This window comes from Coturnix japonica, unplaced genomic scaffold, assembly GCF_054131305.1.
Source record: "Coturnix japonica strain WE unplaced genomic scaffold, WE-NBRP24 Scf042, whole genome shotgun sequence".
NCBI classification, from domain to species: domain Eukaryota; kingdom Metazoa; phylum Chordata; class Aves; order Galliformes; family Phasianidae; genus Coturnix; species Coturnix japonica.
The window spans coordinates 2,054,332-2,196,643 of NW_028188945.1; the positions used below are offsets into that span (position 1 = coordinate 2,054,332).

Genomic DNA, 142,312 nt, shown 5'->3' on the forward strand with positions numbered 1-142,312 from the left:
GGCTATGTGGGTCAGATCTGTGGGACAGGAGCTGCTGTGGGGCTCATGTGTTTCAGATCTATGGGGCAGGCGTTGCTGTGGTGCTGAAGTTGGTCAGATATATGGGGCAGGAACTGCTGTGGTGCTGATGTGGGTCAGATATATGGGGCAGAAGCTGCTGTGGGGCAGATGTGGGTCTGATCTATGGGGCAGGAGCTGCTGTGGGGCTGGTGTGGGTCAGATCAATGGGGCAGGAGCTGCTCTGGGGCACAGTTTGGTCAGATCTATGGGGCAGGAGCTGCTGTGGGTCAGATCTATGGGGCAGTAGCTGCTGTGGGGCAGATGTGGGTCAGATCTATGGGGCAGGAGCTGCTGTGGAGCTGGTGTGGGTCAGATCAATGGGGCAGGAGCTGCTCTGGGGCACATGTTGCTCAGATCTATAGGGCAGATGCTGCTGAGGGTCAGATTTACTGGGCAGGAGCTGCTGTGGGGCAGATTTGGGTCAGATCTATGGGTCAGGAGCTGCTGTGGGGCTGATGAGGGTCAGTTGTATGGGGCAGGATCTGCGGTGGGGCTGATGTGGGTCTGATCTATGGGGCAGTAGCCGCTGTGGGTCAGATCTATGGGGCAGGATCTGCTGTGGGTCATATGAGGGTCAGATCTATGAGTTAGGAGCTGCTGTGGGTCAGATATATGGGGCAGGAGCTGCTAAGGGGCACATGTGGGTCAGATCTATGAGTCAGGGGCTGAGGTGGGTCATATCTATGGGGCAGGCGCTTCTGTGGGGCTGATGTGGGTCAGATCTACGGAACAGGTGCTGCTGTGGGGCTTATGTGGGTCAGATCGATAGGGAAGGAGCTGCTGTGGGGCAGGTGTGTGTCATATCTATGGGGCAGGAGCTGCTGTGGGGCAGGTGTGTGTCAGATCTATGGGGCAGGAGCTGCTGTGGGGCTGATGTGGGTCAGATCTATGGGGCAGGAGCTGGGATGCCCACACGGCAACCCTGCAACTGTCACCACAGAGCAGGCAGCACCTCAGGAGGAGCCAGGAGAGCCTGTGGCAGGGCCCTCCGGCACCAGCCCACCTGAGGGGACCCGGCGAGCCCCGAAGAGGAAGGCCGGCGACTCACAGGCCTCAGCACCATCAAAGAAGAGGCCACCCCGCCGGCAGCAATAGAAGAGCCCATGGGGCAGCTGAGGAGGCTGGGGCCAGGCAGCACCCGGGACACACACTGGCCCCAACGGACCCTTGTCATCACCGTCCAATTCAACCTCAAATAAAAAACAGAAAGACTGCAAACAATAAATTAACATTGAAAAAAAACTGAAAAACAAAGTGTTGGTATTGAGTGTTGGTATTGATAACAGCACAGCTGTTGACGCTTCCCCATCCTTGACGCTCTCTCCCCTTTTTCCTACTGCCGTGCAACTGCTGCCACTGTTGCATTCCAGACACGAACCCCACAGGCTTCAGAGAGGGCAATGGCAAATCTCTGCTCCTGGGGACCAACATCCACAGGCCGTGCTACAGCTGGGGTCAGCCAGCTGGAGCAGAACCACCAGTCCTGCTGGACACCAGGCTGAACCTGCAAGGAACCCACCCGGGCTGCCTTGCCGAACGCTGTCCTGGGCTGCGTGAGGCCAGGTGCCACCCGTGGGTGAAGGGCGGTTATCCCGCCCTCTGCTCAGCCCTGAGGAGGTCACAGCTGGAGCGCTGGGACCGCAGCTGGGCTACCCAGCACAGGGGATAACAACACACTTCTTCCCATTACGAGTGGACCATTCGCTTCTACTACTCCAGATCCGCAGCCCATCCCTGTACAACCGCTCTTAAGTAGGGACCTATACACTTCCTTCTTTGCAGGCATTTGAAATGCCTCTACAGAAGACAAAACCAGACAAAAATCTTTCCGTGCCTATCCACACCACGTTCCTAAGACAACACAGCTGGTTCTTAAACACGGTAGTACGTACCCTTGGTTTACTGCACATCTGGTGAACAGAAAGTTCTCCAGCCTCACTACGGAATAAAGAACTCCACCGTCATTCCCATGCTCCCTATGAAGCATACTGAGCTCCAACACTCACTCAGTCCCTCACTCAATCTTCCCCCTGCTAATGTTCTTCCATCTCATTCCACCTCACATCACAACACAAGCTGTCACAGCCTGGTGTACAGTCTCATCAAAGGGAACGCTGCTTGTTTGCCATCAGAATTCATTCAAAAATGAAACAATTCTACAACCAACAACCACTACTTCTCATATTACCTGCAGGCAACAATGCCTGAAGAACTGGAGTGTCAGATGGCATGCAAAACATTAGAAGTTGGCTCGTAGGAATGAAAGAATTTCATGAGAGAACGGGGCTAATGACACAAGGAGCGCCATAGACATCAAAGATAACCACTGGAAGAACCGATGGGATTAATAACTCTTTTGACAAATGAAATGGATGCGACAAAAGACAGAAATTACTAATCACAAAAGAACTTGACGTGCGTGAAAACAGAGGACACTCAAAGTCCATGACGTGTTAAATCGCCACTAAGATCATCACGTCCATCTATCAGAGACAAACATGAACTTTTATTGAATACTACACGCCATACGTGTTTTGCATGTGTGTAATGGCCAGGGAGACCTGCCAGATCTATGGGGCAGGAGCTACTGTGGGGCAGATGTGCATCAGATCTATGGGGCAGGAGATGCTGTGGGGATGATATGGGTCAGATCTATGGAGCAGGAGCAGCTGTGGAGATGATGAGGGTCAGAACTATGTGGTAGGAGATGATGTGGGACAATGTGGGTCAGATCTATGGGGCAGTTGCTTCTGTGGGTCTAATTGGGGTAAGATCTATGGGACAGGAGTTCTTGTGGGTCAGATCTACGGAGGAGGAGCTGCTTTGGGGCTGATGTTGTTCAGATCTATGGGGCAGGAGCTGCTGTGGGGCACATGTGTGTCAGATTTATAGGGCAGGAGCTGTTGTGGTGCACATGTGGGTCAGATCTATAGGGCAGGAGCTGCAGTGGGACAGATGTAGGTCAGATCTATGGGGCAGGATCTGCTGTGGGGCTGATTGGCGTCAGATCTATGGGGCAGGAGCTGCTCTGCAGCATATGTGGGTCAGATCTATGGGGCAGGAGCTGCTGTGGGGCAGATGTGCATCAGATCTATGGGGCAGGAGCTGCTGTGTGGCTGATGTGGTTCAGATCTATGGGGCAGAAGCTCATGTGGGGCTGATATGGGTCAGATCTACGGAGCAGGAGTAGCTTTGGTGCAGATGAGAGTCAGATCTATGGGGCAGTAGCTGCTGTGGGTCAGATCTATGGTGCAGGAGCAACTGTGGAGATGATGTGGGTCAGAACTATGTGGTAGGAGATGATGTGAGACAATGTGGGTCAGATCTATGTGGCAGGAGCTGCTGTGGAGCTGATGCGGGTCCGATCTATGGGGCGGCAGCTGCTGTAGGGCTGATTGTGGTGAGATCTATTGGGCAGGAGGTGCTCTGGGGCATATGTGTGTCAGATCTATGGGGCAGGAGCTGCTGTGGGGCACATGTGGGTCAGATATACGGGGCAGGAGTTGCTGTGGGGTAGATGTGGGTCAGATCTATGGGGCAGGTGCTGCTGTGGGGATGTTGTGGCACAGATCTATGGGGCAGGAGCTGCTATGGGGCATATATGGGTGAGATATATGGGGCAGGAGCTGCTACGGGGATGATTGTGCTAAGATCAATAGGGCAGGAGCTGCTACGGGGATGATTGCGCTATGATCAATAGGGCAGGAGCTGCTGTGAGGGAGATGTGGGTCAGATTTATTGGGAAGGATCTGCTGTGGGGTAGAGGTGGGTCAGATCAATGGGGCAGAAGCTGCTGTGGGGCAGAGGTGGGTCAGATCTACGGAGCAGGAGCTGCTCTGGGGCACATGTTGTTCAGGTCTGTGGGGCAGGTGCTGCTGTGGGGAAGATGTGGGTCAGATCTATGGGGCAGGAGCTGCTATGGGGCACATGTGTATCAGATCTATGGGGCAGGAGCTGCTGTGGGGCAGATGTAGGTCAGATCTATGGGTCAGGAACTGCTGTGGAGCTGATGTGGGTCAGATCTATGTGGCAGGAGCTGCTGTGGTGCTGCTTGGCGTCAGATCTATGGACAGGAGCTTCTTTGGTGCACATGTGGGTCAGATCTATGGGGCAGGAGCTGCTGTGTGGCTGATATGGGTCAGATCTATGTGGCAGGAGCTGCTATGGGGCACATGTGTATCAGATCTATTGGGCAGGAGCTGCTCTGGGGCAGATGTAGGTCAGATCTATGGGTCAGGAACTGCTGTGGAGCTGATGTGGGTCAGATCTATGGGGCAGGAGCTGCTGTGGTGCTGCTTGGCGTCAGATCTATGGACAGGAGCTTCTTTGGTGCACATGTGGGTCAGATCTATGGGGCAGGAGCTGCTGTGTGGCTGATATGGGTCAGATCTATGTGGCATGCGCTGCTGTGGGGTATATGTGGGTCAGATCTATGGGGCAGGAATTGCTGTGTGGATGATGTGGCTCAGATCTATGGGGCAGGAGCTGCTATGGGGCATATGTGGGTCAGATCTATGGGGCAGGAGCTGCAATGGGGATGATTGCGGTAAGATCTATAGGGCAGGAGCTGCTGTGAGGCAGATGTGGGTCAGATCTATTGGGAAGGATCTGCTGTGGGGTAGAGGTGGGTCACATCAATGAGGCAGGAGCTGCTGTGGGCAGATGTGGGTCTGATCTATGGGGCAGAAGCTGCTGTGGGTCAGATCTATGGGGCAGGAGTTGCTGTGGGGCACATGTGGGTCGGATCTATGGGTCAGGAGCTGCTGTGGGGTAGATGTGGGTCAGATCTATGGTACAGAAGCAGCTTTGGGGATGATGTGGCTAAGATATATGGGGCAGGAGCTGCTATGGGGCAGATGTGGGTGAGATATATGGGGCTGGATCTGATCTGGGAATGATTGCGGTAAGATCTATAGGGCAGGAGCTGCTGTGGGGTAGAGGTGGGTCAGATCAATGGGGCAGGACCTATGTGGGGCAGAGGGGGTTCTTATCTATTGGGCAGGAGCTGCTGTGGGGAACATGTGGGTCAGGTCTATAAGGCAGGTGCTGCTGTGGGGCTAATTGGGGTAAGATCTATGGGGCAGGAGCTGATGTGGGTCAGATATATGGGGCAGGAGCTGCTACGGGGCTGATGTGGGTCAGATCTATGGGGTAGAAGCTGCTATGGAGCACATGTGTATGAGATCTATGGGGCAGTAGCTGTTGTGGGGCACATGTGGGTAAGATCTATGGGCCTGGAGCTGCTGTGGGGCAGATGTAGGTCAGATCAATGGGTCAGGAGCTGCTGTGGAGCTGATGCGGGTCAGATCTATGGGGCAGGATCTGCTGTGGGGCTGATTGGCATCAGATCTATGGGACAGGAGCTGCTGTGGTGCACTTGTGGGTCAGATCGATGGGGCAGGAGCTGCTCTGCGGTATATGTGGGTCAGATCTATGGGGCAGGAGCTGCTGTGGGGCAGGTATGGTTCATATCTATGGGGCAGGAGATGTAGTGGGGCGGATGTGGATCAGATCTATGGGGCAGGAGCTGCTGTGGGGCTGATTTGGGTCAGATCTATGGGGCAGGAGCTGCTGTGGGTCAGATCTATGGGGCAGGAGCTGCTGTGGAGATGATGTGGGTCAGAACTATGTGGTAGGAGATGATGTGGGACAATGTGGGTAAGATCTATGGGGCAGGAACTGCTGTGTGGCTGCTAAGGGTCACATCTATGGGGCAGGAGCTGCTGTGGGGCACATGTGGTTCAGATCTATGGGGCAGGAGCTGCTGTGGAGCTGACGTGGGTCAGATCTATGGGGCAGGAGCTGCTGTAGGGCTGATTGGGGTCAGATCTATGGGGCAGGAGATGATGTGGGGCACCTTTGTGTCAGATCTATGGGGCAGGAGTTGCTGTGGGGCACATGTGGGTCAGATCCAAGGGGGAGGCGCTGCTGTGGTGTATATGTGGGTCAGATCTATGGGGCAGGAGCTGCTGTGGGGCAGATTTGGGTCAGGTATAAGGGGCAGGAGCTGCTGTGGGGCTGATTGCGGTAAGTTCTATAGGGCAGGAGCTGCTGTGAGGCAGATGTGGGTCAGATCTATTGGGAAGGATCTGCTGTGGGGTAGAGGTGGGTCAGATCTATGGGGCAGAAGCTGCTGTGGGGTAGATGTGGGTCAGATCTATGGGGCAGGCGCTGCTGTGGGGCAGAAGTGGGTCAGATTTAACGGGCAGGAGTAGCTGTTGGGGTGATGTGGGTCAGATCTATGTGGAGTAGCTGCTGTGGGGCAGATGTGGGTCAGATCTATGAGGCACGAGGTGCTGTGGGGCTGATGGGGGTCAGATCTATGGGGCAGGAGGTGCTGTGGGGCTGATGTGCTTCTGATCTGTTGGGCAGGAGCTGCTGTGGGGCGTATGTGTGTCAGATCTATGGGGGTTGAACTGCTCTGGGGCACTTGTGGGTCTAATCTTAGGGGCAGGAAATTCTGTGGGTCAGATGTGGGTCAGATCTTAGGGGCAGGAAATTCTGTAGGGCAGATCACTGGGACAGGATCTGCTGTGGGTCAGATCCATGGGGCAGGAGCTGCTGTGGGGTAGAGGTGGGTCAGATCTATGTTGCAGGTGCTGCTATGGGGCACATGTTTGTCAGGTCAATGGGGCAGGAGCTGCTGTGGGGCACATGTGGGTCAGATCTATGGGGCAGGAGCTTCTGTGGGGTAGATGTGGGTCATATCTTTGGGACAGGAGTTGCTGTGGGTCAGATCTATGTGGCAATAGCTCCTGTGGGACTGATATGGGTCAGATCTATGGGGCAGGAGCTGCTGTGGGGCAGATTTGGCTCAGGTATATGGGGCAGGAGCTGATGTTTGCCTGCTGAGGTTCAGATATATGAGGCAGGAGCTGCTATGGGGCACATGTGTATCAGATATATGGGGTAGGAGCTGTTGTGGGGCACAAGGGGGTCAGATCTATGGGGCAGGAGATGCTCTGATGAAGATGTGGTTCAGATGTATGGGGCAGGAGATGCTGTGGGTCACATGTGTGTCAGATCTATGTGGCAGGAGCTGTGTGGGGCACATGTGGGTTAGATCTATGGGGCAGGAGCTGCTCTGGGGCATATGTGGGTCAGATCTATGTGGCAGGAGCTGTGTGGGGCACATGTGGGTTAGATCTATGGGGCAGGAGCTGCTCTGGGGCATATGTGGGTCAGATCTATGTGGCAGGAGCTGCTGTGGGGCAGATCTATGGGGCAGGAGCTACTGTGGAGATGATGTGGATCAGAACTATATGGTAGGAGATGCGGTGGGACAATGTGGGCTAGATCTATGGGGCAGGAGCTGATGTTTGCCTGCTGGGGTTCAGATATATGAGGCAGGAGCTGCTGTGGGGCACATGTGGATCAGATCTATGGGGCAGGAGCTTCTACAGGGCTGATGTAGGCCAGATCTATGGGGCAGGATCTGCTGTCGGGTAGATATGGGTCAGATCTATGGGGCAGGAGCTGCTATGGGGCAGATGTGGCACAGATCTATGGGGCAGGAGCTGCTATGGGGCATATATGGGTGAGATATATGGGGCAGGAGCTGCTACGGGGATGATTGTGCTAAGATCAATAGGGCAGGAGCTGCTACGGGGATGATTGCGCTATGATCAATAGGGCAGGAGCTGCTGTGAGGGAGATGTGGGTCAGATTTATTGGGAAGGATCTGCTGTGGGGTAGAGGTGGGTCAGATCAATGGGGCAGAAGCTGCTGTGGGGCAGAGGTGGGTCAGATCTACGGAGCAGGAGCTGCTCTGGGGCACATGTTGTTCAGGTCTGTGGGGCAGGTGCTGCTGTGGGGAAGATGTGGGTCAGATCTATGGGGCAGGAGCTGCTATGGGGCACATGTGTATCAGATCTATGGGGCAGGAGCTGCTGTGGGGCAGATGTAGGTCAGATCTATGGGTCAGGAACTGCTGTGGAGCTGATGTGGGTCAGATCTATGTGGCAGGAGCTGCTGTGGTGCTGCTTGGCGTCAGATCTATGGACAGGAGCTTCTTTGGTGCACATGTGGGTCAGATCTATGGGGCAGGAGCTGCTGTGTGGCTGATATGGGTCAGATCTATGTGGCAGGAGCTGCTATGGGGCACATGTGTATCAGATCTATTGGGCAGGAGCTGCTCTGGGGCAGATGTAGGTCAGATCTATGGGTCAGGAACTGCTGTGGAGCTGATGTGGGTCAGATCTATGGGGCAGGAGCTGCTGTGGTGCTGCTTGGCATCAGATCTATGGACAGGAGCTTCTTTGGTGCACATGTGGGTCAGATCTATGGGGCAGGAGCTGCTGTGTGGCTGATATGGGTCAGATCTATGTGGCATGCGCTGCTGTGGGGTATATGTGGGTCAGATCTATGGGGCAGGAATTGCTGTGTGGATGATGTGGCTCAGATCTATGGGGCAGGAGCTGCTATGGGGCATATGTGGGTCAGATCTATGGGGCAGGAGCTGCAATGGGGATGATTGCGGTAAGATCTATAGGGCAGGAGCTGCTGTGAGGCAGATGTGGGTCAGATCTATTGGGAAGGATCTGCTGTGGGGTAGAGGTGGGTCACATCAATGAGGCAGGAGCTGCTGTGGGCAGATGTGGGTCTGATCTATGGGGCAGAAGCTGCTGTGGGTCAGATCTATGGGGCAGGAGTTGCTGTGGGGCACATGTGGGTCGGATCTATGGGTCAGGAGCTGCTGTGGGGTAGATGTGGGTCAGATCTATGGTACAGAAGCAGCTTTGGGGATGATGTGGCTAAGATATATGGGGCAGGAGCTGCTATGGGGCAGATGTGGGTGAGATATATGGGGCTGGATCTGATCTGGGAATGATTGCGGTAAGATCTATAGGGCAGGAGCTGCTGTGGGGTAGAGGTGGGTCAGATCAATGGGGCAGGACCTATGTGGGGCAGAGGGGGTTCTTATCTATTGGGCAGGAGCTGCTGTGGGGAACATGTGGGTCAGGTCTATAAGGCAGGTGCTGCTGTGGGGCTAATTGGGGTAAGATCTATGGGGCAGGAGCTGATGTGGGTCAGATATATGGGGCAGGAGCTGCTACGGGGCTGATGTGGGTCAGATCTATGGGGTAGAAGCTGCTATGGAGCACATGTGTATGAGATCTATGGGGCAGTAGCTGTTGTGGGGCACATGTGGGTAAGATCTATGGGCCTGGAGCTGCTGTGGGGCAGATGTAGGTCAGATCAATGGGTCAGGAGCTGCTGTGGAGCTGATGCGGGTCAGATCTATGGGGCAGGATCTGCTGTGGGGCTGATTGGCATCAGATCTATGGGACAGGAGCTGCTGTGGTGCACTTGTGGGTCAGATCGATGGGGCAGGAGCTGCTCTGCGGTATATGTGGGTCAGATCTATGGGGCAGGAGCTGCTGTGGGGCAGGTATGGTTCATATCTATGGGGCAGGAGATGTAGTGGGGCGGATGTGGATCAGATCTATGGGGCAGGAGCTGCTGTGGGGCTGATTTGGGTCAGATCTATGGGGCAGGAGCTGCTGTGGGTCAGATCTATGGGGCAGGAGCTGCTGTGGAGATGATGTGGGTCAGAACTATGTGGTAGGAGATGATGTGGGACAATGTGGGTAAGATCTATGGGGCAGGAACTGCTGTGTGGCTGCTAAGGGTCACATCTATGGGGCAGGAGCTGCTGTGGGGCACATGTGGTTCAGATCTATGGGGCAGGAGCTGCTGTGGAGCTGACGTGGGTCAGATCTATGGGGCAGGAGCTGCTGTAGGGCTGATTGGGGTCAGATCTATGGGGCAGGAGATGATGTGGGGCACCTTTGTGTCAGATCTATGGGGCAGGAGTTGCTGTGGGGCACATGTGGGTCAGATCCAAGGGGGAGGCGCTGCTGTGGGGTATATGTGGGTCAGATCTATGGGGCAGGAGCTGCTGTGGGGATGATGTGGCTCAGATCTATGGGGTAGGAGCTGCTATGGGGCAGATTTGGGTCAGGTATAAGGGGCAGGAGCTGCTGTGGGGCTGATTGCGGTAAGTTCTATAGGGCAGGAGCTGCTGTGAGGCAGATGTGGGTCAGATCTATTGGGAAGGATCTGCTGTGGGGTAGAGGTGGGTCAGATCTATGGGGCAGAAGCTGCTGTGGGGTAGATGTGGGTCAGATCTATGGGGCAGGCGCTGCTGTGGGGCAGAAGTGGGTCAGATTTAACAGGCAGGAGTAGCTGTTGGGGTGATGTGGGTCAGATCTATGTGGAGTAGCTGCTGTGGGGCAGATGTGGGTCAGATCTATGAGGCACGAGGTGCTGTGGGGCTGATGGGGGTCAGATCTATGGGGCAGGAGGTGCTGTGGGGCTGATGTGCTTCTGATCTGTTGGGCAGGAGCTGCTGTGGGGCGTATGTGTGTCAGATCTATGGGGGTTGAACTGCTCTGGGGCACTTGTGGGTCTAATCTTAGGGGCAGGAAATTCTGTGGGTCAGATGTGGGTCAGATCTTAGGGGCAGGAAATTCTGTAGGGCAGATCACTGGGACAGGATCTGCTGTGGGTCAGATCCATGGGGCAGGAGCTGCTGTGGGGTAGAGGTGGGTCAGATCTATGTTGCAGGTGCTGCTATGGGGCACATGTTTGTCAGGTCAATGGGGCAGGAGCTGCTGTGGGGCACATGTGGGTCAGATCTATGGGGCAGGAGCTTCTGTGGGGTAGATGTGGGTCATATCTTTGGGACAGGAGTTGCTGTGGGTCAGATCTATGTGGCAATAGCTCCTGTGGGACTGATATGGGTCAGATCTATGGGGCAGGAGCTGCTGTGGGGCAGATTTGGCTCAGGTATATGGGGCAGGAGCTGATGTTTGCCTGCTGAGGTTCAGATATATGAGGCAGGAGCTGCTATGGGGCACATGTGTATCAGATATATGGGGTAGGAGCTGTTGTGGGGCACAAGGGGATCAGATCTATGGGGCAGGAGATGCTCTGATGAAGATGTGGTTCAGATGTATGGGGCAGGAGATGCTGTGGGTCACATGTGTGTCAGATCTATGTGGCAGGAGCTGTGTGGGGCACATGTGGGTTAGATCTATGGGGCAGGAGCTGCTCTGGGGCACATGTGGGTCAGATCTATCGGGCAGGAGCTGCTGTGGAACTGATGTGGGTCAGTTCTATGTGGCAGGAGCTGCTGTGGGGCAGATGTGGGTCAGATCTATGGGGCAGGAGCTGCTGTGGGGCAGATCTATGGGGCAGGAGCTACTGTGGAGATGATGTGGATCAGAACTATATGGTAGGAGATGCGGTGGGACAATGTGGGCTAGATCTATGGGGCAGGAGCTGATGTTTGCCTGCTGGGGTTCAGATATATGAGGCAGGAGCTGCTGTGGGGCACATGTGGATCAGATCTATGGGGCAGGAGCTTCTACAGGGCTGATGTAGGCCAGATCTATGGGGCAGGATCTGCTGTCGGGTAGATATGGGTCAGATCTATGGGGCAGGATCTGCTGTGGGGCTGATTGGCATCAGATCTATGGGACAGGAGCTGCTGTGGTGCACATGTGGGTCAGATCGATGGGGCAGGAGCTGCTCTGCGGTATATGTGGGTCAGATCTATGGGGCAGGAGCTGCTGTGGGGCAGGTATGGTTCATATCTATGGGGCAGGAGATGTAGTGGGGCGGATGTGGATCAGATCTATGGGGCAGGAGCTGCTGTGGGGCTGATTTGGGTCAGATCTATGGGGCAGGAGCTGCTGTGGAGATGATGTGGGTCAGAACTATGTGGTAGGAGATTATGTGGGACAATGTGGGTAAGATCTATGGGGCAGGAACTGCTGTGTGGCTGCTAAGGGTCACATCTATGGGGCAGGAGCTGCTGTGGGGCACATGTGGTTCAGATCTATGGGGCAGGAGCTGCTGTGGAGCTGATGTGGGTCAGATCTATGGGGCAGGAGCTGCTGTAGGGCTGATTGGGGTCAGATCTATGGGGCAGGAGATGATGTGGGGCACCTTTGTGTCAGATCTATGGGGCAGGAGTTGCTGTGGGGCACATGTGGGTCAGATCCAAGGGGGAGGCGCTGCTGTGGGGTATATGTGGGTCAGATCTATGGGGCAGGAGCTGCTGTGGGGATGATGTGGCTCAGATCTATGGGGTAGGAGCTGCTATGGGGCAGATTTGGGTCAGGTATATGGGGCAGGAGCTGCTGTGGGGCTGATTGCGGTAAGTTCTATAGGGCAGGAGCTGCTGTGAGGCAGATGTGGGTCAGATCTATTGGGAAGGATCTGCTGTGGGGTAGAGGTGGGTCAGATCTATGGGGCAGAAGCTGCTGTGGGGTAGATGTGGGTCAGATCTATGGGGCAGGTGCTGCTGTGGGGCAGAAGTGGGTCAGATTTAACGGGCAGGAGTAGCTGTTGGGGTGATGTGGGTCAGATCTATGTGGAGTAGCTGCTGTGGGGCAGATGTGGGTCAGATCTATGAGGCACGAGGTGCTGTGGGGCTGATGGGGGTCAGATCTATGGGGCAGGAGGTGCTGTGGGGCTGATGTGCTTCTGATCTGTTGGGCAGGAGCTGCTGTGGGGCGTATGTGTGTCAGATCTATGGGGGTTGAACTGCTGTGGGGCACTTGTGGGTCTAATCTTAGGGGCTGGAAATTCTGTGGGTCAGATGTGGGTCAGATCTTAGGGGCAGGAAATTCTGTGGGGCAGATCTCTGAAACAGGATCGGCTGTGGGTCAGATCCATGGGGCAGGAGCTGCTGTGGGGTAGAGGTGGGTAAGATCTATGGTGCAGGTGCTGCTATGGGGCACATGTTTGTCAGGTCAATGGGGCAGGAGCTGCTGTGGGGCACATGTGGGTCAGATCTATGGGGCAGAAGGCTGCTGTGGTGAAGATGGTGGTCAGATCTATGGGGCAGAAGATGCTATGGGGCTGATGGGGGTAACTTCTATTGGGCAGGAGCTGCTCTGGGGCATATGTGGGTCAGATCTATGGGGCAGGAGCTTCTGTGGGGTAGATGTGGGTCATATCTTTGGGACAGGAGTTGCTGTGGGTCAGATCTATGTGGCAATAGCTGCTGTGGGACTGATATGGGTCAGATCTATGGGGCAGGAGCTGCTGTGGGGCAGATTTGGCTCAGGTATATGGGGCAGGAGCTGATGTTTGCCTGCTGAGGTTCAGATATATGAGGCAGGAGCTGCTATGGGGCACATGTGTATCAGATATATGGGGTAGGAGCTGTTGTGGGGCACAAGGGGGTCAGATCTATGGGGCAGGAGATGCTCTGATGAAGATGTGGTTCAGATGTATGGGGCAGGAGATGCTGTGGGTCACATGTGCGTCAGATCTATGTGGCAGGAGCTGTGTGGGGCACATGTGGGTTAGATCTATGGGGCAGGAGCTGCTCTAGGGCATATGTGGGTCAGATCTATGTGGCAGGAGCTGTGTGGGGCACATGTGGGTTAGATCTATGGGGCAGGAGCTGCTCTGGGGCATATGTAGGTCAGATCTATGTGGCAGGAGCTGCTGTGGGGCAGATCTATGGGGCAGGAGCTACTGTGGAGATGATGTGGATCAGAACTATATGGTAGGAGATGCGGTGGGACAATGTGGGCTAGATCTATGGGGCAGGAGCTGATGTTTGCCTGCTGGGGTTCAGATATATGAGGCAGGAGCTGCTGTGGGGCACATGTGGATCAGATCTATGGGGCAGGAGCTTCTACAGGGCTGATGTGGGCCAGATCTATGGGGCAGGATCTGCTGTCGGGTAGATATGGGTCAGATCTATGGGGCAGGAACTGCTGTGGGGGAGATGTGGATCTGATCTATTGGGCAGGAGCTGGTGTGGGGCTGATTTGGGTCAGATCTATGAGGCAGGAGCTGCTGTGGAGCACATGTGGATCAGACCTATGGGGCAGGAGCTTCTGTGGGGCTGATGTGGATCAGATCTATGGGGCAGGAGCTTCTATGGGGCTGATGAGGGACATTTCTATGGGGCAGGAGATGCTGTGGGTCACATGTGCGTCAGATCTATGGGGCAGGAGCTGCTGTGGGGCAGATGTGGGTCAGATCAATAGGGCAGGAGCTGAAGTGGGGCAGATGTGGGTCAGATCTATGGGCAGTAGCTGCTGTGGGGCAGATGTGGGTCTGATCTATGAGGCAGGAGCTGCTCTGGATCACATGTGGGTCAGATATATGGGGCAGGAGCTGCTGTTGGGATGATTTGGGTCAGATCTATGGGGCAGGAGCTGCTATGGGGCAGATGTGGGTCTGATCTATGGGGCAAGAGTTGCTGTGGGGCTGATATGGGTCAGTTCTATTGGGCAGGAGCTGCTGTGTGGCTGATGATGGTCAGATTTATGGGGCAGGAGCTGCTGTGTGGCTGATGATTTGGGTCAGATCTATGGGGCAGTAGCTGCTGTGGGGCTGATGTTGGTAAGATCTATGGGGCAGGAGCTGCTGTGGGGCAGAAATGGGTCATCTTGATGGGCCAGGAGCTGCTGTGGTGCAGATGTGGGTCAGATCTATGGGGCAGTAGCTGCTGTGGGGCAGATGTGGGTCAGATCTATGGGGCTGGAGATGCTGTGGGTCAGATCTATGGGGCAGGTGATGCTGTGGGTCAGATCTATGGGGCAGGATCTGCTGTGGGGCACATGTGGATCAGATCTATGGGGCAGGAGCTTCTATGGGGCTGATGTGGGCCAGATCTATGGGGCAGGATCTGCTGTGGCGTAGAGGTGGGTCAGATCTATGGTGCAGGTGCTGCTATGGGGCACATGTGTGTCAGGTCAATGGGGCAGGAGCTGCTGTGGAGCATATGTGGGTCAGATCTGTGGGGGAGAAGGCTGCTGTGGTGAAGATGGTTGTCAGATCTATGGGGCAGAAGATGCTGTGGGGCTGATGGGGGTAACTTCTATTGGGCAGGAGCTGCTCTGGGACATATGTGGGTCAGATCTATGGGGCAGGAGCTTCTGTGGGGTAGATGTGGGTCATATCTTTGGGACAGGAGTTGCTGTGGGTCAGATCTATGTGGCAATAGCTGCTGTGGGACTGATATGGGTCAGATCTATGGGGCAGGAGCTGCTGTGGGGCAGATTTGGCTCAGGTATATGGTGCAGGAGCTGATGTTTGCCTGCTGAGGTTCAGATATATGAGGCAGGAGCTGCTATGGGGCACATGTGTATCAGATATATGGGGCAGGAGCTGTTGTGGGGCACAAGGGGGTCAGATCTATGGGGCAGGAGATGCTCTGATGAAGATGTGGTTCAGATGTATGGGGCAGGAGATGCTGTGGGTCACATGTGCGTCAGATCTATGTGGCAGGAGCTGTGTGGGGCACATGTGGGTTAGATCTATGGGGCAGGAGCTGCTCTGGGGCATATGTGGGTCAGATCTATGTGGCAGGAGCTGTGTGGGGCACATGTGGGTTAGATCTATGGGGCAGGAGCTGCTCTGGGGCATATGTGGGTCAGATCTATGTGGCAGGAGCTGCTGTGGGGCAGATCTATGGGGCAGGAGCTACTGTGGAGATGATGTGGATCAGAACTATATGGTAGGAGATGCGGTAGGACAATGTGGGCTAGATCTATGGGGCAGGAGCTGATGTTTGCCTGCTGGGGTTCAGATATATGAGGCAGGAGCTGCTGTGGGGCACATGTGGATCAGATCTATGGGGCAGGAGCTTCTACAGGGCTGATGTGGGCCAGATCTATGGGGCAGGATCTGCTGTCGGGTAGATATGGGTCAGATCTATGGGGCAGGAACTGCTGTGGGGGAGATGTGGATCTGATCTATTGGGCAGGAGCTGCTGTGGGGCTGATTTGGGTCAGATCTATGAGGCAGGAGCTGCTGTGGGGCACATGTGGATCAGACCTATGGGGCAGGAGCTTCTGTGGGTCACATGTGCGTCAGATCTATGGGGCAGGAACTGGTGTGGGGCACATGTGGATCAGACCTATGGGGCAGGAGCTTCTGTGGGGCTGATGTGGGTCAGATCTATGGGGCAGGAGCTTCTATGGGGCTGAAGTGGGACATTTCTATGGGGCAGGAGATGCTGTGGGTCACATGTGCGTCAGATCTATGGTGCAGGAGCTGCTGTGGGGCAGATGTGGGTCAGATCTATGGGCAGTAGCTGCTGTGGGGCACATGTGGGTCTGATCTATGGGGCAGGAGCTGCTCTGGATCACATGTTGGTCAGATATATAGGGCAGGAGCTGCTGTGGGGATGATTTGGGTCAGATCTATGGGGCAGGAGCTGCTATGAGGCAGATGTGGGTCTGATCTATGGGGCAGGAGTTGCTGTGGGGCTGATGTGGGTCAGATCTATTGGTCAGAGGCTGCTCTGGGGCACATGTGGGTCAGATCTATCGGGCAGGAGCTGCTGTGGAACTGATGTGGGTCAGTTCTATGTGGCAGGAGCTGCTGTGGGGCAGATGTGGGTCAGATCTATGGGGCAGGAGCTGCTGTGGGGCAGATGTGGGTCAGATCTATGGGGCAGGAGCTGCTGTGGGGCTGATGTGGGTCAGATCTATGTGGCAGGAGCTGTGTGGGGCACATGTGGGTTAGATCTATGGGGCAGGAGCTGCTCTGGGGCATATGTGGGTCAGATCTATGTGGCAGGAGCTGCTGTGGGGCAGATCTATGGGGCAGGAGCTACTGTGGAGATGATGTGGATCAGAACTATATGGTAGGAGATGCGGTGGGACAATGTGGGCTAGATCTATGGGGCAGGAGCTGATGTTTGCCTGCTGGGGTTCAGATATATGAGGCAGGAGCTGCTGTGGGGCACATGTGGATCAGATCTATGGGGCAGGAGCTTCTACAGGGCTGATGTAGGCCAGATCTATGGGGCAGGATCTGCTGTCGGGTAGATATGGGTCAGATCTATGGGGCAGGATCTGCTGTGGGGCTGATTGGCATCAGATCTATGGGACAGGAGCTGCTGTGGTGCACATGTGGGTCAGATCGATGGGGCAGGAGCTGCTCTGCGGTATATGTGGGTCAGATCTATGGGGCAGGAGCTGCTGTGGGGCAGGTATGGTTCATATCTATGGGGCAGGAGATGTAGTGGGGCGGATGTGGATCAGATCTATGGGGCAGGAGCTGCTGTGGGGCTGATTTGGGTCAGATCTATGGGGCAGGAGCTGCTGTGGAGATGATGTGGGTCAGAACTATGTGGTAGGAGATTATGTGGGACAATGTGGGTAAGATCTATGGGGCAGGAACTGCTGTGTGGCTGCTAAGGGTCACATCTATGGGGCAGGAGCTGCTGTGGGGCACATGTGGTTCAGATCTATGGGGCAGGAGCTGCTGTGGAGCTGATGTGGGTCAGATCTATGGGGCAGGAGCTGCTGTAGGGCTGATTGGGGTCAGATCTATGGGGCAGGAGATGATGTGGGGCACCTTTGTGTCAGATCTATGGGGCAGGAGTTGCTGTGGGGCACATGTGGGTCAGATCCAAGGGGGAGGCGCTGCTGTGGGGTATATGTGGGTCAGATCTATGGGGCAGGAGCTGCTGTGGGGATGATGTGGCTCAGATCTATGGGGTAGGAGCTGCTATGGGGCAGATTTGGGTCAGGTATATGGGGCAGGAGCTGCTGTGGGGCTGATTGCGGTAAGTTCTATAGGGCAGGAGCTGCTGTGAGGCAGATGTGGGTCAGATCTATTGGGAAGGATCTGCTGTGGGGTAGAGGTGGGTCAGATCTATGGGGCAGAAGCTGCTGTGGGGTAGATGTGGGTCAGATCTATGGGGCAGGTGCTGCTGTGGGGCAGAAGTGGGTCAGATTTAACGGGCAGAAGTAGCTGTTGGGGTGATGTGGGTCAGATCTATGTGGAGTAGCTGCTGTGGGGCAGATGTGGGTCAGATCTATGAGGCACGAGGTGCTGTGGGGCTGATGGGGGTCAGATCTATGGGGCAGGAGGTGCTGTGGGGCTGATGTGCTTCTGATCTGTTGGGCAGGAGCTGCTGTGGGGCGTATGTGTGTCAGATCTATGGGGGTTGAACTGCTGTGGGGCACTTGTGGGTCTAATCTTAGGGGCTGGAAATTCTGTGGGTCAGATGTGGGTCAGATCTTAGGGGCAGGAAATTCTGTGGGGCAGATCTCTGAAACAGGATCGGCTGTGGGTCAGATCCATGGGGCAGGAGCTGCTGTGGGGTAGAGGTGGGTAAGATCTATGGTGCAGGTGCTGCTATGGGGCACATGTTTGTCAGGTCAATGGGGCAGGAGCTGCTGTGGGGCACATGTGGGTCAGATCTATGGGGCAGAAGGCTGCTGTGGTGAAGATGGTGGTCAGATCTATGGGGCAGAAGATGCTATGGGGCTGATGGGGGTAACTTCTATTGGGCAGGAGCTGCTCTGGGGCATATGTGGGTCAGATCTATGGGGCAGGAGCTTCTGTGGGGTAGATGTGGGTCATATCTTTGGGACAGGAGTTGCTGTGGGTCAGATCTATGTGGCAATAGCTGCTGTGGGACTGATATGGGTCAGATCTATGGGGCAGGAGCTGCTGTGGGGCAGATTTGGCTCAGGTATATGGGGCAGGAGCTGATGTTTGCCTGCTGAGGTTCAGATATATGAGGCAGGAGCTGCTATGGGGCACATGTGTATCAGATATATGGGGTAGGAGCTGTTGTGGGGCACAAGGGGGTCAGATCTATGGGGCAGGAGATGCTCTGATGAAGATGTGGTTCAGATGTATGGGGCAGGAGATGCTGTGGGTCACATGTGCGTCAGATCTATGTGGCAGGAGCTGTGTGGGGCACATGTGGGTTAGATCTATGGGGCAGGAGCTGCTCTAGGGCATATGTGGGTCAGATCTATGTGGCAGGAGCTGTGTGGGGCACATGTGGGTTAGATCTATGGGGCAGGAGCTGCTCTGGGGCATATGTGGGTCAGATCTATGTGGCAGGAGCTGCTGTGGGGCAGATCTATGGGGCAGGAGCTACTGTGGAGATGATGTGGATCAGAACTATATGGTAGGAGATGCGGTGGGACAATGTGGGCTAGATCTATGGGGCAGGAGCTGATGTTTGCCTGCTGGGGTTCAGATATATGAGGCAGGAGCTGCTGTGGGGCACATGTGGATCAGATCTATGGGGCAGGAGCTTCTACAGGGCTGATGTGGGCCAGATCTATGGGGCAGGATCTGCTGTCGGGTAGATATGGGTCAGATCTATGGGGCAGGAACTGCTGTGGGGGAGATGTGGATCTGATCTATTGGGCAGGAGCTGGTGTGGGGCTGATTTGGGTCAGATCTATGAGGCAGGAGCTGCTGTGGAGCACATGTGGATCAGACCTATGGGGCAGGAGCTTCTGTGGGGCTGATGTGGATCAGATCTATGGGGCAGGAGCTTCTATGGGGCTGATGAGGGACATTTCTATGGGGCAGGAGATGCTGTGGGTCACATGTGCGTCAGATCTATGGGGCAGGAGCTGCTGTGGGGCAGATGTGGGTCAGATCAATAGGGCAGGAGCTGAAGTGGGGCAGATGTGGGTCAGATCTATGGGCAGTAGCTGCTGTGGGGCAGATGTGGGTCTGATCTATGAGGCAGGAGCTGCTCTGGATCACATGTGGGTCAGATATATGGGGCAGGAGCTGCTGTTGGGATGATTTGGGTCAGATCTATGGGGCAGGAGCTGCTATGGGGCAGATGTGGGTCTGATCTATGGGGCAAGAGTTGCTGTGGGGCTGATATGGGTCAGTTCTATTGGGCAGGAGCTGCTGTGTGGCTGATGATGGTCAGATTTATGGGGCAGGAGCTGCTGTGTGGCTGATGATTTGGGTCAGATCTATGGGGCAGTAGCTGCTGTGGGGCTGATGTTGGTAAGATCTATGGGGCAGGAGCTGCTGTGGGGCAGAAATGGGTCATCTTGATGGGCCAGGAGCTGCTGTGGTGCAGATGTGGGTCAGATCTATGGGGCAGTAGCTGCTGTGGGGCAGATGTGGGTCAGATCTATGGGGCTGGAGATGCTGTGGGTCAGATCTATGGGGCAGGTGATGCTGTGGGTCAGATCTATGGGGCAGGATCTGCTGTGGGGCACATGTGGATCAGATCTATGGGGCAGGAGCTTCTATGGGGCTGATGTGGGCCAGATCTATGGGGCAGGATCTGCTGTGGCGTAGAGGTGGGTCAGATCTATGGTGCAGGTGCTGCTATGGGGCACATGTGTGTCAGGTCAATGGGGCAGGAGCTGCTGTGGAGCATATGTGGGTCAGATCTGTGGGGGAGAAGGCTGCTGTGGTGAAGATGGTTGTCAGATCTATGGGGCAGAAGATGCTGTGGGGCTGATGGGGGTAACTTCTATTGGGCAGGAGCTGCTCTGGGACATATGTGGGTCAGATCTATGGGGCAGGAGCTTCTGTGGGGTAGATGTGGGTCATATCTTTGGGACAGGAGTTGCTGTGGGTCAGATCTATGTGGCAATAGCTGCTGTGGGACTGATATGGGTCAGATCTATGGGGCAGGAGCTGCTGTGGGGCAGATTTGGCTCAGGTATATGGTGCAGGAGCTGATGTTTGCCTGCTGAGGTTCAGATATATGAGGCAGGAGCTGCTATGGGGCACATGTGTATCAGATATATGGGGCAGGAGCTGTTGTGGGGCACAAGGGGGTCAGATCTATGGGGCAGGAGATGCTCTGATGAAGATGTGGTTCAGATGTATGGGGCAGGAGATGCTGTGGGTCACATGTGCGTCAGATCTATGTGGCAGGAGCTGTGTGGGGCACATGTGGGTTAGATCTATGGGGCAGGAGCTGCTCTAGGGCATATGTGGGTCAGATCTATGTGGCAGGAGCTGTGTGGGGCACATGTGGGTTAGATCTATGGGGCAGGAGCTGCTCTGGGGCATATGTGGGTCAGATCTATGTGGCAGGAGCTGCTGTGGGGCAGATCTATGGGGCAGGAGCTACTGTGGAGATGATGTGGATCAGAACTATATGGTAGGAGATGCGGTAGGACAATGTGGGCTAGATCTATGGGGCAGGAGCTGATGTTTGCCTGCTGGGGTTCAGATATATGAGGCAGGAGCTGCTGTGGGGCACATGTGGATCAGATCTATGGGGCAGGAGCTTCTACAGGGCTGATGTGGGCCAGATCTATGGGGCAGGATATGCTGTCGGGTAGATATGGGTCAGATCTATGGGGCAGGAACTGCTGTGGGGGAGATGTGGATCTGATCTATTGGGCAGGAGCTGCTGTGGGGCTGATTTGGGTCAGATCTATGAGGCAGGAGCTGCTGTGGGGCACATGTGGATCAGACCTATGGGGCAGGAGCTGCTGTGGAGCACATGTGGATCAGACCTATGGGGCAGGAGCTTCTATGGGGCTGATGTGGGACATTTCTATGGGGCAGGAGATGCTGTGGGTCACATGTGCGTCAGATCTATGGGGCAGGAGCTGAAGTGGGGCAGATGTGGGTCAGATCTATGGGCAGTAGCTGCTGTGGGGCAGATGTGGGTCTGATCTATGGGGCAAGAGTTGCTGTGGGGCTGATATGGGTCAGTTCAATTGGGCAGGAGCTGCTGTGGGGCAGATGTGGGTCTGATCTATGGGGCAAGAGTTGCTGTGGGGCTGATATGGGTCAGTTCTATTGGGCAGGAGCTGCTGTGGGGCTGATGAGGGTCAGATCTATGGGGCAGGAGCTGCTGTGTTGCTGATGATTTGGGACAGATCTATGGGGCAGTAGCTGCTGTGGGGCTGATGTTGGTAAGATCTATGGGGCAGGAGATGCTGTGGGTCAGATCTATGTGGCAGGTGATGCTGTGGGTCAGATCTATGGGGCAGGAGCTGCTGTGGGGCAGATATGGGTCATCTTGATGGGCCAGGAGCTGCTGTGGTGCTGATGTGGGTCAGATCTATGGGGCAGTAGCTGCTGTGGGGCAGGTCTGGGTCAGATCTATGCGGCTGGAGATGCTGTGGGTCAGATCTATGGGGCAGGTGATGCTGTGGGTCAGATCTAATGGGCAGGATTTGCTGTGGGGCACATGTGGATCAGATCTAAGGGGCAGGAGCTTCTATGGGGCTGATGTGGGCCAGATCTATGGGGCAGGATCTGCTGTCGGGTAGATATGGGTCAGATCTATGGGGCAGGAACTGGTGTGGGGCACATGTGGATCAGACCTATGGGGCAGGAGCTTCTGTGGGGCTGATGTGGGTCAGATCTATGGGGCAGGAGCTTCTATGGGGCTGAAGTGGGACATTTCTATGGGGCAGGAGATGCTGTGGGTCACATGTGCGTCAGATCTATGGTGCAGGAGCTGCTGTGGGGCAGATGTGGGTCAGATCTATGGGCAGTAGCTGCTGTGGGGCACATGTGGGTCTGATCTATGGGGCAGGAGCTGCTCTGGATCACATGTTGGTCAGATATATAGGGCAGGAGCTGCTGTGGGGATGATTTGGGTCAGATCTATGGGGCAGGAGCTGCTATGAGGCAGATGTGGGTCTGATCTATGGGGCAGGAGTTGCTGTGGGGCTGATGTGGGTCAGATCTATTGGTCAGAGGCTGCTCTGGGGCACATGTGGGTCAGATCTATCGGGCAGGAGCTGCTGTGGAACTGATGTGGGTCAGTTCTATGTGGCAGGAGCTGCTGTGGGGCAGATGTGGGTCAGATCTATGGGGCAGGAGCTGCTGTGGGGCAGATGTGGGTCAGATCTATGGGGCAGGAGCTGCTGTGGGGCTGATGTGGGTCAGACCTATGGGGCAGGATCTGCTGTGAGGCAGATGAGGGTCAGAATAATGGGGAAGGAGCTGCTGTGGGGCTGAGGGGGGTCGGATCTATGGGGCAGGAGCTGTTGTGGGGCATATGTGTGTGAGATCTATGGGGCAGGAGCTGCTGTGGGGCAGATGTTGGTCTTAACAATGGGGCAGGATCTGCTGTGGGGCAGATTTTCATCAGAAGATGGTTTCGGGCTGATGGGGGTCTCATCTATGCGGCAGGAGCTGCTGTGGGGCTGATGTGGGTCGTATCTTTAGGGCAGGAGCTGCTGTGGGTCAGATCTATGGGGCAGGATATGCAGTGGGGTAGATGTGGAGCAGATCTATGGGGCAGGCGCTGCTGTGTGTCTGATATGGGTCAGATCTATGGGGCAGGAGCTGCCATGGGGCAGATCTATTGGGCAGGAGCTGCAGTGGGTCTCATGTTATTCAGATCTATGGGGCAGGAACTGCAGTGGGTCTCATGTTGTTCAGATCTATGGGGTTGGAGCTGCTGTGGGGCACATGTGGGTCAGATCTATGGGTGACGAGCTGCTGTGGGGCTGATGTGGGTCAGATCTATGAGGCAGGAGCTGCTTTGGGAAAGATGTGGGTCTGATCTATGGGGCAGGAGTAGCTGTGGGGCAGATGAGGGTCAGAATTATGGGGAAGGAGCTGCTGTGGGGCTGAGGGGGGTCGGATCTATGGGGCAGGAGCTGTTGTGGGGCATATGTGTGTCAGATCTATGGGGCAGGAGCTGCTGTGGGGCTGATGTTGGTCTTATCAATGGGGCAGGAGATGCTGTGGGTGTAGGTCTATGGGGCAGAAGCTGCTGTCGGGCATATGTGAGCCAGATGTATCGGGCAGGAGCTGCTGTGGGTCAGATGTGGGTCACATCTTTGGGGCAGGAGCTGAGGTGGGGCAGAGGTGGGACTGATCTATTGGGCAGGAGCTACTGTGGATATGATGTGGGTCAGATCTATAGGGAAGGTGCTGCTGTGGGGCTGATGTGGGTCACATCTATGGAGCAGGAGCTGCTGTGAGGCACATGTGGGTCGGGTCTATGGGGGAGGTGCTGCTGTGGGGAAGATGTGGGTCTGATCAATGGGGAAGGAGCTGCTGTGGGGATGATGTGGGTCAGATCTATGGGGCAGGAGCTGCTGTGTGACTGATGAGGGTCAGATCTATGGGGCAGGAGCTGCTGTGGGTCAGATGTGGGTCAGAACTATGGGGCACGAGATGCTGTGGAGATGATGTGGGTAAGATCTATGGGCCAGGAGCTGCTGGGGGCTGATGTAGGTCAGATCTATGGGGCAGGAGCTGCTGTGGGGCAGATGTGGGTCAGATATTTGGGGCAGGAGATGCTGTGGTTCAAATCTATGGGGCAGGAGATGCTGTGGAGATGATGTGGGTCAGATATTTGGGGCAGGAGATGCTGTGGTTCAGATCTATGGGGCAGAAGCTGCTGTGGGGCTGATGTGGGTAAGCTCTATGGGGCAGGAGCTGCTGTGGGGCAGATGTGATTCAGATCTATGTGGCAGGAGCTGCTGTGGGGCTGATGTGGGTCAGATCAATGGGGCAGGAGCTGCTGTGGGGCTGTCGTGGGTCAGATATATGGGGCAGTAGCTGATGTGGGGCAGATGTGGGTCCGAACAATGGGGCAGGAGATACTGTGGAGATTATGTGGGTAAGATCTATGGGGCAGATGCTGCTGTCAGGCAAATATGAGTCAGATCTATGGGACATGAGCTGCTGTGGGGCAGATCTATGGGACAGGAGCTGCTGTGTGGCTGATGTGGGTCAGATCTATGGGGCAGGTGCTGCTGTGTATCAGATCTATGGGGAAGGAGTTGCTGTGGGACAGATCTATGGGACAGGAGAGTCTCTGGGGCTGATGTGGGTCACATCTATGGGGCAGGAGCTGCTGTGGGGTAGATGTGGGTCAGATCTATGGGGCAGGAGCCGCTTTGGGGCTTATGGGGGTTAGATCATTTCGGTAGGAGCTGCTGTGGGTCAGATATATGGGGCAGGAGATGCAGTGGGGCAGTAGTGGGTCAGATCTATTGAGAAGGATCTGCTGTGGGGTAGATGTGGGTCAGATCTATGGGGCAGGAGCTGCTGTGGGGTAGATGTGGGTCAGATATATGGGGCAGGAGCTGCTGTGGGGCAGATGTGGGTCTGATCTATGGGGCAGGAGATGTTGTGGGTCAGATCTATGGGGCAGAAGCTGCTCTGGGGCTGATTTGGGTCAGTTTTTTGGGAAAGGTGCTGCTTTGGGGCTGATGTGGGTCAGATCTATGGGGCAGGTGGTGCTGTTGGTCTCATTGGTGTAAGATCTATGGGGCAGGAGCTGCTGTGGGACTGATGTGGGTCAGATCTATTTGTCAGGAGCTTCTCTGTGGCACATGTGGGTCAGATCTATGGGGAGGGAGCAGCTGTGGGACTGATGGGGTTTAAATCAATTGAGCAGGAGCTGCTGTCGGTCAGAACTATGGGGCAGGAGCTCCTGTGAGGCAGAGGTGGGTCAGATCTATGGGGCACAAGCTGCTGTGGGTCAGATCTATGGGGCAGGAGCTGCTGTGGGACACATGTGGTTCAGATTTATGGGTAGGTGCTGCTGTGGGGCTCATGTGGGTCAGATCTATGGGGCAGGAGCTGCTGTGTGGCTGATATGGTTCAGATCAATGGGGCAGGAGCTGCTGTGGGGCTCATGTGGGTCAGATCTATGGGGCAGGAGCTGGTGTGGGGCTGATTTGGGTCAGATCTATGGGGCAGGAGCTGCAGTGGGGCAGATCTATGGGACAGGCTCTGCTCTGGGGCACATCTGGGTAAGATCTATGGGGCAGCAGCTGCTGTGGGGTAGATGTGGGTCAGATCTATGGGGCAGGAGCTGCTGTGGGGCAGATGTAGGTCAGATCTATGGGGCAGGAGCTCTTGTGGGACTGATGAGGATCAGACCTCTAAGGCTGGAGCTGATCTGGGTCAGATATATGTGGCAGGAGCTGATGTGGGTCAGATCTGTAGGGCAGGAGCTGCTGTGGGGTAGACGTGGGTAAGATCTATGTGGCAGGAGCTGCTGTCGGGCTGATGTGGGTCAGATCTATGAGGCAGGAGCTGCTGTGGGGCACATGTGGTTCATATCTATTGGGAAGGAGCTGCTGTGGGGCAGATGTTGGTCATATCAATGGGGTAGCTGTTGCTGTGGGTTAGATCTATGGGGCAGAAGCTCCTTTCGGGCATATGTGAGTCAGATGTATAGCAATACCTGGCCCATAGATGTGACCCTCATCAGCCTCACAGCAGCTCCTGCCCCATAGATCTGACCAACATCAGCCCCACAGCAGCTCCTGCCCCATAGATCTGAACCACATCTGACCAACAGCAGCTCCTGCCCCATAGATCTGACTCACATATGCCCGACAGCAGCTTCTGCCCCATAGATCTAACCCACAGCATCACCTTCCCCATTGATATGATCCTCATCAGACCCACAGCTGCTCCAGCCCAATAGATATGACCCACATATACCCCTAGGCAGGTTATGCCCCATAGATCTGACCCACATGTGCCCCACAGCAACTCCTGCCCCATAGATCTGACCCACAGCAGCTCCTGCCCCATAGATCAGACCCACATCTGCCCCACAGCAACTCCTGCCCCATAGATCTGACCCACATGTGCACCACAGCAGCTCCTGCCCCATCGATCTGACCCACATGTGCCCCACAACAGCTCCTGCCCCATAGATCTGATACACATGTGCCCCATAGCAGCTCCTGCCCCATAGATCTGACCCACAGCAACCCCACAGCAGCTCCTGCCCCATAGATCTGAACCACATCTGACCAACAGCAGCTCCTGCCCCATAGATCTGACTCACATATGCCCGACAGCAGCTTCTGCCCCATAGATCTAACCCACAGCATCTCCTTCCCCATTGATATGATCCTCATCAGAACCACAGCTGCTCCAGCCCAATAGATATGACCCACATATACCCCTCAGCAGGTTATGCCCCATAGATCTGACCCACATGTGCCCCACAGCAACTCCTGCCCCATAGATCTGACCCACAGCAGCTCCTGCCCCATAGATCAGACCCACATCTGCCCCACAGCAACTCCTGCCCTATAGATCTGACCCACATGTGCACCACAGCAGCTCCTGCCCCATCGATCTGACCCACATGTGCCCCACAACAGCTCCTGCCCCATAGATCTGATACACATGTGCCCCATAGCAGCTCCTGCCCCATAGATCTGACCCACAGCAACCCCACAGCAGCTCCAGCCCCGTAGATCTGACCCACAGCAGCTCCTGCCTCAATAGATCATACCCCAATTAGCCCCACAGCAGAACCTGTCCCATAGACCTGACCCACATGTGCCCCACAGCTGCTCCTGCCCCATAGATCTGAACCACATCTGACCAACAGCAGCTCCTGCCCCATAGATCTGACTCACATATGCCCGACAGCAGCTTCTGCCCCATAGATCTAACCCACAGCATGACCTTCCCCATTGATATGATCCTCATCAGACCCACAGCTGCTCCAGCCCAATAGATATGACCCACATATACCCCTCAGCAGGTTATGCCCCATAGATCTGACCCACATGTGCCCCACAGCAACTCCTGCCCCATAGATCTGACCCACAGCAGCTCCTGCCCCATAGATCAGACCCACATCTGCCCCACAGCAACTCCTGCCCCATAGATCTGACCCACATGTGCACCACAGCAGCTCCTGCCCCATCGATCTGACCCACATGTGCCCCACAACAGCTCCTGCCCCATAGATCTGATACACATGTGCCACATAGCAGCTCCTGCCCCATAGATCTGAACCACATCTGACCAACAGCAGCTCCTGCCCCATAGATCTGACTCACATATGCCCGACAGCAGCTTCTGCCCCATAGATCTAACCCACAGCATCACCTTCCCCATTGATATGATCCTCATCAGACCCACAGCTGCTCCAGCCCAATAGATATGACCCACATATACCCCTCAGCAGGTTATGCCCCATAGATCTGACCCACATGTGCCCCACAGCAACTCCTGCCCCAAAGGTCTGACCCACAGCAGCTCCTGCCCCATAGATCAGACCCACATCTGCCCCACAGCAACTCCTGCCCCATAGATCTGACCCACATGTGCACCACAGCAGCTCCTGCCCCATCGATCTGACCCACATGTGCCCCACAACAGCTCCTGCCCCATAGATCTGATACACATGTGCCCCATAGCAGCTCCTGCCCCATAGATCTGACCCACAGCAACCCCACAGCAGCTCCTGCCCCGTAGATCTGACCCACAGCAGCTCCTGCCTCAATAGATCATACCCCAATTAGCCCCACAGCAGAACCTGTCCCATAGACCTGACCCTCATAAGCCCCACAGCTGCTCCTGCTCCATAGATCTGACCCTCATCAGCCCCACAGCAGCTCCTGCCCAATAGATCAGTCCCACCTCTACCCCACAGCAGATCCTTCCTAATAGATCTGACCCACATCTGCCTCACAGCAGCTCCTGCCCTATAGATCTTACCGCAATCAGCCCCACAGCATTTCCTGCCCCATAGATCTGACCCACATCTACCCCACAGCAACTCTGGCACCATAGATCTGACCCACATGTGCCCCACAGCAGCTCCTGCCCCATAGATCTGACACACATATACCCCAGAGCTGGTCCTGCACAATAGATCTGACCAACATCTACCCCACAGCAGCTCCTGCCCCATAGATCTTACCAACATCAGCGCCATAGCATCTCCTGCCCCATAGATCTGACACACAGCAGCTCCTGCCCCATAGATCTGACCCACATCTGCACTACAGCAGCTCCTGCCCCATAGATCTCACTCACATGTGCCCCAGAGCAGATACTGCCCGATAGATCTGACCCACAACTACCCCACAGCAGCTTCTGCCCAATAGATCTGACCCACATCTGCACTACAGCAGCTCCTGCCCCATACATCTGACTCACATATGCCCCACAGCTACTCCTGCCCCATAGATCTGACCAACATCTACCCCACAGCAGCTCCTGCCCCATAGATCTCACTCACATGTGCCCCAGAGCAGATCCTGCCCCATAGATCAGACCCACAACTACCCCACAGCAGCTCCTGCCCCATAGATCTGACCCAAATCAGCCCCACACCAGCTCCTGCCCCATAGATCTGACCCACATCAGCCCCACACCAGCACCTGCCCCATTGATCTGACCCACACCAGCCCCACAGCAGCTCCTGCCCCATAGATATGACACACACCTGCCCCACAGCAGCTCCTTCCCTATAGATCTGACCCACATAAGCCCCACAGCAGCACCTGTTCCGTAGATCTGACCCACATCAGCCCCACAGCAGCTCCTGCCCCATAGATATGACCCACCTCAGCCCCTGCCTCAGAGATCTTACCCACATGTGCCCCTTAGCAGCTCCTGCCCCATAGATCTGACCCACAGCAGCTCCTAACTCATAGATATGACCCACATATGACCCACAGCAGATCCTGCCCCATAGATCTGACCCACAGCAGCTCCATAGCAGCACCTACCCCATAGATATGACCCACATCTGCCCCACAGCAGCTCCTGCCACATAGATCTACCGACATGTGCCCCACAACAGCTCCTGCCCCAAAGATCTGATACCCATGTGCCCCACAACAGCTCCTGCCCAATAGATCTGACCCACATCTGCCCCACAGAAGCTCTTGTCTCATAGATCTTAAACAAATCAGCACCACAGCAGCTCCTGCCCCATAGATCTGTCCAACATGAGCCCCACAGCAGCTCCTGCGCCATAGATCTGATCGACGTGTGCCCCACAGCAGCTCCTGCCCCATTGATCTGACTCACTTGTGCCCCACAGAAGCTCCAGTCCCATAGATCTGCCCCACAGCCGCTCCTGCCCCATAGATCTGACCCACAGCAGCCCCACAGCAGCTCCTGTCCTATAGATCTGACGCACAGCCGCTCCTGCCCCGTAGATCTGACCCACATCTGCCCCACAGCAGCTCCTTCCCCATAGATCTGACCCATATCAGCCCCACATCAGCTCCTGTCCCATAGATCTGACCCACAGCAGCTCCTGCCCCATAGATCAGACCCACATCTGCCCCACAGCAACTCCTGCCCTATAGATCTGACCCACATGTGCACCACAGCAGCTCCTGCCCCATCGATCTGACCCACATGTGCCCCACAACAGCTCCTGCCCCATAGATCTGATACACATGTGCCCCATAGCAGCTCCTGCCCCATAGATCTGACCCACAGCAACCCCACAGCAGCTCCAGCCCCGTAGATCTGACCCACAGCAGCTCCTGCCTCAATAGATCATACCCCAATTAGCCCCACAGCAGAACCTGTCCCATAGACCTGACCCACATGTGCCCCACAGCTGCTCCTGCCCCATAGATCTGAACCACATCTGACCAACAGCAGCTCCTGCCCCATAGATCTGACTCACATATGCCCGACAGCAGCTTCTGCCCCATAGATCTAACCCACAGCATGACCTTCCCCATTGATATGATCCTCATCAGACCCACAGCTGCTCCAGCCCAATAGATATGACCCACATATACCCCTCAGCAGGTTATGCCCCATAGATCTGACCCACATGTGCCCCACAGCAACTCCTGCCCCATAGATCTGACCCACAGCAGCTCCTGCCCCATAGATCAGACCCACATCTGCCCCACAGCAACTCCTGCCCCATAGATCTGACCCACATGTGCACCACAGCAGCTCCTGCCCCATCGATCTGACCCACATGTGCCCCACAACAGCTCCTGCCCCATATATCTGATACACATGTGCCACATAGCAGCTCCTGCCCCATAGATCTGAACCACATCTGACCAACAGCAGCTCCTGCCCCATAGATCTGACTCACATATGCCCGACAGCAGCTTCTGCCCCATAGATCTAACCCACAGCATCACCTTCCCCATTGATATGATCCTCATCAGACCCACAGCTGCTCCAGCCCAATAGATATGACCCACATATACCACTCAGCAGGTTATGCCCCATAGATCTGACCCACATGTGCCCCACAGCAACTCCTGCCCCAAAGGTCTGACCCACAGCAGCTCCTGCCCCATAGATCAGACCCACATCTGCCCCACAGCAACTCCTGCCCCATAGATCTGACCCACATCTGACCAACAGCAGCTCCTGCCCCATCGATCTGACCCACATGTGCCCCACAACAGCTCCTGCCCCATAGATCTGATACACATGTGCCCCATAGCAGCTCCTGCCCCATAGATCTGACCCACAGCAACCCCACAGCAGCTCCTGCCCCGTAGATCTGACCCACAGCAGCTCCTGCCTCAATAGATCATACCCCAATTAGCCCCACAGCAGAACCTGTCCCATAGACCTGACCCTCATAAGCCCCACAGCTGCTCCTGCTCCATAGATCTGACCCTCATCAGCCCCACAGCAGCTCCTGCCCAATAGATCAGTCCCACCTCTACCCCACAGCAGATCCTTCCTAATAGATCTGACCCACATCTGCCTCACAGCAGCTCCTGCCCTATAGATCTTACCGCAATCAGCCCCACAGCATTTCCTGCCCCATAGATCTGACCCACATCTACCCCACAGCAACTCTGGCACCATAGATCTGACCCACATGTGCCCCACAGCAGCTCCTGCCCCATAGATCTGACACACATATACCCCAGAGCTGGTCCTGCACAATAGATCTGACCAACATCTACCCCACAGCAGCTCCTGCCCCATAGATCTTACCAACATCAGCGCCATAGCATCTCCTGCCCCATAGATCTGACACACAGCAGCTCCTGCCCCATAGATCTGACCCACATCTGCACTACAGCAGCTCCTGCCCCATAGATCTCACTCACATGTGCCCCAGAGCAGATACTGCCCGATAGATCTGACCCACAACTACCCCACAGCAGCTTCTGCCCAATAGATCTGACCCACATCTGCACTACAGCAGCTCCTGCCCCATACATCTGACTCACATATGCCCCACAGCTACTCCTGCCCCATAGATCTGACCAACATCTACCCCACAGCAGCTCCTGCCCCATAGATCTCACTCACATGTGCCCCAGAGCAGATCCTGCCCCATAGATCAGACCCACAACTACCCCACAGCAGCTCCTGCCCCATAGATCTGACCCAAATCAGCCCCACACCAGCTCCTGCCCCATAGATCTGACCCACATCAGCCCCACACCAGCACCTGCCCCATTGATCTTACCCACACCAGCCCCACAGCAGCTCCTGCCCCATAGATATGACACACACCTGCCCCACAGCAGCTCCTTCCCTATAGATCTGACCCACATAAGCCCCACAGCAGCACCTGTTCCGTAGATCTGACCCACATCAGCCCCACAGCAGCTCCTGCCCCATAGATATGACCCACCTCAGCCCCTGCCTCAGAGATCTTACCCACATGTGCCCCTTAGCAGCTCCTGCCCCATAGATCTGACCCACAGCAGCTCCTAACTCATAGATATGACCCACATATGACCCACAGCAGATCCTGCCCCATAGATCTGACCCACAGCAGCTCCATAGCAGCACCTACCCCATAGATATGACCCACATCTGCCCCACAGCAGCTCCTGCCACATAGATCTACCGACATGTGCCCCACAACAGCTCCTGCCCCAAAGATCTGATACCCATGTGCCCCACAACAGCTCCTGCCCAATAGATCTGACCCACATCTGCCCCACAGAAGCTCTTGTCTCATAGATCTTAAACAAATCAGCACCACAGCAGCTCCTGCCCCATAGATCTGTCCAACATGAGCCCCACAGCAGCTCCTGCGCCATAGATCTGATCGACGTGTGCCCCACAGCAGCTCCTGCCCCATTGATCTGACTCACTTGTGCCCCACAGAAGCTCCAGTCCCATAGATCTGCCCCACAGCCGCTCCTGCCCCATAGATCTGACCCACAGCAGCCCCACAGCAGCTCCTGTCCTATAGATCTGACGCACAGCCGCTCCTGCCCCGTAGATCTGACCCACATCTGCCCCACAGCAGCTCCTTCCCCATAGATCTGACCCATATCAGCCCCACATCAGCTCCTGTCCCATAGATCTGACCCACAGCAGCTCCTGCCCCATAGATCAGACCCACATCTGCCCCACAGCAACTCCTGCCCTATAGATCTGACCCACATGTGCACCACAGCAGCTCCTGCCCCATCGATCTGACCCACATGTGCCCCACAACAGCTCCTGCCCCATATATCTGATACACATGTGCCCCATAGCAGCTCCTGCCCCATAGATCTGACCCACAGCAACCCCACAGCAGCTCCAGCCCCGTAGATCTGACCCACAGCAGCTCCTGCCTCAATAGATCATACCCCAATTAGCCCCACAGCAGAACCTGTCCCATAGACCTGACCCACATGTGCCCCACAGCTGCTCCTGCCCCATAGATCTGAACCACATCTGACCAACAGCAGCTCCTGCCCCATAGATCTGACTCACATATGCCCGACAGCAGCTTCTGCCCCATAGATCTAACCCACAGCATGACCTTCCCCATTGATATGATCCTCATCAGACCCACAGCTGCTCCAGCCCAATAGATATGACCCACATATACCCCTCAGCAGGTTATGCCCCATAGATCTGACCCACATGTGCCCCACAGCAACTCCTGCCCCATAGATCTGACCCACAGCAGCTCCTGCCCCATAGATCAGACCCACATCTGCCCCACAGCAACTCCTGCCCCATAGATCTGACCCACATGTGCACCACAGCAGCTCCTGCCCCATCGATCTGACCCACATGTGCCCCACAACAGCTCCTGCCCCATAGATCTGATACACATGTGCCACATAGCAGCTCCTGCCCCATAGATCTGAACCACATCTGACCAACAGCAGCTCCTGCCCCATAGATCTGACTCACATATGCCCGACAGCAGCTTCTGCCCCATAGATCTAACCCACAGCATCACCTTCCCCATTGATATGATCCTCATCAGACCCACAGCTGCTCCAGCCCAATAGATATGACCCACATATACCACTCAGCAGGTTATGCCCCATAGATCTGACCCACATGTGCCCCACAGCAACTCCTGCCCCAAAGGTCTGACCCACAGCAGCTCCTGCCCCATAGATCAGACCCACATCTGCCCCACAGCAACTCCTGCCCCATAGATCTGACCCACATCTGACCAACAGCAGCTCCTGCCCCATCGATCTGACCCACATGTGCCCCACAACAGCTCCTGCCCCATAGATCTGATACACATGTGCCCCATAGCAGCTCCTGCCCCATAGATCTGACCCACAGCAACCCCACAGCAGCTCCTGCCCCGTAGATCTGACCCACAGCAGCTCCTGCCTCAATAGATCATACCCCAATTAGCCCCACAGCAGAACCTGTCCCATAGACCTGACCCTCATAAGCCCCACAGCTGCTCCTGCTCCATAGATCTGACCCTCATCAGCCCCACAGCAGCTCCTGCCCAATAGATCAGTCCCACCTCTACCCCACAGCAGATCCTTCCTAATAGATCTGACCCACATCTGCCTCACAGCAGCTCCTGCCCTATAGATCTTACCGCAATCAGCCCCACAGCATTTCCTGCCCCATAGATCTGACCCACATCTACCCCACAGCAACTCTGGCACCATAGATCTGACCCACATGTGCCCCACAGCAGCTCCTGCCCCATAGATCTGACACACATATACCCCAGAGCTGGTCCTGCACAATAGATCTGACCAACATCTACCCCACAGCAGCTCCTGCCCCATAGATCTTACCAACATCAGCGCCATAGCATCTCCTGCCCCATAGATCTGACACACAGCAGCTCCTGCCCCATAGATCTGACCCACATCTGCACTACAGCAGCTCCTGCCCCATAGATCTCACTCACATGTGCCCCAGAGCAGATACTGCCCGATAGATCTGACCCACAACTACCCCACAGCAGCTTCTGCCCAATAGATCTGACCCACATCTGCACTACAGCAGCTCCTGCCCCATACATCTGACTCACATATGCCCCACAGCTACTCCTGCCCCATAGATCTGACCAACATCTACCCCACAGCAGCTCCTGCCCCATAGATCTCACTCACATGTGCCCCAGAGCAGATCCTGCCCCATAGATCAGACCCACAACTACCCCACAGCAGCTCCTGCCCCATAGATCTGACCCAAATCAGCCCCACACCAGCTCCTGCCCCATAGATCTGACCCACATCAGCCCCACACCAGCACCTGCCCCATTGATCTTACCCACACCAGCCCCACAGCAGCTCCTGCCCCATAGATATGACACACACCTGCCCCACAGCAGCTCCTTCCCTATAGATCTGACCCACATAAGCCCCACAGCAGCACCTGTTCCGTAGATCTGACCCACATCAGCCCCACAGCAGCTCCTGCCCCATAGATATGACCCACCTCAGCCCCTGCCTCAGAGATCTTACCCACATGTGCCCCTTAGCAGCTCCTGCCCCATAGATCTGACCCACAGCAGCTCCTAACTCATAGATCTGACCCACATATGACCCACAGCAGATCCTGCCCCATAGATCTGACCCACAGCAGCTCCATAGCAGCACCTACCCCATAGATATGACCCACATCTGCCCCACAGCAGCTCCTGCCACATAGATCTACCGACATGTGCCCCACAACAGCTCCTGCCCCAAAGATCTGATACCCATGTGCCCCACAACAGCTCCTGCCCAATAGATCTGACCCACATCTGCCCCACAGAAGCTCTTGTCTCATAGATCTTAAACAAATCAGCACCACAGCAGCTCCTGCCCCATAGATCTGTCCCACATGAGCCCCACAGCAGCTCCTGCCCCATAGATCTGATCGACGTGTGCCCCACAGCAGCTCCTGCCCCATTGATCTGACTCACTTGTGCCCCACAGCAGCTCCAGTCCCATAGATCTGCCCCACAGCCGCTCCTGCCCCATAGATCTGACCCACAGCAGCCCCACAGCAGCTCCTGTCCTATAGATCTGACGCACATCAGCCCCACAGCAGCTCCTGTCCTATAGATCTGACGCACAGCCCCTCCTGCCCCGTAGATCTGACCCACATCTGCCCCACAGCAGCTCCTTCCCCATAGATCTGACCCATATCAGCCCCACATCAGCTCCTATCCCATAGATCTGTCCCACAGCAGCTCCTGCCCCATAGATCAGATTCATATCTCCCCATAGCAGCTCCTGCCCCATACATCTGACTCAAATATACCCGACAGCAGCTTCTGCCCCATAGATCTGCCCCACAGCATCTCCTGCTCCATTGATATGAGCCATATCTACCCCACAGCAATTCCTGGCCCATAGATGTGACCCTCATCAGCCCCACAGCAGAACCTGTCCCATAGACCTGACCCACATGTGCCCCACAGCTGCTCCTGCCCCAGAGATCTCACCCAAATCATCTCCATAGCAGCTCCTGCCCAATAGATCTGACATGCATGTGCCCCACAGCAGCTGCTGCTTCATAGATCTGACCCACATCTGCCCCACAGGAGCTCCTGCCCTATAGATCTGATCCACATAAGCCCCACAGCAGCTCCTATTCAATATGTCTCACCCACATCTGCCCCATAGCAGCTCCTGCCTCATAGATCTGAGCCACATCATCCCCACAGCAGCTCCTGCCCCATAGATATGACCCACAGCAGCCCCACAGCAGCTTATGTCCCATAGATCTGACCCATATGTGCCCCACAGCAACTCCTGCCCCATAGATCTGACCCTCAGCAGCACCTGCCCCATAGATCAGACCCACATCTGCCCCACAGCAACTCTTGCCTCATAGATCTGACCCACATGTGCCCCACAGCAGCTCCTGCCTTATAGATCTGACCCACATGTGCCCCACAGCAGCTCCTGCCCCATAGATCTGTCCCACAGCAGCTCCTGCCTCATAGATCTGACCCTCATCATCCCCACAGCAGCTCCTGCCCCATTGATCTGACTCACATCTGCCCCACTGCAGTTCCTGCCCCATAGATCTGACCCACATCTGCCCCATAGCAGCTCCTGCTCCATATATCTGACCCATATCAGATCCACAGCAACGCCTGCCCCATAGATCTCAACCACATGAGCCCCACAGCAGCTCCTGTCCCACAGATCTGACCCACATAGGCCCCACAGCAGCTCCTGCCCCATAGGTCTGACCCACATCAGCCACACAGCAGCTCCCGCCCCATAGATCTGACCCACATCGGACCCACCACAGCTCTTGCCCCATAGATCAGACCCACATCTACCCCACAGCAGCTCCTGCCCCATATATCTTACCAACATCAGCGCCATAGCATCTCCTGCCCCATAGATCTGACACACATCACCCCCACAGCAGCTACTGCCCCATAGATATGACACACACCTGCCCCACAGCAGCTCCTGCCCCATAGATCTAGCCCCCATCAGACCCACAGCAGCTCCAGTCCCATAGATCTGACCCACATCATCCCCACAACAGCTCCTGCCCCATAGATCTGACCCACATCTGCCCCACAGCAGCTCCTGCCTCATAGATCTGACCTACACACTACATCCGGATCTCACTACAGCCTCCCTTCAGGAAGTTAGAGAGAGCAATGAGGTCTCCCCTGAGCCTCCTCTTCTCCAGGCTGAACAATCCCAGCTCCCTCAGCCTCAACTCATATGGCCTGTGCTCCAGACCCCTCACCATCTTTGTTGCCCTCCTCTGAACACGTTCCGGGGCCTCCATGTCTTCCTTGCACTGAGGGGCCCAAAACTGAACACAGCACTCGAGCTGCGGCCTCATCAGTGCTGAGAACAGGGGGACAATCACCTCTCTGCTCCTGCTGGCAACACTGTTTCTGATGCAGGCCAGGATGCCCTTGGCCTTTTTAATATACAGCAAAGGAATCTCCTGAAAAGGAAACCAGAATATCTGGCAACATGAAACAAAGTTCTGATTCATAAAAGACTGGCAGCAAGGCCTGAATCTCTTGTGTAATCTGCTCTTGATTTATCCCATTAGCACTAGGTGGAATGCAGAAGCTTCCTGAGACGTGATAATCAAAACCTAGTCCAATGCCTTTAAAAAAGCCTTTAAGAGATTACTCCTCCTTGGCTGTTTAAAATAAACTTAGGTAATACAAAATGTTGGAAAATTTTTGGACAGCTCCCCAGGGCCGGGCTTTGGAAGGCCGTATTGACGAGAGTCAATCAAGCTCCGGCTGCAGGCGTATATGTGTGTGCCAGTTCTTCAACACAGTAGAAATCACAACTTGCTGCGTGATCAAAATTCTGCATGTGCTACTCCTGAACCCCAATTACTTCCAACGGTGTTAAATTACCCCTTGATCTCAAAGCTGAACAAAACAACAAAATGCCACACCAATACTGAATACATAAAAACAAACAACTCCTTGGGCCTCAAGGGGAGGCTGATGCACAGGCCACGGCTGCCAGCGTGCAGCTGGGCTTCCCAGGGCAAACAGCAGCACACGGTGCATCAGAAGCTGAAAGAACCCTCAGGGAAGAGAGGCCAACTCAAGGGGCTGAGCACGGGACACCCTTCTTCCTGCCGGGCTGCTTCCCCTCCTCTGGTTTCTTTCTGTCAGTCCTCAGAGAGCAAGGAGATGCTCACAGCCTGTCACCAGCACTTACGGGTTGGCTGAAAGGCCACAGGTTGGGAAGACCAACAAGGAAACGGGGGAAAACCTGCACCATGTCAAGGGAGAGACGTGAAGCCGACCGCTTCATCGCCCTGTGATTGCCAGCCCGAGCGAGGGACGTTCTGACCAGCTACTGAAAGAGGCAGCACCAGGTTTAGAAAGTTCGCTTCAATTTTATTGCGTACAAAAGGACTCGGCTTCTATTTATTACCCCGCCCACACCCCAAAATGAAGCCCCAGTGCCCAGGATTTCCGCTTAGCAATCAGTCACTCAGCCTCCAGTCAGACCCAAGGAGAAGCCAAACCCCAGGGCTACGTCACCTCCTCCCTCTCCAGTCCCAGCCAGCCCTATTTCAACCTAACCCTACACCAGGCCTGGACCTCAAGAGACACACCCTGAAGGAACGCAGCGTCTCCAGCTCTTGCCGTACACCAAGTCCTGCACAGGTGAAGCCCTCTTTGCTTCTAACGCAGCACAAGTCCTTCCTGTCCAGTTCACTTCCATCATCTCCACCGTCCATGACAGGGAAAGCACGGCTGTGCCGGTAAACTGGACTGTTCAGTCAGCAGGTTTTGGTGCCACCTCCGAGGAAGCGCTGCAGGTGGTTCTGCTGTCCTTTGTAGCTTCTTGCTCAGGCCATCATCGTTGCTTTCTGCTTTCCTTCTCGGCTTTCTTCCTCAGCTGAGCAGCGCTTGCCTTGCCTCAGCTTTCTTCACTCTCTCCCAAGTCTCAGTCCCCAGACTCTCCGAGTCCTACAAGAATCAATTCGGAAACGCTCAGGGAACCTTCTCAGCTAACAACTGGTTGGCGGCTCGCTTTGGGAGCTCAAGTCACCCTGCTGGGCACGTTGGGCTGCCAGAACTGGGAACCGCCTTCCTGACAGTCGGGCACACAAGAAACTCCACCCCTGTCTCGTTCCCCAAATCCCACACAAACCAGAGCCTAAAGCCCTTTCCTGCAAGGCGGTCCCTGCACGGGCGGGAGGACCCTGTGCCTGGCAGCTCATAGGGAGCAGCAGTAGCCACAGGATAAGACTGAGCTGGCACCTCCAGGCTGCTGGCAACAGTTACAGATGGTTCCCTCCCACCCAGTTGCCCGTGCCTTTCTCCTATCCCATGAGAGCACCACTTACTGCCTTTGGGAACTTGGAAACTGGCAGCATGATGGCCAGCACAGAGAAGCTGCAAAACGGCTCCGTAGAAGAGTCTGTGGCGCAGCATGTTCTTCATTAGCATGGGCTCAGGGATCTCAGGTGGCCAGAAATGCAGTTCAGCAGCCATAGCACAGACAGCCTGCTGCTCTACTGCTCTCTTATGGAGGCTGCCTGCTGTGAGGGGGGAAAAAGAGGCATCATTACTCTCAGGCACTGTGATGGAGTTACTTCCTGCTAGAAACATTTCCAGGCTGACTTAGAGAAGTGCTCTGAAGCTTGGTCACCTTGGGCTACCGACCCAAGAACAAAGAGGGACAACAAACTTGCATTTCAATTGCCCTTTAGCGCCTGCCTCGGAGAAGAGCCCTCAGCCTTCAGTATTGCTGCACTTACAGGTGAGGGGAAGAGAAGCAAGAGGACGGGTGGGTGTCAAAGAAGGGGAAATTTACCAGGCAAGAATAAACCTATCCCTGAGCTCCATCACACACATGTGAATACTGCCTTACTAATATGAACAATAACATCATTCACACAGCTAAATTTACTCACATTCACGTACCTGGTTGTGGACATGTTCGAGGCCTCGCTGCTGCTGTGCTGTTCAACGCCGGCCACAGCAATAAAGCGCGCAGAAAGCCCATCTGTTGCAGACAGAGGAGTGAGCCGTGCTTAACCAACACTGCTTCAGCGCACGCTTACAGTAAGGCACACCTACCTTGCGCTGGCCATGCAGGAAGCTCGTGACGCAGCTCCAGACGGCTCTCCTGAGGCCCAGCTTCATTTCACGGCCACTCACGCTCTGCTGCTGGACATTCTGCAACGGAAAAGCCACCGGATGCAAATCCCATCCCTCGCAGATGGCATCAGACCTCCGCTCTCATGGCAGTCGCACTCACGGCTCCGGGGGAGAAAGCAGACGTGTGCTTACCGAGCGAGCGCAGTTTGCTGCCAGCTGCTGGTAGGAACCCACGCCTAACCCTACAGTACCAACAGTAACCTATGCCTAACTCTACTATGGGAACAACAATCTACTCCTAACACTAAAGAATGAAGAGGAACAAACTCCTAACAGGAAAACACCAACTACTAACACTAAACCTACTCCTAACCTACTCCTAACACTAAAAAATGAACAATAAGCAATGCCTAACTCAAAAACACAAACAATAACCTATGCCTAACTCAAAAACACTAACAACAACCTACACCTAACTCTAAAACTAAACTAAACCCAAAAACCAACTATAGAAACAGGGACTGGAACAAACAGGATAAAGATGGGACTGGGGGCCCACAGAATGTGGCTGCAGAATAGGCCCAAAGGAGGAACAGATGTTACAAAAATGCCACCCAGCTAATGCAGGGGGCGGGGGCCGTGCAGCGGGTAAGGAGCTCAGCGCCTGGACCAGCCACGGTGGAGCTGTGACCATGCCAGCGCGGGGCCAGGCACGGTGGTGTGGTGCCAGGCCAGCTATGCCGTGGGCGGATCCACCTCCATGGGCTCCTCTGCAGGTGGATCCACCTCCATGGGCTCCTCTGCAGGTGGATCCACCTCCATGGGCTCCTCTGCAGGTGGATCCACCTCCATTCGCTCATCTGGAGGTGGATCCACCTCCATAGGCTCCACATGGGTGGTGGTCACGGGGCTGGTCCAGGCATGATGGAATATGGCTCTCTTACCCATCCTCTGCCTGGTGGTCATGGCGGGCCCCCTCCTCCTTCTCACTCCTAGGGCCCCCAGCTCCATCCTCCCGCCTGAAACAGGGAAAACTTCTACCCTAGCCCTCTTAGCTGCCGACATGGCTGCTAACTGCCACAGCTGTCAGAGGCGAGTGCGTTGCGCGCGGCAGCGGTGACCAAGGTGACGTGGAGAGGGTTCTAAAATGGCGGCCGCACTGCTTGCACTGGTGTTCCACATAGGATGAGGAGGGGGCTGGTAATAGCAGGACAAGGGGAAACTGATTGAAGTTGAAAGAGGGAAGATTTAGGTTGGATGTTAGGGGGAAAGTTGTTTACTAGCAGAGTGGTTAGGCCCTGGAACGGGCTGCCCAGGGAGGTTGTGGATGCCCCGTCCTTGGGGGTGTTCAGGGCCAGGTTGGACAGGGCCCTGGGCAACCTGATCTAGTAAAGGTGTATGTTTGGTGGCCCTGCCAGGCAGGGGGGTTTGTTCTTCATGATCCATGAGGTCCCTTCCAACCTGGGTCATTCTGTGACTCTGTGATACTGGTGTGTGGCTGTTTGTCCCAGCGCGCTGACCTTTTGTCTTCAGGTTCACCAACAAGACTGTAACTGATTTATGGAGGAGGCAAGTGATGGGTGCTACTGAGTGACAATCAACATCACTTTGTGGACATTTGAAAGCACCTTCCTCCAGAGCTGTTCACCTCCAGAAGAGGGTGCTCAGAAGTGTTTACTGGCAGAAGATCTGGCAGCTGCCCCCCCCCCCCAACAGGCCCCAGCCCGGCCTGAGCCACGTGACAGTGACAGGAAGTGCTTCCTGCAGGCGGCGGAGAGCACTTCCGGGCCATGGCGGCCATGAGCGGGGCCGGGAGGAGCGGGCTCTGTGCTGCGAACGGGGTCGGGCCTCGGTGCGGGGGCACGGAGGGGCTTTCGGGGGAGGAGCTCGCGGCGCTGCCGGCACCCAGAGGCGGCTCCCGGGCGGCTCCACGGTCTTGCTGTGCTGCGGAGTCACCCGGCCGGCCCCAAAAGCCTGGAGGCAGAGCCTGAGCCGGCCCCGGCCCGGATCGTGTGGTGCGGCTCCGGCCGTGCTGGGCTGTGCGGCACCAAGAGGAAGACGGCCGTTCGTTTGCCGGCCGCTCGCTGGCTGTAAGATCCGGGTGGCGCCGAGGCCCGGTTAAGAAACGGCGTGGATGAAGGTTTGTACGGATGGAGTGGGTCTGGATTGCAGTGAGCGGGACGAGTCCGGGCTGCGGTTTGGCGTGGTTGTGTTGGTTGCTTTGAAGGGCTGCCGTCATAGGGCGGAGGGAGGGAGAGGGAGAGGGAGGGATGAACAGGGAAGCAGAAAACAGATGCTCTGCTGGAATTCAGAATAAAGGGGGGCTAAAAGGGGGATAGTTAAAGGTAGTTTACAGAAAATGATTTAGTTAGAATAACAAGGAATGGAGACAGTGGGTCTGGAAGAGCAGGAAGGATGAAGATTAAGGAGTGAGAACTCCCTGAGACACCTGGTGAGAAGGGGATTAGGTGTTGCAACTCCTCTTTTGATATTTGCATCTCCCTGACAAGATGGGCGATAACAAGAGGGGGTCTGCATGATAAAGAATGTGTATTAGAATTAAGGGATGCATGTTAGAATTACGGGAAATCATTGACTATGCATGAGGTGTACCTATATCTGTATCACGGTTTTACAAGTTGGTGTGCAAGTTTGGAAGAGCTATCCCCCTTGCACCCAGCGCTGGAATAAAACATACCTGCTTTATAACCCATCTCTGGATTATAGAGTTTGATTCCGCAAGTCAGGGAGCTTTGAACAGTGCGGGCAGTCAGGAGCACGTCGCGTTTCTGCCTGCTGTGTTGGCGCTGCCGTAAGTCTTTGGGTCCCCAGGGAGGCTCTCCCTGGGGGTGTCCCGATTGGAAGGCAGGATTCAATCCCGCCGCAGCCCGTCCATGGCAGGCAGACGCTTCTCTCCTCTGCTCATGGGACTCAGCAGTGCCAGGGGTTTCACAGCGCGTGTTGCAGTGGCTGGCAGCCTCCGTGTGTTTTTCTGTTGCAAACAGGATCCCATGGTGGAGCCGAACTAGAAGCAGATGTTGGTGTCTTGTGGCAGGAGCAAGGGCAGTGGAAGCGCTGTCCAATGCCGGGCGGTGGTGACTGCCATGAGAGCAGGGGTCTGATACCATCTGTGAGGGATGGGATTTGCATCCGGTGGCTTTTCCGTTGCAGAATGTCCAGCAGCAGAGCGTGAGTGGCCGTGAAATGAAGCTGGGCCTCAGGAGAGCCGTCTGGAGCTGCGTCACGAGCACCTTGTGTGTGTGCTGGCCATCATGCTGCCAGTTTCCAAGTTCCCAGAGGCAGTAAGTGGTGCTCTCATGGGCTGAGAGAAAGGCACGGGCAACTGGCTGGGAGGGAACTGTCAAATACAAGATACGAAATACTAAAGTATTGATGCTACAGATAAAGCTCAGTTTGCATTTTTGTTAGAGTCTGTGACAACAAATACAGTGTCCCTGAAGAAATGGCTTTTTTGGCCATTAAAAGACAAAATGCAATCTTTTGATTTGCACAAAGCAGTAAAAACAACACTGGAGCGATTTTCTTTATCCTTTGACAGAGTCTCTGGGTCTTTAATGTCCCTTCCCACCCAAACCATTCCACAATAATATATTTCCACAATGTAAATGTGAAAATATCTGCCATGGTCTCCTGCTGCTCTAGATGACTGGGAATCCTCAGCGTCCATAACAAGCCCAGGGGGAGCCTGGTCCTTGCGGTGGAACAGATCTACCCAGTGGGACACGCTCCCAGTAATTCTTCCCCAGCAGCCTGGCACTCACCCACTAAGGGGTGCCACAAGCACCCACTCTATGCAGCCCTGCGTCACAGGAGGAGCAGCCCGTGGGGAGGCCCAGCCAGCAGCCTGGGGATGTGAGGTCACTATGCCCTGCCACATTGCTGCCTTGTGCCACAAGATCACAATGCCCAGCTGCGTGCTCTAGGTGTTCTGTGCCCCAATAGCAGCACTCGTTGTGGCTGTAGCAGTGGTGGTAGCAGCATGGCACGAGTACTGGGGGCCACGGCCCCCACCTGCCTTGCCGTCCTCCTACTGATAGCCATGTGTTGTCAGGAGACTTGTGCTGCTCCAGGGCGAGCAGCAGGAGCAGGTGGGTGGGCAGAGATGGGGTAAAAAATAAGCGGAAATGAGAGTGAGAAGCCCAGGTTCTGGTTCCAGTGGCTCTGTGCCTTATAGCCCTAAGGCTGCCTTCGATGGGGGCGGGGGGGTATTGGAAAAGGGGGACAGGCAGCACCACAGGAGCTGGGCAAGGGCATGAGGAAGCCCTGTGCTCCCACGGCTCTGCCGCTGGCTGGGTGGAGCATGCTCTTCATCCTGGGGGTGTCCCAGGGGAGAACGTGGAAGGTGTGTGCTGGGAAAAGCATGAGCATTTCTGCTCCAGCTGCCTGATGCTCCCCATAGAAAAATCCTGGTTCCCAACAGAGACCCCCAGCTGTAGCCCAGTGTGTTTCAGGCACCTTTTCTTTGTATGCTCTTCCACGCGGTCCCGGAGGGGTGCTGCATGTGACCAGGAGGGAGCATTTGTAAAGCTGCCGAGTGCTAGGCTCCAGGTCACCCTGGCCCCTCTATAGCTTTGGCGATCAAGGCCTGAGTCTCCCATCCTGTTACCTGTCCCCTTCCCTGGCCCCTTCCCTGTCACTAAGGGAGAGGAAGATCACAGCATGCAATGGGAACATCCCTCTTCTGTTCTTTCTTCTAGATGATGACATTGGTACTCCTTCCTCAGATGACTGGAAGGAGACTGCTTTTGTGCCTCAGGGGAAACTCCGAGGTAAGTTGTGAGTGTCTGTTTCCTTGGAAGTCGAAAAATTAGTGCTATAATAGCTTATTTGGGTACGTAAGGCTCTCCAAAGGTCTTTCAAGTCTCTTTGTGCTTTGAAGGTCGTACACAGATCAGTCATTAGTATTTCTTTACTTGGAGAATTGTCACATTTCAGTGGGAAGGCGGCCCTTGCCAGTCTTTGCTCCTATTCCTTTGCTGTTTGGGCCATGTCATTCCCTGACCTGCAGCCAGTCCTCACAGGTCACTGCAGGAAAAAAAACAAGGCAGACCCCAGTGCACAGCGGAAGCTCTCCTCACCTGTGTCTGATCACTCTTGTGCCTGCAGGCCCCTTTGGTGCATTTCGAAAGCAAAGTCGCGTCCCTGAGCCTGGGGTGGATGCCAGACGTAAGTCACCAGTCTTCATCTCATGATCTTTGCTCATATTTGGTTGTGGAAGTTCAGGAGGGGTTCATCTTTTCACTGCCTGGTGATTTCTTCTCCATGAGAAGCTTGGGTAGTCACTGTTTCTTGGGTGCTGCATGCTCCCAGCATCCCGTTGACTTTGTCTCCATACATCAGAGATCTCCCCACTAAAAAAACCTTGAGGGGCCAAATGTTCTTCTATGCCTTCTCTGAAGATTGTTTTACATGGCCTGGAGAGAGTATCTGGAAAGCTGCTGAGTGCCAGCCAACTGCCCACCTGGCTTCTCTGCAGCTTTGCAACTTTTGACCCAGGTCTGAGTGCCATGTCATCACCTGAGCCCCTTCCAGTCACTGCAGGTCCCTAAGGAAGAGAGAAATTACAGCATACCATGTCATGAGATTTTACTTTCTTTGAGAGATGCCAGCTCACAGTCCTAATGTCAGCCAGGCGCGTCTGCAGGTGTGAGTGAGAATGCACACCTGTGTGTGTGTGCCCTGCCCTCGCACAATGCCCTTGTCCCATTCAGTGATGCCGTTATGCGTTTAGGTAAGCTGCAGTGTGTGGTGAAAAGTTCTCATTCTTTGGTTGCAGAAGTGCCTCCAGGGAAGGCCGTGCTAAATCCTTAGTTGTGCTGGAACCCCACAGGCATCCCAGGGGTGGCTGTTGTCGTTACTGACTTCACTGAAAAGACCGTTCAGTTTAATATCTTGTTTGTCTGAAAGTTATCTTAATGCTTTCTGTTTAGGTCCTGAGAAACAGAAAGAGGCCCTGGAAACAGGAAAATATCTGCAGACACTGCCCCCTCTGCTAATGAAAATCATGAAGGACAAAGCACGTGGTAGGTGTATTTCCGTCTGTTCCCTGAAAGGCTTGTGAAACTGAATTTCTAGAAATACATGTGGAGAAACTGCACCATCTTCCTGATGAGAAGCAGTTACTTACAGTCCCACTCCCTTACCTCCTTTCTAAAGAGACAGGTGGAGCACCTATGCGCTGGCTTGCATTTTGGAACGGCAGAGTTCGCACACTGACTGTCCCCCTGAGAGTAATAGAGGCCATGCACACAACAACTGTCACTCCAGGTAAGGGCCGCTCATAGAGCTCCGTGGCCGTGGTTAGAGGTTGCTCCCCTCCCACTGCAGCCAGTTCCCAGGGACTTAGGAACTTTGTCCTTTTGGGAACTAGGCCACCAGAACCACATTCAGCAGATAAGGAGAGGAAACAGGACCCTCCATAGTACCTCCTGTGCACAGACCCTGCATTCCAGAGCTTGCTGTGCTTCCCCTAAGCCACCAGGCACAACAGCAGCCCGGAGCGGGATCCTTCCTGTGGTTGTTCTTGTCCACGTCACTCAAAGCAGCAGCTGGTGAAACAGATCCACATTGTTTTTCCAGGTGCGGATGGTGAGGAACACGCAAATGCCGCAGACAATAATTTTATCAAGAAGTACTGCCTGGGATTTGGTGTGGCTATCTTCGTTACCATGCTGATGGCAATGTTTTCGTGCTATCGTCTTGTCCGACAACGGAGGCAGATAAACCAGTGAGTTCTTGTTCACCCCCAACCCCATCCTGCCCCCTCTCTTTACTATAGGGATCCTGTGAGCAAGGAGGCATTTCTAGTTAAAGCAGCATAGAGAAGCCAGTTAGTTGTTGCCTAACACTGTCTGAGATTGACACTGTCAGACATTTAACTGGCCTCGCCATTCCTGCTGCATGTTCTTACTGCTGGGCCTGAGACAGGCCCGGAGCTGAGAGTGACTCTATCATGCACTGTGAGGAAGGAGAGCAGGGGGTTCTCCTGTGCCCTCAGCACGTTTCTCTCCCTGCAGGCGCCTTGCTGAAGATGCTGCAGTCCAGCATATTGCCCGCAGCAACACCTCACGCTTGGACAAACAGCTTGCTCGCCTCAGTGCGCCGCACAGAAAAGACGTGGCACAAACAACCGGTGCCTGTGCAGTGACAATCTGCCCACCAGCCGCAGAGCACCACCAGAGCGGCCCCTGCCAGGCCTGACGGCTGTCGGGCTCAGCTGCCCCCAGTGCAGCCCCCGTAGCCCACCAGCCCAGGCTCCGTGGCCCCTGGGAAGTACATCATGCCCAGTGGCCCCTATCCACCTTGGGCATCAACACCTCTTTCAGGGGACAGGAGGGACCCACCTGGTTTGGAAGCTTGCAGTCATCGGCTGGCACCCAAACAGCAGCACCCTGGCATCAACACCACCCTCCTGTCCCCCACCACCATTCTTCAGGGGTTGGCAGTGGCTCCCTCAAAGTGTCACCCGCAGGCAGCCACTGCCTCAGGGAAGCTTGAGAGGCCTGTCAGCCTCCAGCACCATCTCTGCCCTCACCCTCCCCTCCACCATCCATCAGGGGATGGAAGCGACCCCAGCAGAGTATAGACCTGGGGACATCATCCAACAGACGGACGACCATTGCCTGGGGGAAGCCAACTGGCCCAGCAGCCCCCTGTCCCCCCCAGGAACTGTCACCAACTTTCCTTCACCATCCTTCAGGAGGTTGGAGCAGCCCCCACAGGGTGGCAGTTTGAGGGCATCATCCGACACCCAGAAAACTACAGCCAGGGGAAAGCATACCAGGCCCCACAGCTCCCAGCCCCCCACAGCACCAACTCTGCCCTCCCGCTCCTCTCCTCCATCCTTCAGGATGTGGGAGTGCCCCCCCCCACAGGGGGGGCAACATGGGGGCAACACCTGTAAAACCTCTGCCTGGAAAAAGTATGACAGGCCCAGCAGCCCCAAGATCCCCCCAGCACCACCTCTCTCTTCATGCTCCTCTCCACCATTGGTCAGGGGGTGGGAGCATCATCACTGGTCAACACAACAGGGGCTTCTTTCTTTAACATCACAGAATCACAGAATCACAGAATTACCCGGGTTGGAAGGGACCTCAAGGATCATGTAGTTCCAACCCCCCTGCCTAGCAGGGCCACCAAACATACACATTTACTAGATCAGGTTGCCCAGGGCCCTGTCCAACCTGGTCTTGAACACCTCCAAGGATGGGGCATCCACAACCTCACTGGGCAGCCTGTTCCAGGACCTAACCACCCTTCTAGTAAAGAACTTTCCCCTAACATCCAACCTAAATCTTCCCTCCTTCAACTTAAAACCATTTCCCCTAGTCCTGCTATTATCAGCCCTTTCGAAGAGTTTACTCCCCTCCTGGGAGTAAGTTCCCTTCAGGTATTGAAAGGCTGCAATGAGGTCACCTCGCAACCTTCTCTTCTCCAGGCTGAACAAACCCAACTCCCTCAGCCTGTCCTCATAAGGGAGGTGCTCCAGCCCCCTGATCATCTTTGTGGCCCTCCTCTGGACCCTTTCCAAAATCTCCATATCTTTTTTGTACTGAGGGCTCCACACCTGGACACAGTACTCCAGATGGGGCCTCACAAGAGCAGAGTAGAGAGGGACAATCACCTCCCTATCCCTGCTGACCACCCCTCTCCTGATGGAGCCCAGGATCCCGTTTGCTTTCCGGGCTGCCAGAGCGCACTGCTGGCTCATGTTAAGTTTCTCATCTATCAGGACCCCTAGGTCTTTTTCAGCCGAGCTGCTCTCAAGGACAACTCCTCCCAGCCTGTACAGGTGCCTGGGGTTCTTCCGGCCCAAGTGCAAAACCTTGCACTTTGCCGTGTTGAACCTCATTAGGTTCACCCGAGCCCAGCTTTCCAGTCTATCAAGGTCCCTCTGAATGGCATCTGTTCCCTCCACCGTATCAACTGCACCACTCAGCTTGGTGTCATCAGCAAACTTGCTGAGGGTGCACTCCATTCCCTCATCGATGTCATTAATAAAGATGTTAAAGAGCACCGGTCCCAAGACAGACCCTTGAGGGACGCCGCTCGTTACCGGCCTCCACCTGGACATAGAGCCATTGACCACCACCCTCTGTCTGCGGCCTTTCAACCAATTGCTTATCCATCTAGTTGTCCACCCATCAAATCCACCTCCCTCCAATTTGGAGATGAGGATGTGATGGGGGACCATGTCAAAGGCCTTGCTCAGGTCCAGGTAAATGACATCGGTCGCCTTCCCTTCATCCACCAATGCCGTCACTCCATCATAGAAGGCCACAAGATTAGTCAAGCATGACCTTCCCCTGGTGAAGCCATGCTGGCTGTCTCGGATCACATGCTTGTTCTTTATGTGATCAAGCATGTTGTCCAGGAGGATCTGTTCCATAATCTTCCCAGGCACAGAGGTGAGACTCACCGGCCTGTAGTTACCCGGGTCGTCCCTGCTCCCCTTCTTGTAAATGGGAGTGACGTGACCCTTCCTCCAATCATCCGGGACCTCACCTGACAGCCACGACTTCTCAAATATGATGGAGAGCGGCTCAGCAACCACCTCAGCCAGCTCCTTCAGGACCCTGGGATGCACGCCATCTGGCCCCATAGACTTATACTCATTCAGTCTAAGGAGGCACTCTCGGACTTGCTCTACCCTTACAGTGGGGAGGGATTTACCTCCTTGGTCCCCACATGGAGGTATGGGAGTGCAAGACTTAGGGACGTGAAAAAGACTAGAATCCTGGCCACCAGTGAAGACCGAGGTGAAGAACTCATTCAGCACCTCAGCTTTCTCTTCATCTGTTGAAGCCATTTCTCCTTTTAAATTTACCAGAGTAGGCACATCCATTTTGGCCTGTCTCTTCTGGCCAATGTACCTGTAGAAGGTTTTCTTGTTGTTTTTCACATCCCTCGCCAAGTTCAGTTCTGCCTGCGCCTTGGCTTTCCTGATCCCACATCTGCAAGTTCGGACGGCATCCCTGTATTCTTCCCGGGTGACACAGCCTTGTTTCCAGAGCTTGTACACCCCTTTCTTCACCCTCAGTTCTCTTAGCAGGTCCTTGCTGAGCCATGCCGGTTTTCTACCTCTCCTGCCCACTTTCTTAATCAGGGGAATGGAGACCTCTTGTGCTGCCAGGAGGGCATCCTTGAACAGTAGCCAGCTCTCCTCAACGTCCTTATCTTTGAGGGCAGCGCGCCAGGGGATCTTGGCCAGCATTCCATTGAGTAGCTTGAAGTCTGCTCTTCTAAAGTTGAGAGTCATGGTCCTGCTCTTTGCCAGGCCCACATCGCTTGAGATCACAAACTCAACCAGGGCATGATCGCTGGAGCCCAGGCAGCCTCCAACCTTGACGCCTTTGATGATCTCCTCAGCGTTGGTGAGCAGCAGGTCCAGCAACGCTTGACCTCTGGTCGGTCTGTCCAATACCTGAACCAGAAAGCTATCATCAATGGATTCCAAGAGCCTTCTGGAGCTCTTGCAGCTCGCCGTGTGGTTTTCCCAACAGATGTCAGGATGGTTGAAGTCCCCCACCAGGACAAGAGCCCGTGAGCCAGACGCCTCACGCATCTGGAGCAAGAAAGCCTCATCAGCAGCCTCCCCTTGATCAGGTGGCCTGTAGTATACCCCTAATACCAGCTGACCTTTATTAGTCCCATCTCTAATCCTAACCCACAGGCTCTCAACCTGTTCTTGACTGTTTCTCATGGGGAGCTCCTCACAGTTTATCCAATCTCTGACATAAAGGGCAACTCCCCCACCCTTCCTACCTCGCCTATCTCTCCTAAAGAGCCTATAGCCATCGATGGTAGTATCCCAATTGTGGGAGTCATCCCACCATGTTTCTGTGATAGCAACAATGTCATAATTTTCAGAGTGCATCACAGTTTCCAGTTCCTCCTGCTTGTTACTCAGGCTCCGTGCATTAGTATAAAGGCACTTCAGCCGGGCTGTCCGTCTCACCACCTTCATAAGCGAACCAGGATCCACTAGAACAGCGGCATCCCCAGCATCCCCCTGCCCTACTCCCTCCTTTTGCACTCTGCAATCTTTGCCCACAGAGTTTGGTACAATCCCTCGAATGTACCGTTCAACCCCAGTAGCCCTTATTTTGCCCCCTTCCCCCTTCGTTCCTAGTTTAAAGACCTATCAATGAGTCCCGCTAATTCTTCAGCTAATACCCTCTTACCCCTCAGGGACAGGCTGCTTGCATCAGCAGCCATCATTCCAGGTGCAGTGTAGATTGCCCCATGGTCAAAATAGCCGAAATTCTTGTGTTTGCACCAGCTCTTAAGCCATCTGTTTAAGAGATGGGTTTTTTGGATCCTCCCTGTATCTTTTCCTGACACCACGGGCATAGAAGAAAAGATCACCTGCACCCCAGCTCCTTCAAGTATTCGCCCCATTCCCCTGAAGTCTTTCTTGATGGACCTCAGGCTTTGCTTGCCAACTTCCTCACTGCCAGCCTGAATTATTAAAAGTGGGTAGTAGTCTGAAGGATGAATCAATCTAGAAATTTTCTTTGAAATGTCCCTGACCCGTGCCCCAGGAAGGCAGCACACTTCTCTGCGGGTAGGGTCAGGCCGGCATATAGGGCCTTCTGTTCCTTGCAGAAGGGAGTCACCTACAACAATCACCCTTCTGTCCTTACGTGTAGAAGCAGTCTTGAGGCTTCGGGGTGACCGCTTCACCTGTGGCAACCTCATGGGTGCAACACATTCTTATTACACCTAACATCCTTATTACACCTTCCGAACTGAGTATACCTTTTCTACAAAAATTCTCAGCACCACAGATGATCATATTCAAAACATCTATAACTATATGGAATATAGATATTGTAAATTAATTCAATAAAATTCAACAACAAAACAAAATAACCAAGAAGCTGCTTCCTTCAAAAGGCAGAGTATTCTGACGAGGAGAAAACAGCAATACTAACATCACGTCATAGCGTTGCCATCAGGGCTCAAGCTAAGGCAGCCAGCTGACCAGGGCAGAACTTGTGTTAGATGCTGCTCAGTGACAACACCCAGAATGAAGTAGCAAGGATGTGAAGTGTAGGAGACTACTTGCGCTTATCACATTCTGTCTGCTGTAACAGCACTACTCAAAGATTTCTAATCGGGCCAAGATCTTTGTGAAGCAGCAGTTTGTTCATTACTGCCATCATGGCCGCACACCCCTACTGACTGTTGGGCAGGGCTGCAGTGGAGAAGGCCCTCCACACGCAGTCCTGGGCAGGCAAGGGCTGTCGGTGCACAGTGCCACACGCTCCTTGCCATCTGCACACACGTGGGCTGGCTTTGCACTGCCAGGCACATCGTCTCGCCTGGGCACTGCAGGTCCTCGCTTGGTGGTATGCAGAGACAGCGGGGCCAACAGATGAAGTTATCTGTGTTGTGTGCAATACTTGCATGACTTGGGAGCTGACAATCCTTGTGGTTCTCTGTCCTGCTCCAATTTATAGGAAGGAGAGGAGGTCCATACGTGTATGCCTGAGCATGGTTCAAATGTTGGAGGACGGACGCTATTACGATTTAGGGTGATTAGGAAGGGAAGGCGGGCAATAGAAAAGACAGGAAAAAGAATCAAGGAGTCTTTATAGGAAGCAAGAGGGAGAGAGAGTCACCACCATGGATCTGACGTGTTTAGTAGTTCAGTCATTGATCTTCAGTAGTGGTGGGTCATCAGGAGTTGTTGTTCCGCTGACGATGACTGTGACCACGGCAACAGTTTCCAATGATAGTATAAACTTACAAATAAGTCCAACGTGGTTCAGTCAGCTCTCCTTGGTGTGACAGCTCAAATCCAAAATGGTTGGGTAAGCTCTCCTTGGAATGGCAGCTTCTGGCTCTGGGATCTCATCTGGACCTTGCCAGCAGACAAGAGGGAGCAGGGACGCCCACCTGCTTCTTGTTCTTCACAGGACACGATGGTATCATTCCCCAGTTTTCCCATACCAAGCTGGAGCCAGATCTTCTGCCAGTAAACACTTCTGAGCACCCTCTTCTGGAGGTGAACAGCTCTGGAGGAAGGTGCTTTCAAATGTCCACAAAGTGATGTTGATTGTCACACAGTAGCACCCATCACTTGCCTCCTCCATAAATCAGTTACAGTCTTGTTGGTGAACCTGAAGACAAAAGGTCAGCGCGCTGGGACAAACAGCCACACACCAGTATCACAGAGTCACAGAATGACCCAGGTTGGAAGGGACCTCATGGATCATGAAGAACAAACCCCCCTGCCTGGCAGGGCCACCAAACATACACCTTTACTAGATCAGGTTGCCCAGGGCCCTGTCCAACCTGGCCCTGAACACCCCCAAGGACGGGGCATCCACAACCTCCCTGGGCAGCCCGTTCCAGGGCCTAACCACTCTGCTAGTAAACAACTTTCCCCCTAACATCCAACCTAAATCTTCCCTCTTTCAACTTCAATCAGTTTCCCCTTGTCCTGCTATTACCAGCCCCCTCCTCATCCTATGTGGAACACCAGTGCCAGCAGTGTGGCCGCCATTTTAGAACCCTCTCCACGTCACCTTGGTCACCGCTGCCGCGCGCAACGCACTCGCCTCTGACAGCTGTGGCAGTTAGCAGCCATGTCGGCAGCTAAGAGAGCTAGGGTAGAAGTTTTCCCTGTTTCAGGCGGGAGGATGGAGCTGGGGGCCCTAGGAGTGAGAAGGAGGAGGGGGCCCGCCATGACCACCAGGCAGAGGAGCCCCCCTGCAAAGGGGCAGATGTGGGTCAGATCTCTGAGGCAGGGGCTGAGGTGGGTCATATCTATGGGGCAGGAGCTGCTGTGGGGCTGATGTGTGTCACATCTACGGAACAGGTGCTGCTGTGGGGCTTATGTGGGTCAGATCTATAGGGAATGAGCTGCTGTGGGGCAGGTGTGTGTCATATCTATGGGGCAGGAGCTGCTGTGGGGCTGGTGTGGGTCAGATCTATGGGGCAGGAGCTGCTGTGGGGCTTATGTGGGTCAGATCTATGGGGCAGGATCTGCTCTGGGGCACATGTGAGTGAGATCTATGGGGCAGGAGCTGCTGTAGTGCAGATGTGGGTCAGATCTATGGGGCAGGAGCTGCTGTGAGGCAGATCTATGGGACAGGAGGTGCTGTGGTGCACATGTGGGTCAGATCTATAGACCAGGAGCTGCTGTGCGGCTGATGTGGGTAAGGTCTATGGGGCAGGACCTGCTCTGGGGCACATGTTGGTCAGATCTATGGGGCAGGAGCTGCTGTGGGTCAGATGTACTGGGCAGGAGCTGCTGTGGGGCGGATGTGGGTCAGATCTATGGGGCAGGAGCTCCTGTGGGGCACATGTATATCAGATATTTGGGGCAGGAGCAGTTGTGGGGATGATGTGTGTCAGATCTACGGAACAGGTGCTGCTGTGGTCTTATGTGGGTCAGATCTATAGGGAAGGAGCTGCTGTGGAGCTGATGTTGGTTAGATCTATGGGGCAGGAGCTGCTGTGGGGCCTATGTGGGTCAGATCTGTGGGACAGGAGCTGCTGTGGGTCTGATGGGGGCTAGATCTATGGGGCAGGAGCTGCTGTGGGGGTGATGTGTGTCATATCTATGGGGCAGGAGCTGGTGTGGGGCTGATTTGGGTCACATCTCTGGGGCAGGAGCTGCTGTGGGGTAGTTGTGGGTCAGATCTATGGGACAGGATCTGCTCTGGGGCACATGTGAGTGAGATCTATGGGGCAGGAGCTGCTGTGGGGTAGATGTTGGTCAGATCTATGGGGCAGGAGTAGCTGTGGGGCATATGTGAGTCAGATGTATGGGGCAGGAGCTGCTGTGGGGCACATGTGGGTCAGATGTATGGGGCAGGAGCTGCTGTGTGGCTGATATGGGTCAGATATATGGGGCAGGAGCTGATATGGGGCAGATGTGGGTCAGGTCTTTGGGGCAGGAGCTGCAGTGGGGCAGATGTGAGTCAGATCAATGGGGCAGGAGCTGATGTGGGTCAGATGTATGGGTCAGGAGCTGCTGTGGGGCTGGTGTTGGTCAGATCTGTGGGGCGGGAGCTGCTGTGTTGCTGCTGAGGGTCACATCTATGGGGCAGGAGCTGCTGTGGGGCCTATGTGGGTCAGATCTGTGGGACAGGAGCTGCTGTGGGGCTCATGTGGTTGAGATCTATGGGGCAGGCGTTGCTGTGGTGCTGATATGGGTCAGATATATGGGGCAGGAGCTGCTATGGGGCAGATGTGGGTCAGATCTATGGGGCAGGAGCAGCAGTGGGGCAGATGTGAGTCAGATCAATGGGGCAGGAGCTTCTGTGGGGATGATGAGGGTCAGATCTATGGGGCAGGAGCTGCTGTGTGGCTGATGTGGGTCAGATCTATGGGGCAGGAGCTGCTGTGGGGCACATGTGGGTCAGATCTATGGGGCAGGAGCTGCTTTGGGGCAGATGTGGGTCAGATCTATGGGGTAGGTACTGCTGTGGAGCTGATGTTGGTAAGATCTATGGGTCAGGAGCTGCTGTGGGGTATTTGTGGGTCATATCTGTGGGGCAGGTGCTGCTGTGTTGCTGCTGAGGGTCAGATCTATGGGGCAGAAGATGCTGTGGGGTAGATCTATGGAGCAGGAGCTGTTGTGAGGCTGATGAGGGACTGATCTTTAAGGCAGGAGCTGCAGTGGGGTGCATGTGGGTCAGATCTGTGGGGCAGGAGCCACTGTGGGTCAGATCTACTGGGCTGGAGCTGCTGTGGGGCTGATGTGGGTCAGATCTATGGGGCAGGAGCTCCGGTGGGGCACATGTATATCAGATCTTTGGGGCAGCATCAGTTGTGGGGATGATGTGTGTCAGATCTACGGAACAGGTGCTGCTGTGGGGCTTATGTGGGTCAGATCGATAGGGAAGGAGCTGCTGTGGGGCAGGTGTGTGTCAGATCTGTGGGGCAGGAGCTGCTGTGGGGCAGGTGTGTGTCAGATCTATGGGGCAGGAGCTGCTGTGGGGCTGGTGTGGGTCAGATCAATGGGCCAGGAACTGGTGTGGGGCTGATGTGGGTCAGATCTATGGGGCAGGAGCTGGTGTGGGGCTGATTTGGATCAGATCTATGGGGCAGGAGCTGTTGTGGGGCTGATTTGGATCAGATCTATGGGGCAGGATCTGCTCTGGGGCACATGTGAGTGAGATCTATGGGGCAGGAGCTGCTGTGGGGTAGTTGTGGGTCTGATCTATGGGGCAGGATCTGCTCTGGGGCACATGTGAGTGAGATCTATGGGGCAGGAGCTGCTGTGGGGTAGATGTTGGTCAGATCTATGGGGCAGGAGTAGCTGTGGGGCATATGTGAGTCAGATGTATGCGGCAGGAGCTACTGTAGTGCAGATGTGGGTCAGATCTATGGGACTGGAGCTGCTGTGGGTCAGATGTACTGGGCAGGAGCTGCTGTGGGGCGGATGTGGGTCAGATCTATGGGGCAGGAGCTCCTGTGGGGCACATGTATATCAGATATTTGGGGCAGGAGCAGTTGTGGGGATGATGTGTGTCAGATCTACGGAACAGGTGCTGCTGTGGTCTTATGTGGGTCAGATCTATAGGGAAGGAGCTGCTGTGGAGCTGATGTTGGTTAGATCTATGGGGCAGGAGCTGCTGTGGGGCCTATGTGGGTCAGATCTGTGGGACAGGAGCTGCTGTGGGTCTGATGGGGGCTAGATCTATGGGGCAGGAGCTGCTGTGGGGGTGATGTGTGTCATATCTATGGGGCAGGAGCTGGTGTGGGGCTGATTTGGGTCACATCTCTGGGGCAGGAGCTGCTGTGGGGTAGTTGTGGGTCAGATCTATGGGACAGGATCTGCTCTGGGGCACATGTGAGTGAGATCTATGGGGCAGGAGCTGCTGTGGGGTAGATGTTGGTCAGATCTATGGGGCAGGAGTAGCTGTGGGGCATATGTGAGTCAGATGTATGGGGCAGGAGCTGCTGTGGGGCACATGTGGGTCAGATGTATGGGGCAGGAGCTGCTGTGTGGCTGATATGGGTCAGATATATGGGGCAGGAGCTGATATGGGGCAGATGTGGGTCAGGTCTTTGGGGCAGGAGCTGCAGTGGGGCAGATGTGAGTCAGATCAATGGGGCAGGAGCTGATGTGGGTCAGATGTATGGGTCAGGAGCTGCTGTGGGGCTGGTGTTGGTCAGATCTGTGGGGCGGGAGCTGCTGTGTTGCTGCTGAGGGTCACATCTATGGGGCAGGAGCTGCTGTGGGGCCTATGTGGGTCAGATCTGTGGGACAGGAGCTGCTGTGGGGCTCATGTGGTTGAGATCTATGGGGCAGGCGTTGCTGTGGTGCTGATATGGGTCAGATATATGGGGCAGGAGCTGCTATGGGGCAGATGTGGGTCAGATCTATGGGGCAGGAGCAGCAGTGGGGCAGATGTGAGTCAGATCAATGGGGCAGGAGCTTCTGTGGGGATGATGAGGGTCAGATCTATGGGGCAGGAGCTGCTGTGTGGCTGATGTGGGTCAGATCTATGGGGCAGGAGCTGCTGTGGGGCACATGTGGGTCAGATCTATGGGGCAGGAGCTGCTTTGGGGCAGATGTGGGTCAGATCTATGGGGTAGGTACTGCTGTGGAGCTGATGTTGGTAAGATCTATGGGTCAGGAGCTGCTGTGGGGTATTTGTGGGTCATATCTGTGGGGCAGGTGCTGCTGTGTTGCTGCTGAGGGTCAGATCTATGGGGCAGAAGATGCTGTGGGGTAGATCTATGGAGCAGGAGCTGTTGTGAGGCTGATGAGGGACTGATCTTTAAGGCAGGAGCTGCAGTGGGGTGCATGTGGGTCAGATCTGTGGGGCAGGAGCCACTGTGGGTCAGATCTACTGGGCTGGAGCTGCTGTGGGGCTGATGTGGGTCAGATCTATGGGGCAGGAGCTCCGGTGGGGCACATGTATATCAGATCTTTGGGGCAGCATCAGTTGTGGGGATGATGTGTGTCAGATCTACGGAACAGGTGCTGCTGTGGGGCTTATGTGGGTCAGATCGATAGGGAAGGAGCTGCTGTGGGGCAGGTGTGTGTCAGATCTGTGGGGCAGGAGCTGCTGTGGGGCAGGTGTGTGTCAGATCTATGGGGCAGGAGCTGCTGTGGGGCTGGTGTGGGTCAGATCAATGGGCCAGGAACTGGTGTGGGGCTGATGTGGGTCAGATCTATGGGGCAGGAGCTGGTGTGGGGCTGATTTGGATCAGATCTATGGGGCAGGAGCTGTTGTGGGGCTGATTTGGATCAGATCTATGGGGCAGGATCTGCTCTGGGGCACATGTGAGTGAGATCTATGGGGCAGGAGCTGCTGTGGGGTAGTTGTGGGTCTGATCTATGGGGCAGGATCTGCTCTGGGGCACATGTGAGTGAGATCTATGGGGCAGGAGCTGCTGTGGGGTAGATGTTGGTCAGATCTATGGGGCAGGAGTAGCTGTGGGGCATATGTGAGTCAGATGTATGCGGCAGGAGCTACTGTAGTGCAGATGTGGGTCAGATCTATGGGACTGGAGCTGCTGTGGGGTAGTTGTGGGTCAGATCTATCGGGCAGTATCTGCTCTGGGGCACATATGAGTGGGATCTATGGGGCAGGAGCTGCTGTAGTGCAGATGTGGGTCAGATCTATGGGGCAGGAGCTGCTGTGGGGTAGTTGTGGGTCAGATCTATCGGGCAGTATCTGCTCTGGGGCACATGTTGGTCAGATCTATGGGGCAGGAGCTGCTGTGGGTCAGATCTATGGGGCAGGAGCTCCTGTGGGGAACATGTATATCAGATCTTTGGGGCAGGAGCAGTTGTGGGGATGATGTGTGTCGGATCTACGGAACAGGTGCTGCTGTGGGTTTATGTGGGTCAGATCTATAGGGAAGGAGCTGCTGTGGAGCTGATGTTGGTTAGATCTGTGGGGCAGGAGCTGCTGTGGGGCCTATGTGGGTCAGATCTATGGGGCAGGAGCTGCTGTGCAGGTGCTGTGTGTCAGATCTATGGGGCAAAAGCTGCTTTGGGGTAGATGTGGGTCAGATCTATGGGACTGGAGCTGCTGTGGGTCTGATGGGGGTCAGATCTATGGGGCAGGAGCTGCTGTGTGGCTGATATGGGTCAGATATATGGGGCAGGAGCTGATATGGGGCAGATGTAGGTCAGATCTTTGGGGCAGGAGCTGCAGTGGGGCAGATGTGAGTCAGATTAATGGGGCAGGAGCTGCTGTGGGTCAGATGTATGGGGCAGGAGCTGCAGTGGGGCTGGTGCTGGTCAGATCTGTGGGGCGGGAGCTGCTGTGTTGCTGCTGAGGGTCAGATCTATGGGGCAGGAGCTGCTGTGGGGCCTATGTGGGTCAGATCTGTGGGACAGGAGCTGCTGTGGGGCTCATGTGGTTGAGATCTATGGGGCAGGCGTTGCTGTGGTGCTGATATGGGTCAGATATATGGGGCAGGAGCTGCTGTGTGGCTGATGTGGGTCAGATCTATGGGGCAGGAGCTGCTGTGAGGCACATGTGGGTCAGATGTATGGGGCAGGAGCTGCTGTGTGGCTGATGTGGGTCAGATCTATGGGGCAGGAGCTGCTGTGGGGATGATGAGGGTCAGATCTATGGGGCAGGAGCTGCTGTGGTGCTGATTGGGATCAGATCTATGGGGCAGGAGCTGTTCTGTGGCTGATGTGGGTCAGATTTTTAGGGCAGAATGCTCTGTGGGGCAGATGTGGGTCAGATCGATGGGACAGAAGATGCTGTGGGGTTGATGGGCGTCAGATCTATGGGGCAGGAGCTGCTGTGGGGATGATGAGGGTCAGATCTCTGGGGCAGGAGCTGTTGTGAGGCTGATGATGGTCTGATCTATAAGGCAGGAGCTTTTGTGGGGCGCATTTGGGTCAGATGTATGGGGCAGGAGCTGCTGTGGGGCACATGTGGGTCAGATGTATGGGGTAGGAGCTGCTGTGTGGCTGATGTGGGTCAGATCTATGGGGCAGGAGCTGCTGTGGTGCTGATGTTGTTCTGATCTATGAGACAGGAGCTGGTGTGGGGCAGATGTGGGTCAGATTTTTAGGGCAGAAGGCTCTGTGGGGCAGATGTGTGTCAGATCTATGGGGCAGGATCTGCTCTGGGGCACATGCGAGTGAGATCTATGGGGCAGGAGCTGCTGTGGGGTAGATGTTGGTCAGATCTATGGGGCAGGAGTAGCTGTGGGGCATATGTGAGTCAGATGTATGGGGCAGGAGCTACTGTAGTGCAGATGTGGGTCAGATCTATGGCGCAGGAGCTGCTTTGGGGCTGATGTGGGTCAGATCTATGGGGTAGGTACTGCTGTGGAGCTGATGTTGGTAAGATCTATGGGGCAGGAGCTGCTGTGGGGTATATGTGGGTCATATCTGTGGGGCGGGTGCTGCTGTGTTGCTGCTGAGGGTCAGATCTATGGGGCAGAAGATGCTGTGGGGTAGATCTATGGGGCAGGAGCTGTTGTGAGGCTGATGAGGGACTGATCTTTAAGGTAGGAGCTGCAGTGGGGTGCATGTGGGTCAGATCTATGGGGCAGGAGCCGCTGTGGGTCAGATCTACTGGGCTGGAGCTGCTGTGGGGCTTATGTGGGTCAGATCTATGGGGCAGGAGCTCCTGTGGGGCACATGTATATCAGATCTTTGGGGCAGGAGCAGTTGTGGGGATGGTGTGTGTCAGATCTACGGAACAGGTGCTGCTGTGTGTTTATGTGGGTCAGATCTATAGGGAAGGAGCTGCTGTGGAGCTGATGTTGGTTAGATCTATGGGGCAGGAGCTGCTGTGGGGCCTATGTGGGTCAGATCTGTGGGACAGGAGCTGCTGTGTGGCTCATGTGGTTGAGATCTATGGGGCAGGAGCTGCTGTGGGGAAGACGTGGGTCAGATCTATGGGGCAGGAGCTGCTGTGGGGGTGATGTGTGTCAGATCTATGGGGCAGGAGATGCTATGGCGCTGATGTTGGTAAGATCTATGGGGCAGGAGCTGCAGTGGGGTAGATGTGGGTCTGATCTATGGGGCAGGAGCTGTTGTGGGTCCGATGTGGGTCAGATCTATGGGGCGGGAGCTGCTGTGTGGCTGACGTGGGTCTGATCTATGGGGCAGGAGCTTCTTTGGGGCTGATGTGGGTCAGATCTATGGGGCAGGAGCTGCTGTGGGGATAATTTGGGTCAGATCAATTGGGCAGGAGCTGCTATGGGGCAGATGTGGGTCAGATCTATGGGGCAGGAGCTGCTGTGGGGCAGATGTAGGTCTGATCTATGGGGCAGGAGCTGCTGTGGGGCTGATGAGGGTCAGATCTATGGGGCAGGAGCTGCTGTGGGGCTGATTGGGATCAGATCTATGGGTCAGGAGCTGCTGTGTGGCTGATGTGGGTCTGATCTATGGGGCAGGAGATTCTTTGGGGCTGATGTGGGTCAGATCTATGGGGCGGGAGCTGTTCTGGGGCAGATGTGGGTCAGATCTATGTGGCAGGAGCTGCTGTGGTGCTGATGTGTTTAAGATCTATGAGACAGGAGCTGCTGTGGGGCACATGTTGGTCAGATCTATGGGGCAGGAGCTGTTGTGGGGCACATGGGTATCAGATCTTTGGGGCAGGAGCTGTTGTTGGGCACATGTCGGTAGATCTATGTGGCAGGAGCTGCTGTGGGGCTGATGTGGGTCAGATCTATGGGGCAGGAGCTTCTGTGGTGCTGGTGTTGGTCAGATCTATGGGGCAGGAGCTGCTGTGGTGCTGGTGTTGGTCAGATCTGTGGGGCAGGAGCTGCTGTGTTGCTGCTGAGGGTCAGATCTATGGGGCAGGAGCTGCTGTGGGGCCTATGTGGGTCAGATCTGTGGGACAGGAGCTGCTGTGGGGCTCATGTGGTAGAGATCTATGGGGCAGGCGTTGCTGTGGATCTGATATGGGTCAGATATATGGGGCCGGAGCTGCTACAGGGCAGATGTGGGTCAGATCTATGGGGCAGGAGCTGCAGTGGGGCAGATGTGAGTCAGATCAATGGGGCAGGAGCTTCTGTGGGGATGATGAGGGTCAGATCTATGGGGCAGGAGCTGCTGTGGAGTAGATCTATGGGGCAGGAGCTGTTGTGAGGCTGATGATGGTCTGATCTATAAGGCAGAAGCTGCTGTGGGGCTCAAGTGGGTCAGATGTATGGGGCAGGAGCTGCTGTGTGGCTGATGCGGGTCAGATCTATGGGGCAGGAGCTGCTGTGGGGCAGATGTGGGTCGGATCTATGGGGCAGGAGATGCTGTGGGGCTGATGTGGGTCAGATCTATCTGGCAGGAGTTGTTATGTGGCTGATGAGGGTCAGATCTATTGGGCAGGAGCTGCTGTGGTGCTGATGTGTTTAAGATCTATGAGACATGAGCTGCTGTGGGGCAGATGTGGGTCAGATCTATTGGGCAGGAGCTGTTGTGGGGCACATGGGTTTCAGATCTTTGGGGCAGGAGCTGTTGTGGGGCACATGGGTTTCAGATCTATGTGTTTGGAGCTGCTGTGGGGCTGATGTGGGTCAGATCTATGGGGTAGGTGCTGCCGTGGAGCTGATGTTGGTCAGATCTATGGGGCAGGAGCGGCTGTGGGGCTGGTGTTTGACAGATCTATGGGGCAGGAGCTGCTGTGGGGGCTATCTGGGTCAGATCTGTGGGACAGGAGTTGCTGTGGGGCTCATGTGGTTGAGATCTTTGGGGCAGGCGTTGCTGTGGTGCTGATGTGGGTCAGATATATGGGGCAGGAACTGCTGTGGGGTTGTCTGGGGTCAGATCTATGGGGCAGAAGCTGCTATGGGGCAGATGTGGGTCAGATCTATGGGGCAGGAGCTGCTGTGGGGCAGATATGGGTCTGATCTATAGGGCACGAGCTGCAGTGGGGCAGATGTGTGTCAGATCAATGGGACAGGAGCTGCTGTGTGGCTGATGTGGGTCACATCTATGGAGCAGGAGCTGCTGTGTGGCTGATGTGGGTCAGATCTATGGGGCAGGAGCCGCTTTGGGGCTTATGGGGTTAAGATCATTTCGGTAGGAGCTGCTGTAGGTCAGATATATGGGGCAGGAGATGCAGTGGGGCAGTAGTGGGTCTGATCCATTGAGAAGGATCTGCTGTGGGGTAGATGTGGGTCAGATCTATGGGGCAGGAGCTGCTGTGGGGTAGATGTGGGTCAGATATATGGGGCAGGAGCTGCTGTGGGGCAGATGTGGGTCTGATCTATGGGGCAGAAGCTGCTCTGGGGCTGATTTGGGTCAGTTTTTTGGGAAAGGTGCTGCTTTGGGGCTGATGTGGGTCAGATCTATGAGGCAGGTGGTGCTGTTGGTTTCATTGGTGTAAGATCTATGGGGCAGGAGCTGCTGTGGGACTGATGTGGGTCAGATCTATTTGTCAGGAGCTTCTCTGTGGCACATGTGGGTCAGATGTATGGGGCAGGAGCTGCTGTGGGGCTGATGCGGGTCAGATCTATGGGGCAGGAGCTGCTGTGGGGCTGGTGTGGGTCAGATCAATGGGGCAGGAGCTTCTCTGGGGCACATGTTGGTCAGATCTATGGGGCAGGAGCTGCTGTGGGGCAGATGTGGGTCAGATCTATGGGGCAGGAGCTCCTGTGGGGCACATGTATATCAAATCTTTGGGGCAGGAGCAGTTGTGGGGATGATGTGTGTCAGATCTACGGAACAGTTGCTGCTGTGGGTTTATGTGGGTCAGATCAATGGGTCAGGAGCTGCTGTGGGTCATATGAGGGTCAGATCTATGAGTTAGGAGCTGCTGTGGGTCAGATCTATGGGGCAGGAGCTACTAAGGGGCACATGTGGGTCAGATCTATGAGGCAGGGGCTGAGGTGGGTCATATCTATGGGGCAGGAGCTGCTGTGGGGCTGATGTGTGTCACATCTACGGAACAGGTGCTGCTGTGGGGCTTATGTGGGTCAGATCGATAGGGAAGGAGCTGCTGTGGGGCAGGTGTGTGTCAGATCTATGGGGCAGGAGCTGCTGTGGGGCAGGTGTGTGTCAGATCTATGGGGCAGGAGCTGCTGTGGGGCTGGTGTGGGTCAGATCAATGGGCCAGGAACTGGTGTGGGGCTGATGTGGGTCAGATCTATGGGGCAGGAGCTGGTGTGGGGCTGATTTGGATCAGATCTATGGGGCAGGAGCTGTTGTGGGGCTGATTTGGATCAGATCTATGGGGCAGGATCTGCTCTGGGGCACATGTGAGTGAGATCTATGGGGCAGGAGCTGCTGTGGGGTAGTTGTGGGTCTGATCTATGGGGCAGGATCTGCTCTGGGGCACATGTGAGTGAGATCTATGGGGCAGGAGCTGCTGTAGGGTAGATGTTGGTCAGATCTATGGGGCAGGAGTAGCTGTGGGGCATATGTGAGTCAGATGTATGCGGCAGGAGCTACTGTAGTGCAGATGTGGGTCAGATTTATGGGACTGGAGCTGCTGTGGGGTAGTTGTGGGTCAGATCTATCGGGCAGTATCTGCTCTGGGGCACATGTGAGTGGGATCTATGGGGCAGGAGCTGCTGTAGTGCAGATGTGGGTCAGATCTATAGGGCAGGAGCTGCTGTGGGGTAGTTGTGGGTCAGATCTATCGGGCAGTATCTGCTCTGGGGCACATGTTGGTCAGATCTATGGGGCAGGAGCTGCTGTGGGTAAGATCTACTGGGCAGGAGCTGCTGTGGGGCAGATGTGGGTCAGATCTATGGGGCAGGAGCTCCGGTGGGGCACATGTATATCAGATCTTTGGGGCAGGAGCAGTTGTGGGGATGATGTGTGTCAGATCTACGGAACAGGTGCTGCTGTGGGTTTATGTGGGTCAGATCTATAGGGAAGGAGCTGCTGTGGAGCTGATGTTGGTTAGATCTGTGGGGCAGGAGCTGCTGTGGGGCCTATGTGGGTCAGATCTATGGGGCAGGAGCTGCTGTGGAGGTGCTGTGTGTCAGATCTATGGGTCAGGAGCTGCTTTGGGGCTGATGTGGGTCAGATCTATGAGGCAGGTGGTGCTGCTGGTCTCATTGGTGTAAGATCTATGGGGCAGGAGCTGCTGTGGGGTAGTTGTGGGTCTGATCTATGGGGCAGGATCTGCTCTGGGGCACATGTGAGTGAGATCTATGGGGCAGGAGCTGCTGTGGGGTAGATGTTGGTCAGATCTATGGGGCAGGAGTAGCTGTGGGGCATATGTGAGTCAGATGTATGCGGCAGGAGCTACTGTAGTGCAGATGTAGGTCAGATTTATGGGACTGGAGCTGCTGTGGGGTAGTTGTGGGTCAGATCTATCGGGCAGTATCTGCTCTGGAGCACATGTGAGTGGGATCTATGGGGCAGGAGCTGCTGTAGTGCAGATGTGGGTCAGATCTATAGGGCAGGAGCTGCTGTGGGGTAGTTGTGGGTCAGATCTATCGGGCAGTATCTGCTCTGGGGCACATGTTGGTCAGTTCTATGGGGCAGGAGCTGCTGTGGGTAAGATCTACTGGGCAGGAGCTGCTGTGGGGCAGATGTGGGTCAGATCTATGGGGCAGGAGCTCCGGTGGGGCACATGTATATCAGATCTTTGGGGCAGGAGCAGTTGTGGGGATGATGTGTGTCAGATCTACGGAACAGGTGCTGCTGTGGGTTTATGTGGGTCAGATCTATAGGGAAGGAGCTGCTGTGGAGCTGATGTTTGTTAGATCTGTGGGGCAGGAGCTGCTGTGGGGCCTATGTGGGTCAGATCTATGGGGCAGGAGCTGCTGTGGAGGTGCTGTGTGTCAGATCTATGGGTCAGGAGCTGCTTTGGGGCTGATGTGGGTCAGATCTATGAGGCAGGTGGTGCTGTTGGTCTCATTGGTGTAAGATCTATGGGGCAGGAGCTGCTGTGGGGTAGTTGTGGGTCTGATCTATGGGGCAGGATCTGCTCTGGGGCACATGTGAGTGAGATCTATGGGGCAGGAGCTGCTGTGGGGTAGATGTTGGTCAGATCTATGGGGCAGGAGTAGCTGTGGGGCATATGTGAGTCAGATGTATGCGGCAGGAGCTACTGTAGTGCAGATGTAGGTCAGATTTATGGGACTGGAGCTGCTGTGGGGTAGTTGTGGGTCAGATCTATCGGGCAGTATCTGCTCTGGAGCACATGTGAGTGGGATCTATGGGGCAGGAGCTGCTGTAGTGCAGATGTGGGTCAGATCTATAGGGCAGGAGCTGCTGTGGGGTAGTTGTGGGTCAGATCTATCGGGCAGTATCTGCTCTGGGGCACATGTTGGTCAGATCTATGGGGCAGGAGCTGCTGTGGGTCAGATCTACTGGGCAGGAGCTGCTGTGGGGCAGATGTGGGTCAGATCTATGGGGCAGGAGCTCCGGTGGGGCACATGTATATCAGATCTTTGGGGCAGGAGCAGTTGTGGGGATGATGTGTGTCAGATCTACGGAACAGGTGCTGCTGTGGGTTTATATGGGTCAGATCTATAGGGAAGGAGCTGCTGTGGAGCTGATGTTGGTTAGATCTGTGGGGCAGGAGCTGCTGTGGGGCCTATGTGGGTCAGATCTATGGGGCAGGAGCTGCTGTGCAGGTGCTGTGTGTCAGATCTATGGGGCAGGAGCTGCTTTGGGGTAGATGTGGGTCAGATCTATGGGACTGGAGCTGCTGTGGGTCTGATGGGGGCTAGATCTATGGGGCAGGAGCTGCTGTGGGGGTGATGTGTGTCAGATCTATGGGGCAGGAGATGCTATGGCGCTGATATTGGTAAGATCTATGGGGCAGGAGCTGCATTAAGGTAGATGTGGGTCTGATCTATGGGGCAGGAGCTGTTGTGGGTCCGATGTGGGTCAGATCTATGGGGCGGGAGCTGTTGTGGGTCCGATGTGGGTCAGATCTATGGGTCAGGAGCTGCTGTGTGGCTGATATGGGTCAGATCTTTGGGGCAGGAGCTGCAGTGGGGCAGATGTGAGTCAGATTAATGGGGCAGGAGCTGCTGTGGGTCAGATGTGAGTCAGATTAATGGGGCAGGAGCTGCTGTGGGTCAGATGTATGGGGCAGGAGCTGCTGTGGGGCTGGTGTGGGTCAGATCAATGGGGCAGGAGCTTCTCTGGGGCACATGTTGGTCAGATCTATGGGGCAGGAGCTGCTGTGGGGCAGATGTGGGTCAGATCTATGGGGCAGGAGCTCCTGTGGGGCACATGTATATCAAATCTTTGGGGCAGGAGCAGTTGTGGGGATGATGTGTGTCAGATCTACGGAACAGTTGCTGCTGTGGGTTTATGTGGGTCAGATCAATGGGTCAGGAGCTGCTGTGGGTCATATGAGGGTCAGATCTATGAGTTAGGAGCTGCTGTGGGTCAGATCTATGGGGCAGGAGCTACTAAGGGGCACATGTGGGTCAGATCTATGAGGCAGGGGCTGAGGTGGGTCATATCTATGGGGCAGGAGCTGCTGTGGGGCTGATGTGTGTCACATCTACGGAACAGGTGCTGCTGTGGGGCTTATGTGGGTCAGATCGATAGGGAAGGAGCTGCTGTGGGGCAGGTGTGTGTCAGATCTATGGGGCAGGAGCTGCTGTGGGGCAGGTGTGTGTCAGATCTATGGGGCAGGAGCTGCTGTGGGGCTGGTGTGGGTCAGATCAATGGGCCAGGAACTGGTGTGGGGCTGATGTGGGTCAGATCTATGGGGCAGGAGCTGGTGTGGGGCTGATTTGGATCAGATCTATGGGGCAGGAGCTGTTGTGGGGCTGATTTGGATCAGATCTATGGGGCAGGATCTGCTCTGGGGCACATGTGAGTGAGATCTATGGGGCAGGTGCTGCTGTGGGGTAGTTGTTGGTCTGATCTATGGGGCAGGATCTGCTCTGGGGCACATGTGAGTGAGATCTATGGGGCAGGAGCTGCTGTGGGGTAGATGTTGGTCAGATCTATGGGGCAGGAGTAGCTGTGGGGCATATGTGAGTCAGATGTATGCGGCAGGAGCTACTGTAGTGCAGATGTAGGTCAGATTTATGGGACTGGAGCTGCTGTGGGGTAGTTGTGGGTCAGATCTATCGGGCAGTATCTGCTCTGGGGCACATGTGAGTGGGATCTATGGGGCAGGAGCTGCTGTAGTGCAGATGTGGGTCAGATCTATAGGGCAGGAGCTGCTGTGGGGTAGTTGTGGGTCAGATCTATCGGGCAGTATCTGCTCTGGGGCACATGTTGGTCAGATCTATGGGGCAGGAGCTGCTGTGGGTAAGATCTACTGGGCAGGAGCTGCTGTGGGGCAGATGTGGGTCAGATCTATGGGGCAGGAGCTCCGGTGGGGCACATGTATATCAGATCTTTGGGGCAGGAGCAGTTGTGGGGATGATGTGTGTCAGATCTACGGAACAGGTGCTGCTGTGGGTTTATGTGGGTCAGATCTATAGGGAAGGAGCTGCTGTGGAGCTGATGTTGGTTAGATCTGTGGGGCAGGAGCTGCTGTGGGGCCTATGTGGGTCAGATCTATGGGGCAGGAGCTGCTGTGCAGGTGCTGTGTGTCAGATCTATGGGGCAGGAGCTGCTTTGGGGTAGATGTGGGTCAGATCTATGGGACTGGAGCTGCTGTGGGTCTGATGGGGGCTAGATCTATGGGGCAGGAGCTGCTGTGGGGGTGATGTGTGTCAGATCTATGGGGCAGGAGATGCTATGGCGCTGATGTTGGTAAGATCTATGGGGCAGGAGCTGCATTAAGGTAGATGTGGGTCTGATCTATGGGGCAGGAGCTGTTGTGGGTCCGATGTGGGTCAGATCTATGGGGCGGGAGCTGTTGTGGGTCCGATGTGGGTCAGATCTATGGGTCAGGAGCTGCTGTGTGGCTGATATGGGTCAGATCTTTGGGGCAGGAGCTGCAGTGGGGCAGATGTGAGTCAGATTAATGGGGCAGGAGCTGCTGTGGGTCAGATGTGAGTCAGATTAATGGGGCAGGAGCTGCTGTGGGTCAGATGTATGGGGCAGGAGCTGCTGTGGGGCTGGTGTTGGTCAGATCTGTGGGGCGGGAGCTGCTGTGTTGCCGCTGAGGGTCAGATCTATTGGGCAGGAGCTGCTGTGGGGCCTATGTGGGTCAGATCTGTGGGACAGGAGCTGCTGTGGGGCTCATGTGGTTGAGATCTATGGGGCAGGCGTTGCTGTGGTGCTGATATGCGTCAGATATATGGGGCAGGAGCTGCTATGGGGCAGATGTGGGTCAGATCAATTGGGCAGGAGCTTCTGTGGGGATGATGAGGGTCAGATCTATGGGGCAGGAGCTGCTGTGTGGCTGATGTGGGTCAGATCTATGGGGCAGGAGCTGCTGTGAGGCACATGTGGGTCAGATGTATGGGGCAGGAGCTGCTGTGTGGCTGATGTGGGTCAGATCTATGGGGCAGGAGCTGCTGTGGGGCACATGTGGGTCAGATCTATGGCGCAGGAGCTGCTTTGGGGCAGATGTGGGTCAGATCTATGGGGTAGGTACTGCTGTGGAGCTGATGTTGGTAAGATCTATGGGGCAGGAGCTGCTGTGGGGTATATGTGGGTCATATCTGTAAAGCAGGTGCTGCTGTGTTGCTGCTGAGGGTCAGATCTATGGGGCAGAAGATGCTGTGGGGTAGATCTATGGGGCAGGAGCTGTTGTGAGGCTGATGAGGGACTGATCTTTAAGGCAGGAACTGCAGTGGGGTGCATTTGGGTCAGATCTATGGGGCAGGAGCCGCTGTGGGTCAGATCTACTGGGCTGGAGCTGCTGTGGGGCTGATGTGGGTCAGATCTATGGGGCAGGAGCTCCTGTGGGGCACATGTATATCAGATCTTTGGGGCAGGAGCAGTTGTGGGGATGATGTGTGTCAGATCTACGGAACAGGTGCTGCTGTGGGTTTATGTGGGTCAGATCTATAGGGAAGGAGCTGCTGTGGAGCTGATGTTGGTTAGATCTATGGGGCAGGAGCTGCTGTGGGGCCTATGTGGGTCAGATCTGTGGGACAGGAGCTGCTGTGTGGCTCATGTGGTTGAGATCTATGGGGCAGGAGCTGCTGTGGGGAAGACGTGGGTCAGATCTATGGGGCAGGAGCTGCTGTGGGGGTGATGTGTGTCAGATCTATGGGGCAGGAGATGCTATGGCGCTGATGTTGGTAAGATCTATGGGGCAGGAGCTGCAGTGGGGTAGATGTGGGTCTGATCTATGGGGCAGGAGCTGTTGTGGGTCCGATGTGGGTCAGATCTATGGGGCGGGAGCTGCTGTGTGGCTGAAGTGGGTCTGATCTATGGGGCAGGAGCTTCTTTGGGGCTGATGTGGGTCAGATCTATGGGGCAGGAGCTGCTGTGGGGATAATGTGGGTCAGATCAATTGGGCAGGAGCTGCTATGGGGCAGATGTGGGTCAGATCTATGGGGCAGGAGCTGCTGTGGGGCAGATGTGGGTCTGATCTATGGGGCAGGAGCTGCTGTGGGGCTGATGTGGGTCAGATCTATGGGGCAGGAGCTGCTGTGGGGCTGATTGGGATCAGATCTATGGGTCAGGAGCTGCTGTGTGGCTGATGTGGGTCTGATCTATGGGGCAGGAGCTTCTTTGGGGCTGATGTGGGTCAGATCTATGGGGCGGGAGCTGTTCTGGGGCAGATGTGGGTCAGATCTATGTGGCAGGAGAAGCTGTTGTTCAGATCTATGGGGTTGGTGCTCCTAAGGGGCAGATGTGGGTCGGATCTATGGGGAGGAGATGCTGTGGGGCTGATGTGGGTCAGATCTATGGGGCAGGAGCTGTTCTGTGGCTGATGAGGGTCTGATCTATTGGGCAGGAGCTGCTGTGGTGCTGATGTGGGTAAGATCTATGAGACAGGAGCTGCTGTGGGGCACATGTTGGTCAGATCTATGGGGCAGGAGCTGTTGTGAGGCTGATGATGGTCTGATCTATAAGGCAGAAGCTGCTGTGGGGCGCAAGTGGGTCAGATGTATGGGGCAGGAGCTGCTGTGTGGCTGATGCGGGTCAGATCTATGGGGCAGGAGCTGCTGTGGGGCAGATGTGGGTCAGATCTATGGGCAGGAGCTGCTTTGGGGCAGATGTGGGTCAGATCTATGGGGTAGGTGCTGCTGTGGAGCTGATGTAGGTAAGATCTATGGGGCAGGATTTGCTGTGGTGTATATGTGGGTCATATCTGTGGGGCAGGTGCTGCTGTGTTGCTGCTGAGGGTCAGATCTATGGGGCAGAAGATGCTGTGGGGATGATGAGGGTCACATCTATGTAGCAGGAGATGCTGTGGGGTAGATCTATGGGGCAGGAGCTGCTGTGAGGCTGATGAGGGTCTGATCTGTAAGGCAGGAGCTGCAGTGGGGCATATGTGTGTCAGATTTATTGGACAGGAGCTGCTGTAGGGCGCATGTGGGTCAGATCTATGGGGCAGGAGCTGCTGTGGGGCTGAAGTGGGTCAGATCTATTGGGGCAGGAGCTGCTGTGGGGCAGATGTTGGTCTGATCTATGGGGCAGGAGCTGCTGTGGGGCTGATGAGGGTCAGATCTATGGGGCAGGAGCTGCTGTGGTGCTGATTGGGATCAGATCTATGGGGCAGGAGCTGTTCTGTGGCTGATGTTGGTCAGATTTTTAGGGCAGAAGGCTCTGTGGGGCAGATGTGGGTCAGATCGATGGGGCAGAAAATGCTGTGGGGTTGATGGGCGTCAGATCTATGGGGCAGGAGCTGCTGTGGGGATGATGAGGGTCAGATCTCTGGGGAAGGAGCTGTTGTGAGGCTGATGATGGTCTGATCTATAAGGCAGGAGCTTTTGTGGGGCGCATTTGGGTCAGATGTATGGGGCAGGAGCTGCTGTGGGGCACATGTGGGTCAGATGTATGGGGTAGGAGCTGCTAGGTGGCTGATGTGGGTCTGATCTATGGGGCAGGAGCTGCTATGGTGCTGATGTTGTTCTGATCTATGAGACAGGAGCTGGTGTGGGGCAGATGTGGGTCAGATTTTTAGGGCAGAAGGCTCTGTGGGGCAGATGTGGGTCAGATCGATGGGGCAGAAGATGCTGTGGGGCTAATGGGCGTCAGATCTATAGGGCAGGAGCTGCTGTGCGACAGATGTGGGTCAGATCTATGGGGCAGGAGCTGCTGTGTGGCTGATATGGGTCAGATCTTTGGGGCAGGAGCTGCAGTGGGGCAGATGTGAGTCAGATTAATGGGGCAGGAGCTGCTGTGGGTCAGATGTGAGTCAGATTAATGGGGCAGGAGCTGCTGTGGGTCAGATGTATGGGGCAGGAGCTGCTGTGGGGCTGGTGTGGGTCAGATCAATGGGGCAGGAGCTTCTCTGGGGCACATGTTGGTCAGATCTATGGGGCAGGAGCTGCTGTGGGGCAGATGTGGGTCAGATCTATGGGGCAGGAGCTCCTGTGGGGCACATGTATATCAAATCTTTGGGGCAGGAGCAGTTGTGGGGATGATGTGTGTCAGATCTACGGAACAGTTGCTGCTGTGGGTTTATGTGGGTCAGATCAATGGGTCAGGAGCTGCTGTGGGTCATATGAGGGTCAGATCTATGAGTTAGGAGCTGCTGTGGGTCAGATCTATGGGGCAGGAGCTACTAAGGGGCACATGTGGGTCAGATCTATGAGGCAGGGGCTGAGGTGGGTCATATCTATGGGGCAGGAGCTGCTGTGGGGCTGATGTGTGTCACATCTACGGAACAGGTGCTGCTGTGGGGCTTATGTGGGTCAGATCGATAGGGAAGGAGCTGCTGTGGGGCAGGTGTGTGTCAGATCTATGGGGCAGGAGCTGCTGTGGGGCAGGTGTGTGTCAGATCTATGGGGCAGGAGCTGCTGTGGGGCTGGTGTGGGTCAGATCAATGGGCCAGGAACTGGTGTGGGGCTGATGTGGGTCAGATCTATGGGGCAGGAGCTGGTGTGGGGCTGATTTGGATCAGATCTATGGGGCAGGAGCTGTTGTGGGGCTGATTTGGATCAGATCTATGGGGCAGGATCTGCTCTGGGGCACATGTGAGTGAGATCTATGGGGCAGGAGCTGCTGTGGGGTAGTTGTGGGTCTGATCTATGGGGCAGGATCTGCTCTGGGGCACATGTGAGTGAGATCTATGGGGCAGGAGCTGCTGTGGGGTAGATGTTGGTCAGATCTATGGGGCAGGAGTAGCTGTGGGGCATATGTGAGTCAGATGTATGCGGCAGGAGCTACTGTAGTGCAGATGTAGGTCAGATTTATGGGACTGGAGCTGCTGTGGGGTAGTTGTGGGTCAGATCTATCGGGCAGTATCTGCTCTGGGGCACATGTGAGTGGGATCTATGGGGCAGGAGCTGCTGTAGTGCAGATGTGGGTCAGATCTATAGGGCAGGAGCTGCTGTGGGGTAGTTGTGGGTCAGATCTATCGGGCAGTATCTGCTCTGGGGCACATGTTGGTCAGATCTATGGGGCAGGAGCTGCTGTGGGTAAGATCTACTGGGCAGGAGCTGCTGTGGGGCAGATGTGGGTCAGATCTATGGGGCAGGAGCTCCGGTGGGGCACATGTATATCAGATCTTTGGGGCAGGAGCAGTTGTGGGGATGATGTGTGTCAGATCTACGGAACAGGTGCTGCTGTGGGTTTATGTGGGTCAGATCTATAGGGAAGGAGCTGCTGTGGAGCTGATGTTGGTTAGATCTGTGGGGCAGGAGCTGCTGTGGGGCCTATGTGGGTCAGATCTATGGGGCAGGAGCTGCTGTGCAGGTGCTGTGTGTCAGATCTATGGGGCAGGAGCTGCTTTGGGGTAGATGTGGGTCAGATCTATGGGACTGGAGCTGCTGTGGGTCTGATGGGGGCTAGATCTATGGGGCAGGAGCTGCTGTGGGGGTGATGTGTGTCAGATCTATGGGGCAGGAGATGCTATGGCGCTGATGTTGGTAAGATCTATGGGGCAGGAGCTGCATTAAGGTAGATGTGGGTCTGATCTATGGGGCAGGAGCTGTTGTGGGTCCGATGTGGGTCAGATCTATGGGGCGGGAGCTGTTGTGGGTCCGATGTGGGTCAGATCTATGGGTCAGGAGCTGCTGTGTGGCTGATATGGGTCAGATCTTTGGGGCAGGAGCTGCAGTGGGGCAGATGTGAGTCAGATTAATGGGGCAGGAGCTGCTGTGGGTCAGATGTGAGTCAGATTAATGGGGCAGGAGCTGCTGTGGGTCAGATGTATGGGGCAGGAGCTGCTGTGGGGCTGGTGTTGGTCAGATCTGTGGGGCGGGAGCTGCTGTGTTGCCGCTGAGGGTCAGATCTATTGGGCAGGAGCTGCTGTGGGGCCTATGTGGGTCAGATCTGTGGGACAGGAGCTGCTGTGGGGCTCATGTGGTTGAGATCTATGGGGCAGGCGTTGCTGTGGTGCTGATATGCGTCAGATATATGGGGCAGGAGCTGCTATGGGGCAGATGTGGGTCAGATCAATTGGGCAGGAGCTTCTGTGGGGATGATGAGGGTCAGATCTATGGGGCAGGAGCTGCTGTGTGGCTGATGTGGGTCAGATCTATGGGGCAGGAGCTGCTGTGAGGCACATGTGGGTCAGATGTATGGGGCAGGAGCTGCTGTGTGGCTGATGTGGGTCAGATCTATGGGGCAGGAGCTGCTGTGGGGCACATGTGGGTCAGATCTATGGCGCAGGAGCTGCTTTGGGGCAGATGTGGGTCAGATCTATGGGGTAGGTACTGCTGTGGAGCTGATGTTGGTAAGATCTATGGGGCAGGAGCTGCTGTGGGGTATATGTGGGTCATATCTGTAAAGCAGGTGCTGCTGTGTTGCTGCTGAGGGTCAGATCTATGGGGCAGAAGATGCTGTGGGGTAGATCTATGGGGCAGGAGCTGTTGTGAGGCTGATGAGGGACTGATCTTTAAGGCAGGAACTGCAGTGGGGTGCATTTGGGTCAGATCTATGGGGCAGGAGCCGCTGTGGGTCAGATCTACTGGGCTGGAGCTGCTGTGGGGCTGATGTGGGTCAGATCTATGGGGCAGGAGCTCCTGTGGGGCACATGTATATCAGATCTTTGGGGCAGGAGCAGTTGTGGGGATGATGTGTGTCAGATCTACGGAACAGGTGCTGCTGTGGGTTTATGTGGGTCAGATCTATAGGGAAGGAGCTGCTGTGGAGCTGATGTTGGTTAGATCTATGGGGCAGGAGCTGCTGTGGGGCCTATGTGGGTCAGATCTGTGGGACAGGAGCTGCTGTGTGGCTCATGTGGTTGAGATCTATGGGGCAGGAGCTGCTGTGGGGAAGACGTGGGTCAGATCTATGGGGCAGGAGCTGCTGTGGGGGTGATGTGTGTCAGATCTATGGGGCAGGAGATGCTATGGCGCTGATGTTGGTAAGATCTATGGGGCAGGAGCTGCAGTGGGGTAGATGTGGGTCTGATCTATGGGGCAGGAGCTGTTGTGGGTCCGATGTGGGTCAGATCTATGGGGCGGGAGCTGCTGTGTGGCTGAAGTGGGTCTGATCTATGGGGCAGGAGCTTCTTTGGGGCTGATGTGGGTCAGATCTATGGGGCAGGAGCTGCTGTGGGGATAATGTGGGTCAGATCAATTGGGCAGGAGCTGCTATGGGGCAGATGTGGGTCAGATCTATGGGGCAGGAGCTGCTGTGGGGCAGATGTGGGTCTGATCTATGGGGCAGGAGCTGCTGTGGGGCTGATGTGGGTCAGATCTATGGGGCAGGAGCTGCTGTGGGGCTGATTGGGATCAGATCTATGGGTCAGGAGCTGCTGTGTGGCTGATGTGGGTCTGATCTATGGGGCAGGAGCTTCTTTGGGGCTGATGTGGGTCAGATCTATGGGGCGGGAGCTGTTCTGGGGCAGATGTGGGTCAGATCTATGTGGCAGGAGAAGCTGTTGTTCAGATCTATGGGGTTGGTGCTCCTAAGGGGCAGATGTGGGTCGGATCTATGGGGAGGAGATGCTGTGGGGCTGATGTGGGTCAGATCTATGGGGCAGGAGCTGTTCTGTGGCTGATGAGGGTCTGATCTATTGGGCAGGAGCTGCTGTGGTGCTGATGTGGGTAAGATCTATGAGACAGGAGCTGCTGTGGGGCACATGTTGGTCAGATCTATGGGGCAGGAGCTGTTGTGAGGCTGATGATGGTCTGATCTATAAGGCAGAAGCTGCTGTGGGGCGCAAGTGGGTCAGATGTATGGGGCAGGAGCTGCTGTGTGGCTGATGCGGGTCAGATCTATGGGGCAGGAGCTGCTGTGGGGCAGATGTGGGTCAGATCTATGGGCAGGAGCTGCTTTGGGGCAGATGTGGGTCAGATCTATGGGGTAGGTGCTGCTGTGGAGCTGATGTAGGTAAGATCTATGGGGCAGGATTTGCTGTGGTGTATATGTGGGTCATATCTGTGGGGCAGGTGCTGCTGTGTTGCTGCTGAGGGTCAGATCTATGGGGCAGAAGATGCTGTGGGGATGATGAGGGTCACATCTATGTAGCAGGAGATGCTGTGGGGTAGATCTATGGGGCAGGAGCTGCTGTGAGGCTGATGAGGGTCTGATCTGTAAGGCAGGAGCTGCAGTGGGGCATATGTGTGTCAGATTTATTGGACAGGAGCTGCTGTAGGGCGCATGTGGGTCAGATCTATGGGGCAGGAGCTGCTGTGGGGCTGAAGTGGGTCAGATCTATTGGGGCAGGAGCTGCTGTGGGGCAGATGTTGGTCTGATCTATGGGGCAGGAGCTGCTGTGGGGCTGATGAGGGTCAGATCTATGGGGCAGGAGCTGCTGTGGTGCTGATTGGGATCAGATCTATGGGGCAGGAGCTGTTCTGTGGCTGATGTTGGTCAGATTTTTAGGGCAGAAGGCTCTGTGGGGCAGATGTGGGTCAGATCGATGGGGCAGAAAATGCTGTGGGGTTGATGGGCGTCAGATCTATGGGGCAGGAGCTGCTGTGGGGATGATGAGGGTCAGATCTCTGGGGAAGGAGCTGTTGTGAGGCTGATGATGGTCTGATCTATAAGGCAGGAGCTTTTGTGGGGCGCATTTGGGTCAGATGTATGGGGCAGGAGCTGCTGTGGGGCACATGTGGGTCAGATGTATGGGGTAGGAGCTGCTAGGTGGCTGATGTGGGTCTGATCTATGGGGCAGGAGCTGCTATGGTGCTGATGTTGTTCTGATCTATGAGACAGGAGCTGGTGTGGGGCAGATGTGGGTCAGATTTTTAGGGCAGAAGGCTCTGTGGGGCAGATGTGGGTCAGATCGATGGGGCAGAAGATGCTGTGGGGCTAATGGGCGTCAGATCTATGGGGCAGAAGATGCTGTGGGGCTAATGTGGGTCAGATCTATGGTGTAGGAGCTGCTGTGGGGCACATGTTGGTCAGATCGATGGGGCAGGAGCTGCTGTGGGGCAGATGTGGGTCAGATCTATGTGGCAGGAGCTGCTGTGGGGCAGATCTCTTGGACAGGAGCTGCTCTGGAGTACATTCTGATCAGATCTATGGGGCAGGAGCTGCTGTGGTGTAGATGTGGGTCAGATCTATGGGACTGGAGCTGCTGTGGGTCTGATGGGGCTAGATCTATGGGGCTGGAGCTGCTGTGGGGGTGATGTGGGTCCGATCTATGGCACAGGAGCTGCTGTTTGGCTGATGTGGGTCTGATCTATGGGGCAGGAGCTTCTTTGGGGCTGATGTGGGTCCAATCTATGGCACAGGAGCTGCTGTTTGGCTGATGTGGGTCTGATCTATGGGGCAGGAGCTTCTTTGGGGCTGATGTGGGTCAGATCTATGGGGCGGGAGCTGCTGTGCGTCTGATGTGGGTCAGATCTATGTGGAGAATGTTTATGCAGAATGGCTTCATGAGAATGGTCATGAAGAGATTCCACTAGTTAAATTGTAAAAGAATGAACGTGATTAAAGACAAAGACGGTCTATCCTAGGGCCGATCACGGGCTAAGCAGCTATGGAGAAATCAGGATGTGAAAAGACAGGGTTTGTAGCTAAAGACGAAATATGTATCTAGAGGCAAGGACGGCCTGAGGGAAAAGCAAGATGTGTAGCAAGGTGTAGACAGAGCTGCAAAGAAAAAGTATCCATAAGACTAACCACAAAGGTCAGATGAAATAATGTGTAACCCACCAATCCTGAGCTTTTCTTTTGCAATATGCATGAACTTATTACTGATTGTATAAATGAGATGCTGTAACACCTAATAAACGAGACTTGTTGACCATGATAGCATGAGACTTGTCTCCCGCGGTTACTTCCAACAAAGCTGTGTTACAGAAAGGCAGAATTTCTATACGTCCTTATCAAACTAGTTTTTTCTTCTTTTAGTTTGACTCCTGACTTTAACTTTGAAATCAGACAAAGACCTTACAGTAGCAGACGTATCTGATGAAGAATTCACCATTTGTTTACTGTTACAGCATGAAATGATTTGTAAAATGAGTACAGAGCAGGTAAAGAACATCTACCATGTGAAATCAAGGATCATCCATTCCTGCCCTAAACACACACTTATTCACCGAAAAAATTCTCCCTCTACATATCCAAAAGCTGATTTTAACAGAAATCAGAGCATAGACAGAAACACACAATCAAAATTAAAATGTTTCTTTGTGAGTCATTATGAAGTTAATAAAACATTTAATAAACACAGTGAGTCCGAGCTTCAGAGATGCTTTGTGTTTTTATTTCTTTATCTAGCCGGAAGAATGTACACACACATTTCCTTGGACTGTGGTATTGAGAGATACACTTAAAGCAATCAAGCTGAAGTATAACAGAAGTATATCTAAAGTACCTTTCTTGAAGGACGGCAGGATCACTGAGGATAAGATAATACAGAGCCATAAATGAGAAGGATCAGAAGGACCAACCAACCTGTATAGCATTTCAGAGTGTAGCTGGTTCTTAGAAGAACGAATGACTCTATGGTTCTATGATTCTGTGACTTAAGGTTGGAAAAGACCACTGAAGGTCATCTAGTTCAACCATCAACCCACTCCCAGCATGCCCACTATGTCCCTCAGAGCCACATCTACACGTTTCTTGGACGTCTGCAGGGATGGTGATTCCACCATCACCCTGGGCAAACCTTTCCAATACCTAATGACTATTTTTGAGAAGTTGTTTCTCCGAACATCCAGTAGAACCTCTCCTGGCACAACTCTAAGCCACTCCCTCTTGTCCTGTCACTAGTTACACACAAAAAGAGGTTGAACCTCACCTCACCACAACCCCCCTTCAGGAAGTTGTAGAGAGCAATGAGGTCTCCCCCCAAGCCTCCTCTTCGCCGGACTAAATACCCCCAGCTTCCTCAGCTGCTCCTCACAAGACTTATGCTCCAGACCCCACACCAGCCTCATTACCATTCTATGAACATGTGCCAGGGTCTTTCTTGTAGTGAGGGGGCCCAAAAATGAACACAGTGCTCAAGTCACAGCTTCACCAGTGCCAAGTACTGAGAGATTATCACCTCCCTGGTCCTGCTGGCAACACTATTTCTGATACAAGCCAGGCCTTCTAGGCTACCAGGCACACTGCTGGCTCACATTCATCTGGCTGTCAACGAACACCACCAGAATCTAGATTCTAGCCACAAGCCTGCAAAATGGAGTGGCATGATATTGTGATCAAAGTGCAGTAGCTGGCACTTGACTTTGTTGAAGCTTATACAATTGCCTTCAGCTCATTGATCCAGCCAATTCAGATCCCTCTGTAAGGCCTTCCTACTCTCAGGCAAATCAACACTTCCTTCCAGTGAGGAGTCATCTGCAAACTCACTGAGGATACACTCAATCCCCCCATCCAGATCATCAATAAAGATATTAAACAGGACCTACCCCTATACTGACGCCTGGGGAAAAAAAAAAAAAAAAAAGTCAATTAATGAAGCTGGGAAACAGCACAACAATAGGCACCTCTTTGTATTCTAAGTGAGACAAGAAAGAATATTTTCCACTTTAAATTCACAGTATGTAATTAGCAACAGGATAATAGTTATCTATAAATACCTACAAAATCCTTTTACTGAAGGCTTGTTTTGTTCTGGAGACAAACCATCTGTGCATTCCACTCAGAATCTGTATTTACAAATGCTCTGACTTATGTCATTGATATCAGATCAAAAGAACCACAAGCTAAAAACTGCTAACAAAGATAAGAACCAGCTTAAGTCGATCTGCATATACTAAAAGTTTAACTCTCACTGGGTTAGTAGAAAAAAAACTATAGTACTGGAATGTAGAGGATTTTACAGACACTTTACACCTGTGTTTTGAACTGTGTATCTGAAGCCCAGGCTGCCCAGCAAAGCCACCAGGTGGCACGAACACATAGTACCAGAGGTGCTTTCTCTCACCATCCCTCAGCAAAGGCACTGCCCCAAAACAAACTGTGCGATCAACCTACCAAATGACAGAAGCACAAAATCATTTATCTGAAATGAATCTGAAAATATCTGGCAAACCAATACCCTTCATAAAAAGAGGAAGAGATGATTAACAAAAAAAATACATTCTATTTCCTCACAATTATTGGGTTCAACTTCAGGCATCTTTTTATTCACTCAACATATCCTTTAAATATCAGGTCACAGTAGCAGCCCCTGTTTTGTTACACAAGATGAAGAGCAGTCATGCCCTGCCCGGCATTAGAGTTCTCATCACCTGTTAACTCATCTGTGAGCTCATATGCAGCAATAATGTATAGATCAATCAGGAAATTAAAAAACAAATAAAAAACCAGCAGGATGCCATAAATGTTGTAATGATTCAGCAACAGGAGATAGTATTTAACTATTTGTGGCATTCGACTCTCTAAGACAAGATCAAACCATTTCAGAAACAATAAATGTCAAAAACACTCTCAAATCTGTATCAAAGAGCATCAAGACCTCCAAAACATTGTACCCTAGAGCTTAAACTCTCAGGAAAGAAGATGACACATACATACAAGAAAATACCTTAAGGCTGTCAGAGAGAAGGCACCTACTACATTAAAGCATTGCAACTCGATCCTTGCAACACTGCAGTACTTGCAGTCTTTACAGTTAGCTGAATTCCATTTCTAGACCATCAGAAGAGCAGTAGAACAGGTGCCATTTGTAAACAGTGAGCTCTTCAGGAGTACAAGATGGATATTAACACTACCCAGCAAATGCATGCCTTGGGCAACAAATACATGAGCTCTACTTCACAGCGTCAATTGATGTGATATCTAAAGTATTCATAAATAATATCCACATATACTATTGTTTCCATTTAAATCTAATCAGAACTTGGTACAGTGTATATTAACAGTAATTGCAAAAACGGCTTTCAAGTTAAATTTTTCAATACATGGTCCTTCTACAAGGAATATAATGATTGCACCCAAAAAATTCAAATAGCATATCCATGCAACACTTAGATTGCTCAGAGGGATTAATAATTCTTTTGACAAATGAAATGGATGCGACAAAAGACAGAAAGTACTGATCACACAAGAACATTACGTGCGTGAAAACAGGACACTCAAAGTCCATGACGTGTTAAATCACCACTAAGATCATCACGTCCATCTATCAGAGACAAACATGAACTTTTATTGAATACTACACGCCATACGTGTTTTGCATGTGTGTAATGGCCAGGGAGACCTGAGGGGGATCATGGGATCACATGGCTGAGGCCCCACTCTGGTAGGAAACACCCATGCCAAGCACATGAGATGTGGGGAAGGGAGAGGGCAGCGGCACTGGGAAAAGCCCAGAAACTTGAGCTGGGGCTGGAGCACGTGCTGCGGGTGAGGACGGCTCACTATGGGCAAGGAGCTGCTGTGGCACAGATCTGTGGGGCCGAAGAAGCAGTGGGGCAGATGTGCATCAGATCTATGGGGCAGGAGCTTCTGTGGGGCACATGTGGTTCAGATCTATGGGGCAGGAGATGCTGTGGAGCTGATATGGGTCAGATCTACGGAGCAGGAGCAGCTTTGGTGCAGATGAGAGTCAGATCTATGGGGCAGTAGCTGCTGTGGGTCAGATCTATGGGGCAGGAGCAACTGTGGAGATGATGTGGGTCAGAACTATGTGGTAGGAGATGATGTGAGACAATGTGGGTCAGATCTATGTGGCAGGAGCTGCTGTGGAGCTGATGCGGGTCCGATCTATGGGGCAGCAGCTGCTGTAGGGCTGATTGTGGTCAGATCTATTGGGCAGGAGGTGCTCTGGGGCATATGTGTGTCAGATCTATGGGGCAGGAGTTGCTGTGGGGCACATGTGGGTCAGATATACGGGGCAGGTGCTGCTGTGGGGATGTTGTGGCTCAGATCTATGGGGCAGGGGTGCTATGAGGCATATATGGGTGAGATATATGGGGCAGGAGCTGCTACGGGGATGATTGCGCAAAGATCAATAGGGCAGGAGCTGCTGTGAGGTAGATGTGGGTCAGATTTATTGGGAAGGATCTGCTGTGGGGTAGAGGTGGGTCAGATAAATGGGGCAGAAGCTGCTGTGGGGCAGAGGTGGGTCTGATCTATTGGGAAGGAGCTGCTGTGGGGTAGAGGTGGGTCACATCAATGAGGCAGGAGCTGCTGTGGGCAGATGTGGGTCTGATCTATGGGGCAGAAGCTGCTGTGGGTCAGATCTATGGGGCAGGAGTTGCTGTGGGGCACATGTGGGTCGGATCTATGGGTCAGGAGCTGCTGTGGGGTAGGTGTGGGTCAGATCTATGGTACAGAAGCAGCTTTGGGGATGATGTGGCTAAGATATATGGGGCAGGAGCTGCTATGGGGCAGATGTGGGTGAGATATATGGGGCAGGATCTGATCTGGGAATGATTGCGGTAAGATCTATAGGGCAGGAGCTGCTGTGGGGTAGAGGTGGGTCAGATCAATGGGGCAGGACCTATGTGGGGCAGAGGGGGTTCTTATCTATTGGGCAGGAGCTGCTGTGGGGAACATGTGGGTCAGGTCTATAAGGCAGGTGCTGCTGTGGGGCTAATTGGGGTAAGATCTATGGGGCAGGAGCTGATGTGGGTCAGATATATGGGGCAGGAGCTGCTGCGGGGCTGATGTGGGTCAGATCTATGGGGTAGAAGCTGCTATGGGGCACATGTGTATCAGATCTATGGGGCAGTAGCTGTTGTGGGGCACATGTGGGTAAGATCTATGGGCCTGGAGCTTCTGTGGGGCAGATGTAGGTCAGATCAATGGGTCAGGAGCTGCTGTGGAGCTGATGTGGGTCAGATCTATGGGGCAGGATCTGCTGTGGGGCTGATTGGCATCAGATCTATGGGACAGGAGCTGCTGTGGTGCACATGTGGGTCAGATCGATGGGGCAGGAGCTGCTCTGCGGTATATGTGGGTCAGATCTATGGGGCAGGAGCTGCTGTGGGGCAGGTATGGTTCATATCTATGGGGCAGGAGATGTAGTGGGGCGGATGTGGATCAGATCTATGGGGCAGGAGCTGCTGTGGGGCTGATTTGGGTCAGATCTATGGGGCAGGAGCTGCTGTGGGTCAGATCTATGGGGCAGGAGCTGGTGTGGAGATGATGTGGGTCAGAACTATGTGGTAGGAGATGATGTGGGACAATGTGGGTAAGATCTATGGGGCAGGAACTGCTGTGTGGCTGCTAAGGGTCACATCTATGGGGCAGGAGCTTCTGTGGGGCACATGTGGTTCAGATCTATGGGGCAGGAGATGCTGTGGAGCTGATGTGGGTCAGATCTATGGGGCAGGAGCTGCTGTAGGGCTGATTGGGGTCAGATCTATGGGGCAGGAGATGATGTGGGTCAGATCTATGGGGCAGGAGCAACTGTGGAGATGATGTGGGTCAGAACTATGTGGTAGGAGATGATGTGAGACAATGTGGGTCAGATCTATGTGGCAGGAGCTGCTGTGGAGCTGATGCGGGTCCGATCTATGGGGCAGCAGCTGCTGTAGGGCTGATTGTGGTCAGATCTATTGGGCAGGAGGTGCTCTGGGGCATATGTGTGTCAGATCTAAGGGGCAGGAGTTGCTGTGGGGCACATGTGGGTCAGATATACGGGGCAGGAGTTGCTGTGGGGTAGATGTGGGTCAGATCTATGGGGCAGGTGCTGCTGTGGGGATGTTGTGGCTCAGATCTATGGGGCAGGGGCTGCTATGAGGCATATATGGGTGAGATATATGGGGCAGGAGCTGCTACGGGGATGATTGCGCTAAGATCAATAGGGCAGGAGCTGCTGTGAGGCAGATGTGGGTCAGATTTATTGGGAAGGATCTGCTGTGGGGTAGAGGTGGGTCAGATAAATGGGGCAGAAGCTGCTGTGGGGCAGAGGTGGGTCTGATCTATTGGGCAGGAGCTGCTGTGGGGCTGATTGGGATCAGATCTATGGGTCAGGAGCTTCTTTGGGGCTGATGTGGGTCAGATCTATGGGGCAGGAGCTGCTGTGTGGCTGATATGGGTCAGATCTATGTGGCATGCGCTGCTGTGGGGCAGATGTGGGTCAGATCTATGGGGCAGGAGCTGCAGTGGGGATGGTTGCGGTAAGATCTATAGGGCAGGAGCTGCTGTGAGGCAGATGTAGGTCAGATCTATGGGGCAGGAGCTCTTGTGGGACTGATGAGGGTCAGACCTCTAAGGCTGGAGCTGATCTGGGTCAGATCTATGTGTCAGGAGCTGATGTGGGTCAGATCTATGGGGCAGAAGCTGTTGTGTTGCAGATGAGGGTCAGATCTATGCGGCAGGAGCTGCTGTGGGGCTGATGTGGGTCAGATCTTTAGGGCAGGAGCTGTTGTGGGGTAGACGTGGGTAAGATCTATGTGGCAGGAGCTTCTGTCGGGCTGATGTGGGTCAGATCTATGGGGCAGGAGCTGCTGTGTGGCAGATGTGGGTCTGATCTATGGGGCAGGAGCTGCTGTGGGGCTGATGTGGGTCAGATCTATGGGGCAGGAGCTGCTGTGTGGCTGATGTGGGTCAGGTCTATGGGGCAGGAGCTGCTATGGGGCACATGTGTATCAGATCTATGGGGCAGGAGCTGCTGTGGGGCAGATGTAGGTCAGATCTATGGGTCAGGAACTGCTGTGGAGCTGATGTGGGTCAGATCTATGGGGCAGGAGCTGCTGTGGTGCTGCTTGGCGTCAGATCTATGGACAGGAGCTTCTTTGGGGCTGATGTGGGTCAGATCTATGGGGCAGGAGCTGCTGTGTGGCTGATATGGGTCAGATCTATGTGGCATGCGCTGCTGTGGGGTATATGTGGGTCAGATCTATGGGGCAGGAATTGCTGTGTGGATGATGTGGCTCAGATCTATGGGGCAGGAGCTGCTATGGGGCAGATGTGGGTCAGATCTATGGGGCAGGAGCTGCAGTGGGGATGATTGCGGTAAGATCTATAGGGCAGGAGCTGCTGTGAGGCAGATGTGGGTCAGATCTATTGGGAAGGATCTGCTGTGGGGTAGAGGTGGGTCACATCAATGAGGCACGAGCTGCTGTGGGCAGATGGGGGTCTGATCTATGGGGCAGAAGCTGCTGTGGGTCAGATCTATGGGGCAGGAGTTGCTGTGGGGCACATGTGGGTCGGATCTATGGGTCAGGAGCTGCTGTGGGGTAGGTGTGGGTCAGATCTATGGTACAGAAGCAGCTTTGGGGACGATGTGGCTAAGATATATGGGGCAGGAGCTGCTATGGGGCAGATGTGGGTGAGATATATGGGGCAGGATCTGATCTGGGAATGATTGCGGTAAGATCTATAGGGCAGGAGCTGCTGTGGGGTAGAGGTGGGTCAGATCAATGGGGCAGGACCTATGTGGGGCAGAGGGGGTTCTTATCTATTGGGCAGGAGCTGCTGTGGGGAACATGTGGGTCAGGTCTATAAGGCAGGTGCTGCTGTGGGGCTAATTGGGGTAAGATCTATGGGGCAGGAGCTGATGTGGGTCAGATATATGGGGCAGGAGCTGCTGCGGGGCTGATGTGGGTCAGATCTATGGGGTAGAAGCTGCTATGGGGCACATGTGTATCAGATCTATGGGGCAGTAGCTGTTGTGGGGCACATGTGGGTAAGATCTATGGGCCTGGAGCTTCTGTGGGGCAGATGTAGGTCAGATCAATGGGTCAGGAGCTGCTGTGGAGCTGATGTGGGTCAGATCTATGGGGCAGGATCTGCTGTGGGGCTGATTGGCATCAGATCTATGGGACAGGAGCTGCTGTGGTGCACATGTGGGTCAGATCGATGGGGCAGGAGCTGCTCTGCGGTATATGTGGGTCAGATCTATGGGGCAGGAGCTGCTGTGGGGCAGGTATGGTTCATATCTATGGGGCAGGAGATGTAGTGGGGCAGATGTGGATCAGATCTATGGGGCAGGAGCTGCTGTGGGGCTGATTTGGGTCAGATCTATGGGGCAGGAGCTGCTGTGGGTCAGATCTATGGGGCAGGAGCTGGTGTGGAGATGATGTGGGTCAGAACTATGTGGTAGGAGATGATGTGGGACAATGTGGGTAAGATCTATGGGGCAGGAACTGCTGTGTGGCTGCTAAGGGTCACATCTATGGGGCAGGAGCTTCTGTGGGGCACATGTGGTTCAGATCTATGGGGCAGGAGATGCTGTGGAGCTGATGTGGGTCAGATCTATGGGGCAGGAGCTGCTGTAGGGCTGATTGGGGTCAGATCTATGGGGCAGGAGATGATGTGGGGCACATTTGTGTCAGATCTATGGGGCAGGAGTTGCTGTGGGGCACATGTGGGTCAGATCCAAGGGGGAGGCGCTGCTGTGGGGTAGATGTGGGTCAGATCTATGGGGCAGGAGCTGCTGTGGGGATGATGTGGCTCAGATCTATGGGGTAGGAGCTGCTATGGGGCAGATTTGGGTCAGGTATATGGGGCAGGAGCTGCTGTGGGGCTGATTGCAATAAGTTCTATGGGGCAGGAGCTGCTGTGAGGCAGATGTGGGTCAGATCTATTGGGAAGGATCTGCTGTGGGGTAGAGGTGGGTCAGATCTATGGGGCAGAAGCTGCTGTGGGGTAGATGTGGGTCAGATCTATGGGGCAGGCGCTGCTGTGGGGCAGAAGTGGGTCAGATTTAACGGGCAGGAGTAGCTGTTGGGGTGATGTGGGTCAGATCTATGGGGTGTAGCTGCTCTGGGGCAGATGTGGGTCAGATCTATGAGGCACGAGGTGCTGTGGGGCTTATGGGGGTCAGATCTATGGGGCAGGAGGTGCTGTGGGGCTGATGTGCTTCTGATCTGTTGGGCAGGAGCTGCTGTGGGGCGTATGTGTGTCAGATCAATGGGGGTGGAACTGCTGTGGGGCACTTGTGGGTCAAATCTTAGGGGCAGGAAATTCTGTGGGTCAGATGTGGGTCAGATCTTAGGGGCAGGAAATTCTGTGGGGCAGATCTCTGGGACAGGATCTGCTGTGGGTCAGATCCATGGGGCAGGAGCTGCTGTGGGGTAGAGGTGGGTCAGATCTATGGTGCAGGTGCTGCTATGGGGCACATGTGTGTCAGGTCAATGGGGCAGGAGCTGCTGTGGGGCACATGTGGGTCAGATCTATGGGGCAGAAGGCTGCTGTGGTGAAGATGGTGGTCAGATCTATGGGGCAGAAGATGCTATGGGGCTGATGGGGGTAACTTCTATTGGGCAGGAGCTGCTCTGGGGCATATGTGGGTCAGATCTATGGGGCAGGAGCTTCTGTGGGGTAGATGTGGGTCATATCTTTGGGACAGGAGTTGCTGTGGGTCAGATCTATGTGGCAATAGCTGCTGTGGGACTGATATGGGTCAGATCTATGGGGCAGGAGCTGCTGTGGGGTAGAGGTGGGTCAGATCAATGGGGCAGGACCTATGTGGGGCAGAGGGGGTTCTTATCTATTGGGCAGGAGCTGCTGTGGGGAACATGTGGGTCAGGTCTATAAGGCAGGTGCTGCTGTGGGGCTAATTGGGGTAAGATCTATGGGGCAGGAGCTGATGTGGGTCAGATATATGGGGCAGGAGCTGCTGCGGGGCTGATGTGGGTCAGATCTATGGGGTAGAAGCTGCTGTGGGGATGATGTGGCTCAGATCTATGGGGTAGGAGCTGCTATGGGGCAGATTTGGGTCAGGTATATGGGGCAGGAGCTGCTGTGGGGCTGATTGCAATAAGTTCTATAGGGCAGGAGCTGCTGTGAGGCAGATGTGGGTCAGATCTATTGGGAAGGATCTGCTGTGGGGTAGAGGTGGGTCAGATCTATGGGGCAGAAGCTGCTGTGGGGTAGATGTGGGTCAGATCTATGGGGCAGGCGCTGCTGTGGGGCAGAAGTGGGTCAGATTTAACGGGCAGGAGTAGCTGTTGGGGTGATGTGGGTCAGATCTATGGGGTGTAGCTGCTCTGGGGCAGATGTGGGTCAGATCTATGAGGCACGAGGTGCTGTGGGGCTGATGGGGGTCAGATCTATGGGGCAGGAGGTGCTGTGGGGCTGATGTGCTTCTGATCTGTTGGGCAGGAGCTGCTGTGGGGCGTATGTGTGTCAGATCAATGGGGGTGGAACTGCTGTGGGGCACTTGTGGGTCAAATCTTAGGGGCAGGAAATTCTGTGGGTCAGATGTGGGTCAGATCTTAGGGGCAGGAAATTCTGTGGGGCAGATCTCTGGGACAGGATCTGCTGTGGGTCAGATCCATGGGGCAGGAGCTGCTGTGGGGTAGAGGTGGGTCAGATCTATGGTGCAGGTGCTGCTATGGGGCACATGTGTGTCAGGTCAATGGGGCAGGAGCTGCTGTGGGGCACATGTGGGTCAGATCTATGGGGCAGAAGGCTGCTGTGGTGAAGATGGTGGTCAGATCTATGGGGCAGAAGATGCTATGGGGCTGATGGGGGTAACTTCTATTGGGCAGGAGCTGCTCTGGGGCATATGTGGGTCAGATCTATGGGGCAGGAGCTTCTGTGGGGTAGATGTGGGTCATATCTTTGGGACAGGAGTTGCTGTGGGTCAGATCTATGTGGCAATAGCTGCTGTGGGACTGATATGGGTCAGATCTATGGGGCAGGAGCTGCTGTGGGGCAGATTTGGCTCAGGTATATGGGGCAGGAGCTGATGTTTGCCTGCTGAGGTTCAGATATATGAGGCAGGAGCTGCTATGGGGCACATGTGTATCAGATATATGGGGTAGGAGCTGTTGTGGGGCACAAGGGGGTCAGATCTATGGGGCAGGAGATGCTCTGATGAAGATGTGGTTCAGATGTATGGGGCAGGAGATGCTGTGGGTCACATGTGCGTCAGATCTATGTGGCAGGAGCTGTGTGGGGCACATGTGGGTTAGATCTATGGGGCAGGAGCTGCTCTGGGGCATATGTGGGTCAGATCTATGTGGCAGGAGCTGTGTGGGGCACATGTGGGTGTTATGGTTTTGCAATTTGGTTGGTGTTGGTATTCCACATCAGAACACCATGCTAATAATGGGAGTAAAGGGGACAAGTTTTTTTTTCTGTGAACTGCCTTAATGAGCATGTGGGGTGGGGCACCGGAAGGGAAGTGAGGAAGGGGACGGTTGCTGGACCGGCTCCCTGCGAGGAGACAACGTGGTCAGAGCTTCCTGCCTTCCACAGCTCCATCGGTGAGATTGGGGACTTGGTACTCTCTTTGTTGAAACTCTCTTGTTGTTGTTTAGCGTTATTGGGTTATTAAACTGCCATTCGTTCTCAGATCACCTTTTTTCCTCCCTCATTTTTTTTGTTAGACCTAATCGCAATCTCCCTTCCCTTCCCCGTCTCCCTAAACGCACGTGGACGGGCCGGGCCACGCCGCACTTTGCCGTACCGTGCCGTGAGAGAAAAGGGGGGGGGGCTTTTGTTCCTGCTGCCCTGGGTTTGTGCACACTGTCCCGGAGTGAGCTCTAGAGAGAACTCCGTGACAGTGGGTTAGATCTATGGGGCAGGAGCTGCTCTGGGGCATATGTGGGTCAGATCTATGTGGCAGGAGCTGCTGTGGGGCAGATCTATGGGGCAGGAGCTTCTATGGGGCTGATGTGGGACATTTCTATGGGGCAGGAGATTCTGTGGGTCACATGTGCGTCAGATCTATGGGGCAGGATCTGCTGTGGGGCTGATTGGCATCAGATCTATGGGGCAAGAGCTGCTCTGCGGTATATGTGGGTCAGATCTATGGGGCAGGAGCTGCTGTGGGGCAGGTATGGTTCATATCTATGGGGCAGGAGATGTAGTGGGGCGGATGTGGATCAGATCTATGGGGCAGGAGCTGCTGTGGGGCTGATTTGGGTCAGATCTATGGGGCAGGAGCTGCTGTGGGTCAGATCTATGGGGCAGGAGCTGGTGTGGAGATGATGTGGGTCAGAACTATGTGGTAGGAGATGATGTGGGACAATGTGGGTAAGATCTATGGGGCAGGAACTGCTGTGTGGCTGCTAAGGGTCACATCTATGGGGCAGGAGCTTCTGTGGGGCACATGTGGTTCAGATCTATGGGGCAGGAGATGCTGTGGAGCTGATGTGGGTCAGATCTATGGGGCAGGAGCTGCTGTAGGGCTGATTGGGGTCAGATCTATGGGGCAGGAGATGATGTGGGTCAGATCTATGGGGCAGGAGCTTCTTTGGGGCTGATGTGGGTCAGATCTATGGGGCAGGAGCTGCTGTGTGGCTGATATGGGTCAGATCTATGTGGCATGCGCTGCTGTGGGGCAGATGTGGGTCAGATCTATGGGGCAGGAGCTGCAGTGGGGATGGTTGCGGTAAGATCTATAGGGCAGGAGCTGCTGTGAGGCAGATGTAGGTCAGATCTATGGGGCAGGAGCTCTTGTGGGACTGATGAGGGTCAGACCTCTAAGGCTGGAGCTGATCTGGGTCAGATCTATGTGTCAGGAGCTGATGTGGGTCAGATCTATGGGGCAGAAGCTGTTGTGTTGCAGATGAGGGTCAGATCTATGTGGCAGGAGCTGCTGTGGGGCTGATGTGGGTCAGATCTTTAGGGCAGGAGCTGTTGTGGGGTAGACGTGGGTAAGATCTATGTGGCAGGAGCTTCTGTCGGGCTGATGTGGGTCAGATCTATGGGGCAGGAGCTGCTGTGTGGCAGATGTGGGTCTGATCTATGGGGCAGGAGCAGCTGTGGGGCTGATGTGGGTCAGATCTATGGGGCAGGAGCTGCTGTGTGGCTGATGTGGGTCAGGTCTATGGGGCAGGAGCTGCTATGGGGCACATGTGTATCAGATCTATGGGGCAGGAGCTGCTGTGGGGCAGATGTAGGTCAGATCTATGGGTCAGGAACTGCTGTGGAGCTGATGTGGGTCAGATCTATGGGGCAGGAGCTGCTGTGGTGCTGCTTGGCGTCAGATCTATGGACAGGAGCTTCTTTGGGGCTGATGTGGGTCAGATCTATGGGGCAGGAGCTGCTGTGTGGCTGATATGGGTCAGATCTATGTGGCATGCGCTGCTGTGGGGTATATGTGGGTCAGATCTATGGGGCAGGAATTGCTGTGTGGATGATGTGGCTCAGATCTATGGGGCAGGAGCTGCTATGGGGCAGATGGGGGTCTGATCTATGGGGCAGAAGCTGCTGTGGGTCAGATTTATGGGGCAGGAGTTGCTGTGGGGCACATGTGGGTCGGATCTATGGGTCAGGAGCTGCTGTGGGGTAGGTGTGGGTCAGATCTATGGTACAGAAGCAGCTTTGGGGATGATGTGGCTAAGATATATGGGGCAGGAGCTGCTATGGGGCAGATGTGGGTGAGATATATGGGGCAGGATCTGATCTGGGAATGATTGCGGTAAGATCTATAGGGCAGGAGCTGCTGTGGGGTAGAGGTGGGTCAGATCAATGGGGCAGGACCTATGTGGGGCAGAGGGGGTTCTTATCTATTGGGCAGGAGCTGCTGTGGGGAACATGTGGGTCAGGTCTATAAGGCAGGTGCTGCTGTGGGGCTAATTGGGGTAAGATCTATGGGGCAGGAGCTGATGTGGGTCAGATATATGGGGCAGGAGCTGCTGCGGGGCTGATGTGGGTCAGATCTATGGGGTAGAAGCTGCTATGGGGCACATGTGTATCAGATCTATGGGGCAGTAGCTGTTGTGGGGCACATGTGGGTAAGATCTATGGGCCTGGAGCTTCTGTGGGGCAGATGTAGGTCAGATCAATGGGTCAGGAGCTGCTGTGGAGCTGATGTGGGTCAGATCTATGGGGCAGGATCTGCTGTGGGGCTGATTGGCATCAGATCTATGGGACAGGAGCTGCTGTGGTGCACATGTGGGTCAGATCGATGGGGCAGGAGCTGCTCTGCGGTATATGTGGGTCAGATCTATGGGGCAGGAGCTGCTGTGGGGCAGGTATGGTTCATATCTATGGGGCAGGAGATGTAGTGGGGCGGATGTGGATCAGATCTATGGGGCAGGAGCTGCTGTGGGGCTGATTTGGGTCAGATCTATGGGGCAGGAGCTGCTGTGGGTCAGATCTATGGGGCAGGAGCTGGTGTGGAGATGATGTGGGTCAGAACTATGTGGTAGGAGATGATGTGGGACAATGTGGGTCAGATCTATGGGGCAGGAACTGCTGTGTGGCTGCTAAGGGTCACATCTATGGGGCAGGAGCTTCTGTGGGGCACATGTGGTTCAGATCTATGGGGCAGGAGATGCTGTGGAGCTGATGTGGGTCAGATCTATGGGGCAGGAGCTGCTGTAGGGCTGATTGGGGTCAGATCTATGGGGCAGGAGATGATGTGGGGCACATTTGTGTCAGATCTATGGGGCAGGAGTTGCTGTGGGGCACATGTGGGTCAGATCCAAGGGGGAGGCGCTGCTGTGGGGTAGATGTGGGTCAGATCTATGGGGCAGGAGCTGCTGTGGGGATGATGTGGCTCAGATCTATGGGGTAGGAGCTGCTATGGGGCAGATTTGGGTCAGGTATATGGGGCAGGAGCTGCTGTGGGGCTGATTGCAATAAGTTCTATGGGGCAGGAGCTGCTGTGAGGCAGATGTGGGTCAGATCTATTGGGAAGGATCTGCTGTGGGGTGGAGGTGGGTCAGATCTATGGGGCAGAAGCTGCTGTGGGGTAGATGTGGGTCAGATCTATGGGGCAGGCGCTGCTGTGGGGCAGAAGTGGGTCAGATTTAACGGGCAGGAGTAGCTGTTGGGGTGATGTGGGTCAGATCTATGGGGTGTAGCTGCTGTGGGGCAGATGTGGGTCAGATCTATGAGGCACGAGGTGCTGTGGGGCTTATGGGGGTCAGATCTATGGGGCAGGAGGTGCTGTGGGGCTGATGTGCTTCTGATCTGTTGGGCAGGAGCTGCTGTGGGGCGTATGTGTGTCAGATCAATGGGGGTGGAACTGCTGTGGGGCACTTGTGGGTCAAATCTTAGGGGCAGGAAATTCTGTGGGTCAGATGTGGGTCAGATCTTAGGGGCAGGAAATTCTGTGGGGCAGATCTCTGGGACAGGATCTGCTGTGGGTCAGATCCATGGGGCAGGAGCTGCTGTGGGGTAGAGGTGGGTCAGATCTATGGTGCAGGTGCTGCTATGGGGCACATGTGTGTCAGGTCAATGGGGCAGGAGCTGCTGTGGGGCACATGTGGGTCAGATCTATGGGGCAGAAGGCTGCTGTGGTGAAGATGGTGGTCAGATCTATGGGGCAGAAGATGCTATGGGGCTGATGGGGGTAACTTCTATTGGGCAGGAGCTGCTCTGGGGCATATGTGGGTCAGATCTATGGGGCAGGAGCTTCTGTGGGGTAGATGTGGGTCATATCTTTGGGACAGGAGTTGCTGTGGGTCAGATCTATGTGGCAATAGCTGCTGTGGGACTGATATGGGTCAGATCTATGGGGCAGGAGCTGCTGTGGGGCAGATTTGGCTCAGGTATATGGGGCAGGAGCTGATGTTTGCCTGCTGAGGTTCAGATATATGAGGCAGGAGCTGCTATGGGGCACATGTGTATCAGATATATGGGGTAGGAGCTGTTGTGGGGCACAAGGGGGTCAGATCTATGGGGCAGGAGATGCTCTGATGAAGATGTGGTTCAGATGTATGGGGCAGGAGATGCTGTGGGTCACATGTGCGTCAGATCTATGTGGCAGGAGCTGTGTGGGGCACATGTGGGTTAGATCTATGGGGCAGGAGCTGCTCTGGGGCATATGTGGGTCAGATCTATGTGGCAGGAGCTGTGTGGGGCACATGTGGGTGTTATGGTTTTGCAATTTGGTTGGTGTTGGTATTCCACATCAGAACACCATGCTAATAATGGGAGTAAAGGGGACAAGTTTTTTTTTCTGTGAACTGCCTTAATGAGCATGTGGGGTGGGGCACCGGAAGGGAAGTGAGGAAGGGGACGGTTGCTGGACCGGCTCCCTGCGAGGAGACAACGTGGTCAGAGCTTCCTGCCTTCCACAGCTCCATCGGTGAGATTGGGGACTTGGTACTCTCTTTGTTGAAACTCTCTTGTTGTTGTTTAGCGTTATTGGGTTATTAAACTGCCATTCGTTCTCAGATCACCTTTTTTCCTCCCTCATTTTTTTTGTTAGACCTAATCGCAATCTCCCTTCCCTTCCCCGTCTCCCTAAACGCACGTGGACGGGCCGGGCCACGCCGCACTTTGCCGTACCGTGCCGTGAGAGAAAAGGGGGGGGGGCTTTTGTTCCTGCTGCCCTGGGTTTGTGCACACTGTCCCGGAGTGAGCTCTAGAGAGAACTCCGTGACAGTGGGTTAGATCTATGGGGCAGGAGCTGCTCTGGGGCATATGTGGGTCAGATCTATGTGGCAGGAGCTGCTGTGGGGCAGATCTATGGGGCAGGAGCTTCTATGGGGCTGATGTGGGACATTTCTATGGGGCAGGAGATTCTGTGGGTCACATGTGCGTCAGATCTATGGGGCAGGAGCTGCTGTGGGGCAGATGTGGGTCAGATCAATAGGGCAGGAGTTGCTGTGGGGCTGATGTGGGTCAGATCTATGTCGCAGGAGCTGCTCTGGGGCATATGTGGGTCAGATCTTTGGGGCAGGAGCTGCTGTGGGGCTGATTTGGGTCAGATCTATGGGGCAGGAGCTGCTGTGGGGCTGATTTGGGTCAGATCTATGGGGCAGGAGTTGCTGTGGGGCTGATGAGGGACAGATCTATGGGCAGGAACTTCTGTGGGGCATATGTGGGTCAGATCTATTGGTCAGGAGCTGCTCTGGGGCACATGTGGGTCAGATCTATAGGGGAGGAGCTGCTGTGGAACTGATGTGGGTCCGTTCTATGGGGCAGGAGCTGCTATGGGGCAGATGTGGGTCACATCTATGGGGCAGGAGCTGCTGTGGGGCAGATGTGGGTCAGAACAATGGGGCAGGATCTGCTGTGGGGCAGATTTTCATCACATCTATGTGGGAGAAGATGGTTTCGGGCTGATGGGGGTCTCATGTATGCGGCAGGAGCTGCTGTGGGGCTGATGTGGGTCGTATCTTTAGGGCAGGATCTGCTGTGGGTCAGATCTATGGGGCAGGATATGCAGTGGGGTAGATGTGGATCAGATCTATGGGGCAGGCGCTGCTGTGTGTCTGATATGGGTCAGATCTATGGGGCAGGAGCTGCCATGGGGCAGATCTATTGGGCAGGAGCTGCAGTGGGTCTCATGTTGTTCAGATCTATGGGGCAGGAACTGCAGTGGGTCTCATGTTGTTCAGATCTATGGGGTTGGAGCTGCTGTGGGGCACATGTGGGTCAGATCTATGAGGCAGGAGCTGCTTTGGCAAAGATGTGGGTCTGATCTATGGGGCAGGAGTAGCTGTGGGGCAGATGAGGGTCAGAATTATGGGGAAGGAGCTGCTGTGGGGCTGAGGGGGATCGGATCTATGGGGCAGGAGCTGTTGTGGGGCATATGTGTGTCAGATCTATGGGGCAGGAGCTGCTGTGGGGCTGATGTTGGTCTTATCAATGGGGCAGGAGATGCTGTGGGTGTAGGTCTATGGGGCAGAAGCTGCTGTCGGGCATATGTGAGCCAGATGTATCGGGCAGGAGCTGCTGTGGGTCAGATGTGGGTCACATCTTTGGGGCAGGAGCTGAGGTGGGGCAGAGGTGGGACTGATCTATTGGGCAGGAGCTACTGTGGATATGATGTGGGTCAGATCTATAGGGAATGTGCTGCTGTGGGGCTGATGTGGGTCACATCTATGGAGCAGGAGCTGCTGTGAGGCACATGTGGGTCGGGTCTATGGGGGAGGTGCTGCTGTGGGGAAGATGTGGGTCTGATCAATGGGGAAGGAGCTGCTGTGGGGATGATGTGGGTCAGATCTATGGGGCAGGAGCTGCTGTGTGACTGATGAGGGTCAGATCTATGGGGCAGGAGCTGCTGTGGGTCAGATGTGGGTCAGAACTATGGGGCACGAGATGCTGTGGAGATGATGTGGGTAAGATCTATGGGCCAGGAGCTGCTGGGGGCTGATGTAGGTCAGATCTATGGGGCAGGAGCTGCTGTGGGGCAGATGTGGGTCAGATATTTGGGGCAGGAGATGCTGTGGTTCAAATCTATGGGGCAGGAGATGCTGTGGAGATGATGTGGGTCAGATATTTGGGGCAGGAGATGCTGTGGTTCAGATCTATGGGGCAGAAGCTGCTGTGGGGCTGATGTGGGTAAGATCTATGGGGCAGGAGCTGCTGTGGGGCAGATGTGATTCAGATCTATGTGGCAGGAGCTGCTGTGGTGCTGATGTGGGTCAGATCTATGGGGCAGGAGCTGCTGTGGGGCTGACGTGGGTCAGATATATGGGGCAGTAGCTGATGTGGGGCAGATGTGGGTCCGAACAATGGGGCAGGAGCTACTGTGGAGATTATGTGGGTAAGATCTATGGGGCAGATGCTGCTGTCAGGCAAATATGAGTCAGATCTATGGGACAGGAGCTGCTGTGGGGCAGATCTATGGGACAGGAGCTGCTGTGTGGCTGATGTGGGTCAGATCTATGGGGCAGGTGCTGCTGTGTGTCAGATCTATGGGGAAGGAGTTGCTGTGGGACAGATCTATGGGACAGGAGAGTCTCTGGGGCTGATGTGGGTCACATCTATGGGGCAGGAGCTGCTGTGGGGTAGATGTGGGTCAGATCTATGGGGCAGGAGCCGCTTTGGGGCTTATGGGGGTTAGATCATTTCGGTAGGAGCTGCTGTGGGTCAGATATATGGGGCAGGAGATGCAGTGGGGCAGTAGTGGGTCAGATCTATTGAGAAGGATCTGCTGTGGGGTAGATGTGGGTCAGATCTATGGGGAGGGAGCAGCTGTGGGACTGATGGGGTTTAGATCCATTGAGCAGGAGCTGCTGTCGGTCAGAACTATGGGGCAGGAGCTGCTGTGAGGCAGAGGTGGGTCAGATCTATGGGGCACGAGCTGCTGTGGGTCAGATCTATGGGGCAGGAGCTGCTGTGGGACACATGTGGTTCAGATTTATGGGTAGGTGTAGCTGTGGGGCTCATATGGGTCAGATCTATGGGGCAGGAGCTGCTGTGTGGCTGATATGGTTCAGATCAATGGGGCAGGAGCTGGTGTGGGGCTGATGTGGGTCAGATCTATGGGGCAGGAGCTGGTGTGGGGCTGATTTGGGTCAGATCTATGGGGCAGGAGCTGCTGTGGGGCAGATCTATGGGACAGGCTCTGCTCTGGGGCACATCTGGGTAAGATCTATGGGGCAGCAGCTACTGTGGGGTAGATGTGGGTCAGATCTATGGGGCAGGAGCTGCTGTGGGGCAGATGTAGGTCAGATCTATGGGGCAGGAGCTCTTGTGGGACTGATGAGGGTCAGACCTCTAAGGCTGGAGCTGATCTGGGTCAGATCTATGTGTCAGGAGCTGATGTGGGTCAGATCTATGGGGCAGAAGCTGTTGTGTTGCAGATGAGGGTCAGATCTATGTGGCAGGAGCTGCTGTGGGGAAGATGTGGGTCAGATCTGTAGGGCAGGAGCTGTTGTGGGGTAGACGTGGGTAAGATCTATGTGGCAGGAGCTTCTGTCGGGCTGATGTGGGTCAGATCTATGGGGCAGGAGCTGCTGTGGGGCAGATGTGGGTCTGATCTATGGGGCAGGAGCTGCTGTGGGGCTGATGTGGGTCAGATCTATGGGGCAGGAGCTGCTGTGTGGCTGATGTGGGTCAGATCTATGGGGCAGGAGCTGCTATGGGGCACATGTGTATCAGATCTATGGGGCAGGAGCTGCTGTGGGGCAGATGTAGGTCAGATCTATGGGTCAGGAACTGCTGTGGAGCTGATGTGGGTCAGATCTATGGGGCAGGAGCTGCTGCGGTGCTGCTTGGCGTCAGATCTATGGACAGGAGCTTCTTTGGGGCTGATGTGGGTCAGATCTATGGGGCAGGAGCTGCTGTGTGGCTGATATGGGTCAGATCTATGTGGCATGCGCTGCTGTGGGGTATATGTGGGTCAGATCTATGGGGCAGGAATTGCTGTGTGGATGATGTGGCTCAGATCTATGGGGCAGGAGCTGCTATGGGGCAGATGTGGGTCAGATCTATGGGGCAGGAGCTGCAGTGGGGATGATTGCGGTAAGATCTATAGGGCAGGAGCTGCTGTGAGGCAGATGTGGGTCAGATCTATTGGGAAGGATCTGCTGTGGGGTAGAGGTGGGTCACATCAATGAGGCACGAGCTGCTGTGGGCAGATGGGGGTCTGATCTATGGGGCAGAAGCTGCTGTGGGTCAGATCTATGGGGCAGGAGTTGCTGTGGGGCACATGTGGGTCGGATCTATGGGTCAGGAGCTGCTGTGGGGTAGATGTGGGTCAGATCTATGGTACAGAAGCAGCTTTGGGGATGATGTGGCTAAGATATATGGGGCAGGAGCTGCTATGGGGCAGATGTGGGTGAGATATATGGGGCAGGATCTGATCTGGGAATGATTGCGGTAAGATCTATAGGGCAGGAGCTGCTGTGGGGTAGAGGTGGGTCAGATCAATGGGGCAGGACCTATGTGGGGCAGAGGGGGTTCTTATCTATTGGGCAGGAGCTGCTGTGGGGAACATGTGGGTCAGGTCTATAAGGCAGGTGCTGCTGTGGGGCTAATTGGGGTAAGATCTATGGGGCAGGAGCTGATGTGGGTCAGATATATGGGGCAGGAGCTGCTGCGGGGCTGATGTGGGTCAGATCTATGGGGTAGAAGCTGCTATGGGGCACATGTGTATCAGATCTATGGGGCAGTAGCTGTTGTGGGGCACATGTGGGTAAGATCTATGGGCCTGGAGCTTCTGTGGGGCAGATGTAGGTCAGATCAATGGGTCAGGAGCTGCTGTGGAGCTGATGTGGGTCAGATCTATGGGGCAGGATCTGCTGTGGGGCTGATTGGCATCAGATCTATGGGACAGGAGCTGCTGTGGTGCACATGTGGGTCAGATCGATGGGGCAGGAGCTGCTCTGCGGTATATGTGGGTCAGATCTATGGGGCAGGAGCTGCTGTGGGGCAGGTATGGTTCATATCTATGGGGCAGGAGATGTAGTGGGGCGGATGTGGATCAGATCTATGGGGCAGGAGCTGCTGTGGGGCTGATTTGGGTCAGATCTATGGGGCAGGAGCTGCTGTGGGTCAGATCTATGGGGCAGGAGCTGGTGTGGAGATGATGTGGGTCAGAACTATGTGGTAGGAGATGATGTGGGACAATGTGGGTCAGATCTATGGGGCAGGAACTGCTGTGTGGCTGCTAAGGGTCACATCTATGGGGCAGGAGCTTCTGTGGGGCACATGTGGTTCAGATCTATGGGGCAGGAGATGCTGTGGAGCTGATGTGGGTCAGATCTATGGGGCAGGAGCTGCTGTAGGGCTGATTGGGGTCAGATCTATGGGGCAGGAGATGATGTGGGGCACATTTGTGTCAGATCTATGGGGCAGGAGTTGCTGTGGGGCACATGTGGGTCAGATCCAAGGGGGAGGCGCTGCTGTGGGGTAGATGTGGGTCAGATCTATGGGGCAGGAGCTGCTGTGGGGATGATGTGGCTCAGATCTATGGGGTAGGAGCTGCTATGGGGCAGATTTGGGTCAGGTATATGGGGCAGGAGCTGCTGTGGGGCTGATTGCAATAAGTTCTATGGGGCAGGAGCTGCTGTGAGGCAGATGTGGGTCAGATCTATTGGGAAGGATCTGCTGTGGGGTGGAGGTGGGTCAGATCTATGGGGCAGAAGCTGCTGTGGGGTAGATGTGGGTCAGATCTATGGGGCAGGCGCTGCTGTGGGGCAGAAGTGGGTCAGATTTAACGGGCAGGAGTAGCTGTTGGGGTGATGTGGGTCAGATCTATGGGGTGTAGCTGCTCTGGGGCAGATGTGGGTCAGATCTATGAGGCACGAGGTGCTGTGGGGCTGATGGGGGTCAGATCTATGGGGCAGGAGGTGCTGTGGGGCTGATGTGCTTCTGATCTGTTGGGCAGGAGCTGCTGTGGGGCGTATGTGTGTCAGATCTATGGGGGTGGAACTGCTGTGGGGCACTTGTGGGTCAAATCTTAGGGGCAGGAAATTCTGTGGGTCAGATGTGGGTCAGATCTTAGGGGCAGGAAATTCTGTGGGGCAGGTCTCTGGGACAGGATCTGCTGTGGGTCAGATCCATGGGGCAGGAGCTGCTGTGGGGTAGAGGTGGGTCAGATCTATGGTGCAGGTGCTGCTATGGGGCACATGTGTGTCAGGTCAATGGGGCAGTAGCTGCTGTGGGGCACATGTGGGTCAGATCTATGGGGCAGAAGGCTGCTGTGGTGAAGTTGGTGGTCAGATCTATGGGGCAGAAGATGCTATGGGGCTGATGGGGGTAACTTCTATTGGGCAGGAGCTGCTCTGGGGCATATGTGGGTCAGATCTATGGGGCAGGAGCTTCTGTGGGGTAGATGTGGGTCATATCTTTGGGACAGGAGTTGCTGTGGGTCAGATCTATGTGGCAATAGCTGCTGTGGGACTGATATGGGTCAGATCTATGGGGCAGGAGCTGCTGTGGGGCAGATTTGGCTCAGGTATATGTGGCAGGAGCTGATGTTTGCCTGCTGAGGTTCAGATATATGAGGCAGGAGCTGCTATGGGGCACATGTGTATCAGATATATGGGGTAGGAGCTGTTGTGGGGCACAAGGGGGTCAGATCTATGGGGCAGGAGATGCTCTGATGAAGATGTGGTTCAGATGTATGGGGCAGGAGATACTGTGGGTCACATGTGCGTCAGATCTATGTGGCAGGAGCTGTGTGGGGCACATGTGGGTTAGATCTATGGGGCAGGAGCTGCTCTGGGGCATATGTGGGTCAGATCTATGTGGCAGGAGCTGCTGTGGGGCAGATCTATGGGGCAGGAGCTACTGTGGAGATTATGTGGATCAGAACTATATGGTAGGAGATGCGGTGGGACAATGTGGGCTAGATCTATGGGGCAGGAGCTGATGTTTGCCTGCTGGGGTTCAGATATATGAGGCAGGAGCTGCTGTGGGGCACATGTGGATCAGATCTATGGGGCAGGAGCTTCTATAGGGCTGATGTGGGCCAGATCTATGGGGCAGGATCTGCTGTCGGGTAGATATGGGTCAGATCTATGGGGCAGGAACTGCTGTGGGGGAGATGTGGATCTGATCTATTGGGCAGGAGCTGCTGTGGGGCTGATGTGGGTCAGATCTATGAGGCAGGAGCTGCTGTGGGGCACATGTGGATCAGACCTATGGGGCAGGAGCTTCTGTGGGTCACATGTGCGTCAGATCTATGGGGCAGGAGCTGCTGTGGGGCAGATGTGGGTCAGATCTATGGGGCAGGAGCTTCTATGGGGCTGATGTGGGACATTTCTATGGGGCAGGAGATTCTGTGGGTCACATGTGCGTCAGATCTATGGGGCAGGAGCTGCTGTGGGGCAGATGTGGGTCAGATCAATAGGGCAGGAGTTGCTGTGGGGCACATGTGGGTACGATGTATAGGGCAGGATCTGCTGTGGGGCTGATGTGGGTCAGATCTATGTCGCAGGAGCTGCTCTGGGGCATATGTGGGTCAGATCTTTGGGGCAGGAGCTGCTGTTGGGCTTATTTGGGTCAGATCTATGGGGCAGGAGTTGCTGTGGGGCTGATGAGGGACAGATCTATGGGGCAGGAACTTCTGTGGGGCATATGTGGGTCAGATCTATTGGTCAGGAGCTGCTCTGGGGCACATGTGGGTCAGATCTATAGGGGAGGAGCTGCTGTGGAACTGATGTGGGTCAGATCTATGGGGCAGGAGCTGCTGTGGGGCAGATGTGGGGCAGAACAATGGGGCAGGATCTGCTGTGGGGCAGATTTTCATCACATCTATGTGGGAGAAGATGGTTTCGGGCTGATGGGGGTCTCATGTATGCGGCAGGAGCTGCTGTGGGGCTGATGTGGGTCGTATCTTTAGGGCAGGATCTGCTGTGGGTCAGATCTATGGGGCAGGATATGCAGTGGGGTAGATGTGGATCAGATCTATGGGGCAGGAGCTGCCATGGGGCAGATCTATTGGGCAGGAGCTGCAGTGGGTCTCATGTTGTTCAGATCTATGGGGCAGGAACTGCAGTGGGTCTCATGTTGTTCAGATCTATGGGGTTGGAGCTGCTGTGGGGCACATGTGGGTCAGATCTATGAGGCAGGAGCTGCTTTGGCAAAGATGTGGGTCTGATCTATGGGGCAGGAGTAGCTGTGGGGCAGATGAGGGTCAGAATTATGGGGAAGGAGCTGCTGTAGGGCTGAGGGGGATCGGATCTATGGGGCAGGAGCTGTTGTGGGGCATATGTGTGTCAGATCTATGGGGCAGGAGCTGCTGTGGGGCTGATGTTGGTCTTATCAATGGGGCAGGAGATGCTGTGGGTGTAGGTCTATGGGGCAGAAGCTGCTGTCGGGCATATGTGAGCCAGATGTATCGGGCAGGAGCTGCTGTGGGTCAGATGTGGGTCACATCTTTGGGGCAGGAGCTGAGGTGGGGCAGAGGTGGGACTGATCTATTGGGCAGGAGCTACTGTGGATATGATGTGGGTCAGATCTATAGGGAATGTGCTGCTGTGGGGCTGATGTGGGTCACATCTATGGAGCAGGAGCTGCTGTGAGGCACATGTGGGTCGGGTCTATGGGGGAGGTGCTGCTGTGGGGAAGATGTGGGTCTGATCAATGGGGAAGGAGCTGCTGTGGGGATGATGTGGGTCAGATCTATGGGGCAGGAGCTGCTGTGTGACTGATGAGGGTCAGATCTATGGGGCAGGAGCTGCTGTGGGTCAGATGTGGGTCAGAACTATGGGGCACGAGATGCTGTGGAGATGATGTGGGTAAGATCTATGGGCCAGGAGCTGCTGGGGGCTGATGTAGGTCAGATCTATGGGGCAGGAGCTGCTGTGGGGCAGATGTGGGTCAGATATTTGGGGCAGGAGATGCTGTGGTTCAAATCTATGGGGCAGGAGATGCTGTGGAGATGATGTGGGTCAGATATTTGGGGCAGGAGATGCTGTGGTTCAGATCTATGGGGCAGAAGCTGCTGTGGGGCTGATGTGGGTAAGATCTATGGGGCAGGAGCTGCTGTGGGGCAGATGTGATTCAGATCTATGTGGCAGGAGCTGCTGTGGTGCTGATGTGGGTCAGATCTATGGGGCAGGAGCTGCTGTGGGGCTGACGTGGGTCAGATATATGGGGCAGTAGCTGATGTGGGGCAGATGTGGGTCCGAACAATGGGGCAGGAGCTACTGTGGAGATTATGTGGGTAAGATCTATGGGGCAGATGCTGCTGTCAGGCAAATATGAGTCAGATCTATGGGACAGGAGCTGCTGTGGGGCAGATCTATGGGACAGGAGCTGCTGTGTGGCTGATGTGGGTCAGATCTATGGGGCAGGTGCTGCTGTGTGTCAGATCTATGGGGAAGGAGTTGCTGTGGGGCAGATCTATGGGACAGGAGAGTCTCTGGGGCTGATGTGGGTCACATCTATGGGGCAGGAGCTGCTGTGGGGTAGATGTGGGTCAGATCTATGGGGCAGGAGCCGCTTTGGGGCTTATGGGGGTTAGATCATTTCGGTAGGAGCTGCTGTGGGTCAGATATATGGGGCAGGAGATGCAGTGGGGCAGTAGTGGGTCAGATCTATTGAGAAGGATCTGCTGTGGGGTAGATGTGGGTCAGATCTATGGGGCAGGAGCTGCTGTGGGGTAGATGTGGGTCAGATATATGGGGCAGGAGCTGCTGTGGGGCAGATGTGGGTCTGATCTATGGGGCAGGAGATGTTGTGGGTCAGATCTATGGGGCAGAAGCTGCTCTGGGGCTGATTTGGGTCAGTTTTTTGGGAAAGGTGCTGCTTTGGGGCTGATGTGGGTCAGATCTATGGGGCAGGTGGTGCTGTTGGTCTCATTGGTGTAAGATCTATGGGGCAGGAGCTGCTGTGGGACTGATGTGGGTCAGATCTATTTGTCAGGAGCTTCTCTGTGGCACATGTGGGTAAGATCTATGGGGAGGGAGCAGCTGTGGGACTGATGGGGTTTAGATCCATTGAGCAGGAGCTGCTGTCGGTCAGAACTATGGGGCAGGAGCTGCTGTGAGGCAGAGGTGGGTCAGATCTATGGGGCACGAGCTGCTGTGGGTCAGATCTATGGGGCAGGAGCTGCTGTGGGACACATGTGGTTCAGATTTATGGGTAGGTGTAGCTGTGGGGCTCATATGGGTCAGATCTATGGGGCAGGAGCTGCTGTGTGGCTGATATGGTTCAGATCAATGGGGCAGGAGCTGGTGTGGGGCTGATGTGGGTCAGATCTATGGGGCAGGAGCTGGTGTGGGGCTGATTTGGGTCAGATCTATGGGGCAGGAGCTGCTGTGGGGCAGATCTATGGGACAGGCTCTGCTCTGGGGCACATCTGGGTAAGATCTATGGGGCAGCAGCTACTGTGGGGTAGATGTGGGTCAGATCTATGGGGCAGGAGCTGCTGTGGGGCAGATGTAGGTCAGATCTATGGGGCAGGAGCTCTTGTGGGACTGATGAGGGTCAGACCTCTAAGGCTGGAGCTGATCTGGGTCAGATCTATGTGTCAGGAGCTGATGTGGGTCAGATCTATGGGGCAGAATCTGTTGTGTTGCAGATGAGGGTCAGATCTATGTGGCAGGAGCTGCTGTGGGGCTGATGTGGGTCAGATCTGTAGGGCAGGAGCTGTTGTGGGGTAGACGTGGGTAAGATCTATGTGGCAGGAGCTGCTGTCGGGCTGATGTGGGTCAGATCTATGGGGCAGGAGCTGCTGTGGGGCAGATGTGGGTCTGATCTATGGGGCAGGAGCTGCTGTGGGGCTGATGTGGGTCAGATCTATGGGGCAGGAGCTGCTGTGTGGCTGATGTGGGTCAGATCTATGGGGCAGGAGCTGCTATGGGGCACATGTGTATCAGATCTATGGGGCAGGAGCTGCTGTGGGGCAGATGTAGGTCAGATCTATGGGTCAGGAACTGCTGTGGAGCTGATGTGGGTCAGATCTATGGGGCAGGAGCTGCTGTGGTGCTGCTTGGCGTCAGATCTATGGACAGGAGCTTCTTTGGGGCTGATGTGGGTCAGATCTATGGGGCAGGAGCTGCTGTGTGGCTGATATGGGTCAGATCTATGTGGCATGCGCTGCTGTGGGGTATATGTGGGTCAGATCTATGGGGCAGGAATTGCTGTGTGGATGATGTGGCTCAGATCGATGGGGCAGGAGCTGCTATGGGGCAGATGTGGGTCAGATCTATGGGGCAGGAGCTGCAGTGGGGATGATTGCGGTAAGATCTATAGGGCAGGAGCTGCTGTGAGGCAGATGTGGGTCAGATCTATTGGGAAGGATCTGCTGTGGGGTAGAGGTGGGTCACATCAATGAGGCAGGAGCTGCTGTGGGCAGATGTGGGTCTGATCTATGGGGCAGATGCTGCTGTCAGGCAAATATGAGTCAGATCTATGGGTCAGGAGCTGCTGTGGGGCAGATCTATGGGACAGGAGCTACTGTGTGGCTGATGTGGGTCAGATCTATGGGGCAGGTGCTGCTGTGTGTCAGATCTATGGGGAAGGAGTTGCTGTGGGGCAGATCTATGGGACAGGAGAGTCTCTGGGGCTGATGTGGGTCACATCTATGGGGCAGGAGCTGCTGTGGGGTAGATGTGGGTCAGATCTATGGGGCAGGAGCCGCTTTGGGGCTTATGGGGGTTAGATCATTTCGGTAGGAGCTGCTGTGGGTCAGATATATGGGGCAGGAGATGCAGTGGGGCAGTAGTGGGTCAGATCTATTGAGAAGGATCTGCTGTGGGGTAGATGTGGGTCAGATCTATGGGGCAGGAGCTGCTGTGGGGTAGATGTGGGTCAGATATATGGGGCAGGAGCTGCTGTGGGGCAGATGTGGGTCTGATCTATGGGGCAGGAGATGTTGTGGGTCAGATCTATGGGGCAGAAGCTGCTCTGGGGCTGATTTGGGTCAGTTTTTTGGGAAAGGTGCTGCTTTGGGGCTGATGTGGGTCAGATCTATGGGGCAGGTGGTGCTGTTGGTCTCATTGGTGTAAGATCTATGGGGCAGGAGCTGCTGTGGGACTGATGTGGGTCAGATCTATTTGTCAGGAGCTTCTCTGTGGCACATGTGGGTCAGATCTATGGGGAGGGAGCAGCTGTGGGACTGATGGGGTTTAGATCAATTGAGCAGGAGCTGCTGTCGGTCAGAACTATGGGGCAGGAGCTGCTGTGAGGCAGAGGTGGGTCAGATCTATGGGGCACGAGCTGCTGTGGGTCAGATCTATGGGGCAGGAGCTGCTGTGGGACACATGTGGTTCAGATTTATGGGTAGGTGTAGCTGTGGTGCTGATGTGGGTCAGATCTATGGGGCAGGAGCTGCTGTGGGGCTGACATGGGTCAGATATATGGGGCAGTAGCTGATGTGGGACACATGTGGTTCAGATTTATGGGTAGGTGTAGCTGTGGTGCTGATGTGGGTCAGATCTATGGGGCAGGAGCTGCTTTGGGGCTGATGTGGGTCAGATCTATGGGGCAGGTGGTGCTGTTGGTCTCATTGGTGTAAGATCTATGGGGCAGGAGCTGCTGTCGGGCTGATGTGGGTCAGATCTATGGGGCAGGAGCTGCTGTGGGGCAGATGTGGGTCGGATCTATGGGGCAGGAGCTGCTGTGTGTCAGATATATGGGGCAGGAGAAGCTGTGGGTCAGATCTATGGGGCAGGAGATGCTGTGGGGCACATGTGGTTCATATCTATTGGGAAGGAGCTGCTGTGGGGCAGATGTTGGTCATATCAATGGGGTAGCTGTTGCTGTGGGTTAGATCTATGGGGCAGAAGCTCCTTTCGGGCATATGTGAGTCAGATGTATAGCAATACCTGGCCCATAGATGTGACCCTCATCAGCCTCACAGCAGCTCCTGCCCCATAGATCTGACCAACATCAGCCCCACAGCAGCTCCTGCCCCATAGATCTGAACCACATCTGACCAACAGCAGCTCCTGCCCCATAGATCTGACTCACATATGCCCGACAGCAGCTTCTGCCCCATAGATCTAACCCACAGCATCTCCTTCCCCATTGATATGACCCTCATCAGACCCACAGCTGCTCCAGCCCAATAGATATGACCCACATATACCCCTCAGCAGGTTATGCCCCATAGATCATACCCACATGTGCCCCACAGAAACTCCTGCCCCATAGATCTGACCCACAGCAGCTCCTGCCCCATAGATCAGACCCACATCTGCCCCACAGCAACTCCTGCCCCATAGATCTGACCCACATGTGCACCACAGCAGCTCCTGCCCCATCGATCTGACCCACATGTGCCCCACAACAGCTCCTGCCCCAAAGATCTGATACACATGTGCCCCATAGCAGCTCCTGCCCCATAGATCTGACCCACAGCAACCCCACAGCAGCTCCTGCCCCGTAGATCTGACCCACAGCAGCTCCTGCCTCAATAGATCATACCCCAATTAGCCCCACAGCAGAACCTATCCCATAGACCTGACCCACATGTGCCCCACAGCTTCTCCTGCTCCATAGATCTGACCCTCATCAGCCCCACAGCAGCTCCTGCCCAATAGATCAGTCCCACCTCTACCCCACAGCAGATCCTTCCCAATAGATCTGACCCACATCTGCCTCACAGCAGCTCCTGCCCTATAGATCTTACCGCAATCAGCCCCACAGCATTTCCTGCCCCATAGATCTGACCCACATCTACCCCACAGCAACTCTGGCCCCATAGATCTGACCCACATGTGCCCCACAGCAGCTCCTGCCCCATAGATCTTACCAACATCAGCGCCATAGCATCTCCTGCCCCATAGATCTGACACACAGCAGCTCCTGCCCCATAGATCTGACCCACATCTGCACTACAGCAGCTCCTGCCCCATAGATCTCACTCACATGTGCCCCAGAGCAGATACAGCCCGATAGATCTGACCCACAACTACCCCACAGCAGCTCCTGCCCCATAGATCTGACCCACATCTGCACTACAGCAGCTCCTGCCCCATACATCTGACTCACATATGCCCCACAGCTACTCCTGCCCCATAGATCTGACCAGAAATCTACCCCACAGCAGCTCCTGCCCCATAGATTTCACTCACATGTGCCCCAGAGCAGCTCCTGCCCCATAGATCTGACCCAAATCAGCCCCACACCAGCTCCTGCCCCATAGATCAGACCCACATCAGCCACACAGAAGCTCCCGCCCCATAGATATGACACACACCTGCCCCACAGCAGCTCCTTCCCTATCGATCTGAGCCACATAAGCCCCACAGCAGCACCTGTTCCGTAGATCTGAACCACATCAGCCCCACAGCAGCTCCTGCTCCATAGATATGACCCACCTCAGCTCCTGCCTCAGAGATCTTACCCACATGTGCCCCTTAGCAGCTCCTGCCCCATAGATCTGACCCACAGCAGCTCCTAACTCATAGATCTGACCCACATATGACCCACAGCAGATCCTGCCCCATAGATCTGACCCACAGCAGCTCCATAGCAGCACCTACCCCATTGATCTGACCCACATCTGCCCCACAGCAGCTCCTGCCACATAGATCTACCGACATGTGCCCCACAACAGCTCCTTCCCCAAAGATCTGATACCCATGTGCCCCACAACAGCTCCTGCCCAATAGATCTGACCCACATCTGCCCCACAGCAGCTCTTGTCTCATAGATCTTAACCACATCAGCACCACAGCAGCTCCTGCCCCATAGATCTGTCCCACATGAGCCCCACAGCAGCTCCTGCCCCATAGATCTGATCGACGTGTGCCCCACAGCAGCTCCTGCCCCATTGATCTGACTCACTTGTGCCCCACAGCAGCTCCAGTCCCATAGATCTGACCCACAGCCGCTCCTGCCCCATAGATCTGACCCACAGCAGCCCCACAGCAGCTCCTGTCCTATAGATCTGACGCACATCAGCCCCACAGCAGCTCCTGTCCTATAGATCTGACGCACATCAGCCCCACAGCAGCTCCTGTCCTATAGATCTGACGCACAGCCGCTCCTGCCCCGTAGATCTGACCCACATCTGCCCCACAGCAGCTCCTTCCCCATAGATCTGACCCATATCAGCCCCACATCAGCTCCTGTCCCATAGATCTGTCCCACAGCAGCTCCTGCCCCATAGATCAGATTCATATCTCCCCATAGCAGCTCCTGCCCCATACATCTGACTCAAATATACCCGACAGCAGCTTCTGCCCCATAGATCTGCCCCACAGCATCTCCTGCTCCATTGATATGAGCCATATCTACCCCACAGCAATTCCTGGCCCATAGATGTGACCCTCATCAGCCTCACAGCAGCTCCTGCCCCATAGATCTGACCCACATAAGCCCCTCTGCAGCTCCTGCCCCAGAGATCTCACCCAAATCATCTCCACAGCAGCTCCTGCCCCATAGATCTGACATGCATGTGCCCCACAGCAGCTGCTGCTTCATAGATCTGACCCACATCTGCCCCACAGGAGCTCCTGCCCTATAGATCTGAACCACATAAGCCCCACAGCAGCTCCTGTTCAATATGTCTCACCCACATCTGCCCCATAGCAGCTCCTGCCTCATAGATCTGAGCCACATCATCCCCACAGCAGCTCCTGCCCCATAGATATGACCCACAGCAGCCCCACAGCAGCTTATGTCTAATAGATCTGACCCATATGTGCCCCACAGCAACTCCTGCCCCATAGATCTGACCCTCAGCAGCTCCTGCCCCATAGATCAGACCCACATCTGCCCCACAGCAACTCCTGCCTCATAGATCTGACCCACATGCGCCCCACAGCAGATCCTTCCCAATAGATCTGACCCACATGTGCCCCACAGCAGCTCCTGCCCCTTAGATCTGTCCCACAGCAGCTCCTGCCTCATAGATCTGACCCTCATCATCCCCACAGCAGCTCCTGCCCCATTGATCTGACTCACATCTGCCCCACTGCAGCTCCTGCCCCATAGATCTGACCCACATCTGCCCCATAGCAGCTCCTGCCCCATATATCTGACCCATATCAGATTCACAGCAACGCCTGCCCCATAGATCTCAACCACATGAGCCCCACAGAAGCTCCTGCCCCACAGATCTGACCCACATAGGCCCCACAGCAGCTCCTGCCCCATAGGTCTGACCCACATCAGCCACACAGCAGCTCCCGCCCCACAGATCTGACCCACATGTGCCCCACAGCAGCTCCTGCCCCATAGATCTGACCCACATCAGCCACACAGCAGCTCCTGCCCCATACATCTGACCCACATGTGCCTCACAGCAGCTCCTGCCCCATAGATCTGACGCACATCTGCACCAAAGCTGCTCCTGCTCCGTAGATTTGACCCATATCAGCCCCACAGCAGCTCCTGCCCCATAGGTCTGACCCACATCAGCCACACAGCAGCTCCCGTCCCACATATCTGAGCAACACCAGCCCCACAGCAGCTCCTGCCCCATAGATCCGACCCACATCTGCCCCTTAGGAGCTCCAACCCCATAGATCTGACCGACAGCTGCTCCTGCCCCATATATCTTACCAACATCAGCGCCATAGCATATCCTGCCCCATAGATCTGACACACAGCAGCTCCTGCCCCATAGATCTCACTCACATGTGCCCCAGAGCAGATACTGACCGATATATCTGACCCACAACTACCCCACAGCAGCTCCTGCCCCATAGGTCTGACCCACATCAGCCACACAGCAGCTCCCGCCCCACAGATCTGACCAACACCAGCCCCACTGCAGCTCCTGCCCCATAGATCCGACCCACATCTGCCCCTTAGGAGCTCCAACCCCATAGATCTGACCGACAGCTGCTCCTGCCACATAGATCTCACCCACATCTGCCCCAGAACAGCTCCCGCCCCATAGATCTGACCCACATCAGCCCCAAAGAAGCTCCTGCCCCATAGGTCTGACCCACATCAGCCACACAGCAGCTCCCGCCCCATAGATCTGACCCACATCGGACCCACCACAGCTCTTGCCCCATAGATCAGACCCACATCAACCCCACAGCAGCTCCTGCCCCATATATCTTACCAACATCAGCACCATAGCATCTCCTGCCCCATAGATCTGACACACATCACCCCCACAGCAGCTCCTGCCCCATAGATCTGACCCACGTCTTCCCCACAGCAGCTCCTGCCCCATAGATCTAGCCCCCATCAGACCCACAGCAGCTCCAGTCCCATAGATCTGACCCACATCATCCCCACAACAGCTCCTGCCCCATAGATCTGACCCACATCTGCCCCACAGCAGCTCCTGCCTCATAGATCTGACCTACACACTACATCCGGATCTCACTACAGCCTCCCTTCAGGAAGTTAGAGAGAGCAATGAGGTCTCCCCTGAGCCTCCTCTTCTCCAGGCTGAACACTCCCAGCTCCCTCAGCCTCAACTCATACGGCCTGTGCTCCAGACCCCTCACCAGCTTTGTTGCCCTCCTCTGAACGCGTTCCGGGGCCTCCATGTCTTCCTTGCACTGAGGGGCCCAAAACTGAACACAGCACTCGAGCTGCGGCCTCATCAGTGCTGAGAACAGGGGGACAATCACCTCTCTGCTCCTGCTGGCAACACTGTTTCTGATGCAGGCCAGGATGCCCTTGGCCTTCTTAATATACAGCAAAGGAATCTCCTGAAAAGGAAACCAGAATATCTGGCAACATGAAACAAAGTTCTGATTCATAAAAGACTGGCAGCAAGGCCTGAATCTCTTGTGTAATCTGCTCTTGATTTATCCCATTAGCACTAGGTGGAATGCAGAAGCTTCCTGAGACGTGATAATCAAAACCTAGTCCAATGCCTTTAAAAAAGCCTTTAAGAGATTACTCCTCCTTGGCTGTTTAAAATAAACTTAGGTAATACAAAATGTTGGAAAATTTTTGGACAGCTCCCCAGGGCCGGGCTTTGGAAGGCCGTATTGACGAGAGTCAATCAAGCTCCGGCTGCAGGCGTATATGTGTGTGCCAGTTCTTCAACACAGTAGAAATCACAACTTGCTGCGTGATCAAAATTCTGCATGTTCTACTCCTGAACCCCAATTACTTCCAACGGTGTTAAATTACCCCTTGATCTCAAAGCTGAACAAAACAACAAAATGCCACACCAATACTGAATACATAAAAACAAACAACTCCTTGGGCCTCAAGGGGAGGCTGATGCACAGGCCACGGCTGCCAGCGTGCAGCTGGGCTTCCCAGGGCAAACAGCAGCACACGGTGCATCAGAAGCTGAAAGAACCCTCAGGGAAGAGAGGCCAACTCAAGGGGCTGAGCACGGGACACCCTTCTTCCTGCCGGGCTGCTTCCCCTCCTCTGGTTTCTTTCTGTCAGTCCTCAGAGAGCAAGGAGATGCTCACAGCCTGTCACCAGCACTTACGGGTTGGCTGAAAGGCCACAGGTTGGGAAGACCAACAAGGAAACGGGGGAAAACCTGCACCATGTCAAGGGAGAGACGTGAAGCCGACCGCTTCATCGCCCTGTGATTGCCAGCCCAAGCGAGGGACGTTCTGACCAGCTACTGAAAGAGGCAGCACCAGGTTTAGAAAGTTCGCTTCAATTTTATTGCGTACAAAAGGACTCGGCTTCTATTTATTACCCCGCCCACACCCCAAAATGAAGCCCCAGTGCCCAGGATTTCCGCTTAGCAATCAGTCACTCAGCCTCCAGTCAGACCCAAGGAGAAGCCAAACCCCAGGGCTACGTCACCTCCTCCCTCTCCAGTCCCAGCCAGCCCTATTTCAACCTAACCCTACACCAGGCCTGGACCTCAAGAGACACACCCTGAAGGAACGCAGCGTCTCCAGCTCTTGCCGTACACCAAGTCCTGCACAGGTGAAGCCCTATTTGCTTCTAACGCAGCACAAGTCCTTCCTGTCCAGTTCACTTCCATCATCTCCACCGTCCATGACAGGGAAAGCACGGCTGTGCCGGTAAACTGGACTGTTCAGTCAGCAGGTTTTGGTGCCACCTCCGAGGAAGCGCTGCAGGTGGTTCTGCTGTCCTTTGTAGCTTCTTGCTCAGGCCATCATCGTTGCTTTCTGCTTTCCTTCTCGGCTTTCTTCCTCAGCTGAGCAGCGCTTGCCTTGCCTCAGCTTTCTTCACTCTCTCCCAAGTCTCAGTCCCCAGACTCTCCGAGTCCTACAAGAATCAATTCGGAAACGCTCAGGGAACCTTCTCAGCTAACAACTGGTTGGCGGCTCGCTTTGGGAGCTCAAGTCACCCTGCTGGGCACGTTGGGCTGCCAGAACTGGGAACCGCCTTCCTGACAGTCGGGCACACAAGAAACTCCACCCCTGTCTCGTTCCCCAAATCCCACACAAACCAGAGCCTAAAGCCCTTTCCTGCAAGGCGGTCCCTGCACGGGCGGGAGGACCCTGTGCCTGGCAGCTCATAGGGAGCAGCAGTAGCCACAGGATAAGACTGAGCTGGCACCTCCAGGCTGCTGGCAACAGTTACAGATGGTTCCCTCCCACCCAGTTGCCCGTGCCTTTCTCCTATCCCATGAGAGCACCACTTACTGCCCTTGGGAACTTGGAAACTGGCAGCATGATGGCCAGCACAGAGAAGCTGCAAAACGGCTCCGTAGAAGAGTCTGTGGCGCAGCGTGTTCTTCATTAGCATGGGCTCAGGGATCTCAGGTGGCCAGAAATGCAGTTCAGCAGCCATAGCACAGACAGCCTGCTGCTCTACTGCTCTCTTATGGAGGCTGCCTGCTGTGAGGGGGGAAAAAGAGGCATCATTACTCTCAGGCACTGTGATGGAGTTACTTCCTGCTAGAAACATTTCCAGGCTGACTTAGAGAAGTGCTCTGAAGCTTGGTCACCTTGGGCTACCGACCCAAGAACAAAGAGGGACAACAAACTTGCATTTCAATTGCCCTTTAGCGCCTGCCTCGGAGAAGAGCCCTCAGCTTTCAGTATTGCTGCACTTACAGGTGAGGGGAAGAGAAGCAAGAGGACGGGTGGGTGTCAAAGAAGGGAAAATTTACCAGGCAAGAATAAACCTATCCCTGAGCTCCATCACACACATGTGAATACTGCCTTACTAATATGAACAATAACATCATTCACACAGCTAAATTTACTCACATTCACGTACCTGGTTGTGGACATGTTCGAGGCCTCGCTGCTGCTGTGCTGTTCAACACCGGCCACAGCAATAAAGCGCGCAGAAAGCCCATCTGTTGCAGACAGAGGAGTGAGCCGTGCTTAACCAACACTGCTTCAGCGCACGCTTACAGTAAGGCACACCTACCTTGCGCTGGCCATGCAGGAAGCTCGTGACGCAGCTCCAGATGGCTCTCCTGAGGCCCAGCTTCATTTCACGGCCACTCACGCTCTGCTGCTGGACATTCTGCAACGGAAAAGCCACCGGATGCAAATCCCATCCCTCGCAGATGGCATCAGACCTCCGCTCTCATGGCAGTCGCACTCACGGCTCCGGGGGAGAAAGCAGACGTGTGCTTACCGAGCGAGCGCTGTTTGCTGCCAGCTGCTGGTAGGAACCCACGCCTAACCCTACAGTACCAACAGTAACCTATGCCTAACTCTACTATGGGAACAACAATCTACTCCTAACACTAAAGAATGAAGAGGAACAAACTCCTAACAGGAAAACACCAACTACTAACACTAAACCTACTCCTAACCTACTCCTAACACTAAAAAATGAACAATAAGCAATGCCTAACTCAAAAACACAAACAATAACCTATGCCTAACTCAAAAACACTAACAACAACCTACACCTAACTCTAAAACTAAACTAAACCCAAAAACCAACTATAGAAACAGGGACTGGAACAAACAGGGTAAAGATGGGACTGGGGGCCCACAGAATGTGGCTGCAGAATAGGCCCATAGGAGGAACAGATGTTACAAAAATGCCACCCAGCTAATGCAGGGGGCGGGGGCCGAGCAGCAGGTAAGGAGCTCAGCGCCTGGACCAGCCACGGTGGAGCTGTGACCATGCCAGCGCGGGGCCTGGCACGGTGGTGTGGTGCCAGGCCAGCTATGCCGTGGGCGGATCCACCTCCATGGGCTCCTCTGCAGGTGGATCCACCTCCATGGGCTCCTCTGCAGGTGGATCCACCTCCATTCGCTCATCTGGAGGTGGATCCACCTCCATAGGCTCCACATGGGTGGTGGTCACGGGGCTGGTCCAGGCATGATGGAATATGGCTCTCTTACCCATCCTCTGCCTGGTGGTCATGGCGGGCCCCCTCCTCCTTCTCACTCCTAGGGCCCCCAGCTCCATCCTCCCGCCTGAAACAGGGAAAACTTCTACCCTAGCCCTCTTAGCTGCCGACATGGCTGCTAACTGCCACAGCTGTCAGAGGCGAGTGCGTTGCGCGCGGCAGCGGTGACCAAGGTGACGTGGAGAGGGTTCTAAAATGGCGGCCGCACTGCTTACACTGGTGTTCCACATAGGATGAGGAGGGGGCTGGTAATAGCAGGACAAGGGGAAACTGATTGAAGTTGAAAGAGGGAAGATTTAGGTTGGATGTTAGGGGGAAAGTTGTTTACTAGCAGAGTGGTTAGGCCCTGGAACGGGCTGCCCAGGGAGGTTGTGGATGCCCCGTCCTTGGGGGTGTTCAGGGCCAGGTTGGACAGGGCCCTGGGCAACCTGATCTAGTAAAGGTGTATGTTTGGTGGCCCTGCCAGGCAGGGGGGTTTGTTCTTCATGATCCATGAGGTCCCTTCCAACCTGGGTCATTCTGTGACTCTGTGATACTGGTGTGTGGCTGTTTGTCCCAGCGCGCTGACCTTTTGTCTTCAGGTTCACCAACAAGACTGTAACTGATTTATGGAGGAGGCAAGTGATGGGTGCTACTGAGTGACAATCAACATCACTTTGTGGACATTTGAAAGCACCTTCCTCCAGAGCTGTTCACCTCCAGAAGAGGGTGCTCAGAAGTGTTTACTGGCAGAAGATCTGGCAGCTGCCCCCCCCCCCCAACAGGCCCCAGCCCGGCCTGAGCCACGTGACAGTGACAGGAAGTGCTTCCTGCAGGCGGCGGAGAGCACTTCCGGGCCATGGCGGCCATGAGCGGGGCCGGGAGGAGCGGGCTCTGTGCTGCGAACGGGGTCGGGCCTCGGTGCGGGGGCACGGAGGGGCTTTCGGGGGAGGAGCTCGCGGCGCTGCCGGCACCCAGAGGCGGCTCCCGGGCGGCTCCACGGTCTTGCTGTGCTGCGGAGTCACCCGGCCGGCCCCAAAAGCCTGGAGGCAGAGCCTGAGCCGGCCCCGGCCCGGATCGTGTGGTGCGGCTCCGGCCGTGCTGGGCTGTGCGGCACCAAGAGGAAGACGGCCGTTCGTTTGCCGGCCGCTCGCTGGCTGTAAGATCCGGGTGGCGCCGAGGCCCGGTTAAGAAACGGCGTGGATGAAGGTTTGTACGGATGGAGTGGGTCTGGATTGCAGTGAGCGGGACGAGTCCGGGCTGCGGTTTGGCGTGGTTGTGTTGGTTGCTTTGAAGGGCTGCCGTCATAGGGCGGAGGGAGGGAGAGGGAGAGGGAGGGATGAACAGGGAAGCAGAAAACAGATGCTCTGCTGGAATTCAGAATAAAGGGGGGCTAAAAGGGGGATAGTTAAAGGTAGTTTACAGAAAATGATTTAGTTAGAATAACAAGGAATGGAGACAGTGGGTCTGGAAGAGCAGGAAGGATGAAGATTAAGGAGTGAGAACTCCCTGAGACACCTGGTGAGAAGGGGATTAGGTGTTGCAACTCCTCTTTTGATATTTGCATCTCCCTGACAAGATGGGCGATAACAAGAGGGGGTCTGCATGATAAAGAATGTGTATTAGAATTAAGGGATGCATGTTAGAATTACGGGAAATCATTGACTATGCATGAGGTGTACCTATATCTGTATCACGGTTTTACAAGTTGGTGTGCAAGTTTGGAAGAGCTATCCCCCTTGCACCCAGCGCTGGAATAAAACATACCTGCTTTATAACCCATCTCTGGATTATAGAGTTTGATTCCGCAAGTCAGGGAGCTTTGAACAGTGCGGGCAGTCAGGAGCACGTCGCGTTTCTGCCTGCTGTGTTGGCGCTGCCGTAAGTCTTTGGGTCCCCAGGGAGGCTCTCCCTGGGGGTGTCCCGATTGGAAGGCAGGATTCAATCCCGCCGCAGCCCGTCCATGGCAGGCAGACGCTTCTCTCCTCTGCTCATGGGACTCAGCAGTGCCAGGGGTTTCACAGCGCGTGTTGCAGTGGCTGGCAGCCTCCGTGTGTTTTTCTGTTGCAAACAGGATCCCATGGTGGAGCCGAACTAGAAGCAGATGTTGGTGTCTTGTGGCAGGAGCAAGGGCAGTGGAAGCGCTGTCCAATGCCGGGCGGTGGTGACTGCCATGAGAGCAGGGGTCTGATACCATCTGTGAGGGATGGGATTTGCATCCGGTGGCTTTTCCGTTGCAGAATGTCCAGCAGCAGAGCGTGAGTGGCCGTGAAATGAAGCTGGGCCTCAGGAGAGCCGTCTGGAGCTGCGTCACGAGCACCTTGTGTGTGTGCTGGCCATCATGCTGCCAGTTTCCAAGTTCCCAGAGGCAGTAAGTGGTGCTCTCATGGGCTGAGAGAAAGGCACGGGCAACTGGCTGGGAGGGAACTGTCAAATACAAGATACGAAATACTAAAGTATTGATGCTACAGATAAAGCTCAGTTTGCATTTTTGTTAGAGTCTGTGACAACAAATACAGTGTCCCTGAAGAAATGGCTTTTTTGGCCATTAAAAGACAAAATGCAATCTTTTGATTTGCACAAAGCAGTAAAAACAACACTGGAGCGATTTTCTTTATCCTTTGACAGAGTCTCTGGGTCTTTAATGTCCCTTCCCACCCAAACCATTCCACAATAATATATTTCCACAATGTAAATGTGAAAATATCTGCCATGGTCTCCTGCTGCTCTAGATGACTGGGAATCCTCAGCGTCCATAACAAGCCCAGGGGGAGCCTGGTCCTTGCGGTGGAACAGATCTACCCAGTGGGACACGCTCCCAGTAATTCTTCCCCAGCAGCCTGGCACTCACCCACTAAGGGGTGCCACAAGCACCCACTCTATGCAGCCCTGCGTCACAGGAGGAGCAGCCCGTGGGGAGGCCCAGCCAGCAGCCTGGGGATGTGAGGTCACTATGCCCTGCCACATTGCTGCCTTGTGCCACAAGATCACAATGCCCAGCTGCGTGCTCTAGGTGTTCTGTGCCCCAATAGCAGCACTCGTTGTGGCTGTAGCAGTGGTGGTAGCAGCATGGCACGAGTACTGGGGGCCACGGCCCCCACCTGCCTTGCCGTCCTCCTACTGATAGCCATGTGTTGTCAGGAGACTTGTGCTGCTCCAGGGCGAGCAGCAGGAGCAGGTGGGTGGGCAGAGATGGGGTAAAAAATAAGCGGAAATGAGAGTGAGAAGCCCAGGTTCTGGTTCCAGTGGCTCTGTGCCTTATAGCCCTAAGGCTGCCTTCGATGGGGGCGGGGGGGTATTGGAAAGGGGGGACAGGCAGCACCACAGGAGCTGGGCAAGGGCATGAGGAAGCCCTGTGCTCCCACGGCTCTGCCGCTGGCTGGGTGGAGCATGCTCTTCATCCTGGGGGTGTCCCAGGGGAGAACGTGGAAGGTGTGTGCTGGGAAAAGCATGAGCATTTCTGCTCCAGCTGCCTGATGCTCCCCATAGAAAAATCCTGGTTCCCAACAGAGACCCCCAGCTGTAGCCCAGTGTGTTTCAGGCACCTTTTCTTTGTATGCTCTTCCACGCGGTCCCGGAGGGGTGCTGCATGTGGCCAGGAGGGAGCATTTGTAAAGCTGCCGAGTGCTAGGCTCCAGGTCACCCTGGCCCCTCTATAGCTTTGGCGATCAAGGCCTGAGTCTCCCATCCTGTTACCTGTCCCCTTCCCTGGCCCCTTCCCTGTCACTAAGGGAGAGGAAGATCACAGCATGCAATGGGAACATCCCTCTTCTGTTCTTTCTTCTAGATGATGACATTGGTACTCCTTCCTCAGATGACTGGAAGGAGACTGCTTTTGTGCCTCAGGGGAAACTCCGAGGTAAGTTGTGAGTGTCTGTTTCCTTGGAAGTCGAAAAATTAGTGCTATAATAGCTTATTTGGGTACGTAAGGCTCTCCAAAGGTCTTTCAAGTCTCTTTGTGCTTTGAAGGTCGTACACAGATCAGTCATTAGTATTTCTTTACTTGGAGAATTGTCACATTTCAGTGGGAAGGCGGCCCTTGCCAGTCTTTGCTCCTATTCCTTTGCTGTTTGGGCCATGTCATTCCCTGACCTGCAGCCAGTCCTCACAGGTCACTGCAGGAAAAAAAACAAGGCAGACCCCAGTGCACAGCGGAAGCTCTCCTCACCTGTGTCTGATCACTCTTGTGCCTGCAGGCCCCTTTGGTGCATTTCGAAAGCAAAGTCGCGTCCCTGAGCCTGGGGTGGATGCCAGACGTAAGTCACCAGTCTTCATCTCATGATCTTTGCTCATATTTGGTTGTGGAAGTTCAGGAGGGGTTCATCTTTTCACTGCCTGGTGATTTCTTCTCCATGAGAAGCTTGGGTAGTCACTGTTTCTTGGGTGCTGCATGCTCCCAGCATCCCGTTGACTTTGTCTCCATACATCAGAGATCTCCCCACTAAAAAAACCTTGAGGGGCCAAATGTTCTTCTATGCCTTCTCTGAAGATTGTTTTACATGGCCTGGAGAGAGTATCTGGAAAGCTGCTGAGTGCCAGCCAACTGCCCACCTGGCTTCTCTGCAGCTTTGCAACTTTTGACCCAGGTCTGAGTGCCATGTCATCACCTGAGCCCCTTCCAGTCACTGCAGGTCCCTAAGGAAGAGAGAAATTACAGCATACCATGTCATGAGATTTTACTTCCTTTGAGAGATGCCAGCTCACAGTCCTAATGTCAGCCAGGCGCGTCTGCAGGTGTGAGTGAGAATGCACACCTGTGTGTGTGTGCCCTGCCCTCGCACAATGCCCTTGTCCCATTCAGTGATGCCGTTATGCGTTTAGGTAAGCTGCAGTGTGTGGTGAAAAGTTCTCATTCTTTGGTTGCAGAAGTGCCTCCAGGGAAGGCCGTGCTAAATCCTTAGTTGTGCTGGAACCCCACAGGCATCCCAGGGGTGGCTGTTGTCGTTACTGACTTCACTGAAAAGACCGTTCAGTTTAATATCTTGTTTGTCTGAAAGTTATCTTAATGCTTTCTGTTTAGGTCCTGAGAAACAGAAAGAGGCCCTGGAAACAGGAAAATATCTGCAGACACTGCCCCCTCTGCTAATGAAAATCATGAAGGACAAAGCACGTGGTAGGTGTATTTCCGTCTGTTCCCTGAAAGGCTTGTGAAACTGAATTTCTAGAAATACATGTGGAGAAACTGCACCATCTTCCTGATGAGAAGCAGTTACTTACAGTCCCACTCCCTTACCTCCTTTCTAAAGAGACAGGTGGAGCACCTATGCGCTGGCTTGCATTTTGGAACGGCAGAGTTCGCACACTGACTGTCCCCCTGAGAGTAATAGAGGCCATGCACACAACAACTGTCACTCCAGGTAAGGGCCGCTCATAGAGCTCCGTGGCCGTGGTTAGAGGTTGCTCCCCTCCCGCTGCAGCCAGTTCCCAGGGACTTAGGAACTTTGTCCTTTTGGGAACTAGGCCACCAGAACCACATTCAGCAGATAAGGAGAGGAAACAGGACCCTCCATAGTACCTCCTGTGCACAGACCCTGCATTCCAGAGCTTGCTGTGCTTCCCCTGAGCCACCAGGCACAACAGCAGCCCGGAGCGGGATCCTTCCTGTGGTTGTTCTTGTCCACGTCACTCAAAGCAGCAGCTGGTGAAACAGATCCACATTGTTTTTCCAGGTGCGGATGGTGAGGAACACGCAAATGCCGCAGACAATAATTTTATCAAGAAGTACTGCCTGGGATTTGGTGTGGCTATCTTCGTTACCATGCTGATGGCAATGTTTTCGTGCTATCGTCTTGTCCGACAACGGAGGCAGATAAACCAGTGAGTTCTTGTTCACCCCCAACCCCATCCTGCCCCCTCTCTTTACTATAGGGATCCTGTGAGCAAGGAGGCATTTCTAGTTAAAGCAGCATAGAGAAGCCAGTTAGTTGTTGCCTAACACTGTCTGAGATTGACACTGTCAGACATTTAACTGGCCTCGCCATTCCTGCTGCATGTTCTTACTGCTGGGCCTGAGACAGGCCCGGAGCTGAGAGTGACTCTATCATGCACTGTGAGGAAGGAGAGCAGGGGGTTCTCCTGTGCCCTCAGCACGTTTCTCTCCCTGCAGGCGCCTTGCTGAAGATGCTGCAGTCCAGCATATTGCCCGCAGCAACACCTCACGCTTGGACAAACAGCTTGCTCGCCTCAGTGCGCCGCACAGAAAAGACGTGGCACAAACAACCGGTGCCTGTGCAGTGACAATCTGCCCACCAGCCGCAGAGCACCACCAGAGCGGCCCCTGCCAGGCCTGACGGCTGTCGGGCTCAGCTGCCCCCAGTGCAGCCCCCGTAGCCCACCAGCCCAGGCTCCGTGGCCCCTGGGAAGTACATCATGCCCAGTGGCCCCTATCCACCTTGGGCATCAACACCTCTTTCAGGGGACAGGAGGGACCCACCTGGTTTGGAAGCTTGCAGTCATCGGCTGGCACCCAAACAGCAGCACCCTGGCATCAACACCACCCTCCTGTCCCCCACCACCATTCTTCAGGGGTTGGCAGTGGCTCCCTCAAAGTGTCACCCGCAGGCAGCCACTGCCTCAGGGAAGCTTGAGAGGCCTGTCAGCCTCCAGCACCATCTCTGCCCTCACCCTCCCCTCCACCATCCATCAGGGGATGGAAGCGACCCCAGCAGAGTATAGACCTGGGGACATCATCCAACAGACGGACGACCATTGCCTGGGGGAAGCCAACTGGCCCAGCAGCCCCCTGTTCCCCCCAGGAACTGTCACCAACTTTCCTTCACCATCCTTCAGGAGGTTGGAGCAGCCCCCACAGGGTGGCAGTTTGAGGGCATCATCCGACACCCAGAAAACTACAGCCAGGGGAAAGCATACCAGGCCCCACAGCTCCCAGCCCCCCACAGCACCAACTCTGCCCTCCCGCTCCTCTCCTCCATCCTTCAGGATATGGGAGTGCCCCCCCCCACAGGGGGGGCAACATGGGGGCAACACCTGTAAAACCTCTGCCTGGAAAAAGTATGACAGACCCAGCAGCCCCAAGATCCCCCCAGCACCACCTCTCTCTTCATGCTCCTCTCCACCATTGGTCAGGGGGTGGGAGCATCATCACTGGTCAACACAACAGGGGGTTCTTTCTTTAACATCCTTATTACACCTTCCGAACTGAGTATACCTTTTCTACAAAAATTCTCAGCACCACAGATGATCATATTCAAAACATCTATAACTATATGGAATATAGATATTGTAAATTAATTCAATAAAATTCAACAACAAAACAAAATAACCAAGAAGCTGCTTCCTTCAAAAGGCAGAGTATTCTGACGAGGAGAAAACAGCAATACTAACATCACGTCACAGCGTTGCCATCAGGGCTCAAGCTAAGGCAGCCAGCTGACCAGGGCAGAACTTGTGTTAGATGCTGCTCAGTGACAACACCCAGAATGAAGTAGCAAGGATGTGAAGTGTAGGAGACTACTTGCGCTTATCACATTCTGTCTGCTGTAACAGCACTACTCAAAGATTTCTAATCGGGCCAAGATCTTTGTGAAGCAGCAGTTTGTTCATTACTGCCATCATGGCCGCACACCCCTACTGACTGTTGGGCAGGGCTGCAGTGGAGAAGGCCCTCCACACGCAGTCCTGGGCAGGCAAGGGCTGTCGGTGCACAGTGCCACACGCTCCTTGCCATCTGCACACACGTGGGCTGGCTTTGCACTGCCAGGCACATCGTCTCGCCTGGGCACTGCAGGTCCTCGCTTGGTGGTATGCAGAGACAGCGGGGCCAACAGATGAAGTTATCTGTGTTGTGTGCAATACTTGCATGACTTGGGAGCTGACAATCCTTGTGGTTCTCTTTCCTGCTCCAATTTATAGGAAGGAGAGGAGGTCCATACGTGTATGCCTGAGCATGGTTCAAATGTTGGAGGACGGACGCTATTACGATTTAGGGTGATAAGGAAGGGAAGGCGGGCAATAGAAAAGACAGGAAAAAGAATCAAGGAGTCTTTATAGGAAGCAAGAGGGAGAGAGAGTCACCACCATGGATCTGACGTGTTTAGTAGTTCAGTCATTGATCTTCAGTAGTGGTGGGTCATCAGGAGTTGTTGTTCCGCTGACGATGACTGTGACCACGGCAACAGTTTCCAATGATAGTATAAACTTACAAAGAAGTCCAACGTGGTTCAGTCAGCTCTCCTTGGTGTGACAGCTCAAATCCAAAATGGTTGAGTAAGCTCTCCTTGGAATGGCAGCTTCTGGCTCTGGGATCTCATCTGGACCTTGCCAGCAGACAAGAGGGAGCAGGGACGCCCACCTGCTTCTTGTTCTTCACCGGACACGATGGTATCATTCCCCAGTTTTTCCATACCAAGCTGGAGCCAGATCTTCTGCCAGTAAACACTTCTGAGCACCCTCTTCTGGAGGTGAACAGCTCTGGAGGAAGGTGCTTTCAAATGTCCACAAAGTGATGTTGATTGTCACACAGTAGCACCCATCACTTGCCTCCTCCATAAATCAGTTACAGTCTTGTTGGTGAACCTGAAGACAAAAGGTCAGCGCGCTGGGACAAGCAGCCACACACCAGTATCACAGAGTCACAGAATGACCCAGGTTGGAAGGGACCTCATGGATCATGAAGAACAAACCCCCCTGCCTGGCAGGGCCACCAAACATACACCTTTACTAGATCAGGTTGCCCAGGGCCCTGTCCAACCTGGCCCTGAACACCCCCAAGGACGGGGCATCCACAACCTCCCTGGGCAGCCCGTTCCAGGGCCTAACCACTCTGCTAGTAAACAACTTTCCACTTAACATCCAACCTAAATCTTCCCTCTTTCAACTTCAATCAGTTTCCCCTTGTCCTGCTATTACCAGCCCCTCCTCATCCTATGTGGAACACCAGTGCCAGCAGTGCGGCCGCCATTTTAGAACCCTCTCCACGTCACCTTGGTCACCGCTGCCGCGCGCAACGCACTCGCCTCTGACAGCTGTGGCAGTTAGCAGCCATGTCGGCAGCTAAGAGAGCTAGGGTAGAAGTTTTCCCTGTTTCAGGCGGGAGGATGGAGCTGGGGGCCCTAGGAGTGAGAAGGAGGAGGGGGCCCGCCATGACCACCAGGCAGAGGAGCCCCCCTGCAAAGGGGCACATGTGGGTCAGATCTCTGAGGCAGGGGCTGAGGTGGGTCATATCTATGGGGCAGGAGCTGCTGTGGGGCTGATGTGTGTCACATCTACGGAACAGGTGCTGCTGTGGGGCTTATGTGGGTCAGATCTATAGGGAAGGAGCTGCTGTGGGGCAGGTGTGTGTCATATCTATGGGGCAGGAGCTGCTGTGGGGCTGGTGTGGGTCAGATCTATGGGGCAGGAGCTGCTGTGGGGCTTATGTGGGTCAGATCTATGGGGCAGGATCTGCTCTGGGGCACATGTGAGTGAGATCTATGGGGCAGGAGCTGCTGTAGTGCAGATGTGGGTCAGATCTATGGGGCAGGAGCTGCTGTGAGGCAGATCTATGGGACAGGAGGTGCTGTGGTGCACATGTGGGTCAGATCTATAGACCAGGAGCTGCTGTGCGGCTGATGTGGGTAAGGTCTATGGGGCAGGACCTGCTCTGGGGCACATGTTGGTCAGATCTATGGGGCAGGAGCTGCTGTGGGTCAGATGTACTGGGCAGGAGCTGCTGTGGGGCGGATGTGGGTCAGATCTATGGGGCAGGAGCTCCTGTGGGGCACATGTATATCAGATATTTGGGGCAGGAGCAGTTGTGGGGATGATGTGTGTCAGATCTACGGAACAGGTGCTACTGTGGTCTTATGTGGGTCAGATCTATAGGGAAGGAGCTGCTGTGGAGCTGATGTTGGTTAGATCTATGGGGCAGGAGCTGCTGTGGGGCCTATGTGGGTCAGATCTGTGGGACAGGAGCTCCTGTGGGGCACATGTATGTCAGATCTTTGGGGCAGGAGCTGCTGTGGGGGTGATGTGTGTCATATCTATGGGGCAGGAGCTGGTGTGGGGCTGATTTGGGTCACATCTCTGGGGCAGGAGCTGCTGTGGGGTAGTTGTGGGTCAGATCTATGGGACAGGATCTGCTCTGGGGCACATGTGAGTGAGATCTATGGGGCAGGAGCTGCTGTGGGGTAGATGTTGGTCAGATCTATGGGGCAGGAGTAGCTGTGGGGCATATGTGAGTCAGATGTATGGGGCAGGAGCTGCTGTGGGGCACATGTGGGTCAGATGTATGGGGCAGGAGCTGCTGTGTGGCTGATATGGGTCAGATATATGGGGCAGGAGCTGATATGGGGCAGATGTGGGTCAGGTCTTTGGGGCAGGAGCTGCAGTGGGGCAGATGTGAGTCAGATCAATGGGGCAGGAGCTGATGTGGGTCAGATGTATGGGTCAGGAGCTGCTGTGGGGCTGGTGTTGGTCAGATCTGTGGGGCGGGAGCTGCTGTGTTGCTGCTGAGGGTCACATCTATGGGGCAGGAGCTGCTGTGGGGCCTATGTGGGTCAGATCTGTGGGACAGGAGCTGCTGTGGGGCTCATGTGGTTGAGATCTATGGGGCAGGCGTTGCTGTGGTGCTGATATGGGTCAGATATATGGGGCAGGAGCTGCTATGGGGCAGATGTGGGTCAGATCTATGGGGCAGGAGCAGCAGTGGGGCAGATGTGAGTCAGATCAATGGGGCAGGAGCTTCTGTGGGGATGATGAGGGTCAGATCTATGGGGCAGGAGCTGCTGTGTGCCTGATGTGGGTCAGATCTATGGGGCAGGAGCTGCTGTGAGGCACATGTGGGTCAGATGTATGGGGCAGGAGCTGCTGTGTGGCTGATGTGGGTCAGATCTATGGGGCAGGAGCTGCTGTGGGGCACATGTGGGTCAGATCTATGGGGCAGGAGCTGCTTTGGGGCAGATGTGGGTCAGATCTATGGGGTAGGTACTGCTGTGGAGCTGATGTTGGTAAGATCTATGGGTCAGGAGCTGCTGTGGGGTATTTGTGGGTCATATCTGTGGGGCAGGTGCTGCTGTGTTGCTGCTGAGGGTCAGATCTATGGGGCAGAAGATGCTGTGGGGTAGATCTATGGGGCAGGAGCTGTTGTGAGGCTGATGAGGGACTGATCTTTAAGGCAGGAGCTGCAGTGGGGTGCATGTGGGTCAGATCTGTGGGGCAGGAGCCACTGTGGGTCAGATCTACTGGGCTGGAGCTGCTGTGGGGCTGATGTGGGTCAGATCTATGGGGCAGGAGCTCCTGTGGGGCACATGTATATCAGATCTTTGGGGCAGGAGCAGTTGTGGGGATGATGTGTGTCAGATCTACGGAACAGGTGCTGCTCTGGGTCTTATGTGGGTCAGATCTATAGGGAAGGAGCTGCTGTGGAGCTGATGTTGGTCAGATCTACTGGGCAGGAGCTGCTGTGGGGCTGATGTGGGTCAGATCTATGGGGCAGGAGCTCCTGTGGGGCACATGTATGTCAGATCTTTGGGGCAGGAGCTGCTGTGGGGAAGACGTGGGTCAGATCTATGGGGCAGGAGCTGCTGTGGGGGTGATGTGCGTAAGATCTATGTGGCAGGAGATGCTATGGCGCTGATGTTGGTAAGATATATGGGGCAGGAGCTGCAGTGTGGTAGATGTGGGTCTGATCTATGGGGCAGGAGCTGTTGTGGGTCTGATGTGGGTCAGATCTATGGGGCGGGAGCTGCTGTGTGGCTGACGTGGGTCTGATCTATGGGGCAGGAGCTTCTTTGGGGCTGATGTGGGTCAGATCTATGGGGCAGGAGCTGCTGTGGGGATAATGTGGGTCAGATCAATTGGGCGGGAACTGCTATGGGGCAGATGTGGGTCAGATCTATGGGGCAGGAGCTGCTGTGGGGCAGATGTGGGTCTGATCTATGGGGCAGGAGCTGCTGTGGGGCTGGTGTTGGTCAGATCTATGGGGCACGAGCTGCTGTGGGGCTGATTGGGATCAGATCTATGGGTCAGGAGCTGCTGTGTGGCTGATGTGGGTCTGATCTATGGGGCAGGAGCTTCTTTGGGGCTGATGCGGGTCAGATCTATGGGGCGGGAGCTGTTCTGGGGCAGATGTGGGTCAGATCTATGTGGCAGGAGAAGCTGTTGGTCAGATCTATGGGGTTGGTGCTCCTAAGGGGCAGATGTGGGTCGGATCTATGGGGCAGGAGATGCTGTGGGGCTGATGTGGGTCAGATCTATGGGGCAGGAGCTGTTCTGTGGCTCATGAGGGTCAGATCTATTGGGCAGGAGCTGCTGTGGTGCTGATGTGGGTAAGATCTATGAGACAGGAGCTGCTGTGGGGCACATGTTGGTCAGATCTATGGGGCAGGAGCTGTTGTGGGGCACATGGGTATCAGATCTTTTGGGCAGGAGCTGTTGTGGGGCACATGTCGGTAGATCTATGTTGCAGAAGCTGCTGTGGGGCTGATGTGGGTCAGATCTATGGGGTAGGTGCTGCTGTGGAGCTGATGTTGGTCAGATCTATGGGGCAGGAGCTGCTGTGGTGCTGGTGTTGGTCAGATCTGTGGGGCAGGAGCTGCTGTGTTGCTGCTGAGGGTCAGATCTATGGGTCAGGAGCTGCTGTGGGGCCTATGTGGGTCAGATCTGTGGGACAGGAGCTGCTGTGGGGCTCATGTGGTTGAGATCTATGGGGCAGGCGTTGCTGTGGATCTGATATGGGTCAGATATATCGGGCAGCAGCTGCTACGGGGCAGATGTTGGTCAGATCTATGGGGCAGGAGCTGCAGTGGGGCAGATGTGAGTCAGATCAATGGGGCAGGAGCTGCTGTGGGGATGATGAGGGTCAGATCTATGGGGCAGGAGCTGCTGTGGAGTAGATCTATCGGGCAGGAGCTGTTGTGAGGCTGATGATGGTCTGATCTATAAGTCAGAAGCTGCTGTGGGGCGCAAGTGGGTCAGATGTATGGGGCAGGAGCTGCTGTGTGGCTGATGTGGGTCAGATCTATGGGGCAGGAGCTGCTGTGGGGCAGATGTGGGTCAGATCTATGGGCAGGAGCTGCTTTGGGGCAGATGTGGGTCAGATCTATGGGGTAGGTGCTGCTGTGGAGCTGATGTTGTTAAGATCTATGGGGCAGGAGCTGCTTTGGGTATATGTGGGTCATATCTGTGGGGCAGGTGCTGCTGTGTTGCTGCTGAGGGTCAGATCTATGGGGCAGAAGATGCTGTGATGATGATGAGGGTCACATCTATGTAGCAGGAGATGCTGTGGGGTAGATCTATGGGGCAGGAGCTGTTTTGAGGCTGATGAGGGTCTGATCTGTAAGGCAGGAGCTGCAGTGGGGCATATGTGTGTCAGATTTATTGGGCAGGAGCTTCTGTAGGGCGCATGTGGGTCAGATCTATGGGGCAGGAGATGCTGTGGGGCAGATGTGGGTAAGATCTATGGGGCAGGAGCTGCTGTGGGGCTGAAGTGGGTCAGATCTATTGGGGCAGGAGCTGCTGTGGGGCAGATGTGGGTCTGATCTATGGGGCAGGAGCTGCTGTGGGGCTGATGAGGGTCAGATCTATGGGGCAGGAGCTGCTGTGGTGCTGATTGGGATCAGATCTATGGGGCAGGAGCTGTTCTGTGGCTGATGTGGGTCAGATTTTTAGGGCAGAAGGCTCTGTGGGGCAGATGTGGGTCAGATCGATGGGGCAGAAGATGCTGTGGGGTTGATGGGCGTCAGATCTATGGGGCAGGAGCTGCTGTGGGGATGATGAGGGTCAGATCTCTGGGGCAGGAGCTGTTGTGAGGCTGATGATGGTCTGATCTATAAGGCAGGAGCTTTTGTGGGGCGCATTTGGGTCAGATGTATGGGGCAGGAGCTGCTGTGGGGCACATGTGGGTCAGATGTATGGGGTAGGAGCTGCTGTGTGGCTGATGTCGGTCAGATCTATGGGGCAGGAGCTGCTGTGGTGCTGATGTTGTTCTGATCTATGAGACAGGAGCTGGTGTGGGGCAGATGTGGGTCAGATTTTTAGGGCAGAAGGCTCTGTGGGGCAGATGTGGGTCAGATCGATGGGGCAGAAGATGCTGTGGGGCTAATGGGCGTCAGATCTATGGGGCAGAAGATGCTGTGGGGCTAATGTGGGTCAGATCTATTGTGTAGGAGCTGCTGTGGGGCACATGTTGGTCAGATCTATGTGGCAGGAGCTGCTGTGGTGTAGATGTGGGTCTGATCTATGGGGCAGGAGCTTCTTTGGGGCTGATGTGGGTCAGATCTATGGGGCGGGAGCTGCTGTGCGTCTGATGTGGGTCAGATCTATGTGGAGAATGTTTATGCAGAATGGCTTCATGAGAAACGACATGAAGAGATTCCACTAGTTAAATTGTAAAAGAATGAACGTGATTAAAGACAAAGACGGTCTATCCTAGGGCCGATCACGGGCTAAGCAGCTATGGAGAAATCAGGATGTGAAAAGACAGGGTATGTAGCTAAAGACGAAATATGTATCTAGAGGCAAGGACGGCCTGAGGGAAAAGCAAGATGTGTAGCAAGGTGTAGACAGAGCTGCAAAGAAAAAGTATCCATAAGACTAACCACAAAGCTCAGATGAAGTAATGTGTAACCCACCAATCCTGAGCTTTACTTTTGCAATATGCATGAACTTATTACTGATTGTATAAATGAGATGCTGTAACACCTAATAAACGAGGCTTGTTGACCATGATAGCATGAGACTTGTCTCCCGCGGTTACTTCCAACAAAGCTGTGTTACAGAAAGGCAGAATTTCTATACGTCCTTATCAAACTAGTTTTTTCTTCTTTTAGTTTGACTCCTGACTTTAACTTTGAAATCAGACAAAGACCTTACAGTAGCAGACGTATCTGATGAAGAATTCACCATTTGTTTACTGTTACAGCATGAAATGATTTGTAAAATGAGTACAGAGCAGGTAAAGAACATCTACCATGTGAAATCAAGGATCATCCATTCCTGCCCTAAACACACACTTATTCACCGAAAAAATTCTCCCTCTACATATCCAAAAGCTGATTTTAACAGAAATCAGAGCATAGACAGAAACACACAATCAAAATTAAAATGTTTCTTTGTGAGTCATTATGAAGTTAATAAAACATTTAATAAACACAGTGAGTCCGAGCTTCAGAGATGCTTTGTGTTTTTATTTCTTTATCTAGCCGGAAGAATGTACACACACATTTCCTTGGACTGTGGTATTGAGAGATACACTTAAAGCAATCAAGCTGAAGTATAACAGAAGTATATCTAAAGCACCTTTCTTGAAGGACGGCAGGATCACTGAGGATAAGATAATACAGAGCCATAAATGAGAAGGATCAGAAGGACCAACCAACCTGTATAGCATTTCAGAGTGTAGCTGGTTCTTAGAAGAACGAATGACTCTATGGTTCTATGATTCTGTGACTTAAGGTTGGAAAAGACCACTGAAGGTCATCTAGTTCAACCATCAACCCACTCCCAGCATGCCCACTATGTCCCTCAGAGCCACATCTACACGTTTCTTGGACGTCTGCAGGGATGGTGATTCCACCATCACCCTGGGCAAACCTTTCCAATACCTAATGACTATTTTTGAGAAGTTGTTTCTCCGAACATCCAGTAGAACCTCTCCTGGCACAACTCTAAGCCACTCCCTCTTGTCCTGTCACTAGTTACACACAAAAAGAGGTTGAACCTCACCTCACCACAACCCCCCTTCAGGAAGTTGTAGAGGGCTCATGTGGTTGAGATCTATGTGGCAGGCGTTGCTGTGGTGCTGATATGGGTCAGATATATGGGGCAGGAGCTGCTGTGAGGCACATGTGGGTCAGATGTATGGGGCAGGAGCTGCTGTGGGGCAGATTTGGGTCAGATCTATGGGGCAGGAGCTCCTGTGGGTCTGATCTATGGGTCAGGAGCTGCTGTGGGGCTGATGAGGGTCAGATGTATGGGTCAGGAGCTGCTGTGGGGCTGATGAGGGTCAGATCTATGGGGCAGGATCTGCTGTGGGTCATATGAGGGTCAGATCTATGAGTTAGGAGCTGCTGTGGGTCAGATATATGGGGCAGGAGCTGCTAAGGGGCACATGTGGGTCAGATCTATGAGGCAGGGGCTGAGGTGGGTCATATCTATGGGGCAGGAGCTGCTGTGGGAATGATGTGTGTCAGATCTACGGAACAGGTGCTGCTGTGGTGCTTATGTGGGTCAGATCTATGGGGCAGGAGCTGCTGTTGGGGCTATGTGGGTCAGATCTGTGGGACAGGAGCTGCTGTGGGGCTCATGTGTTTGAGATCTATGGGGCAGGCGTTGCTGTGGTGCTGAAGTGGGTCAGATATATGGGGCAGGAACTGCTGTGGTGCTGATGTGGGTCAGATATATGGGGCAGAAGCTGCTGTGGGGCAGATGTGGGTCTGATCTATGGGGCAGGAGCTGCTGTGGGGCTGGTGTGGGTCAGATCAATGGGGCAGGAGCTGCTCTGGGGCACATGTTCGTCAGATCTATGGGGCAGGAGCTGCTGTGGGTCAGATCTATGGGGCAGGAGCTGCTTTGGGGCAGATGTGGGTCAGATCTATGGGGCAGGAGCTGCTGTGGAGCTGGTGTGGGTCAGATCAATGGGGCAGGAGCTGCTCTGGGGCACATGTTCGTCAGATCTATGGGGCAGGAGCTGCTGTGGGTCAGATCTATGGGGCAGGAGCTGCCTTGGGGCAGATATGGGTCAGATCTATGGGGCAGGAGCTGCTGTGGAGCTGGTGTGGGTCAGATCAATGGGGCAGGAGCTGCTCTGGGGCACATGTTGCTCAGATCTATGGGGCAGGTGCTGCTGTGGGTCAGATTTACTGGGCAGGAGCTGCTGTGGGGCTGATGATGGTCAGATGTATGGGGCAGGATCTGCGGTGGGGCTGATGTGGGTCTGATCTATGGGCAGGAGCTGCTGTGTGTCAAATCTATGGGGCAGGATCTGCTGTGAGTCATATGAGGGTCAGATCTATGAGTTAGGAGCTGCTGTGGGTCAGATATATGGGGCAGGAGCTGCTAAGGGTCACATGTGGGTCAGATCTATGAGGCAGGGGCTGAGGTGGGTCATATCTATGGGGCAGGAGCTGCTGTGGGAATGATGTGTGTCAGATCTACGGAACAGGTGCTGCTGTGGGGCTTATGTGGGTCAGATCGATAGGGAAGGAGCTGCTGTGGGGCAGGTGTGTGTCATATCTATGGGGCAGGAGCTGCTGTGGGGCAGGTGTGTGTAAGATCTATGGGGCAGGAGCTGCTGTGGGGCTGATGTGGGTCAGATCTATGGGGCAGGAGCTAGTGAAGAGTGAGCAAAGCCTCAAAATGGTGGTAAGGTAACACTTTGCTATAGAAAGGGAAAGGGGAACTTCACAGAAACCAAGACAAAGGGTAACTGTACATTTAAAAGTGCAGGGAAAGGGGGAATTGCAGACACTTAGTCAAAATAAAGCCAGAGAAGAGGGCAATAAAGATAATAAGAAACTGTCCGGAGACCTCTGACAAGAAGGATTAGATCCCCCCCCCCGGGCAAGATGATGCCGACATGGGAGAACAATAACAACAGATAACACCAAGAAGAAAACAGAAGAATTTCACCCCAAAACATCGGCAAGGGTCGCGGGGAATGGGGTCAGGGGGAATGAGGGAATGGGGTCGTGGGGAACGGGGCCATAGGGAATGTAATGAATATGTAATCAAACTGAGGAGGAGACTATTGATTATGTATTAGCTTAACCTATATCTGTAACACACTTTTCTCTTTACGGTGTGCAAGTTTGGAGGAGCTATCCCCCTTGCACCCGGCGCTGCGCAACGCTGGAATAAACATACCTGCTTTATAACCCATCTCTGGATTATAGAGTTTGATTCCGCAAGTCAATTTGGCACCCCAGATGGGACCCTCTCTGTTCGGCTGCAGGACCAGCTGAGAAGGGGGACGCCTTTGGCGCGCCCCGAGATTTCTCGGAAGGACTCCCCTCCCTCATCTGATCACTGCAGGAGCAGACAAGAACCATCTATCGGCGGACCAGGTATGTGAAATGGGGGACCCGTAAGTCGTGAGGAGACGTCCTACGCAGGGCACAGTGGAGTCGGCGTGCTCCCCCCCAGGGATGTGAGCTCACGGGTTAGGTTAGGTTGCCGGCTGGGTTAGGACTCCCTAGGGAGTGCCTACAAAGGGGCCAGTAAGTCATACGCATGTTAAAAGGGCTATTGCTCACATTCAGGTGATTGCTAATTGGGCAGAGCTTGTCTGCTCTCTGGTACAGGGTGATTTGGGTAATCCTGGGATAACTGGTATCGTACAGCGCTGTTTATATAGGTGACCTAAGTCAACAACTAGCACCGGTGTTCTTAACATCTTTGGTTAAGCTTAACAAATGATATATTGTAATTCTGTTTGAATTGTCGTGTGAGTGTGGTGTGAGTGAGACGCAGCACAGCTGCGGGGCGAGTGCGGAGTCCCGACCCGCGGTTCCGTCCTCCCGCGAGGGAAACGGCCGGGGACGGACGAAGCGAAAGTTGTTTCCAATACTTTTGTCTTTGTTTTAATACGTGTTTATTTTGTATTATTAATTACTGGTTTTTGTAAAGTATGTGGTCATAAGTCATAACAATGCTGTTGTGTCAGAAGTGGTTTTACTTATAAAAGAATACAGTGGTTTATATTAAGTTACGATGGGAAAATCACAGAGCAAAGAGGTCCCTGCGCGCTCACCCCTGGGGTGTATACTGGCACATTGGCGAGATATCGCTGGGGAACCAGGAGGAACCCTGAGCCGAAAAAAAAAAAAATCCTGATTAAATATTGTAATCAGTGGTGGTTGATGTATAAGCTAGAGGACAGGGACAATGAACATATAGAGGGATGTCTGTGTGGAATGAGCATCAAGCCATTTATGTGATACTGTGTTCTGCCTGTGAAGAGCTGTAAGGGAGGTGGGTCAGTCAGTGCTGGCTCTGTGGCGAGAGGTTTATAACTGAACGATATGGATTGCTAAGGGAAAGTTATAAGGTAGTAAGGGTGTTTATGGAAACTGAAGAACTGTGTTGCTTGATTTGTGGGTTTTGAAGGGAATGGGACAAACTGTTTTGCTGGTATAAGAAAGTGTAGTTGTTAATGGCATACGGAAGTATAGTTGAGGGTACGTGGAAGTGTAAATGAGGGTACAAATAGTGGAATAGTGTACAGAGGAAAAAGGGTTAAAGAGAAAGTGAGTTTATCTGTGCTGGCATGAGAACAACCCCCCGCACCGTTCCCCTGCAATCAGAACTCTCAGAGTGGGAGAGGGAGCCAGGGTCAGAGACTGCTGCTGTAAACTGCAAAGGGGGAGGTGGAGAGGACAGGGCATTGGAAGTGAGAATAGCCTTCATGTGCAGAGATGTGGGAAATCTGAAATCTGGGCAGCACTGGATGGATCTGGAGAGGAGGTGAAATGTAATGATTAGAGTTTGGAAAGTGAGAAAGTTTGGGAAGGACACAGGTTGAGGAAGGCAAAGATAAAAACAGGGATGTCAGGTCTGAAGAGAGGAGTACAATAAGAAGAAAACAAACAAACAACAACAACAACAGAAAACAAAACAAACACCTGATTGAGAATCAGAGATATTCAGGAAATTGAGAATAATAACAGCTGTTACTGTTGTGGTGCTAGAGTAGGGCCATAGGACCCAGGGATCCCCCACGAGGAAAGGGGGGGAGGGAGGCTTGAAGAGCCCAGGGAGGGCTCTGCCCCGCTGGAATGAAAGCAGTGTACAAACTGCAGTGGGACACTGGTAGAGAAATCCGGCCAAGCTGAGTGAGAAGGAATTGCCTCTGATTGCAGAACTGAACAATGAGAACTTGGGAAGTTAACCCTAGCAGATACACCGATGAAACTGCAGCTAAGGAAGCAGGATAAAGTAGTTCATTTTCTGATGGATATGGGAGCTTCTTACTACCCATAGATGGTTTTGTAACATTAGTAGGTGCTACTGCCCAACAAGAAAAGGCTTACTTTTGGAATTAATTAAATATAAGCTAAGAAAACAAGTAGGAATACAGAAATTCTTCTACCTGTCAGGTTACCCTGGCAAGAAATTTAATAAAACTGGAGCTAAGGGTCAAACAATATTGGCTGATTAAGAATTGTAAGTCTGACTATTAACACAAACTGGGAAAAACAATGTTATACCCCCAGGAGCCACAGCAATCTCAATTAAGACACACTTAGGGGTGTGGGCATCAGGGCCAAAAATTAAGCCCTAAATACAAGTTAAAAGCAAGAGCTCACCCACTCAGGGTAAAGTGGTGCCCTTTGAGGATATGTGACTGTAGAAGGACAAAAGAAATAATAGATAATTTTTTGAGTTTAAATTACTAATTGAATGGGAATCCAAGTACAAAACTCCAATTTTGCCAATTTGCTAAATTTTCGGATAGAAAGTGCTTTAGTTTGGTAGAAGACATGAGGACAAGTAATGGAATTGTTGAATGGATACACTCAGTGATGGAAAATCCATGCACTTTATCAACCAAGTTAAGGAATGAATAGGTGGAGTTTACCTTCTGGATTTGAGGGATGTCTCTTCTGCCTGGTTTGGCTAAAGGAAGCCTAAGGTTATTTGCCTTTGAATAGGAAAACCCTAATAGAGGGAGAAGAGACTCAGTTAACCTGGACAGTGTTACCCAGGGTTGTGAGAATAGCTTAATGATCTTTGAGAACTGGTCAACTCATGAGCCTGAGACCTGGGATCCTCCATCCTAGGGTGGAACTTTACTGGAGCATGTGGATGCCACAGCAACAAAAGGACTGTGTACAATAGACTGAGAGTTTGCTGAGTTTCTTGGTTTACAGAAAGCACAAATAACTCAGAAATTACAGCTGGACTTTGGACCTTAAGGACTGCCAAGAAAGAAGCCATCTGCTAAATCCCTGAGCTGCAAACTGCCAAGGAACTCCATACGTTCCCAGGAATGACAGGAGGGTGCTGACCATGGATACACAGCTACGGACTGATGGTAAACCTCAAACAGCTTGAAGTGAGTAAGGGATGGTGCCTGAGGGCAGTGGCTGCACTGGTGCTCAATATTCAAGAAGCCTATAAATCTACACTGGGCCAAAGGACACCAGTTTTAATATCTCATACAGTGTTTACTGTATTGGAGGCAAAAGGGGGACATTAGTTCATTGGCTCTCACCCCAAAGATTCCTGAAATACCAGGCCATCCTGGTAGAGCAGGGTGATGTAGAAATAATTGTGACTAATATTGTCAACCCAGTATCTTTCCTTAGCGGAACTCCCGGAGAACCACTATTACATGACTGCTTTGAATCAACTGAAGCTGCACATTCCAGCCGGTCAGTCGAACCTGAAGGACGAACCCTTAGAAAACTCAGAAGACAAATGCAGAAGACTGCTGCAGTTTTATGAGACAAGGAGACTGTAAGGCAGGACATGCAGTAACTGCTACTGACCAGGTAATCGAAGCACAACCACCAGCTGTGGGGACTTCCCCTCAGAAGGCTGAAATAACTGCCTTGACAAGAGCTTTAATCATATGGACAGATGCTAAATATGTGCCACACGCTCATAGTACCATCTGAAAAGAGCAAGGATTGCTCACACACAAGAAAAACAGCCTGATTAAAATCTACCAATGGTTATTATATGTTGTAAAAGACATCAGAAATGTAACACTGTACAGGAAACAGAAAATAAGATGATAGATCAAGTGGCAGAACAGGCAGTTGAAGAGGGCTTCAATTCCAGACGGTAAACTTAAAATCTCTGAAGCCAAGTCAAAACCTGTAAAATATTCTAAAGAGAACAGGAGTCCAATTAATAATTTAGAAAGGAAGAGAGCAAGCTGACAGATGTGTGCATGCCCAAATGGACACATTATTATGCCCTTTAGTATTTTATGGAAATTGGTTATAAGGGAAGATAAGAGAATATATTGGGCAAACCAACACTACAAAGTACAGTCCCAGTACCAGGAACAGGGCAGAAATGGGCCTCATGGGAGAGGGCCTTCCAGGGCAACAACGGCAAATTGAGTTCACAGAACTCCCAAGAAAAGGGGGGTATCGCTGTATGAAAATTTCTGTAACCTTAGAAACAATTGAGGATGCTGCTGCAGATGCTTGATGGACAATCCAAAAGGAGATATCCTGTTTATCCAAAGATGCATTGCAACATGGAGTAGGCAGGGATAACACCGATTGGGGAATAGTTTTCTCTGGATCATGGGATAAACTTACTAGTTGCCAAATTTAGGATGACTAAAACAGCTTTTCTTAGCCTTGCTATTCTTGGTGTGTTTTACTTGTGTTGTTATGTCTTTTGTGTCTGTACCAAGGTACTGGAAGGGAATACGAGGTTTGGAAGAGACATGAGCTGAGACAAAAGGTAGAGAGCGGAGCCTATTTTGAGACCCATTAAGAATCTAGCAGGTAAAAGCCTGCTAGATTAAAGAAAAGGGGGGAATTGAAGAGTGAGCAAAGCCTCAAAATGGTGGTAAGGTAACACTTTGCTATAGAAAGGGAAAGGGGAACTTCACAGAAACCAAGACAAAGGGTAACTGTACATTTAAAAGTGCAGGGAAAGGGGGAATTGCAGACACTTAGTCAAAATAAAGCCAGAGAAGAGGGCAATAAAGATAATAAGAAACTGTCCGGAGACCTCTGACAAGAAGGATTAGATCCCCCCCCCCGGGCAAGATGATGCCGACATGGGAGAACAATAACAACAGATAACACCAAGAAGAAAACAGAAGAAGAATTTCACCCCAAAACATCGGCAAGGGTCGCGGGGAATGGGGTCAGGGGGAATGAGGGAATGGGGTCGTGGGGAACGGGGCCATAGGGAATGTAATGAATATGTAATCAAACTGAGGAGGAGACTATTGATTATGTATTAGCTTAACCTATATCTGTAAAACACTTTTCTCTTTACGGTGTGCAAGTTTGGAGGAGCTATCCCCCTTGCACCCGGCGCTGCGCAACGCTGGAATAAACATACCTGCTTTATAACCCATCTCTGGATTATAGAGTTTGATTCCGCAAGTCACTAGTGTGGGGCTGATTTGGATCAGATCTATGGGGCAGGAGCTGCTGTGGGGTAGTTGTGGGTCAGATCTAAAGGGCAGAAGCTGCTATGGGGCACATGTGAGATCTATGGGGCAGGAGCTGCTCTGGGGTAGATGTTGGTCAGATCTATGGGGCAGGAGTAGCTGTGGGGCATATGTGAGTCAGATGTATGCGGCAGGAGCTACTGTAGTGCAGATGTGGGTCAGATCTATGGGGCAGGAGCTGCTGTGGGGTAGTTGTGGGTCAGATCTATGGGGCAGTATCTGCTCTGGGGCACATGTGAATGGGATCTATGGGGCAGGAGCTGCTGTGGTGCACATGTGGGTCAGATCTATAAACCAGGAGCTGCTGTGCGGCTGATTTGTGTAAGGTCTATGGGGCAGGAGCTGCTCTGGGGCACATGTTGGTCAGATCTATGGGGCAGGAGCTGCTGTGGGTCAGATCTACTTGGCTGGAGCTGCTGTGGGGCAGATCTGGGCCAGATCTATGGGGCAGGAGCTCCTGTGGGGCACATGTATATCAGATCTTTGGGGCAGGAGCAGTTGTGGGGATGATGTGTGTCAGATCTACGGAACAGGTGCTGCTGTGGGTCTTATGTGGGTCAGATCTATGGGGCAGGAGCTGCTGTGGGGCCTATGTGGGTCAGATCTATGGGGCAGGAGCTGCTGTGGAGGTGCTGAGTGTCAGATCTATGGGGCAGGAGCTGCTTTGGGGTAGATGTGGGTCAGATCTATGGGACTGGAGCTGCTGTGGGTCTGATGGGGGCTAGATCTATGGGGCAGGAGCTGCTGTGGGGGTGATGTGTGTCAGATCTATGGGGCAGGAGATGCTATGGCGCTGATGTTGGTATGATATATTAGGCAGGAGCTGCAGTGGGGTAGATGTGGGTCTGATCTATGGGGCAGGAGCTGTTGTGGGTCCGATGTGGGTCATATCTATGGGACGGGAGGTGTTGTGGGTCCGATGTGGGTCAGATCTATGGGTCAGGAGCTGCTGTGTGGCTGATATGGGTCAGATATATGGGGCAGGAGCTGATATGGGGCAGATGTGGGTCAGATCTTTGGGGCAGGAGCTGCTGTGGGGCAGACGTGAGTCAGATCAATGGGGCAGGAGCTGCTGTGGGTCAGATGTATGGGGCAGGAGCTGCTGTGGGGCTGGTGTTGGTCAGATCTGTGGGGCGAGAGCTGCTGTGTTGCTGCTGAGGGTCAGATCTATGGGGCAGGAGCTGCTGTGGGGCCTATGTGGGTCAGATCTGTGGGACAGGAGCTGCTGTGGGGCTCATGTGGTTGAGATCTATGTGGCAGGCGTTGCTGTAGTGCTGATATGGGTCAGATATATGGGGCAGGAGCTGCTATGGGGCAGATGTGGGTAGGATCTATGGGGCAGGAGCTGCAGTGGGGCAGATGTGGGTCAGATCTATGGGGCAGGAGCTGCAGTGGGGCAGATGTGAGTCAGATCAATGGGGCAGGAGCTTCTGTGGAGATGATGAGGGTCAGATCTATGGGGCAGGAGCTGCTGTGTGGCTGATGTGGGTCAGATCTATGGGGCAGGAGCTGCTGTGAGGCACATGTGGGTCAGATGTATGGGGCAGGAGCTGCTGTGTGGCTGATGTGGGTCAGATCTATGGGGCAGGAGCTGCTGTGGGGTACATGTGGGTCAGATCTATGGGGCAGGAGCTACTTTGGGGCAGATGTGGGTCAGATCTATGGGGTAGGTACTGCTGTGGAGCTGATGTTGGTAAGATCTATGGGGCAGGAGCTGCTGTGTGGTATATGTGGGTCATATCTGTGGGGCAGGTGCTGCTGTGTTGCTGCTGAGGGTCAGATCTATGGGGCAGAAGATGCTGTGGGGTAGATCTATGGGGCAGGAGCTGTTGTGAGGCTGATGAGGGACTGATCTTTAAGGCAGGAGCTGCAGTGGGGTGCATGTGGGTCAGATCTATGGGGCAGGAGCCGCTGTGGGTCAGATCTACTGGGCTGGAGCTGCTGTGGGGCTGATGTGGGTCAGATCTATGGGGCAGGAGCTCCTGTGGGGCACATGTATATCAGATCTTTGGGGCAGGAGCAGTTGTGGGGATGATGTGTGTCAGATCTACGGAACAGGTGCTGCTGTGGGTCTTATGTGGGTCAGATCTATAGGGAAGGAGCTGCTGTGGAGCTGATGTTGGTTAGATCTATGGGGCAGGAGCTGATGTGGGGCTGATTGGGATCAGATCTATGGGTCAGGAGCTGCTGTGTGGCTGATGAGGGTCTGATCTATGGGGCAGGAGCTTCTTTGGGGCTGATGTGGGTCAGATCTATGGGGCAGGAGCTGTTCTGGGGCAGATGTGGGTCAGATCTATGGGACTGGAGCTGCTGTGGGGTAGTTGTGGGTCAGATCTATCGGGCAGTATCTGCTCTGGGGCACCTGTGAGTGGGATCTATGGGGCAGGAGCTGCTGTAGTGCAGATGTGGGTCAGATCTATGGGGCAGGAGCTGCTGTGGGGATGATGTGGGTCTGATCTATGGGGCAGGAGATTCTTTGGGGCTGATGTGGGTCAGATCTATGGGGCAGGAGCTGCTGTGGGGATAATGTGGGTCAGATCAATTGGGCAGGAGCTGCTGTGGGGATAATGTGGGTCAGATCTATGTGGCAGGAGCTGCTGTGGGGCAGATGTGGGTCTGATCTATGGGGCAGGAGCTGCTGTAAGGCTGATGAGGGTCAGATCTATGGGGCAGGAGCTGCTGTGGGGCTGATGAGGGTCAGATCTATGGGGCAGGAGCTGCTGTGGGGCTGATTGGGATCAGATCTATGGGTCAGGAGCTGCTGTGTGGCTGATGAGGGTCTGATCTATGGGGCAGGAGCTTCTTTGGGGCTGATGTGGGTCAGATCTATGGGGCAGGAGCTGTTCTGGGGCAGATGTGGGTCAGATCTATGGGACTGGAGCTGCTGTGGGGTAGTTGTGGGTCAGATCTATCGGGCAGTATCTGCTCTGGGGCACATGTGAGTGGGATCTATGGGGAAGGAGCTGCTGTAGTGCAGATGTGGGTCAGATCTATGGGGCAGGAGCTGCTGTGGGGATGATGTGGGTCAGGTCTATGGGGCGGGAGCTGTTCTGGGGCAGATGTGGGTCAGATCTATGTGGCAGCAGAAGCTGTTGGTCAGATCTATGGGGTTGGTGCTCCTAAGGGGCAGATGTGGGTCAGATCTATGGGGCAGGAGATGCTGTGGGGCTGATGTGGGTCAGATCTATGGGGCAGGAGCTGTTCTGTGGCTGATGAGGGTCAGATCTATTGGGCAGGAGCTGCTGTTGTGCAGATGTGGGTAAGATCTATGAGACAGGAGCTGCTGTGGGGCACATGTTGGTCAGATCTATGGGGCAGGAGCTGTTATGGGGCACATGGGTATCAGATCTTTGGGGCAGGAGCTGTTGTGGGGCACATGTCGGTAGATCTATGTGGCAGGAGCTGCTGTGGGGCTGATGTGTGTCACATCTACGGAACAGGTGCTGCTGTGGGGCTTATGTGGGTCAGATCGATAGGGAAGGAGCTGCTGTGGGGCAGGTGTGTGTCATATCTATGGGGCAGGAGCTGCTGTGGGGCATGTGTTTGTCAGATCTATGGGGCAGGAGCTGCTGT

At 54.3% G+C, this 142,312-nt stretch overlaps 3 protein-coding genes across 3 annotated transcripts; 1 reads left to right on the forward strand and 2 right to left on the reverse strand.

Annotated features, from left to right (window-relative positions):
- Positions 1–2,216: 2,216 nt before the first annotated feature.
- On the reverse strand, positions 2,217–40,455 carry LOC146752684 (uncharacterized). Its single transcript, XM_085531369.1, has 4 exons — positions 40,250–40,455; positions 40,094–40,175; positions 39,514–39,705; positions 2,217–2,248 (listed from the first exon to the last, which is right to left on the reverse strand). Exons 1-4 carry the CDS (start codon positions 40,313–40,315, stop codon positions 2,217–2,219), a joined length of 372 nt encoding a protein of 123 aa, XP_085387495.1. The 5' UTR covers positions 40,316–40,455.
- Positions 40,456–46,005: 5,550 nt separating this feature from the next.
- LOC146752685 (uncharacterized) lies at positions 46,006–48,336 on the forward strand. Its single transcript, XM_085531358.1, has 4 exons — positions 46,006–46,314; positions 46,448–46,558; positions 46,871–47,018; positions 47,308–48,336. The coding sequence occupies exons 1-4, from the start codon at positions 46,287–46,289 to the stop codon at positions 47,489–47,491; spliced, it is 471 nt and encodes a 156-aa protein (XP_085387484.1). The 5' UTR covers positions 46,006–46,286; the 3' UTR covers positions 47,492–48,336.
- Positions 48,337–51,972: 3,636 nt separating this feature from the next.
- LOC146752686 (uncharacterized) lies at positions 51,973–115,083 on the reverse strand. Its single transcript, XM_085531370.1, has 4 exons — positions 114,732–115,083; positions 114,576–114,657; positions 114,038–114,190; positions 51,973–51,986 (listed from the first exon to the last, which is right to left on the reverse strand). Exons 1-4 carry the CDS (start codon positions 114,795–114,797, stop codon positions 51,973–51,975), a joined length of 315 nt encoding a protein of 104 aa, XP_085387496.1. The 5' UTR covers positions 114,798–115,083.
- Positions 115,084–142,312: the final 27,229 nt, after the last annotated feature.

Bases quoted from the DNA above. Each gene is read 5' to 3' on its own strand.
- LOC146752684 (XM_085531369.1), bottom strand. From the start codon at position 40,315: ATGAAGCTGGGCCTCAGGAGAGCCGTCTGGAGCTGCGTCACGAGCTTC. The intron at 40,176-40,249 runs GTAGGTGTGCCT...TGTCTGCAACAG, and splicing joins TCCTGCATGGCCAGCGCAAG to ATGGGCTTTCTGCGCGCTTT. The intron at 2,249-39,513 runs GTAAGTGGTGCT...TGTTGCCTGCAG, and splicing joins TTTCCAAGTTCCCAAAGGCA to GTAATATGAGAAGTAGTGGT.
- LOC146752685 (XM_085531358.1), top strand. From the start codon at position 46,287: ATGAAAATCATGAAGGACAAAGCACGTG. The intron at 46,315-46,447 runs GTAGGTGTATTT...TCCTTTCTAAAG, and splicing joins CATGAAGGACAAAGCACGTG to AGACAGGTGGAGCACCTATG. The intron at 47,019-47,307 runs GTGAGTTCTTGT...CTCTCCCTGCAG, and splicing joins CAACGGAGGCAGATAAACCA to GCGCCTTGCTGAAGATGCTG.
- LOC146752686 (XM_085531370.1), bottom strand. From the start codon at position 114,797: ATGAAGCTGGGCCTCAGGAGAGCCATCTGGAGCTGCGTCACGAGCTTC. The intron at 114,658-114,731 runs GTAGGTGTGCCT...TGTCTGCAACAG, and splicing joins TCCTGCATGGCCAGCGCAAG to ATGGGCTTTCTGCGCGCTTT. The intron at 114,191-114,575 runs GTACGTGAATGT...CCCCCCTCACAG, and splicing joins TCGAACATGTCCACAACCAG to CAGGCAGCCTCCATAAGAGA.